Source organism: Emys orbicularis, chromosome 5 (genome assembly GCF_028017835.1).
Source record: "Emys orbicularis isolate rEmyOrb1 chromosome 5, rEmyOrb1.hap1, whole genome shotgun sequence".
NCBI lineage: Eukaryota > Metazoa > Chordata > Testudines > Emydidae > Emys > Emys orbicularis.
The window spans coordinates 111,276,026-111,420,204 of record NC_088687.1 but is presented as its reverse complement, the minus strand read 5'-3'; the positions used below and the strand labels follow the sequence as shown (position 1 = coordinate 111,420,204).

At 40.4% G+C, this 144,179-nt stretch overlaps 1 protein-coding gene across 1 annotated transcript; it reads right to left on the bottom strand.

The window, feature by feature from the left end:
- Positions 1-51,274: 51,274 nt before the first annotated feature.
- PPARGC1A (PPARG coactivator 1 alpha) lies at positions 51,275-120,041 on the bottom strand. The gene is made up of 13 exons (XM_065405366.1): positions 119,994-120,041; positions 114,796-114,975; positions 84,414-84,608; positions 82,911-83,033; positions 81,834-82,038; positions 77,603-77,648; positions 77,421-77,494; positions 66,892-67,804; positions 66,246-66,350; positions 65,989-66,109; positions 56,722-56,843; positions 56,213-56,364; positions 51,275-51,378 (listed from the first exon to the last, which is right to left on the bottom strand). Exons 1-13 carry the CDS (start codon positions 120,039-120,041, stop codon positions 51,275-51,277), a joined length of 2,388 nt encoding a protein of 795 aa, XP_065261438.1.
- Positions 120,042-144,179: the final 24,138 nt, after the last annotated feature.

Below are 144,179 nucleotides of genomic sequence, written 5' to 3'. Positions count from 1 at the left end.
GCCTTAGTAAATTAAAAGGCTTTCCTTTTCATCTAGAAGCATCTTATCACTCATTTCACTATCGCAAAAACTCACTGAAGATCATAATGGCAGATTCTTTTAAAGGAGAATGTGACCAATTTTATTTCTTCTGTGTGTATATGTTGTGTTTTTGGAGGGTGGGGGCGGGGGAAGAGGTTGGTTTTGTTTGTTCTGGATTTTTTCTTGTCTACTATTGAGGAAGAAAAGAAATAGGAAGCTGAATGTCAGTCATAACAGCAACATCTAGGTGAGCCATGTTGATGAGGATTGCGGTAGTGCTTACTAAACCCAACTAAAACCTATGGGGTGTGACAAAGTATAACTTTATAACCAAATCTTCTATGCAGCTTTTGGTTCTCCTGAAGCTTATCTGGAAATTGACAATCCACTCTTGCCTAGTCTTCCAAATTCTTACACTCAGGTACCACAGTCTATTCAGGATTCAGCAGCCTTACTACTTTATGTCACCCATTTGTTCAGTGAGCAATTTACTGAGTTCCTTTAAGTATCAGGCTACTATTTAAGGTTTAACTTTTAACGTTTAAGGCACTTAAGGTGTCAGGTCCAATTTACTTATGGCTGCTGATTTATGTCTACTTTCTCTTTGGAGTTAAACTCAGTTTTGGATAACCCCTTGCCTATTCCCAGGATATCCTTTGTGCAACTAAAATGTGAGCATTTCTCCAGCTGCTGTCAGTCTGGTAGAATTCACCACCACATCTTCAGCTTTTGCCTTTGTGTAATTTCAACAGAGCAATTGAAAATGTTCATGGAGGGTTTGACAGTATGAAATTATACACCAGAATTGCTGGGTTTTATTTTTAAATTATAGTTAATCTGCAAAAGTTAACTAGGTATTGGTTTTGCAAAACTACTTCCCACTTCAGGCGAAAACCCAAGACACTGCAGTCAGTTCTTTCTCTTTTCGGGGTGAAGCAGGCAAAATACCAACATTTACCAGATTTTCCTTCTCACGTGAAATTTTTTGCACATGTATGTTCTTTATTGTAAAAATTGTATAGATCTATAATGGTATTACACGTTTATATATCGTTTTAAAAATGTATGACAGATCTCAGAATACTTTACAAGTTATATATAATTACACACAAAAATACATTAAAAGTACATTATTAGGGCTGCAAAGTCAAGCAATCAAAAGTCAGGAAAAGACAGAACTAAGGTTGCCTGTGCACTAACACAGTGGTATAGATATCCTTTAAATAATACTAATACTGTTCCCTAGACCACCACTTTGATTCAGCCTCATGAAACAATAACTGTCTTAGGGCCAATTTCCTGATCTTCTTATGCACAAAAAGGAAGGAAGGATGTTCCAGTGGTTAGGGTGCTAGACTGGGCTTGGGAGATCTAGTTTCAATTCCCTGCTCTTCTACGGACAACCTATGTAACCAAGTCACTTAGGCCCAGATCCTTCAGGTACTTACCCACCTATCGGCCTCTTTAAGGACCTAAGTCCTCCACTGACATTTTCAAAGTTGTGGGTGCCTAAGTCTCCTAAGCACCTAAGATTCTACTGGTCAGCATTCACAAAGCCTAAATCCTGATGGCCCTGCCTCACAGCTACCACACTGCCTGGAGCCTAGTTCATATATCCTTGGGGATATAGCACTTCCCTACCTCACAGGGACATTAGGATAAATACATTATAGATTGTGAGATGTTCAGATGCTACAGTGATGGGAGCCATATACATATGTTAGATAGAGGCAATGAGTGGCATCTTACTCCACAAGTGGCTCCATTGATAGTGGAGTAAGATATTATTCAACTTGAGTTTGCGTAAACTTGGCAACTTTAGGGCCAACTTTTGATATCCTTACTCATGTTGGTTGGTACAAACATTTCCATTGGAGGCAATGACACTAGTTGCAGAACAGTAGTATGAATAGGGGGATCAGAACCTTCCATTAATAAATAGAAGCGGGAACATTCAGAAGAATCTCAGTTACATTTATTCTTTAATCTCAGGTCTATATTTTAATTATGCTTATTTAATCTGGACAATGGAGCAAATCCTTACTGTTATACAAGAGTTGTTCTGGGATCTTTAATGTGCATACAGTGCAGGACTTCCGTTTGTAAGGTCTTACATGAAAAATCCACATTTGGGTTCAATCTGGCTCCACTGAAGTTCAGGGCAAGGATGCTATTGATTTCAGTGGGGCCAGGCTTTCATCCATGATATGCAGCTTACTTTACCTTGAAAGGATAAAGATCTCAAATGACCCTGCCAGGATTTGATCCAGGTGTTCTAGTGAGAGTAGATATTTTAAGCCTGTAGCATCCACTAAGCACTCTCCTCTGGAGATCTGAGTGACAAAGCCTATTTCTAACAAACTGATTTTAAATGGTTGTATTAATTTTGTATTTGTCAGCATTATATTGCATTGTCCACGTGATTTGGTCACTTCTATTTATCACGTTGTTAGGGTATTTAATGTTTAAGACATTAAACTTAGGACAAACAAACAAAGAGATAACAGTAGTAACAATAGCTATAGTTCAGGAATTCATCCCATATTGTTTTCTATAGGGTTGGGATTTGTTCTACTATTGTATACAGATATTTGGTTTTTATGGAAGAACCCGATTTGGAATTCATTGACACTGGCAATCAGATTTTAAGTGCAGTTAAGTACACCATCTGGCTTTTCTTTCCTGTCTACATCTCTGCAACCGTGCACAGATATCTGCTATTCAAGGAGTGTCTGGAACCTATTATAGCTGCACCAGTTGCACTAGAATCAGCTGAGTAGGCATTTCCCTTATGGACCCTGATTTTCAGTGTTTAACAACTTATTCAAAATTTCATCAAGCTGAAACATGGCACACACATTTTCAGGCCAGATGTGTTTCTGTTTATCTCTTTTTGAAATACGCAAAATGTCAGGGTTTTAATAGCTATGATGTTGTGCTTTAATAGCTGTTGTGTTTAATCAGAACAAGTCTGGAGGCAGGTCTTTCTCAATCCCTTGGTCATCAGTTGTAGTATTCCCTTTTAGTCACCTTTATTGAGCATTTAATTCTGTTGGTCTGAGGCCATGTCTACACTTACGAGCTTACAGAGGCACAGCTGTACCGATACAGCTGTGCCACTGTAAGAGCGCTCATGTAGCCACATTATGCCAATGGGAGAGAGCTCTCCTGTCAACATAACATCATGAAATCAGCTCAACAAGCGGCAGTAGTTGTGGCAGCAGGATAGTGTCTCCCACAGACATAGCACTGTGCACACAAGTGCTTATGTCAGCTACATTTATGTCACTCAGGGGGGTGTTTTTTCATATCCCTGAGAGACAAAAGTTGTGCAGACCTAAGTGCTAGTGTAGACATAGCCAAGGAGTTACGACTCTGCATAGAGACAAAGAACTATTTTGCTGACTCATCCTGATAGCTAGACTAGGAGACCCCCTATTACCTCCAACCTAGGAAGTAGAAAAAGCCTTTGTGTATCTCTTTGAGGCAGAGGGACTTACAGTCTGATAGGGAAAAATCTTAAGGAAGTCCAAACTCCTGAACTGTAGGGTAAAAGGAGGTGTGGGAATTGTGAAAATTTTCATTTCTGTTTCTCTTTGAAATTTCATTTTCTTGGACTTATCCAACCAACTGTAAGCTATTGGGGGCCTGGGCATCCTACCTAGTGGGTGGAGGAGGACCTGGGTTGGTGGTTGCGGTGGCAGTTCAGAGTAGTGGAGAGCATCGATCCAGGAGCCAGGTACCAGGTTGAGGGTGAAGCCAGAGTCAGAATTGAGGAGCCATGTCAAAGGTGAGAACTGGGGTCAGGATTGGGATACCAAGCCGAAGGGTAAGCCAAAGTCAGGGTTGAGAAGCCAAGCCAAAGGCTGGAACCAGACTCAGGATGGGAAGTAAAGCAGGGAGGCAAAGACTAGACTGGGGGAGACAGGAGGAAAGGCTGGAACAGTGCTGGAGCGAGGACTGGAGGCTGACTTGGGAGTCAGGAGCAGGGCTGGCAGCAGGAGCAGGGCAAGTACAGGTGAAGGCATGGTGCACATTGAGAAGCCACTATGCTGCTGCCACTGACTGGCTCAAGTAGCAGGTTGCCAGCTGTCCTGCCCAATCAGGAAGCACAGCTGTTTGGAGAAGACACAGTGAGCCCAGCTGAGCTTGCTACTAGGCTAGGAGCCAGCTGTGCTCCTGCCACCAACTGTTATTTCAGTCAAATATACAGGCAAACCCCAGGAATCTGTTAAGTTTGGACAAGATTCAGGATGCATACAGTGCATTAGGAGCAGGATGGAATTATTATGATTTATTATTTGTATTACCATAGCACCTAGAAGCCCTTATTATGGTCCAGGATTCCATTGTGATAGGCACTGTGAAAACGCCAAACAAAAAGATGGCCACCCCCTGCCTCAAAGAGTTTACAATCTAAGTAATGCCACATGCTTATATTGTCTTGACTGTCTTTTGAGTTATTCTTTTGATCTTTGTCAGCTGTTCTTTTGTTTGATCCCTGGTCTTCAAGCTAGTCACGATTGATCCCTTCAAGGGGTGGTTGGCTGGTTGGTTTTGGTTATCTGACTATATATCGTGTTTGGATGGTTGTTTATTTTTTGTTTGTTTTTAGATACATTGTATTGTCCCTCCTCTGCTGAGAGGTATCAAATGTCGGGGCCTTGCAGGTCAGCTTTCTGTTGGAGAAGAAATCAGTGAAGCAGAGTGTGACTGGCTATATTCTTAGTGTAACATGTTTATTTTGCACTATATACAACAAACCTTGAGCGGGGTATCACAAGCACCACGCAGGCAATACCCTCTTTCAGGAAACCTAGTTCAAACACCAATCCCTGGTCTCAACATAATCAGCACTACACTACCTCCATTGAAAACCCCAATGCTTGGGCATGCAAGGGCAGGGCTGGTGGAGAAGGGGATGTCTCCATAGCACTCAGCATTGTGGAGCTTCTGGGCTGTGACACAGATCATAGATGACCGGGGAGGCTGTCGTAAATTACAGGAGCCACTAGGGCTGGTCTAATCTGCATAGGTGGCAGCACTGGCTCCAAGTCAGTGAAAGATCAGGGTGGCTAAAATGTGGCTTAAAGCCACTTTTGTCTATCCTCCCCCTGCAAGAGGCATGTTACACAATCAGAACCTAGATCTTTAATTAATTTGGTCATATAAACCTCATCTTGGGATGCAGTCTCACTTTTCTAGGGGATACTTTGGCAGACCTTACTGAGAGTAACACTTCAGCTCTCAAATGGTGAACTGCACTGAGTTTCTAGAGCTTCTTTACAAATTCCCCACTATTAAACTAGTCTGGGAAGTATTAGCCAATACTTATTGGGGTCATTCCAGGCAAGAAAAGAGTCATTTTAAAGTAGTCAAAAGCTTTGTCTGTGCCTTTTCCATGAAGTGCAACATTTGTCTCTTGCATTTGCAAGTTAGTGGTGATATGAGAGCACAACGACATTCTCTGTTCCAGCTCACACATAACTTACAAGGCCAGTATGTATGGCCCAGATCTCAAAGGTCTCCATTGAAACCAATTGGAGTTATATTCCTAAATACCTTTGAGACTCTAGGCCTATGTGTATATTTATCCTCTATTGGATGGAATGCTGGACCTACTCAGGTTTACTTAGGGGCAGGGACCTGTATTTTCTGTGCCTATAAAATGCCATGCATTGGATGGTGATGCAGAAAGAGAAGGTTACTTACTGTAACTGGAGGTTCTTGGAGATGTGTGGTGCCTATTTGGATTCCAAACGTGGGTGCGCATGCGTGCAATGTGCCAGAGCTGGAACAATTTTGTAGTAGTAGTGTCCGTTGGTTGTCAAAGGGAAGGTTCTTGAGAGTGGTCTTGACCTCCTTATGGAGATGGGACAATTGGAGTTAGGAGTCTCACCTTGGTGACCAGTTTTCCCTCATTCAGCAGCACCTGGAAGTCCTATCGTTTGGCAGTACAAAGACTCTGCGAGCTTGGAGTATGTAAGAAAATTTTACTTTGCCAAGAGGGCTGGGTAATTGGCAATACGGAATTGGATTCCCACAGGCAAATAAACTTTTCTCCCCAAAAGGTCCAGCTTCTTTGCTGCTCTGTCCAGAGGGGTGGAGTTAAGGTGTTGTTGGTGAGCATGTTCTGTCTTCGCATGAACCACCAGCAAGTTGGGGGGTGAAAAGGAAGTCCGTACCCTTAGCTGGGACAAAGTATCGCTGCTCTGTGCGCTTAAGAGGAGGGGCACAGGAGGCTGGTGTATGCCAGACTGACTGTGCTGGTTGCAAGACGGCCTCCTGGATAGGAAAGGCAATCTGGGAAGGCCCTAGTGATTGCTGAATATCCAGGAGCTGATTTTGTGTGTCCTGGACTTCCTCTACTGTAAGGTCAAGAACCACAACCATGTGCTGAAGCAGGTCGTGGTACTGTTTATGGTTATCCAGAGGGGAAAGAGAAGGCGGAATCAATGCCAGTCCCTGTACAGCTGGATGCCTGGCAACACTGATGCCTACTGTGGAGCTGATGCTGATGTTCCTCACTGGATATGCAGAATTGCCAGTCCAGCAGGACAAAGATAGTGAAGCTGAGAGAAGAAACAAAATGCAACTGGGAAGGGAAGCAGAGAACAATCCAGCATCGAGAGGACCAGAGTCAGTCAGTGTAGCAGGAACAAAGACTCATCCCTCCGAGAGCATCACAGAGAGAACTAGAAGGTACCTTCATCCAATACTGAGGGGCTGGGAGTAGGGCTGTTTGGGCACTTGATTGGGGCCATTGATCTGTACATTTAGGCATTGGGGACTGGGCACATTGCCCTATTGCTGGGGAAGGTATATGTGTAACTCCCTTTAGAAATCCACTCCTGGGGTCACCCCCAGCACTGCGTGAGGGTCCGTCTTGGCTCCGATAAAAGTACTGCCCCATGGGTAAGTGTAGTGTCCATTCCTAGGGTTTAACCCCTGCCTCTGTGGCAAGATCCACAAACAAAGGGGACTTGGATTCAGTGCTACAATGCCTGACATTTAGGCACCCTGCTGCCTAAAGAAATCCACAGCCCCAAGTTAGGCACCCAGGCTCCCTATCCAATGCATAGCAGTTAGGTGCCTAAGAACGGGATCCATAGATGCCTGAAAGCTGAGCAGGGAACTGACTAAGCAAGCCAACAGAAAATGCCAAGGAGAGGGGTGTGGCCTAAGTCCTGTTCCTCAAAGCCCTCAAAGGCACCTCTCTCTGCTCAAGTTTCACATCCATGAACCTAGAGTTGTGCACCTAAGCCAGGTTAGCCCTTTCTTGCAAAACCAAAAGACAAAAACCAAACAACACCACAAGGAGAAGATGGTGCCCCCTGCCTCCCAGCCCCCTCATAACCTTTAGCCCCATTGTTAGAGCACTCCCCAATGATGTGGGAGACCCAGGTTCAAATCCCTCTACTTGATATGATGCAGGGATTTGAACAGGAGTCTCCGACCTTTCAGGTGAGTGCCTCGCCCAGTGGCTATGGGGTATCCTGGGGTGGGTCTCTCTCAATCTTGTCTGTTGAAGCTGTTCCACTTTGTATGAAATACTTAGTAGTCATTGGACCAGATGGAGAGTGAGTGACTGTATAAGTCAGTGGCTAGGGCCATCATCTGGGATGTGGAAGATGAAATCCCTGTCCCAATGACTATTTATACAAAGTGAAACAGCTTCAACAGGCGAGACTGAGAGAGCCATAACCCAGGGGTTAGGGACACCTGGGTTCAAACCTGTGCGCCGCATCCAGCAAAGGGGTGCCCAAACCTGTCTTCCATGGTCTGGGCTCTAACCACTGGGCTAAAGGTCACAAGTGGGGAAGGAAATTGTCACCACCTCCTCTGACTGTTTTGTGCAATGCTTGATCCGGTCAGCAGAGCAACACAAAGTTTGAGGATCTTGCTAGGGCTTAGATGTGAGCTAGGCACCCAGGCATCGGAATTTAGGTGGCTGGCAGATTTTTAGGTACCATGGGGACTTCATCAGTGGAAACCTAGATGACTGGGGATTTTAGGTGCCTACAGGGTAGGTGGCAGCTGACTTGGGATTTTGAGGATCTAAATGTTAGATTTAGGTGCCTAAAGTGGCAGTTAGGCACCTAAATCCCTTTGTGAATCTAGCCCTTGGTGTTTTGTTAGAGGCATGTGACTTGGGAACCACTCCACCTACCCTGGAGGTCCCCTCACCCTACACAGGATAATTATAGAAATCGGTAGTCCACATCAGACAAGTATTTTAAAAAATGGTTTGTTAATACAGAAAATTTGTTAGAAATGGTAAAACAATTTTCTGCAATTTATAGATATTTAAACCACGATGCTTAGAATGAAGAGGGTGATTTCTGTCATTTTTCAATGGCCCTGCTAAAAAGATTATTTTAATTCTGAGCTATATTATTAAGGTGCTCATAGGCACATTAATAAATATTGGGGCTATTGCATCTACTTCTTAGACACAATTTGTAACATTTACTTCAGAAAAGCACTAGCTGAACTGAAGAGCAATGTGAAATCTAGATCTGAAAAAGAGATGGGTATCTCTTTTTCACAAATCAGTAAATGCCCCAAGATTAATGTTGATTGCATCTCTATCAAACATTGTTTTAGCTAATTTTCAGCACTCCTTGCAATGCATAAAACTGTATGATGAAGTTCACATTTCTGGACTACAGAAAAATCTTTTCCTGAAAATTACATTACTGATTCATGTCTTTTACAATAGATAAAAAAAGAAGAAAAGTATTTGGCTGCCGAAATATATTTAAGGGAATGGGGTTATTCACTTTATATGTGAAAACATTGTTTTCTTTTCCATTAGTCCATTAATATAGTAGCAAATTACTTCATGTAGTAAAAATATAAAATAAACTCATCTATGTTTATTTTCTTTTGACAACTTTTTTTCCAAGGATAGAACAGTTTAAAACTATTACAGGTTTATGACTTAGGCAAATCAAAGACTACCAAGAAGTATTCACCTAAGAATCTCTCTTTATCTGCTTCTGCAATGCACCATTTCAGAACCATTTCTTCACAGGATCAGATTGCAAAATGGGTATTGTTCCAATATATGCTCTTCATAAAAGCATGATTCTTACTCTGATAAAGGTTGCAACCCTCATGTATTCCCTATAACAGTTCATTAATAAGAGCTATTGGATACAGTTCACTTACTCCCTTCTAGTGTATTTTCCATTTCACAATTATTGGACCAGTGTAGGAGACTAGAAACTAACAGTATTAAAGCAAATAACATGGAAAAAGTACTTCAGTATCTAAAGAAACTGGATTGAAATTAACTATTAGAAACAATGCCCCACCCCATCCCCCATAAAATGGTATCTAAATAATGTCTTTGAAGTTTTGAGGGGTGAATGAGATATCAAGAATTGCTTGGATCCTTTCAATTTGTCAGCTAGAAACCCGGACTTCTGCCTAACTCATGGGGCTAGAATCAAAAAGGGAATTTAGACTTAGCTTTGCGATGCCTAATGTTTAGTTGTCCTGCTACCTAGTGGAACCACAGCACCCAGGCTCCCTATACAATGCCCGGAGAGAGAAAGAGGTGCCTAAGAATGGGATGCACAAAAACCAGCAAGCTGAGAAGGAAGCCACCTAAGGAATAGGCGAGGAAATGCTGAAGAAAGGGCATAAGCCTTGCCCTTCACAACACCTAGGTACCTAACTCCAGGCCACAGAGAGGTACCTTCCTTTGCCTGGGGTTCACAGCTGTAAACCTTCTCCTGAAATTGCTCACCTAGGCTTTTTCTCTCAAAAAAGGAGGTGGGGGAGAGAGGGTGCCTACTTCTAATCTTTAGTCAAATGGTTAGAGCATTCACCCAGGATGTTGGGGACCCAGGTTTAAACTCCCCTGTAGCATGGATTTGAATGCAGGTCTCCTGTCTTTCAGGGGAGTGCTCTAACCATCTATGGGGTAGGGCTCGCTTAACTCCTGCTTTTAAAGCTGTTGCACTTTCTATAAAATATGTAAATATGCTTTGGAATGGGGACTTGGAGCTAATACTTCCCAGCTGAGCACCCTACCCAGTTGGCTATAGAGACACTCTATAATTCTGTGCCCCAATGTATACTTAATTATTTAAGCAGCAAAGAGTCCTTTGGCACCTTATAGACTAACAGACGTATTGGAGCATGAGCTTTCGTGGGTGAATACCCACTTCTTCGGATGCATCAGGACTCTTTGCTGCTTTTATAGATCCAGACTAACACGGCTACCCCTTTGATACTTAATTATTTAAGTGTGTTAACAGCTTCAACAGCAGAGATGCCTACTCAGGACCTATGTTCAAGTCCCTTCTCCACTTCAGGCAGAGAGGGACTTGAACCCAGGGCTTCTACCTGTAGGTAGAGTGCTCTAACCACTGGGTTAAATGTTATAAGCAGGGCCCACCACCACTGCCTCATCAGCCTCTGCTTGCTGCAGTTTTTTTGTGGGAGGATGGTTCTAGTAACCAGCCTCTGAAAATGCCTACTGGATCGAGCCCTGCAGGCAAGATAGTGAGGCAACATGACTCCTAGTTTGCAGATTCTGCCAGGGCTTAGACAACAGGTAGGTTTCCATTAGCTTAATGTAAAAATGCACATAGTGAGTCAGACCAGTGGTCCATCTAGCCCAGTATACTGTGTTCTGACAGTGGCCGGTGACAGATGCTTCAGTGGAATGAACAGAACAGGGCAATTATTGAGTGATCCATCCCCATCCAGTACCCGCTTCTGGCAATCAAAGGCTTAGGGACACCCAGAGCATGGGGTTGCGCCCTTGACCATCTTGGCTAACAGCCATTGATGGACCTATCCTCTGTGAACTTATCTAATTCTTTTTTGAACACAGTTATACTTTTGGCCTTCACAACATCCCATGACAGTGAGTTCCCCAGGCTGACTATGCGTTGTGTGAAGAAGTACTTCCTTATGTTGTTTTTTAAAACCTGCTCCCTACTAATTTCATTGGGTGACCCCCCCCCCCTAGTTCTTGTGTTATATGACAGGGTAATTACTATGATCATGATTATTTACGATATGTGTTGCAGTAGTGACCAAAAGCTTCAATCAGGGATGAGGGCCCAATTTTATAAGCATATAATAAAAATACTGTCCCAGCCCCAAACAGATTATAACTTAAACTTGGATCAGGCCCCTAGTTCTGAATCAAGGACAAAATTCTGTTCCTCTTACACAGATGAGTACTCCCACTGAAGTTAATGGGACTACTCAACTGAGGTGGGGAGGAGGGGAAAGGGTTGTAACTGGCCCCAGGTCTAAAGCTGAGCAAATACTACAACCTATTTTCTGAAAACATTAGCACCAGTTTTAAATGCTTGCTTTAATTATGTCCACATCTTTTGCGTTCAATTGTCATGTATATTATAGCAAATGGGCTTATTATTGGGAACAGCAACAGCAAATTTTAAGTGACTATTGCAGGATACTCTCAGAAAACTTTCAGATTCATAAATATGGCCATTCACACAATAAACTTGATTCTAAGAGTTATGTTCCTCCAATCAGGGATCAGAAACATGTGTTATGCCTTGTGTGTCCAATTAAAGTAGTTCAGATGTCACATGAACTGTTTTCACGCAATGTCCTGATTCTGAAGAGATGACACTTTTGCAGAAATGCAAACCACTCATGTAAACTCATCTTTTCTAGCATCTCCAGGTAAAAGAGACCTGGGAAAGAACACCATGCTGCTGTGTGACGCGTGTGCAAATGAGCTAAATAGGAATGCTAAATAGGACAGATTTATACTAAAGACAGACTGAGGAAGATTACTTGCAAACAACAAAGCTAGAAAATATTCACTGCTGTAACTAAATCAATTAGTTACACCAGTGCATACCCCTGATATTGACGCACTGCACCAGCATGAATTGGGGCTTAAAGGTTAATTCAGTAAATCCCTGTCAGCAATTTTGTTGAAGCAAGAGATGTCATTGAAGAAGTTCATTTGGGGAAAAGGAACAATCTGCCTACCACACAGTTAGGTACCATGCTAGTGTACTTCTCTATCTGGCTTGAAGTATATGCAGCCCATAGACTAGACAGGGCAAGGTCTGCTCATGATCTCATCTCACAGCAGTAAATAAGTAAATAAGTAGTAATTTCATGGAAACTGTGTCAGACACATGTATGCGAGATCAGAATCAGACCCTCTCTGAAGTGTGTGTTGAAGGCATGAGTCTCAGGCAGAAATGTTTATGGTTGTGTTTCATTAAGACGATGCTCAGAACAAAATTATGAATGAAAATTTTAAATATATTCCAAAGTAATGAAAGATGCATTTTAGGCCTTGTTGAACCAGTCAATGTGCAGGGTAAAATGTTCTGTTCTTTTTGGCCTGCACTAATTTTCCCTTTGCATAATTTGTATAGTAACCATAGTTTTTTCCACCAACTTCTTCTGGAATAGCACCAGAACAGACATAGAGGTTAGAGTGTATTTGTGGTGTTTTCCCACTGTTAGGGTATCATGTACCTCTGTTGTTTATTTTATCCTGTGAGGCCTTGTACATCTTTGAAAAGTCTTTATTTTGTACTTAGATGTCTTAGACTCATTCTTTTTGCCTCAAGCATTTATCTTTCCCTCCTCCCCAAACCACACTCTTTTCTTAAGTGTGTGTTATTGTATTGTTTATTATTATCCTTATTATTTATACCAGAATGTGCTAGGTGCTTTTTCTTTGGGGTGGCACACTTAACCTGACTTCAGCTGCTGCTTCCTAGCACACCTTCGAACAAAGCTCTTTCTTCAGCACTCCTCCTTTGGTGAGTGCAGACTGTCCTTTCCTTCACAGCCTCCTACTCATTATGTGATCCTAAACTAATTTTCATTCTCACATATCTTGTAATATAAGGCAACTGTAGGTGCTGAAGCTTAATAGCCAGCACCTCTTGGAATAACACCAGCATTGAGTTTTGGGTTTTTTTGCTCTCGCTCTCTTCTTTTCTATACTGCAGTATGGCTGAATCTGTTTGTTTCCTTCCAGTTAGCAGAAGCACTGGTATCTGAGGGAATGAACATAATGCATTTCACACTATTGTTACAGGAGGTGGGTGATTCCACACCAACAGCTTGCTTATTCAGAGATGTGCTCTGGGGAGGTCATCTGTGGTGGTACATGAAGCAGCTACAACAAAAGCACCTTGCCACCTCCTCCTCATTAGCGCTGATGCTGGTCACTAGTTTGGGCTCAGTTGTAGACTAAGCGGGAAATGTCAGCATCAGTGCCATAGTGTAAGTTTTCTCTGTGTAAGTTCTTTTATGCTGTCTGCCCTGTTGTATGGGAAGTTAATTTAACTGCTTCTCTTCTAGTTTCTCTGAACACCCTACTGTTTCAAGACAAAATACAAATTAATATAATGTACAATACACAAAACTATTACTAATGTCACCTATAATCAGCCTTATATTAAACAGTTCATCTGGCAGCACAAGTTGATCGGACCCCATATGCTATATTGCCCTAAGAAGAATTGCAGTATCCGAAAATGAGGGGTTGGGGTGGACATGAGACTTTAAAACAGAGAAAGTTCTTATACAGAAGTTTGACTAGGGATCTCTTTAAAAGACAGATCCCTCTGCATATTTCAGCTTTAGAGAGGGTTAGCATAACTTCATACCAGTTAAAAATAACTACAAACACTAAGAGTGACTGCATGGTTGAGTGCTGCCATTCACCTCAGCTTTAAATTACTATAGAATTGTTTAAGCATTAGTTAACTGGCTGCCTTGAATCCCATGATGGATCACTTAAGTCAAAGTTAAGTAATGGTTCACCATCGGCTGGTTAATGGTTATACAAGCTGTTCATGTTTGATTAGGTTTTTCTTTTCCATTATTGTAATTGTAGTATAATTATCTTAACGCCACTGCATCTCATTTTGGGAAAAATGTGTTTTGGTGATTTTAGGATTAACAAATTTTGCTGGAAAAACTTAGTTTACACAGCATGCCATCACAACTATCAATTAGCTCTGATTGCAGAGTTTACACTCAATTTTTTCATTCTGAAAGAGCTGGGGTGAGCCCCACATTCTTAAAGTTTTCCATTGGCACCAAGTACAGACAACTTTTGATTGATTAGAATCACTAAATGGCAAGTAGCATAAACGTTTAATGCAACCCAGTAGTGGATATTAACTTAAAACAGAAAATGTAGCTCTTTGAAAGGAACAGTATTCATTCACAATATTTGATAGTTTGGTAAACTGAGTCACAGGCCACAGAATCCTTGTTTACACTGAGTAGTACCTTACTCTGCAGTTTCAGTGAGACTGCTTATGGAGGGCCAGAATGTGATACCCTCACCAAACCTATGGTAATATTCAGAGGCAGAGTAGAATTCCAGGAACAGCCCCATTTGAAATCACAATCTGGCCTAGAGCAAAGTACTACTCAACGTGAGTAAAGGTAGCAGAATCTGGCCACATACTCGTAACTACTCACAGATTAGAGTGAGGGGTTCACAACCTCTCCGTCAGAGTTCAGGTTCAGAGAAACATCAAAATATCGATACTGAACTAAGGCATATCCAAACCACTTGCACTTTTAAAACCAGGTGGGAAACTTGCAAGAGTTGGCGTTCTCATGAGGCTCCAGCAGTGCAAAGGGCTTGGTAAAATGACGTAATAGGAGCATGTCAGAAGGGGGATGGGGCGTGGCCAGTATGTATGGTGTTCTGGTAATCCCTGCAGGCTCAACAGCCCCTTAGGCATTTAGAATAGATATGAGGCTGCTCTACGTTACCTGCGGGGCTGCACCAACCGTAATGTTAGGGATCATGGGAGAGGAAAGCTGGTTTAAGGCCATCTTTGCCTCCCTCCCCCTCAGATTTGCCAAGTAGATCTGTGGCTCTAGTGAGGGTCTGCCCTCTGATTAAGCGCACCCAGAGTTGGCTCAGCGACTGGCTGCAGTGGCAACAGCAGTATCCAAAGTTAAGAATAGCAGCTGAGACTGTGGAATATTAGAATGTAAAGAACTACAGAGGGGAATTATGTTGACTGATGTTGCCCTCGGGATTGTGGGGATGTATTTAATTCAGTCTGAGGTATTTTTCTCCTGATCTGCTTGTCCATGCCCAGATTAGATTACCTATTGGAGGAAATCTCATGGCCCTCCCTCTTGGTCAAAGTAGTCTATTGAGAATAGAGGTACAGAGCCATCTCTCCTCTCTCATAGGTGAGGGGAGCCTTTGAGGAAAAGGTAAATATTTAGTGGAGGGGAGAGACTATTGGGCCTGCTTTTGAGTAGACAGTTGTGCTCGTTTCTTACCTATCGTCCAGCTCATCCCACTCCAGTAATTGGCTCCACTCCCAGTAGGGAAATGTTAGCTGACCTTGCTGCCATCATCAGACTCTGTTCACAGAGAGGGGTGTATGTAGAAGCTGTTTGGATGACAACTTTCCCTGCTACCAGCACTGACTTACTTTAGCTGCCCATGTCAGATGTCACCAATGACAGTATGGAATGATGTCTGCTTTCATGGACAATGGTGCATCTTTGGAAACGTGATTAAATTTCAAACAATTGGACATAAAGAAAAATCCCATGGATTGATTAATTGAAATTTTAAATAAATTATTAAATATATGCCTTCACCAACGATTATACCAAGCCAACAAGAAAAGAGTTAAAAAAAAATTTAAACAGTTTCTTTTATTCTGTGCACAGCAGTTTCACCTGCTGTTAGTAGGAGTCAAATTTACTACCAAGGGAAAGCATAAAGAGCAAGGCTGTGAACAGAGGCTGACATTCATATTCATTTGGGGATTTTTAGTGCAAAATTCAGATAAAAATATGAATAAATGCAAATTTTGCCTGGTGTGCCTTTATCCATGGGTGAAATTTAATGCGTAAGCCCCCTCCCCTTCTGCCCACTGAAAAAAATATGTGAAGCTTTAGTCTGGTAGCTCTGATGTGCTCCTTTCACTCACGGATCTGAACAGCCTTTCGGGAGCTGGGGGGGCTTATACCAAGATACCTATAGGTGAGCTTAGCACCATGGTAATGATCAGCATGAGAGTCCAGTTAGGGTGGCATTTGACAAATCCTTACCCTACCACTGTCACTTTGCATATCACCCAAGTTTCATCATGTGGTATTTGTGACAGGCGTGGTAATTTCCTGCAGTATCATGGACAAACCTATTGAATTAAGTTCATGTATCATTGTGGGCCAGGGATCAGATGTAATTCCATGGGGCATGGGGGTAACCACAGCCTCCTAGAAACTAAGAACAGTGAACATTATATGGTTCAAACTTGATTCTCCAGGGAGCAATAGACAAAGAACCCGAGTTTAAACTGACTCAGGGCATGCTCTCTGATCCAGCAAACTGACAGGACCTCCAAACTGACAGCAAACTCCAAGGAGGGGTCCAATCCTTACGTAAGGGTGGGAAGGACTTAGGCCCACCGAGATCCCATAATACTGAGTGTGCTTGTTCTCAACTGATGCTGTGATGAACTTGTATCGGGGGAGGAGGGAGTATTGAAAAACTAACCGCTAACCAGAGCCCTTTCAGAGTAAGGTGGTAACCTCTGGCAAGCTTATTAGCATATACAGAGGTTCTATTATTGTTTAATACATTTTCTCTGTAATGGTTTTACCTTCAAACTAAATGTGTTCACTTAGAAAGAGCCATGTGGTAGCTTAACTGTGGGCAATTACACTGTTTACCGTCTCTGCAGAGAGAAGTGAAGCAGCCCTGCTAAGCAGTCTGCCTTTTGCTGGGGATATCATAGTATAATCAGGGAGCTGTGCAGTCTGGAAATACTCCAGTCAGGAGGGGGAAAGATGCTGTTCCGCCCAAGAGTGGTGGTGGCCGAGGAGCCAGGAGCTAGAGTGGGTGCCCTTGCTGAACCATAGAAGGGGAATACAGGTGCATTTGTGTTGAACTATGACAGTATTCCTCTGGTTGGCCCAATGGTTCTCTAAGAGGTTTTTCAGGTCAGGCTTGACGAAGCCCTGGCTGGGTTGATTTAGTTGGGGATTGGTCCTGCTTTGAGCAGGGGGTTGGACTAGATGACTTCCTGAGGTCCCTTCCAACCCTGATATTCTATGATTCTAAGAGGGACCCGCTATATCATTCTGACAAGCCAGAAGGGCAGGCTTCAACCTTCAACAAATTTAACAAGCAGCTACAAACACTTGTTTAAATAAAGATTATTGATCTTGACTTCTGCCCTTGTGACTAGTGGGAATAGCAATGATTGCTCTCCAGGGCAACTGCCAGCCCGATCAAATGCAGACCCAGTGCAAGCCCCTTTCATGGGGGAGGGGAAAGACATTTATTTATGCATACTGCCACTCTGGGTGTAGTTGGTGATAGGCCCAAAGAGAAGGTATGTTTTGTAGTAGCAAGGACTTCTTGGGAAACCATTCTGCTGATGAGAAGAACAAGACCTAAGGGAGCTCCATTAGGAGAAAGAGGGTGTGGTTAAAGCACAGGACTACACATTCAAGAGAGTTGGTCTTATTGCCAACTTTGCCACAGTCTTGCTGGGTGATCTTAAGCAAGTCACTTAACCACATTTTAAGAGGTTAATACTTACCTACCTCAGAGGAGCGTTACTGAGACTTAATGCATTAATGTTTGTAAAGTGTTATGAGTTCCCTGACTAGAAGACAGAGGGACTGTAGTAATATACAATATGTCTAAATTAATCTTAATTAATCTTAATCTTGAGGATTAAACCTTAATCTTGAGGCTCCTGTCATGGTTACTAGGTGAGCCACATCTGAGACCCCTTTTTATCCTTCTGCAGTGCACCCCTCAGGTGACAGGCCTTGTGTGCGGCACCTCACACTGGGTGGAACAGAACCACCTGGTCCAACAACTCCTAGACTAGGTCTCTGGGCTACACCCCCCTGTTTACCAACACAACTGTGTTTACTTAACACAACAGGCCCAACTGTGTTCCTCTAGGGGCCTGTGACAGTAGCTGATTAAAGTGACTCAAAAACCACATCTTCTAAAGGAAGTAACAATTAATTCATACCCCCATAAAGTACAAAGCGTGTAGAGCAAAGAATATAAATACAAGGCCTGTATGCATAGATCTTACTTACACTTTAACCTTTCCTTGCCAGCTTTTGCAAGTTCTCCTTAGCCCAGCTAACTTCCATCTCTGGCTGGGAGAAACTGCCTCTCCTGCTCACAGCAGGCTCTCTCTGTCTCTGTATGTCCCCTTGCCAGCTTGTCAGCTTTCACTGTCACTCCCAGGGCAGTCTGTGGCCACTCGCACAACACCACTCCCCATAACCTTTTCAAGTCCCTGGGCTCATCTAAGGGTTAAGTGTTCCTTTTGAGCTCACTCTTCTCAGCCTTGGCAAAACAGTAACATCACCAGGTTGGGTCCAAGGATTTACCTTTTCTTAGCTGTAAACCTTGACATTGTATTTGTTGGGATGCTCTTTATCTAGGCCATTATGTTACCCTTCCTGTTTGTTTCTCCCGTAACAGCCTCCTTTGATTTAATACCTAGCAGCTTAATATCAAACAGAGAACTTGAGGGGCATGTGGTGTTAGATATAAAAAAAATACTACGCATAATTCCCTCATCCCATTCACCCAATTGACTTTTTAAACATTTAATGGGTTACTTTAAAGGGGGGTTGGGCCTGCAAGGTCTGCAAAGGTCACCAGCTTTGGGCTTCATGTAAAACTCAGGCAGAAAAGCACCTTTGAGGGGTGGTCATGGGGATGAATATTAAACTGCCATGTGGCTCATTTCCATGGACTTGCATAAGAAGCACAGCCATAATGAAGATGATAGATTTGTCTTCCTACTAAAAATAACATGTAAATGAGGCAGCACCTTCTAGGAGCTTATCTTCTCCCATCATACACATTGCCAGTGCTCAATACCAAGCACAGTCCCGCAGCAGTAGAAGGGAAATATCATTTACGTTCTCTTATGGAACAACTGCATGTGGACTGTGTGAAGTAGACCTTTACTTATAGAATTATAGCAATAATAATGTAATGGAATAATGCAAAAATGTCTCCACCACAGATAGTAACATATCATGTAATAGGCCAACACAAGTCGTAATATTTAAGTTCTTAGGCCAAAACCCTTTCCTTTCAGGCATTAGTAGGGACTTCCTTATCAACAAAGCTTTTATATTAAAACGTATAAGTTAAATGTTGATCCAATAAAAAAGATGTCCCACTTGCCTTCTTACCCAGTTGTTTTTAAAACTAGCAGACCAGCCAGTGACAAACTTTGTTTGAACCCTCAACACTTCTCTCGATTTTTGACCTTCTTGATTTTAAAAAATGGCCAAAAATGTAAAGTGTATTTCTGGAGAAAAATTGGTATCAGGATTCCAAATAATTGTATTTAGCTTCATCTTGATTAAACAAATTAAAATGGTCTGGTTATAAACATCTAACAATAAAACAGGGTTTAGCATGGAACTATTGACACACTGTTGTCTTTAGCAGTGCTAGCAGCACCACTATAATGAACAGCTGAGATACAATACAAAAATGAAGAAGAATGTTCAACGTACAGGAATTCTGTTGTGTTGATAGACTACTGAATAGCTGCTCAGGAGATTGACAGAATAAGATGACTCTTTTAAATTGGACAAAGATTTAATTCAATAGAGAAGCAATACAATACAAAAAAAATGACTTCTATTCATTTACACGCCAGTTATTAAGTGGTTGAAAAATTATTCTTCTTTTCCTTTAAATTGCAGTTTTCCATAGAAATTTTGATTTTGCTGTATTTATGCGAATTGCTGCCATAATCTAGCTTTTCTCAGAGATTCTCAATTTTGCTCACATAATATCCACTTTGTTTAGAGACCAAACAATCTCTGACTGAAATGGTGATCTACTTTGTGTGCTGGTGTTATCTATTCGGCTCTGCTATTCTTTCTGAACTCGAGCTGAGTTGAGAAATGGGTCATAACTGTGTCATATGGCTCAGCTATTTCTGAGGCCATCTCAGTTCCATTAAAAACAAAACTGTTCTCAAACTGACTTGACGCTCACAAATTAGAGACAATACTTATATACATAATATAGTCAAAGTCTTAAGCCAATCAATTTTTCATTGAAAAAAAATTGTAAACTCAATAAATTCTTGACATTCAAGAAATTCAGCTTGCTCAGTGGTTTTCTACTACTGTACTGTGGAACTTGCTTATAAAATTTTTATTAAGATGTTCTGGATGTTTGGAGTGTCTCTCTGTATAACCTGGCCACTCCCATTCTCTGAATGCTGAATTCAGACATTTATAGCAAGATCTGTCTCCTAATGAAATCTGTGGGAATTTGATTTCAATGGGAGCAGGATCAGCCCCTCAGTGCTGATCCAGTGTTAATCCAGGTGCGGATTCAGTGTCATGTAGAGTGGTAGCATGGCACGAGCATTATTATGCATACAGCTGGGCTAGCTTAGAAAGAGAGAATGAAAAGAATAGGAAGAAGAAAGGTACAAAACAAATCCATGTATTTCGCAGAGTGGTGAACCTGTGATTTTCATTTCAACTGAGAGGATGTGAGGCAGCAAAAGTGCTCTGTCACTGAAATAAATGCTATACATAGTCCTTGCAAGGTTTCAGGTCTGTGTGAGATCAGAGATCTGCATGATCAAATAGAGGACCTGAGCGATTTACCTGGTATATACTTATGCCCTTCACACTTACATACAAGCTTACATCATTATCAAAAGAGATAAAGCCGCTGCAAAAGAAACAGGATTAACCATGAAAGTCATTAGATTTTAAATTACTCGAGTAAATAGCAAACTTCCTGAGCAGCCACCCAGAATATCTGACTTTTCTTGAAAACCTGTTAACACAGAAAAATATATCAGCAATTGCTGATACATGCGCTACCAAGGCCAGATTAAATACTAGGCTGATTCCGAAGGCTCTGGTTCAGGGAATCATAATTACATCATGGCATTGCCATGTTGTAATTGCACACAGGCTGCAGGAGAAGACTGCTGGTATGAAGCATCCTGGAGGAGGAGCAGCAGCTTCGGCCATGGCGGGAACCCAGGCTGCTACCATAGCACCTCACAGTAACCCTGAGCTCAGTGGGAAGGACAAGAATAGAAGGGTTCAAGGCTGCTGCCATGCCAGCTTTGGTCAGGAAGCTACTACACAGCCTATGGCTCCCACTCTATAGGGGGGCTAGGGAGAACTCTTAGCTGAGACAAGTGGAATCTTGGTCAGAGGGAATAAGTTCAGAGCTCCCAAAGCCTCAGACACTACAGGTGGGGTGGGAAGTGGTCTCACCCAGGTGGGTGAAGATAGGTTCTTAGCCATCCTAGAGGCTGATGTAGCCAGTACACACACGTATGCACTTTGTGGCTTGCAAGAGGCTGTGCCTTTCTGAGGAATAATTACTTTTCTGACCTCTGCATGGGACTGAGTCTAAATGGCACCGTTTTTCCCTATATGATGTTGCATTCAGCAGAGCCTACTCAGTTCTGTCTCAAGACTGAGACACAAACCAGTCAGAATGTGGGATTAATAACTAAAGCAGAAAAAAGGTACAGAAGTGTTGCCAACTCACAAATAATATGATTTTGGCTCCCGCTGTAGACGGTTACACAAAGACAAAACAGGGAAAGCTCTAGTCCTCATATGATTTGGGAGAAACACAATCAGAAAGAGAGAGCCCCACACAATGCATTGTAGTCTAGGGGAAGGGGCTCTAAACTGCCAATCTAGACAGCACAAGCCCTTGTCTCCAGCTCTTCCACTGACACCTGAGAGTGTTTCTGTGCCCTTCACAGCCCTTATTAAAAATCAAGGCCTACTATTGCAACCTTAGTGTTTAACAGTCATTTACCCTCACAGATAAGATAACTGAGCACTAATATAAGGACACTTTGAGCAGAGCTAGGGGGGGAAAAAACATGTTTCTAATATAATAAAGCTACTTTGCCACCTTTCTCTTCAGAAGGACCATGCTTAGTTAGGTACTTTTTTAACCATGCTACCACACAGTCTGTCACCCACTACAGGCTAGTTTGATACTAGTACTCTTATGTCAAGAGGTTCTTTAGCTCAAGTGGCAGAAGCTCATGCTTTTTTTACACACAAAGTGCTGTGTTCAAGCCCCAGAGAAAACCCAAACATTTGGCTATGGTATATGTAACCAGTAGGCAAACACTCTGCTCCCTGAGCCACAAACAGAAAGCCAGTGCCCCTCTCCCCCAAATACCTGTCTTCGCCAGCATTGCCCCTGTGTTGTTAAGCAGGATCACTGGTGAGAAAGCACAGCATTTCATCATACAAACAGCCAGCTCAAACTGACTGATGTAGTTTCTGGAGACTTCAGACCTCAAGTGAGCTACTCCTGCTTTATGCTGGTTCTCACTGAGTATGCTCAAAAGCTTAACAGAGATGTTACTATAGTCACTCATATTAGTAAGATGATACCCATACTTACGCTTCAGCCTGTATCCCCTGCTTACTTTTAGCTCCCTTGACGTCTATGAAAGTATTATTAATAATTCTACTTAGATCAAGATTCACAAAAATACACAGGCACCAAAATGCAAGGTTTAGGTGCGTAAGTCCCAGTTTTAGGCAATGAGATCCACAAAGCCATCACTCAGCTGCCACCTCACCCTGTAGGTTCCTAAATTTCCACTGGAAAAGTTCCCCAGGTGCCAAAAATTCTATCCTGGGCATGCCCACTGCTGCCTCCCTCTGGGCGTACAGATGCCTATGTCCCCGCAGAATCCACAAACCACAGAATACCACAGAAAAGGTAGGCAGGGGAGCACCCATCACACCCAGGAGTCCCAGTTTGGTAGGTGTGCTCAGAGGCTGCCTATCTGATCAGGTCCTGTTCAAAATTTTGCAGCAGGCAGCAGAAGAGGTGATGATGCTGCCCATCCTAAAACTTTGGTTAGTTCACTTACCTAAGATGTGGAAGACCCAAGTTCCATCCCCTTCTCTTCCTGAGGGAAACAATTTGAACAGAGATCTCTCAGTTGTCATTGTTGAGCTATGGGATATTCTGATGTAGGGTTCACTCTTCGCTGAGGAAACTGTTCCACTGTGGATTAAATACTGAATGAGTCATTGGGCCAGTGTGAAATTGACTCTATAGCTTGATGATTAGGGCACCCATCCCTTTCTCTCCCTCAGGCAAAGGGTGGACTTGAACTTGGGCCTCCCATATCCCAGGAAGTGCTCTAACCACTAGCCTCAAAATTATAAAATGGGGGGGATTACAACCACCTTTGCTCCCCCCACCCCCCAGCCTGTTGTGTGGAGTGATGTAAGCTCGTCACTCATTCTCACAATAAATGATTGAGGTGCCTAAGCTGCCTGATGCCAGGAGTTGGGTCCTTAGCTATGGCTCGCTAGCAGAGATAGGTGTCTAAACCCAACCTGCAGGGAGATGCCTATCTCCATGAGAGGGGCGGGACTTAGGACACATAGCTCTTGTCAACATCTCCACTTGGATAGTTTAGGTGGCTCCCTCACTAACATGCTGGCTTTTATGGATCATATTCTTAGGCACCTCTCTCTCCCTTTTCTCACCTATAGGGAGCATAGGTACCCAGCTCAGGCTTTGTGAATCACCATATTGTTCCTGTGGTTTTCCAAGTGCCTAAAAGTTAGGCATGGCTATGCTCAGTGTTGGAACACATAAAGTTGCTTTATGGATCTGGGCCTTAACTCTTACAGATCACTTCCAGGTCTAACTGTTGAAAACTAATGATACCCCATGCAGCAACACCACTCGGGAACTTCAGAGAGTATTAATGAGGGAGCACCTTATTTGAGAACTCAGAATTTAGAAATAGTTTAGCAGCTGTATGGTTAAATAACTTCTAGAACCCAAACATCTTCGGGAGAATGCCGCTCTAGTATGATGAGGAGGATGGAGGCCACTAAGAAATCAATCCATTCGATATTTGTAGCAGTGTTCCAGTAGGGTTTCAGCCACTAGTTAGACAGCATTACCATAAAGAATTGATACATTCATATTAACATTTATACTCTGTTACCAAATAAGCCCAAAATATTATTATTCAAAAACCTTAATTAGTCCACAGTCCTCTGTGTCCAACTTTTTTGCCTCACTGAATGTTTGACTATTGATAACATGGATGATTATTAACAAGCCTGGTCAATAGTGGATTTATAGCGTAGTTCAAACTCTACAATAGAAAGTGCTACAATATTTAACAAAATAGCTAAAAAAATCCACTGACATATGGGTTATTAAAAATTGTATTTTCTCCAACAAGTCTGAAACTTTAACAAGATGTACATCCTGTGATTGTAATGGATAGTCAGATGGTTGTGACAATTAATCTGGGTTTCCTGTATAAAAATGAAAGCTTGGTGCGGCAGAAATCATTAGGATGTAAAATGAGTAGAAGGCTCTCTCTCCCAGAATTCAAAGGAAGAAGGTGTTTTTTCAAGCTGATAAAAAAGCATAGGTTGCTAATACCTCTAGAGACGATCATCAGCCTTCCCAGTGCCGTCTAAGCTGAAACACACACTAACCATCTAGTTTGAGACAAAGTTTCATGAGCTCCTTTTGCTGGGGAATTTGAGATAACTCTTCTGGAACTCAATTTAATTCTGACATCCTATTCATCTTCCTGCTTATTTCCCATCACTGACCCTGATCTTATTAAAAAAGCTCTGAGAATGTCAGCAACTGCAGGGTTTTTTTTTTGACAAGTTACTCTGGAATGTGTTTAATGTCTCAAAATTGTCATTGATTGAAACTAGCAATTCTAAATGAGCAATTTAAAACTAATTTCCCTCTTTTTTTTTTAATTTCTGTTTCTCCCCTGCCACATAGTTGGCATTATCTGGAGTAATTTCAAAAAGGAGAGCATGGATGACCATTAAGAACATGCCTTTCCTTAGCCCGGTGCCTCATTTTCCCCCTGCAGGACACAAAGTACATGGGAGTTACTTGTACCTTGTAATGGTAAAACTGGGGCTCCAGAAACATGGAGTGGCATCTCCAGTTCGTCAAATCTAAGTTGTTATTCATTGGGTATGCTCAGAATGGCAGTTTTATCCACTAAAGGTGATCACATATGTTTATGTGAAGCTAAATGAGGGAGGGACTAAGCAGCAGATCTGTTACCAGCTAGTCTGTGCTCTCCCTCACGCAAAATGTTAAGTGTTGCAAGAAGGAAAAAAAGGTGTAGTTGTATTTCCATGAAAGAGAGGCAAAACCTCAACAAATGCAGTAATCAGATTTGGTTCAGGTAAGTTTGATGTTTAGCTAGAGGTTTCTATGAGCTAGCCATATTTTTTGAATAGGCAAAGCTGGGTTGGAAATCTCTTGACTAGATTTTTTTCCCCATGGAATTTGTTGGACTTCCATTTTTAGTCTCACTTGGAAGTGCCATGAGAAGTACAAACAAATTTTCTCATATTACTTCAGTACTTCTGGTACTGTCTGAAAACCAGAGTGAAAAAAATCAGATAGCCAAATAATTCCTGACCTTCAGTAAAGGTTTGGTTTAAATTCACCTTCTACAACCAGCTAATGTGTGGGAAGTGATTTTATCGGGACAGGTTTGTCTATCCCTTATATCCATATTTGAATGGAATATGCCAGATCTGGAGGAATTCCTATACACAACACACAATTTATATAGACTCTTCTCATAACATTCAGTAAAAATATAAAAGTATGAGAGAGAGGATGTTATTAGAAGTTAATCTTTAATCATTTGTAAATAGTTAACTGTAGAGAACTGAGTATTATTTTGTCAAACACATACTATGCTTCAAAGCCAGTTACTTGCAAAAAAAAAAAATACAAATTGCATCTGGTTATGCACGTCTCATTATTTACAACTTAATATTTTAGAATTATAGGACCAACATAAATTCAGTAAGAGATAGGGAGATTAACCTGAGACTCACTTACCAGGTCTGCATCTGACCCTAGGTCTGTAACCTCATCTGTACCCAGCATATATTTTTCTTCATACTTGTTGAACTCCTCTTTAACATTAGTGAAAGCAGTTTCTCGAATTGTTGTATTTCCTGTGTATTAGTTACTAGTCTTTCTGGCATTCTGTTAGAAGATTGGAAAGGTAACCAGTACACAGAGCTGGAGGTGGGGTAAGGGGATGTGCTATGCTTGGATTTGAGTTGGTGGTAGAGGTGCATTGTCCTACTTTGTCACCACTTCTGTGGCACATGAATATTTATCCAACACCTAGATTGTAAGGTCTTTTAGAGAAGAGACCATTTCTTTTTCTATAAAGTACATAACACATTATGTGCGCTATTTTATTATTGGACTTCTGACAATTGCAACAGAATCTACAGTCTCCGGATCTAATTCATCTCTGATTTACACCATTGTAAATCTGTTGGCTACAGTAGAGTTACTGATTTATTTACACCAGTGTAAATGAGAACACAATTAGGCCTGCGTTCTCTAATAACAACCTCAATAACTAGAATGTGTCTTTTCTGGTACTTCCACAATAAAGCAAATTGGTATGTCCTTTTGCATACGTATCACGGGTGATCTGTTTATGAAGAAATGAAAGCACATTTCCTTCCGATTTCTGTTTTCCATGTGATTGATATTAATTAGGTGGGGTTTTTTTGCAAAGCATGGCTTATCTTGAACTGAACCCAAAGCAGATGAATATGTTGCTGTGCAGTAAGATTTTCTTTTCTTGAAATGAAGAATGGGATGAAGATACTTATCTGAGATCAAACAGGCTTCAGGTAGAGTTTACATCAGCAGCACTTTGAAATTCATTGTTAGAGTATGGTTGATATCAGTAAAGAATGAGAATGGTACCCTCTATTGTGACTGCATTTATTAACTCATTTCCAGGAGTTAAAAAAAGTAGAGCTGCAGTCTACATCCAAGTGCAGCCTTTTCTTCCTAAGATGAAAGGGACAAGTACAACTAGTAATGAAAATTAATGGATTCCCTGAGAAGGGCCAAAAATCTGCAAAAAAGTCTGTGAACTCCCTTCAGGGAGTCATGCTGGTAAATACAACAGAACAAAAGTTTGCAATATAAGGTATCATATGTTACTCACTTTCTTTAGCAAGTTGCTATGTTTCTTTTGTAACAACAACATATGTTTGAAGGTATGGATGGCTAAATATCACTAATTATTTTTTCCTAAATCATGGGCCATATCCTCAAGTGGGGTATAATGAAATAGCTCCAGTGACTTAAACTGACTCCAGCTTTATGCCACATTAGGATTCCCCCTAGCCTCACTAGCTCCTCTGATTGGCAGTTCAGCTTTATTGTTCTTCTCAGCCCACTCTGCCTCCTAATGCTTTTCAGTTCTCTTTGCTGCTCTCTCACTCAGCCCATCCAGCCATTCTCTTCTCCTTTCCTCGTTGTACAACCCCTACTTGTAGAGCTGGCTTACATCACTGTAGTGTCCTTGTATCACTGCTTCTTAGCCCAGAGCGGAAACATGCTGAAACCCCAGTGTAGACAAGTCCTTAGATACGGTGGTCATGGAAGACAAATAGCTAGGTAGATATCTTGCCCAGGTTTCCAAGCAATAGGATTTTCCAGCCTATCCAGTATAATTTTTTTTTGCATTTGTTCTCTGTACCAGTATGTTCACCAACACTCTGCCAGTTATAGTAGTTGCTAGCTTCTTAATAAAAAAGAACAGTTGCAAATTAGTGCTGCCATCTGGCTTTCATTATAAGAGAGTGAGCCTTTCCCATCCCTTATTTTTCTTGTTCCAGAGAAATGCTGAAATAGAGAAACAATATGTTTTATTATTTGTCACACAGTCCCAGAAAGGGCCATCCTACTTTATGGTTGAGAGACGTGATTTAGTCTCCATGCTAAATCAGGCTTCAACTTCTCCTATGCAGAGATGGCCAATTGTACCTAATTGTGTGTGGTAGTTCAACGATATGGACTACTAGTCATTGGGGAATGAGCTGCTCGTTACAGTTAGGACCACAAATTGAACTCAGACCACAGTCCCATAGGCTAAAGCATGGTATTTTATACATTAAGTCATTCCTCCTTTCAACAATCTCTTTCTTACTTGGCGCGTGAAATGAATCAGGGAAAGATTATTTTCTGGGTAAATTGGTAGTAAAACTCTGATGCAGACAGTTCCACAATTCGATTGCAGTCTGCCTTCCACTTATTGAATATCACATCAAGCAGTGGTTCAAAGGTTTTGTATGACAGCTTTAAAATCTGCAAAGTTTTTAAAGGTACTTACTACATTGTGATCAGGTCACAGATCTAAATGTCAGTTTTGCATGCCTGATTTGCACATTTCAAAACGATTTAGTAATTTTTTCATTTTATCTGCATGCATGAAGAGGTTTGAAATACAGAAACAATTTAGAATCATATTTAGTTTGTAACAGTTCAATTAACTTAAGTGCTGAAACATGCTTCTTTCTTACTAATTCGTTTAATCTGTTACTATTGCAATAACATATTTTAAAAGAATGCCTAAAAAGGCCAGGGGCTAACTAAAGCCCACTTTAACAATGCATGTCCCTGCACAAGCATGTGTGGAAAAAAAGGCAAACGAACAGTTAGCCTTCAGGTCATATTACTGGCATGCTCTCTGGTGAAAAGAGTACATGTATCCTAAACAAGAAATGGACTATCCAACAACTGCTTTCATATGACATTATTATTTTTACAACCTCCAGTTTCCTCAGAGCAATTTTATTACCACTTGAAGGGCAGAAGACTTTAATAATGGTATTATATAATACACAAACTTGAGTCTGTGATAAATATGAGGAAAAACTAAGTAATAAGAGCATTGTAAAATGACTTATTGTAGGATGCTAATACATCCATACGCAGCAGGAAGTGCTTGTGCAATTTTTTATTTCAAGAAAACATCTGCATTTCTTCTGAAAGCCTGACTTCTATTTTGCTATCACCAGGAGTGACTCTCCTTTTTTGGACATTCCCTTTAAAACTCTTTTGTACTAAACACGCCCCTGCCCTCCACCCCATGTCTATTAAAAGGTAGCAGTGTATAGTGTAGGATATTTCTGTGCATTGTTGCCACTAGTATGGACTAATACAGGGAAATGATCTGCATGAACTGAAGTGTCAAGCATGCTGGCTCTATTATCTGTGAGTTTCCTGGACCTCCATGTGACCATAAAGGAAGGTATGGATCTTCAGTGAGTTATTGTTCTTAGTCCTGTTTCTCAGATTTGCTTAAAAAACATTACAATGTCAAAGTCAAATGTGCAAGCACCAAAGTCAAGAATCCACAGGGAAACAGAAATTATTAATCATCAATAACATCAGCTCACTTAGTAACATACAAATTAGAAGGTCTGATCACATTGAGGTTGTTCTGCTGTGCAAACTTGCTGTTTAAGGTAATGGCCTATTCCCCAACAAACATTATTACATATAGAATATTAGGGGAGGGTCAAGAAGCAGCTTTGCAATGAAGGTTTAGAAAATCAAACTGTAAAATGCATAGTAAAGATCAGCAGTTGGGTGCCGATAGCTAAATCTAGATTGATATTAAGGGTGAATAAGAGAGAGTCCTGGGAAACCATGCCAAAGATAAAGTTATGACAGAAACAGGAGAGCTAAGGGGGAAATGAGAGAAAAAGCAGATAAGGGAACAAAGGACACATAACATGCTGTAATCTCTAAACCAAGTGCTCTATTGGATGGCCTTGTCCTCTGCCCACTACTGGGACCCAAATTTACGCTGTGTTCATAGGCCTAACATATTGGGCCTGATTCTTCTCTAATGCATACTGATGTAAATGAGGAATAACTCTGCTGAAGTCAATGGTGCAAAATTGATATAAGCGAAGGGAGAATCAGGCCCAGTGTCACATGCTATGATGGCTACTTGTATATATTTGAATGTAAATCATCTCCTAACCCACAATTACCTCTGTTCTTAGAGTGGGATGGATTTTATTCTTCCACTTACCAGTACACAGAACAAGATGTATAGTACATAGCAACATTATCGCAGTTGCCGACAGAAATAGATAGTTCTACTTCTCATTTAAAGTCACATACCAAGCCAGCTAATGCCAGTTCTGTACCAATTTAGCGATATGACTGACTACATTAATTTTTGGCAAAGGAGTCCAGTTTTTCCTACAGCATAGTGCCAGTAGCAATCCATTTCCACCACATCCTTCTCAAAGAGGCAACATGGGCTCTGCCTTTGCAAGATATTACATAGTGCATACTTGACCCCTTTTGGACACTATTCTCACTGATGTAATGAGTGGTTAAGTTACAACAAAGGCAAAAGGAACCAAAGAGCTTTGAGTTGCAGTTGAGAATGTTTTCAGTGAGCACATAAATACAGAGACACAGAAGATCTAATATACTTGGCCATAAGTAAAGCATGTGACATGATACTGTGACAGTCTGTACCATTATGTTCACCCATTTTACAAGACTATGATAAATTTTGTACAAAGTATGACTTGTGAGGTATCATTTGAAAGCTTATAATCTGCTGAACATTATTGTCCTGGTAAAATATGTGTGGCAACATTGTATGTAAAGTTACACAATTTTACAGGGGCAACATTTCAAATTTTTTTGGGTGGGCAACTTTAACCATGATTCCAAGGGCTACTTAGGTACCTGAAATCTCTAGGGTTTCTTTTTGCAGATAACTTAGAAATTAGCTAATCGGAGCACTGTATCTAATTCCTATATTAAAGAGAGGATTTCATAAATATTAGACCCACTCAGCTCTAATACTAACATGTTCTCATCTTGTGTCAAGTAACTTAAGGAACACTGGTTAAGTTTAAAATTTTAATTTATATTCTTTGTTACTAACTCTTGAATACAACAATTGAAACGATTGTAGAAAAATCTAGATTACTTTCTATCACATTTTTGCAGTTCATCAAGCTTGGAATAGATCATTTAACTTTGGAAACATCCTACTAGGGCAAGGCCCCATGAGTTTATACTGCACCTGCCTGGGGCTCTAGAGGTGTTGCCACACTACAAATAATAGACTAGAAACTAGCCTTAAACAGGAGTGAAACTGATGCTTTCAAGTCACTTGCACAGTATGTGAAAAAAATCATGAATCAGGCTCACCAAAAATCATGAGATTGGCTTTAAAATCATGATCTTAAGTAAAAATAACAGATTTGGGGTTCTTTTTATTTGCCTTCTGCTTTTTGAGCCTTTAGGGTGCACTGGGGTCACATTTTGAAGCTTTCTCCACAGCCATGAGGACTAGAAACTTCGTTTTTCCTTAAGAATGAAGGCTGAAATCATCACATATCTACTTGATTCCAGGAGCTGGGGCTTTAAGGAAAACAATTATCATGAGACATGACAAAATCATGAGAGTTGGCAACACTGCTTTTACTTCTGTTTAAAGGCAAGTTACTTTCCAGAAGTCTCTTAAACACAACACTGCAGAGATTGAGTTGCAGTTTTCACAGGAGAATATTTAAAACCAAACACTAAGAAAATTCTATATTTTAAAGCTGAGAAGAAACCTGAGACTTCTGAGGTATATCAGGGCCACTTCAGGCAGGAAAGGAAAATAAACAGGCACAGAAGCTCTGGGCAGCTCTTCTTTTAGCAAGAAAGTTGGAGAGTCAAATCTTCTAGTTCTTAATCAGCTAAAACTTCTATTGCCATCAGTGCTTCCACTCATAGATATAAACATCACAGTGAACATGTGATAACATGTGTGGTCAATAACTATACACTTCATACTTAAATATCTGAGCCATCTTATCCAGAGTCACACATCTTATATGCATTGGCTGAGGGACTGGATTTTCTGGCATATTCTGAACAGTGCTGAGTATGCAGATGGTGCTCAGTGAATAATGCAAATCATGACAATAATAATTGACTTTACAGACTCTGTGGATGCAGTTTCTGTTCTTTGTTCTGGAATTGGCCTGAATACAGCTGAAATTTGAGGCATAAACACATCTGATACTCATATGACACTTGCTTATTCCTTCCTCTTCTCAAACTCAGAACAAACAAAAAAATCACTGAAGAAAATGGTTTTCAGTTAAAATGTAAAATTGCACGGCAGCCATTGCTCTACAACCCAGCATTGGGCAGAACCTGCCACCCCTTGGGAGTTAAGTGATCTCCTCTCATCTGACTCTCATTCTCCATCCTTCCTAACCTCTGTGTTGCTTTTCAAACTGTCAACCATGACAACCATCCTGGGACCGTTTCCTGGAGACTCAGCGAACTGGCTGCCTTGGTTTTGCCCCCATCTATCAGTCCTCTTTTTTTGCAGCATGCAGAACAGAGAGAGGCTGGTCTGGTGGATAGGGAGCTAGCCCTGAAAGATCTGGGTTCTACTCCCAACAGGGACTTCCTGTCTGACCCCAGGCCAGAATGTTAAGGACAGAATGTCAAAGGTTTTTAGGTACCCAAAGATGCAGCTAGCTATCTAGTGGGGTTTACAAAGATTTTGAAAATCTGGCCTTTAATCTGCATGTGCCTCACTGAGGGGCTGGGAGGAAATAGGTTACATATTGTGAGGCACAGCCTCAGATACTATGGTGATGGGGCCACATAAGTGCCACAGGTAGAGTGGGAACTTCTCTATATTCTGCTAGCCCTTTCCTGGGTTTGACCCCTTCTTTTCACCTATGCCTACAAATCTCCCCCTTTTCTGAATGTAACCTAGGCTCAGTGCTTTGCTGTATATTTTCCTCAAATCCCCTTCCTGCCCCCCCCCGTGTTCTCTCTAAAACAACCCTTCCTCCCTCTCCACAGAGGGATTCCTGTTTTACAGGCTAAACTTCCATATCCTTAATTTAATCACCAGCCATTTCTTATCTTAATCATCCTGCCTCTCTTTGTAAACAAAATATTGACTCCCTGCCCCAGGGGCACCTTTCCTCTGCAGCAGAACTTACATTTCACACTAATGCTGTGCTGTACTTAAAAGCTCCACCTGGGAGCTTACACACCTGTATGAAACTCGTGGGAGGGGGGGCTCCCACTCTTCCCCCCCCCCCCCCATTGGCACCCTTCTGTATAGATATGTTCCAAATCTAGGGAAACAGCTTCAAACCAGTTCCCCAAAGACAAAAGGCTAGCCAGCACTTCAGCCAGGTGGCAGCATAGTCAAATGAACCTGACCTGATTAAGCAGCCATTCTTTGGCAGGAAGAAGGGGGTGAGCAAGAAATTTACATCTTGGCAATGGAATAGCTGGGGGTTCCTGTGTAACTAGACTGGCTGTCACCTGAACCCCAGCTGGAGAGGATTCTCAAAGAGGAGGAAAAGATATAAAAATGAGGAACCGAGGCCCCAAATAATCTCTCTCCCCTCATCTCTACTCATGGCATCAACAACATTGGAAGACAAAGAAGACATCATTGAACTGCAAAGAGGGGTCCTGGCTGAAAGGATACAACCAGACTGCTGTAAACATGTGCTGAGAGAAACCTTTTCACTTTGAATTCACTTAGCTTGTTAAGCTGGGTATTAGTTTGGATTTTACCTTTTATTTGTTTGTAACCAATTCTGACTTTTATGCCTCATTACTTGTAATCACTTAAAATCTATCTTTTTGTAGTTAATAAACTTGTTTTATTGTTTTATCTAAACCAGTGTGTATTTGGATTGAAGTGTTTGGAAAGCTACATTTGAGAAAACAAAGTTTGCACATTTTCTATTAATGAAATCACAGACTCTTCAGCTGGGCCACTAAGTAGTTCAGATCTCCTTCTGGGGGTTTATCACTATTCAATTATAGGTCACTTCCCCAGTAGCCTATGGGGGGAGAGACCCAGGCCTACCCACTACTCTGCGCCCAAGCCTAAGGACCCTGAAAATAGCAGAGGCACACCACTGTGCCCCTTTAATGAAACAGCTTTCAGTTCCCTGGACCACTTCCCCACAAACCCTGCCTTCACCAAAGCTTCAGCTTTACCTCAGGGCTCTTTTATGCTTAGGCTTATGCCCAGGCCCCGGCCCCAGCCCTAGCTGACTGTATACTGTGCTGCAGTTCCTTTTATACTAGCCTGCAGCCTTCTGATTGGCTGTCTACCTGTCCAGATTTTACCCTGGGTAATATCACGGATACTATATGGGACATTGTTAGAGAAGATAGAGATTAGTACAAGAATTGTTAGGTGAATAAGGAACTTGCTAAAGGGGAGAAGGCAACAGGTTGTGCTGAAAGGGAACTATAGAACTGGAAAAAGGTCACTAGTGGAATTCCTCAAGGATTGATCTTGGGGCCAATCTTATGCAATATGTTTATTAATGACTTTGGCACAAAAAGCTGGAGTGTGCTAGTTACATTTCTTGGTGTGACAAAATTGGGAGGCATCATCACTACAAAGGAAGATCAGAATATTATACAGGGATGAAGTTCAAAAGTACAAAGGGTAGGGTCATGTATTTAGGGTCTAATAATAAGAATTTATGCGCCAAGCTGGGGACTCATAATTTGGAAGCAACAGAGGAGCTGAGAGACTTGGGTAAATAGGTTGATGATAAAATGAGCCACCAATGTAATGCATCCGTGAAAAAGGCAAATGCAATCCTGTCAGGCTCGTCATTTCCAGTAGAGCTAGAAAAGCATTAGTGCCACTGTACAAAGCACTGGTAAGACCTCATCTTGAATATTGCCTACAGTTCTGGTCACCCATGTTGAAGAAAGATTAATTCAGACGTAACAGGTGCAGGGAACAGCTGCTAGGATGAGCAGGGAAATGGAGGGTCTGTCTTATGAGAGGAGCCTGAAAAAGGTTGGCTTGTTTAGCCTAGTAAAAAGAAGGCTGAGAGGGTATACTTGCTGTCTATAAATACATCAGAGGGGTAACCACAAGGGAAGGTGAAGAGCTATTTAAGCTAAAGGACAATGTTGGCACAAGAACAAATGGTTATAAACTGGCCATGAACAAATTCAGGCTGGCACTAGAAGATGGTTTCTTACCATCAGAGGGGTGAGGTTCTGCAACAGCCTCCCACTAGGAGTTGTAGGGGCAAACAACTTAAATAGTTTTAAGAGCGCTGGACAAATTTATGCATGCAATTGTGGGGGTGGGTCAGGACTCGGTATCCCTAAGGCTCATTTCCTAGTTTATGTTTCTAAAATCTCATGCTTCATGGCTTCAGCTGCCCACCTGAAGGGGTCAGGAAGATTCCCCTTCCCTGTGTATTCTGGGTTTGCAAGGGAGGTTGGTCTCCTGCCTCTGAAGCATCAGAGTTGGCCATGTCTGGAGAGGGGACACTGGATGGGGTAGGCCAGAGAGAGAGAATGATTCTGTGGAGTCCAGTGGCAACCCCCCTACCCCCCTGAAGAGATGGGATACCCTGGGTCCAGTCCCCCTATTCTAATAATTCTTTCATTATTTATCCAGAGTGTCAATGGAGAAACTGAAGGAACTCACATCAGACTACCCCATAGCTCAGTTGTTAGGGTACTCACCTGAGAAATGGGAGACCCCCTGTTCAAAACCTTTCTTCCCCCTCTGACAGAGAGCAGGGGCAAATGAAACTGGGTCTTCTACATCCTAGGCAAATGTTCTAAGCACCACCTTCTCCTCCTCCAACCATTTTGTGTAGATGGAGGCAGGCACCTAATTCATTCCCTCAAGATTCAACTTAGTTCTGACTCCAGGATGCGGGATCACTTGCAGAGTTAGGTGCCTCCCCGCAGCCCGGACTTAGGAACCTGTAGCCGAGAGAGGGGCATAGCTTAGAACACACCCCTGTCATCAGCATCTCCCATTGGGTAGCTTTCACTGTTCCCTGCTGGTGTTTGTGGATCCCATTCATAGGCACCTGTATCTCCCCATTCATTGTACAGAAAGCCTAGGCGCCTAACCGGGTTTTTGTGGATTGCAGTGTTGTTCCTGTGATTTTTCTAGGCATTTAAAATTTAGATGCTGTGATGCTTAGCATTGCAATGCCTACTTCTCTTTGTAAATCCCACCAATTCAACATCCAGATTTTATCTACACATTGACAGAAGTGAGCACCGCAGAATAAAGAGAAGTAAAACTAATGGTTGGTACTGGTTTCCCCTAGAACTCAGCCTGCTGGCAGAGTTTTCCCAGCACTGTCAGGTAAAGTTGCAGGCATATGAGAAGTCCTGGGAGTTTGGCACCTATACTGTACCGGCTAAATGTTGTGTATCATCTAAACCATTTGTGCGCAGATAAGATGGTAATGGAGGCCAAATAAATGTCTGTGATATATAAATACATTCATTACATAAATCAAAAAGCTAGAGTAAATCCTGACTGTGTCAACACTGTGAGGGGAATGTGCGAATGAGCCAAGATGTCTGTTTTATGACCAGGGATTGGGAATGGCATTCAAATGACTAGTCAAGTATGAGCTTTGTCAAGGAACCAAGCACCTCCAGCTTAAGAAACCATTAAAAATTATTCACTTGCCAGACAAGACCTTGTAGAAGAGAAGGGCTAAACCAGGGGTCGGCAACCTTTCAGAAGTGGTGTGCCGAGTCTTCATTTATTCACTCAAATTTAAGGTTTTGCGTGTCAGTAATACATTTTAACGTTTTTAGAAGATCTCTTTCTATAAGTCTATAATATATAACTAAACTATTGTTAAGTATCAGAGGGGTAGCCGTGTTAGTCTGAATCTGTAAAAAGCAACAGAGGGTCCTGTGGCACCTTTAAGACTAACAGAAGTATTGGGAGCATACGCTTTCGTGGGTAAGAACCTCACTTCTTCAGATGCAAGATTGTTGTATGTAAAGTAAATAAGGTTTTTAAAATGTTTAAGAAACTTCATTTAAAATTAAATTAAATTGCAGAGCCCCCCCGGACCGGTGTGAGTGCCACTGAAAATAAGCTCGCGTGCCGCCTTTGGCACGCATGGCATAGGTTGCCTACCCCTGGGCTAGACACTTGTGAGCTAGGTTGATAGAAGTATTTGATGGCTGTTGACTACTTGTCTCAGATTTTAGGAAATTGCATATTTTTCCGGATCTTCCCAGGGTAACTTTGATAAGTTCTTGAATAATGTTTGCAAAGGGAGAAAGACTAGGGGTGAGATGCTCACACTCACATTGCCCCTTGTATGCTGGATAAAAAGGTCAGGATGTCATAAAGGCGGTTCAAAAATCCCTGGATTTCCCCAGTGCAGGAATTCCAGGCTCTTCTGCAGCCACTCATTATAAATTGAATAAAATGTAGCTCAACACAGGTGAAGAATAGCCTACCACTGAGACCATTCATTCCTATTTATACCCAGGTGATTTAAGAATTCAGTGCTCCTCTGTTGAGCAACCCTACTTTCAGCTGCTAGAGCCTTGCATAAAGATACAATTCATGCTGGTAGGTGGATCTTGCTAGCACCAATCAAAAATATAAGTAGCGTTGGGGTATCTCTCTGGGCTGAAGGAACTAGCTCTTGAGACTTAAGAGGTCTTGCAAGAAAATCCTACAAACAACCAATCTTGGGAAGAAAAGTTAGATTGAAGTTGATATTTTGTTATTGTCATCTGAGTTACTAGTAAAGCCAACCCCGAGGAAAGGAGTAGATGTGTAGTAGATGTAAAATGTGCATATACTCTGACTGGAGTAAAGGGGAAATTCCACCTGCTTACACTGCTGTAGAAGACTAAATGCACCCTAAGAGATCAAATCTAAAGTAAGGTCAGACAGCCTGAGAAAAGTGCAAAAGATCCATATAAATTTCCCTTTGACAAAAGGAATGCCTCCAGGGCATTGCCTAGCTGGTGCTTGGTTGAGTGTAAAATTGGATGGTGTGAGACAGAGAGACTGAGCAACACTTGCTTTTGTACAAAACAAATGAACATTTCAAAGGGCCCTACACAGCCAATACCAAGACATACAATCAAGAGGAACAGGAGAAATTTGCCACTCATCCCAGGAGAGTCATTGTAATGAGACTCAGCAATCCACCATCCCAGATTCCGAGATGCCTGGTACATGATGGACCATTACCATTTCTACTGCATAGGAAACTAGGGGCAGAGCTGGCCATGCAGACCATTTTTCCAGACTGTCACTATCACCAAAAGGCAACAATGACTGATTCTTACTCTGTTGCGTTAAAAATAATCAAAATAATTGTCTATATTGTAAAAAAGAAAAAAAAAACCCACAACCTCCCCGCTATTCCTTCCTCTGGGACTTGCAGAAATCTCCAAGCTAGTTCCTCCTCTGGGTAAGACTTACTTTCTTTCTATCTGTCCTTAAGATTTTGGGGCAGGAACTATATTTTGTACAGCACCAAGCACATTATTATTTGTATTTATTAGTTAGGTGCCAACAAATAGTAGTCCTGAGATCAATGTTTCTGGAGGGACAGTGAAAAGGAACTTCAAGTGTTTCAGAGCCCACTAGCCAGATAGATGTAGCAAACACAGATGGGCCAGAATAATCTCCAGTCTGTTCTTGTGATGCATTTAGTACCTCACATGAGATAGTTTACTGTGTTACTATCTTTGTCTAATGTTGCATTATGTTATTTGTACAGTGACTAAGAGTAGTTTTCAGAAAACACATTGTCTTCCTAATAATCAAGACCCTTCATTTTTGGTTTTTATTTTGTTTAAAATTTCTCATGAATTTACCAGTGTTTATTTCTTACCAAAAAAATCCCTGGTAAGAATTTTTTGGTAAGAAATCAATAAACCCCACAAAACAAATGGCCTTACTAATAGTCAGAGAATCGGAAATGTGGGGCGGGGAAAATGTAGGAGGAGCCTAGAGTTCTTATAAGCTCTTCAATGAGGTGCATTTGCTGTGAACATGCAGGCATACATGACAGCGCCTGAAGCTGTTGTTCTCTTGTAAGCAATTTGTTACCGACTACTTTGTAACTCCATTCAGCTATCCTGGTTGTATTCTATCCCTGCCAGACATCAGGGATGAAGGCAGATTTCCTTCCACTGTGCCTTTCTAAACGTAGCAGCAAAATACAGAACAACCTACTTGCTCAGTGCTTCTTGTCCAATCCCTGTCCCTATTCATCACAGATTGCACATAGATCTCAATTCAGCTGCCCACGCTCTCAGTCTGCAAGGATCCAGGCCTAAATACATATAGATATCACATTAGTCAGTTAAACCACAAATGTTAGGCCACATACAATAAACCACATACAATATTCAGCCACCAAAATGCAGGCATCTGCCGTTTCTGCTAAAAGAGAATATCTTTTAGCTGTCTGTAGGATTAGGCTAGCTATTCACCCAGCCAGTATACCACAATATCATAGCAGCCAGCATGTCTCTGTAATGTTCCCCTTCTGGGGTCTAGTGCACACAGATGGATTTCCTCCAGTGTTCTGCTAAGCTTCTGGTATCACATGAAGGAATCTCATGGCTGCCTTCCGCTCAGTGAAAAGGCACATAGCAATCTGTCATGGTTTGCATGACTGCCATGCACAGGAGGGCGAGGTGCAGGCTGAGGTTATGACATTGCTAGAGGGCAAGAGTGAGGCTTTGAGAAATGTCAGGATAAATACCTACTACATGGGAATGGAAGCACTTTAACAGTCCAATTAGCTAATCTTACCTCAGTAGCCTTTCATTGATCCCATATGATAAAGAAAATAAATAATCGGCGATTGATGGTCTCTAGGATGAACAGGGAGTAATTAATTCATTGTGCCTTGCATAGAAATATAGCAGCACTGATCCAGTTATCAATGCAAGATGCAGGGCCTCCCAGAGGGTGGGTGGGGGGGAGTGGGGCAATTTGCCCCAGGCCCGCAGGGGCTCCCACGAGAGTTTTCGGCCGGCGCGACTTTGGTGGCAGGTCCTTCAGTGCCGCCGAACACACCCGGAGCGAGTGAAGGACCCGCTGTCAAAGACCTGGAGCTCCTTCAGCTCCAGGTCTTCGGCGGCAATTCGGCGGCGAGGGCTCCTTCCGCTCCGGGTCTTCAGCGGCAATTTGGCAGCGGGTCCTTCACTCGCTCTGGGACCCACCGCCGAAGTGCCCCGAAGACCCGGAGTGGAAGGACCCCCGCCGCCGAAGACCCCAGGCCCCCTGAATCCTCTGGGCGGCCCTGGCAAGATGTGATTCATCGTAAGCATTGTGTGCAAGGAAGAGCCCGGACTGTAAATGTGTCCAGTAGAATGATAAACAACTCTGAACTAACTGTACTTAGTAATTCATTCAGAATTTATAAAATCCAGTTCACTTAGAGGAAAACAGTTTTATATGACGCCTGAAGGGCTAATGTAGGCATTACAATGCATGATTACTGTTGGTATGATGTCCTCATTGTGCTAATACACTACTGGGATGGGCAAACTGGTTTGGATAAACTAGAATGTGACCTTAACTTTCACGAAGTGCAAGAACCAAAACCAAATCAAACCTTTTTCAAGGTTCAGAAAGAGCTGTGATACTTGTTTTTCATGCCTGTATTGCTAAATAGCCTCATTTTGGCCAGAAGTGGAAGCACACAATGTCACACAAAAAAACCTGTTTGTATCGTAGTCCCAGACAAGACAACACCTGGGTAGACTGAAAATCCTGTGTGCAAGTCTGCTCTCAGAAGATGTCCAGTAGATTTCCAGATCAAAGAGGGTTTGGAGACATGTCACATAAGTATCCAGTCCACACAGCCTTCACCCCTTTAGGGGTTTGCCCCCACTGCTGCTTGCTAGCCCACTCTGTCTAAAGAAAATACACTGAAAATGATGATCTAGGAGCCTAAACAAGCTGTTATATTGTCTTATGGAAAATGTCAGCATTGCAGCAGTAGCACCCGCACCACTGCAGCACTGCGCTAAACTTTTGTACCCACTGGCAAATGAGAGAAGTAAATAAATGGATTTCCAGCTATACTCCCATTGCGCAAAGACATGCAACAAAGCATCGTTGCGATGTGCATCATTATGTCTCATTAAGTGATTGCAAGAAACCTCATGTGAAGCTGACACAGTCCACGTAACATGCTGTGTGACCAGTTTATGAAACAAGGCTCCTTCAGAAGGGTGAGCAATTAATCATTATTCAGTGATAGCACTTGCTATCCACTACTTGCTGGCAGGAGTTTGTAACTGAGAGCATGACTAGCTAATATGATACATTATTCATACAGTAGAACACTATGGTTACAATGCCATGGGCCTAGTAAATGGTTAAAAGAGAGCAAGCACTGCATCATTTTTCATGTGTGGTAGGTAGTTTTTTTTTTAAAAAGGTTACTGCCATCACACTGTATGCATAAGACTGTGTTAGGAAAACATTACTGTGCGGTACAAGTACATGTTTTTCATGATGCCAAAGTCAATATTATGAAGACACAGGGGAGAGTGCTTAAATGCCTTGCCTTGGGGGCATAGGGCTGTAACTTTGTGGCTGTAACAATTTTATTACTTTATCAGGTATTAATTTAATTGAGATTGGAGTGTACAGTGTCAAGAATAAATTGCAGCGAACATTTTATTCAATTAACAGGCCTCATAATCTTTTAGGTATTTCACCGTTTAGAACATGGTTTTCTTTTCACTTAATTTTGGCTTTCAGTTGGCCCGAATGTGATTGACACTCCATCATGGAGCAGATAAGGCACATGGCTCTTTTATGATTGATAAACGTCCATTATTTTCCAAACTGGTGTAAACACAAAGGGTGAAGTCCTGCACACCACTGAAGTAAATTGGCATTTTTTGGTCACTGACTTCAAAGGGATCAATATTTCACCTAAGGTTTTTGTCCAGTTACCTCTACCATGGGTAGTTGAATTTCTATTAGCAAATACCATAAGAAACTGTTCAGTGAGGCAGCTGAAATGCTGGTTTCATACTGCATTTACAAAGGTATGTGTTCACAAAAGGTATACTGCATTTCAGAGTTCATCACTACATTTTTTTCTGTGTTTACAGTTACTCTAAACTACTACATAATGCAATTATTGAAAAATATTTCAATAGGTTTCTTTACCAATGATTCATTTCTTTTTATTACTTCTATTTAAATTTGGATGGAGAGGTTGCCTCACCTAGGCCAGTTGCGGTGGCTAGATTATAGATTTTTATTTTTAACTAATATGAACGGAGACACGTGTCTTTAAAAACTATGGGTTCACAAAAGAGTTGGAGGGGAACATACATGTCTATAGGTTTGGAAAAATCGGCATGTCTATAGGTTTGGAACAATATTTGTAGTGTTTCAAAGTCTTGACATTTGAACCTACACATGAAGAGCAACTCTTCCCTCTGATTTTAGTTCATATGCTGCTAAGGTTTAGAGAGGAAATCATCTGAATTCAATCACATCCATTTAGGCTTTAATGCACATGACACATGGAATGTTTATGAGAGTATAGATTGTTTTTAAAAATGTCCTCAGAACAAATAAGCAAAGGACATGTACTACACATATTCAGAAAAATGGTTTGTCCTCTAGGAAAGTGATTTGTTTGGTGCTTTCCCAGCAGAAAGGAAGAAAAGCAGATCAACATGAAGTGGTGGGATTGTCCAGGATGTTTTCACGTCCTCCCCTTGAAGATTTAATTCTCTTCTCTCTTGTGGAGATTATTTTCCTTTGTCCCAGCATATTAACAACTATACTACATGCCAATGAAGTTGGGCTGCTCTGTGTCTATCAATAGAATCTATATAGAATCTTTTCCCTTAGGGATTAATTCAACTTTTGATTCAATCTTTTTAAGCTTTAAATCATGATGTTACAAACCTCCAAGGAACTACTGTACTGTTTGTGACCTTATTTATTACTTTCTTATAAAGTAGAGAAAATTGATTTATAGTTTATTTTTCTTGTGAACCTGGAATATCAATGTTGAGTGGATGAACTGCAAAATATAAGGGAAAAGATACATTGCTTCAACTTTTATTTAGTCGTTTATTAATTAATCCTGAATGACAATAGAATAACAGCACATGACGTTCAATGAGTTATATCTAGTAGTGTAATGTGAAATGATATTAATAAAGCAAACTATCTTGCTAAAGCCATATATAAAACTTTTAAAACATTCTATTTAGGAACAACTGTGACTATGTGTAAGATTTTCTGTCATTTCTCTATCACTGTTTTATTACTGAAAAATTTGCATTAACAACACGACCTTTTCGAGAGACACTGTCACGTTAAAGGTTAAAGCTAAGGCCTAGCTTTTCAAGAATAGGTGTTTAAAATTAGGTGTCTGAGTCCAAATTTAGGCATGTAGACTCCAATTTAGCACTCCATCCCTAGCCAGCAAAACATTTAAGCACTTGCTTTCAATGGAACTTAAATACGTGCTTAGGTAATTTGCTGATTCAGGACTTAAGCACATGTTTAAATGGCTTATTGAATTGCAGGTTTAAAGATATGGTCTGATCTTAACGTACTGAGCACCAGTCGCTGGACTGGTCTACACTAACCCCCCCACTTCGGACTAAGGTACGCAAATTCAGCTACGTTAATAACGTAGCTGAATTCGAAGTACCTTAGTCCGAAGTTACCGCGGTCCAGACGCGGCAGGAAGGCTCCCCCGTCGATGCTGCGTACTCCGCTCGCCGAGCTGGAGTACCAGCGTCGAAGGCGAGCACTTCCGGGATCGATCCGGGGCACTTCCGGGATCGATCCGGGATCGATTTATCGCGTCTTAACCAGACGCGATAAATCGAACTCAGAAAATCGATTGCTTACATCCGGACCCGGATGTAAGTGAAGACGTACCCGCTGTAAGTGAAGTCAGTGGGAACTGCTGGGTGCTCAGCATTTTTGAAAATGTGGCCACTTATTTAAGTGCCTAAATATGACCACAGGAGCTTAACGCTCAGTACTTAGTCTAGGACTCTGGGTGGAGCCTAGGCAATAGACGAGATGCTTTCTTATTAAATGAGATCCTGATTTTATAACCTTAATAATATCAAATGATGGAATGGGAAAAAAGAAATACTTTAGTTTATTGCAAATTTAATAGAGTGCTTTTTGCAAGCATTAAAGTGCTTTGCAAAAGTCATGACATGAATAAACAAATTAAATTAAATAGCACAGTAACTAGAGAAATATTGGGCTAAATTCATTCTTGGTACAACTCCACTGACATTGATTAATTACATCAAGGATGGATTTGGCCTGCTAAGTTTTAGGCATTAACATGAACTGGAACAATGCATCACTGTCAATCCCACACAGTGAAAAATTTCATTCCAAGAGCAATGTGAGCAAAAAGCTCAATATTTAGGATCTGTAAGTGGTTAAAATGTTGCTACTAAATAGAAACCCCAGCATTATGGTTTATTATTATCTTTATTTCAGCAATGACCAACTGCTTGGGTCTGTACAAATGTAGAGTAGAAGAAAGTCCCTGGGCCAAAGAACTGTACGTTCAAATAGACAAGACAGGCAAAAGGTAGAGGGAAAGAACTAGCACATATAAGCAGAGTACAGGTTTTCCAACCTTCATGTCTGTGCCATGGCTTTCTGTTTGGTTAGTGTTTGCTTTTAAACCCTTTGGATGGGGTTTTGTTAGGAGGGACTTGTGTAGCCAGCCAGCCAGTGGAAGGGACGACAGAGCGGTTTGGGATGAGCAGCCAGTCAGCACTGGGACGAGAGTGACAAAAGCAAAAAGCAGTCTAATGACATCTGTTTGAACTGCTTCTGCAACTGTTGTGCTGGCGTCAGTGTGATGCCGGCAGGCTAGATGCCAGCTCCTGACAGGCTGCAGGCATTAGCTAAGAACTGATAACCTCATAGCTGGAGACCAGACCAGGTCACTTATTATAAGACTAATACCTATTTTGAGCAAAACTATGTATTTAGTGCTTAGGCTCTATGAAATGCCTGTATATTGCTGCATGTATTAATCTCACTTATAATATCTATATCCCATGTTATAAGGTATTATTTAAGTCAGTGTTTCCCAAACTTGGGATGCCGCTTGTATAGGGAAAGCCCCTGGCGGGCCGGGCTGGTTTGTTTACTTGCCCCGTCTGCAGGTCCGGCCGATCGCGGGCCGAGGGATGTACTGGCCGCCGCTTCCCGCAGCTCCCATTGGCCTGGAGCAGCGAACCGCGGCCAGTGGGAGCCGCGATCGGCCGAACCTGCGGACATGGCAGGTAAACAAACCGGCCCAGCCCACCAGGGGCTTTCCCTAAACAAGCGGCGTCCCAAATTTGGGAAACACTGATTTAAGTGTTTGCTCTGAAACCGTAAACCCCCATAGTCAGGAGAGAAATATTACCAAGTGTGAAATACTAGTTTGCCACAGGAGATGTTATCTCCTGCCCAACAACAGAAGGCCCATAGACACCAGACAAACCATTGCAGAACATCAGAGTAAAAAAGACTTGGTTGATTGCATCCCCCCACCCCCACTCCACCCATGAAGAAGAGAGATGCAGATGAATTCATCCCATCATCTTGAACTCTGGGGGAGGTGATAAAGATCCCTGCCAAACAGAAACTGCATCTTTTTGGCTGTTTGAACTCTGGAGGGCCAGAGACTCTAAGCTGAAGCCAGTGATCTCCAGGGGCTGCCCTGAAAGACACTTTAAATTGACAGATCACTACAATTATGTCACTCTTAGGAATTAGATGGTAACAATTTGTGTGTACGTTTGCTGGCTTTAGCCTGTAAATAACTCTTTTATACCTTTTTCCTAGTTAATAAACCTTTAGAAAGTTTATTACAGGATTGACTACAGGCATTGTCTTTGGTGTAGGATCTAGAGTACCAGTTGATTTGGGGTAAGTGACTGGTCTCTTGGGACTGGAAGCAACCTAAATGTGATGTGATTATTGGTACAAATGACCATTTATCACTAAGGGTACGTCTTCACTTACATCCGGGTCCGGATGTAAGCAATCGGTTTTCTGAGTTTGATTTATCACGTCTGGTTAAGACGCGATAAATCGATCCCGGATCAATCCCGGAAGTGCCCCGGATCGATCCCGGAAGTGCTCGCCTTCGACGCTGGTACTCCAGCTCGGCGAGCGGAGTACGCAGCATCGACGGGGGAGCCTTCCTGCCGCGTCTGGACCGCGGTAACTTCGGACTAAGGTACTTCGAATTCAGCTACGTTATTAACGTAGCTGAATTTGCGTACCTTAGTCCGAAGTGGGGGGGTTAGTGTAGATCAGCCCTAAGCCCAGGTGGCAAGATAAACTGGTGCATGTAAGGTGCCTGCCTGTAATGCCATGGTAAGATTGTTACAGTTCACATTTGCTACTGGCTTGGTGAAATCTAATTAGAGAACACAGCACCAGTTTGGGGTGTCTGCCCTCTTTTTAAAGTCTGCCTGAGGCAGGTACTTGGAGTCGTGAACCATGACACACAGCATGACAGAGGGCATGGTGTCTATCCTTGTGCCCACAAAAACAGTTTCCTTCCCTGTACAGTTCTGGGTCCAGGGGACACTGAGGAGTAGGCATAGCCCCAGCAGAGATCCATACTTCCTCCCTCTCAGTGCAGTAGTTCTTACTTAGAATCTCCTTTCATTTCAACAGACAAAGCAGCTGCAGAAGCAGTTTAAGTTGGTTCACTACTAAAACTGTGTTATTTAGTTAAGATGGCAGTCTGGAGCGAAGGGCCTTAAATACCTGAGTCAGCATCTTAAACTGGATGCTTTGGAAGCAGGAAGCATTTAAGTCAGTCAGAGTCACATGCAGACAGAAGATCAAATGAATGGCAGGATTTGGAACGAGTTGTAATTTGGACAGGGTAGGAGCTGACAGACCTGAAATATGCTCTATGAGCAGAATTGTTTTTAAAGTGAATTTAGTGCTCCTGAAACCTCTCAGACAGACAGTCCTCTTTTTATCTACAGACTACCTCCAGCATTGTATTGGCAACCATCCCCATGCACCTCAGTTCTCTTCTGAAGGAGAGGGTGACTAAAATCTCAAGCTAGCATCATGCAGTGGGGGCTCACTAGAAGAGCCACTGAGAAGGCCATTCTGCCTGGTGCTTTATTACTAATCATCCTTGTAGGTTCCCGGCAGAGCAGCACAGCATGGGGTTTTCCTGGTCACCGACTACTCACTAATATACCATGCATGAGGGCTCAGTGTAACTGCAGCCAATAAACTCATTTCTCTCCCCTTCCACCTGCACCCCTTTTCTGTGCATTCATGCTGAAAGTATAGTTTGCCAGGTCACCATGCTGGGTATGCACTTTGCTTTTCAGTAGGCTTTGTACTGAACTTTGCGGTTGTTACCTGTGTGTTACCTGAGCCAATGTGAATGGCTCAGCAGGTGTACATCTTCCATTTGCAAAGGGGGCTTGAGCCCCAAATCTCCTTCTTGTTGACACTTTGGCCAATCTACTGAGATAACGATGCTAATGAGTGCCAGTTGTGGTGTGTTCCATGATTCAGAGGCTTGTTATTCATTAGACAGTAGATGGAGGCCATCAGCCAATATTAATATCAACCCCTTTTACCAGATTGAGCTAGATTCAAATGTGTGACCTAGAAGTGAAAGGCTGTACCCCATTACAACTGCTCAACAGTCAGTACCTCTTCCTTAAGTGATTTCTAAACTGAAAGTTTAGATCTGCTGATCTTTCAAAGTGACTCTTAGTTACATCAGGTGAAAAAATCTGAGAGCAATTTTTCACCTAGTAGATTTCTTTTGTAAACCCACTGTTTTGGCCCCCTGCTCAAAACAAAGAACAATAGCCCAGATGCAAGTTGTACTACTGTTTGAAATCCGCTATGAACATTCATAGAGAGTAAAAGGAAACCCAGTGCTTGTCCAGCTAGAAAATAGGCCACTAATTCATTTGTGATAAATAAGAGAAACAGAAATGGATTTGAAACATTCGTTTCCCTTTATTTGCTCAGTGAGGCTGATGTGTACAGCACATTAAAAAAAAATCACAGGAATTTTCATACAATGAATTAAACCACAACAGTACATGTAGAATTGGCAGGTGGAAAATAGCCCAACTAGGGCTAAACTAATAGTTCATTTTCCCTATTCAGCATAGTCCAACCAATAGCTTTACACTTTCACCTACTGTACACATTTTACAGTAGCTCCATCAGATCAGTGGTTCACATTATTGAAAATGTCTGTCATATAGGTACAAATTTAGAATCATCACATTATATTACATGGCTATTCTAGGTCATTTATAGATCAGATCTTATACTACAGTGATTGAAGTTCTCATTACAGCCATCAAAAAGGACACATAATCATTACCTACTGTAAGCTTACATCTAAAGAGATGAAAAGAAGGCTTTCTTTTTTCAGCTGACCCAACTATTATACCCTAGTAGCACAAACTTTTCTCTCCATGCTGTTATCAGCAATGGCAACCCAACTGTTGTTCAGAGTTGTTTAACACAGATTGAGAATTCCCTCCCCCCCCCAATTTTAGGCTCCTTCTGTTTGGATTCACATCAATTTGTGTTATGTAGGAATTACTTTGTTACATCTCTAGAAAAGACCATAGTTCCTAAGTACCAGTTCTGTTACCAGTATTGCAGATGTGGTACTTACCACAGCATGGAAGCAACGGTACAATCTTCATCTAAAAGACATACAGATCTATACTGCAGTTTGCCTCTAGTGATGATGTGATACATGTGCTAATTTGAAATGTTCTCTTAAAAAAAATCCCTAACTTTACATTTTGATGGGCTAACCACAGTGTCTACAAAAGATACAAATAGCTTTATTCAGATTATTCAGAGATCCTACTTCTACATAAATTTCATATGCAATCTGTAAGTCCACAGTGGAAAGCCATCTTCAAGAGAAGAATATTTGTCAGGCCAGTGAAAAAAAAAAAGGGAACTGTGGCATAATGTCTGTTGGGGGGGGGGGGGGGGGAGCACACAATTTGTTCATCTCAGCAATCCAGGGCAAAAGAGAACATATTTAAAATTTAATCACAGAAATTTAAAGGCAAAATAGGTAATGCATCTGGTCCTTGAACACATAATATGATATACTAAATATTGATTTCTAAAAAATAATTTATTGCTTTTAATAGTCTTTTCTTTACAACAGAAGATACTCAAAATCCAGAAAGGAAAACTGTAAACTTTAGTTTGGCATTCACACAATCAAAGTTAAAATACCTGCATTTTAACCTACAGAGCAACGAGAAGAATTATGCAGATTAAAGGATGTTACAATTGTAACACTGAACCTGTGAAAAAGTTCTCTTTTTTTATTGCTATCTATCTACTTAGAAATAAGAAGCCAAAAAATCAAGCAAGCATCCAACAAGACAGACAGTGGAATCTCTCAGAACACAATATGCTGGTGATAAAATGAATGCAGCTATCAAAATCAGCTGCATTGGCTTGGGGGTGAAATCGGTTTTCTAAGAGTCGGGGTGAGAAGGGAGATTAAATAGGTAGGTGTGCCATATCTTTAAAAGAAGTCATGAATGCCAAACAGTAATAGAATACCAATCTATAAACTTACAAGCGGACTCCAAACTTTACTGATTCAGTCTAGAAGCTCCAAGTTCAGATGAAATCCTGATATTCAGAATGGTAGTTTTTTTCCCTGAAGTTTCTATTTAATTTAGCAGAAGCAATTTCATCAACAATGTCATGGGCACATCTGAGGCCATGCTAGTGCATAGTAAAAAAACACTGCTCCTGCAAAAGCTGAATTTTCCAAATGAAGCACTTACTCCAACCTGACAAGTGTCATGCATCCTAGGTACAAAATTTCCACTGGCCTTTTTATTATTTTAGTCGTCTCATAATTTATAATAAATATGTTAATTGCAACTGATAAATATGTCTCTTTAGTAAACAAAGGAATGAAGGATCAGTATTTATACAGGATGCATAACTGTAAAAAATATAGATAAATACCATCAAGCTCTGCCAATGAAAAGATTACTGGCTTCAAGAACAGTGCTTAGACACACATAATTATTGTAAAAATCATACCGTGCTTAGTACCTCAGCATTTTTTTATCAAATTAAAATCACAAAAATTAAAACAAAACAGCATTTTAAAAAGATTTTTGACTTCTAGTTCCAAAACTACTGTTGATACATAAAATAAAAACATTTCTTAATGATTACCCATTTAAGAGATTTTACATAAAATTATGACATCTCCTAGAAAATTTTAGATGAGAAAATTTCATTCCCCTAACAAATTCAGTGTATAAAACTGCAAAAGAAAAACAAACAATGAGAAAAATGTGGAAAATATTGCAGAAGTGGTTAATACCTTTTGGGCTTGGATAGTTCTTGACAAAATTCTTAGATAAGGTCACCAAAGAAGGGATGAATGTGTGTAAAGCATTGATATTTTTGCACTCAACACACACACACACACACACGCACACTTTTCTCTTTTTTTGTTACAATCAAATATATATAAGCATAAGTTCAGCTTTCTAAATATGTTAGTGTACAATAATTGTTTCACCTCATATAATTACATTTGAATATTCTTGATTAAGAAAAATTTAGCAGTTTTTGAAAAGAAGGCTGCATTTACAGTGCATAGCTGTAACCAAAAAAGAACATAGTCATACAGTATGTACACAAAATAAAAATACTCCCATTTCACATCTGTAAATACTCAACTACATTAGAGAATGTAGCAAATAAGCTATCTGTACACATCGCTCCCCCAGACCGTTATACCCAACTCTCGTTAGTAATACAACACCATGTCCGATCATCAGAATAAAATTGCTGAACAAGCTGCACATTTAACCATTAACAAGGCTTTGAAAATTTCATTGTGGAAGATCAACGGTTTGGACTTTTACATGGGTGTCAGAATTAAAAGATGAAACTTCAAAATGTTAGGCAAGATTTAGCCTTTCATTTTCTCCTCCATCAGAAAAACAAAATAAAAGGACAGTCAGCTTCTAGGACCTGTGGTTTCTTCTGGATTGTCATATTATCAGTGTGTTGTGGGAAGAAGCGCCTTTTTAAAGAAATGCAGTGTCTGATTCCCAGACATCAGCAGCTGTAGTTCTCAATTTGATTTTTGTTTTGTTAAAATGTGATATGTACACATTTTGAAGTTCTACATTTTAAGTGTAACTCTGTGGAACTGCTGCCATTTCAAGGGGTTTGCACTTGCACTCTCTATGAACATCAGAACCCCCCACCGCCAATCACCCCAGGAAAGTAAAGCTGACACCCATGGATATACATTTGCTTCTTGGATATCCATTTTGCCTCTTCACTCTTCGAGCAGCTGTGTTCATGTAAACCATGTTTTTGTACAGAGAGTGTAAAGTAGGAGAAATTCCTAAGTATGACTTCTAAATTGTCCATTATTGAAGGACATGATGTCCGTGAGGTATTCGCCATCCCTCCATTATCCTCAGCTGTGATGCATGTTACCTACGCAGGCTTCGCTGTGCCTCTTTAAGTAAACTATCAAAATCCATGGAGTCATATTTGCTCTTAGTGGAAGCAGGATCAAAATCATCTGAGTTTGAGTCTGAAACCAAGAGATGCAGAGGTGAGCTAAGAGGTCTCGCAAATGTCATTGACACTTCTCTCCCCCCTCCCCACACAATAATGCCTCCTAAGGCTTGCAGTTTGTTCTTCATACCAGTTTGAATCACTAGCATTATGGAAACAACAAGGCATCAGTGAGCGAATTCACATGTCCCTGTAATATGACAGGGCGCTAGAATCAAGACTTTGGGTAGTGGAGAAGCTTTGTGTAAGAAAGGGGCTTTCTAATAAAATCATAGCCTGAAGAAAGGCAGGTTAAAATCATGGATAAAGGGCTCTGCAGAGAGGCAGTGGATAGAACAATGAACTGGGAACCAGGAGCTCCGGGTTCTATTTCTGACTTGGCAACTGTCCTGCTGGGTGACAAGTCACTTCACCTTCCTGTATTTTTTTCTCTCCCACGCTTTGTTTATTTTGTCTATTTAGACTGTCAGCTCTTTAGGGCAGGGACTATGGCTTTGTACAGAACATAAGAACGGCCCTACTGGGTCAGACCAAAGGTCCATCTAGCCCAGTATCCTGTCTCCCAACAGTGGCCAATGCCAGGTGCTACAAAGGGAATGAACATAACAGGGAAATTATTGAGTGATCCATCTGTCATCCATTCCCAGCATCTGGCACTAGAGACCTGCAGTTAGGATCTCTAGATGCTACTGTAATACAAATGATAAATAATAATGTGGTTCTCAAACTGATTTGATTGGGCCCCCCTTCTTTGGGTCTGTAGTCATTTATGGTCTTCCCCCCAAGTACATATACTAACACCCAGCTCTGAAGGCAGAGTGGAGAGCAGCGGCTGCTGGCCGGGCACCCAGCTCTGAAGGCAGCGTTGTGCCAGCAGCAGTGCAGAAGTAACAGTGGCAATGTGAAAAGTGATATTTGTCAATCACTTTTCACAGCAAACTTAGAGTGGAAGGAAAGCCTGAGGCCTGTCACCCCCAGGTGAGGGATTGAGTGGGGAGGAAAGGAGAGCCTGAGCCCAGGTAACAGGACTCTTGCTGTCAGCCCCAGGTTGGCGGGGGCCCCGCTGTCCCTTTTATCATTGCCTCCTGGGTGTGCCCGGACCTTCTGCATGAGCCACCCAGGGCTGACAGCCAGAGCTCTTCAAAAAAAAAAAAAAAGTACACAGCTCGCACATATCTTGATACATTCCCACGCCTCCCTTCGGAGGCCTGCCCCATAGGTTGAGAACTGCTGGTCTATACTATTATGTTCATCATTTTTCCAAGACTATGATACATTTTAGACAACAAATGCCTTGTGAGGGATCATTTGAAATGTCATAATCTGCTGAACATTATTGTCTTGGTAAAATATGTGTATCAACATTATATGAGAAGTTATAAGATTCTACTATGTATCCTTGCTGTAACATGCTCCAAGTTTTTAAAAAAGCAGGCCCAAACCAGTTTTTCAGAGACAAAGACACACTGACACCACACTCAGGTGTTAAAAAACTATCATCTGCTTAAGCAGCCATTCTCCAGCAACGGGAAGGTGTAAAAAAGAAATTTACATTTCATCCTAGGGACAGTTCATACCTCTCTCCTCCTTCATCTCTGCTCATGACATCAACAGGTCTCAAAGAACTGAACTAAGGGGGAACGGTCCCAGGCTGAAAGGAGACCCACCCAGCGTATGGTGAGGCAAAACCATTTGCTTTTAAGTTCTCTTAGTTTAAGTTAAGTACTAGCTTGCGATTTACACTTTTATTTTCTTTTGTAACCAATCCTGAGTTTTATGTATCATCCCTTATAATCACTTAAAATCTGTTTTGATGTAGTTAATAAATGTATTTTATTGTTTTATCTTAACAAGTGTGTTTGGATGAAAGTGTATGGGAAACTCCATTTGGGATAACAAGGATGGTGCATTATAATTTTCCTTTGATGAAATGACAGACTTCCTAGGAGCTTGTTCTATTCAGAAGGGAACTGAACAATAGAAGCAGCACATTTCTGGGGGAACAAGGCTGGGACTACGAATTTGCGGGTGTCGCCCTGTATGTAATTCATGAGTGACTGCTCAGAGTGTTCATGTATTTAGCTGGGAGTGTATTTGCATGCTGAAGGCTGTGTGAGCAGGCCAGGAGTGGATGTTCTGACAGCAAAACAGTGTAAAAGGCACCCCAGGCTAGAGAGTTAAGGAGACACAGCTGTTCAACAGTCCAGATTACAATGATTAAACAAATATTAAGTTTGTGTTTTGGAAGTAACCTACCCACTGTGCCCAAGATTGTACAATCACTCAAACATGTAACTCTAATCATGTGAATTCAGTGAGGCCACTCTCTTGTAGGAAAAGTTATGTATTTAATGATATGCATGTAATGCAGAAGTGGGACCATAGTACATTGATGAGGTTGCGGGCATTTCATTTCAGACACATCACTATTTAATACTGACTATTCCTGGTTCTTGTGTTTGTGCTACACTACATATATGATAGTCATTCTTAACACCTGAGGTTGAATCATGAGATATGTTTGCATTGAATACACAATGCACATTACAAGTTCTTTTGACTTTGAGATTAGGCTTCATCATGGAAATGCCACTTCAAAGGCAGCTCCCAGTATTTTTTTGATGTTGTTGTTCTTTAGATCAGATGTTCAACCCATTGCTGATTAATTGCCTCTGCCCTTGTATGGACTCATGAAGTTAAAAGTTCACTCCATCATTTCCCTATGTCTGATACACAGTCTGTGAAATTCAGAGAGGGCAATCTGAAGTGGAGAGAGGCATAGGCTGTCAGTAGTACAAAGCAAAGGTGTTCAGCTCAGAAATACTTTGAGGATCCCACTCAATATAGAAAGATCTTGAAGGGCCCACAGCCAATGATGAATAATGTTCAAGAGGGTCCCCGTCAGGAAGCTTATTTTAAGCCCCAGATGTATTGAGATACTAGATACACCCCTGGCTTCATCACTGCAGAAGATATGTCAAACCAAGTCAAGACTTCAATCTGTCTTTGCTGTTTTTATCAGCCAACATTTGAACAAATGACTTGCCACCTTTTATATTTTCATCATCAGTCCCATATCTCTTCAGCAGTCAGCTGCCTTTTCCCAGCTTTACACTATCTATTTAGCAAGTGAAGTGAATTATAGCATATTCATTGTGAACAATGCATATCACTTTTATCATTTACTCTGAGAAGACATCAATTGGTTAGAAAAAAATATATTTGTATTCACTTCTTGCTTCACACAAAGCCAAGGGCAGCGCATACAAGATTTCATTAGCCCTGTGTTACAGGGTTACGCAGCAATTTTAATGATTGTGGTCATTAATTCATAAAAACACAATAACCAATTAATGAAGGTACTGTAATAACATTTCCCTTGGTATTTCAGTCAGAAAGGAATATCTGCTATACCTTAATTCTATTTAGACAGGTACTAGCTAAGGTTTAATATTTAGTGAATAATCCGCATTTTAAAAGGTCATTAAAATAGGATGTATGTATCATGTATCATGAATGTATGCATCCGAAGAAGTGGGTTGTAGCCCACGAAAGCTTATGCTCTAATAAATTTGTTAGTCTCTAAGGTGCCACAAGTACTCCTGTTATTTTCATGAATGTATGCATGATAACATATTTAAGAGCCAATTTTCAGGTGGATCGATATGGCCTCTGCATGTGCACACACAAACACCTGCATGCATGCTGTAAAAATTTAACACCTGCACACACACTTCATACAGAAGCAGCACTGGATGAGCACGTCCTGCTCTCCTGGCCAAGGCCTGAGTCACAGTCTGAACAGGGGAGTAAGCTGAGGTCTTACACCCAGCATGTTCCAATATCAGGAAGGGCTATGACAATTTAGCCTTAAGTGCTTGCAATTAGAGACAATCACAGGAACAGTGAACACCAAGGGAGTGGGTAAATTCTCCATCAATTGGAGTCCTTAAATCAAGATTGGATGTCTTTGTAAAAGAGATGCTCTAGTTCCGTTACAAACTTGGGCTCAGTGCAGGAATCATAGGGTGAAATCTATGGCCTGTGTTATGGAAGGGGTCAGAGTGGATGATCAAAATGGTCCTTTCTGGCTTTAAAATCTCTGGGCATGTCTATACTGCAATACAACACCCATAGCTGGCCTGGTTCAGCTGATTTGGGCTTGTGGGGCTTAGGCTGTGGAGCTATAATACTGCAGTGTAGATGTTTGGGCTTGGGCTGTAGTCTGGGATCCCCAGCTCCAGCACAAGCCCAAATGTCTACACTGCAATTTTATAGCTCCACAAGCCCAAGTTAGCTGACATGGGCCAGCCGTGGGTGTTTTATTGCAGGGTAGACATACCCTATGAGTCTGTAGTCCTTGTCTCCAGCTCGTTCTACATAACTAGCACCTAAACATATGAAAGGGCAAAAATCATGATGAAGTTTATTTTGTCCGGGACTCTACCATTACCTCTATTTATGGATCATATAAATACATCCAGTATCAGCACCAAGAAGTTATTACATTACAGAGAATAATAATGCATGAAGAAAGTTTCCCGAGTACTGTCATTTCGCCAAGGCAATATTTTCACCAATAGGGTCCATTGATTTCCATACCGATATAGATAAATTGCAAATGAATGGTACATAAACTCTATGAAAGCCTGCCACTCAGCCATTAGACAAAGTTGTAGTTTTTAAACTTGTTTTCGCCAAATAAGCAGAAACCATTTGCCTTTAAAAAACCAGCAACACTTAAATACAATAGCTATGAACAAAACAAAACCCTGGATAGCCCTGGATTATGTGTTTTATTTTGATCTCTATATCAAGTACTCACATTTCATGTACAGCAAAATACTTACCTAGGTCTGCATAGTTAGACTTGCAAAATTGCTTGCGTCCACAAAAGTACAACTCAAAGTCAGGTTCATTTGACCTGCGTAAAGTGTATCCATTTTCGAGAGCAGCAAATGCATCACAAGTATAGCGGTAGGTGATGAAACCATAGCTGTCTCTGTAATTGAAAAATACAATTGAGAAGAAAAGTTAAAAAGAGTTAATGCACATCAACATAACCCTTTCCTGAAAGCAGGAACATACTGGTGCTACTGTAGTGCAAATGCCAAAGCTACTGCATCCATTTATCAGCATGATTGTCCTGTCATGCAGCTAAATACTTATTTCTGAGACAGGAAATCTCAACTAGCAACATTAATAAATAAGGATGAAAGAAAATAAATAAGGTTTTGAACTCAGCATGTCATCTGTCACAGCACTTACATTGGTAACGCCCCTACCAGTGATCTTACTGTCATACTTTTTTTATATATAGGGCAGTTTTTAAACAGGAAATAGCCTTGAAAGTTCTTACCCATCATCCCGCAGATGTACTGTACACTCCTCAATTTCACCAAAAACTTCAAACCGGTCCCTCAGTTCTGTTCGGGTGGTATCAGCTCTGATTTTACCCACATACATCACACGACGTTCTTCCTGTGGAGACAGGGAAAGGAAGAAGAGGGACTTTTTATGATAGGTGCAGTACAGATGATATATATTTACATATATAGGGGTGAGTTTGGGGCTGCATAATGATGGTAGTATAGTTAGAGGTGGAAAAGGCCTACTAGATCCATCCCCCTGCTAACAGCAATATTGTTCTCCGAGGAAGGACATAGTAGATATTTAAATGGTATTATTACATGTGACAGGTAGTGTGGTCCAGGGGATAGTGCCCCAAATTAGGAGTCAGGAGACCTGGGTGCTTCTATTACTGTCTAGGCCACTGTCCATTATGTGACATGGAACATCTCTCTATGCCTCTGCTCCACTCCAGTCCTCTGTCTGTCTGTCCATTTAGACTGTAAGCTCTTTAGGGCAGGGACTGTCTCTTAGTATGTGTCTGAACAACACCAAGCACAATGGGGACTCAATCTCAGTAATAAAAATAATAAATAACAATCATGGCAATAACAAAAATACATTCTAGACACGTACACAGCAGACCTAACTAAGGGATAGTCAGCATTGCCACCATAATCTAGTTTTTAGTGATTTATAACCTAAAAATGAAGAAAGACCTGTTCTCAGCCTGAGACTAGAGACAATTTCTAATTACATGAGTGGTTTCTTTGAGGAAGCAAAATAACATATTTCTTATAGTTACAGTTACATTTTTGGTTTATTAGCAAAAATGTTGAAACATTCTTATTCAATTGTAACAGAGGGTCCTGTGGCACCTTTAAGACTAACAGAAGTATTGGAGCAAAAGCTTTCGTGGGTGAATGCCCACGAAAGCTTATGCTCCAATACTTCTGTTAGTCTTAAAGGTGCCACAGGACCCTCTGTTGCTTTTTACAGATTCAGACTAACACGGCTACCCCTCTGATACTTATTCAATTGTGTAATTTTGCAGGCACTAATGCTGACTGGTATGTTGTTCTTTGGTACTTGGAACAAAGGTACCTTTCAAACAGTTCAAACTCCAGCCATAGGTCCATATTATACCCCCCTAAGCTAAAATCCATGACAGAGTGACCAAACCTAGGAAACTCTGGGAGTTTCACTTGATGGATTTTCTGACTAACGCTTCACTCAGGCCAGAGGGAATTAGCGAGTTGCAGACGATGACAGGTGGAAAGAGATTGCCAAGTTCCCAGATCCCAAGGTCCATAGATCCCAAGGTCCACAGGGCAAAGAAGCACTAGTCCTGCAGCTTCTCCCAAGCAGCACAGTTCTTTGAAGAACTCCTGTAGTGTCTAGGAGCTCTACTCATGGACCAGGACCCCACTATGCCAGGTGCTGTTCAAACACAGAAAAGATGGTCCCTGCTCTACAGAGCTTACAATCTAAGTCTAAGACAAGATATAAAAGATGGTTATAGATAGACAGATGGGAAGCAGTATTAGTCCAGCAAGATAGGTCATGGTCTCTCCACATCAGTAGCCTAACCATTGTCAAGTTTTTGGCTTTTCCTACCCACATGTATGTCCAATATCCTGTCTCAGAGCCAATTCTCTGCTACAGATTGGCCCAATTCTACTGTTAATGGGACACCACCAATTTACACTAGTAGAGAATTTGACAGCAACACAGCACAAAGAAATTAATGCAACTAAGAGAAGCATTAACTTGCCCATAGATAACCATGGGATTACGAGGGGGACATTCTATGAACAGCAGCTGCTTCTTGGTCCTATACTCAACCTCTAACTCCAGGATGTCCAATCCAGATCCATGGTCATGCAGAAGGTGGAGAAGTGAACAGAGGGTTTTCTGTTAACTACGAGGGATTTGAGAAGCGTGCAGCAGAGGTCAACACCCCAACCTTCTTCCTCTCCTCTCTGCTTGCTTTCAGTATGATTGGCCATGAGGAAGCACAGACACCCCAACCCCAAACTTTAAAAACAGTAAAGACTGCATATGCACAATAATTACTTTCCAGACTGTCTTACCAAATAGAGGATGTAACTGCACTGAAACATTTGATAAGAAACAATTCCACTGACACTAGATATTGAACCTAAATGACTGGCCAGATGGAGTATAACATAACATATCAAATTGACTAATGCACGTCATCTGAGATACTACATTTCGACTGAAAAAACATAATGTATCACACACTGATGCTGAGATTGTTATATAACAATGTGATGGAAATAACTGTTGCACACACTTCTGTGAGACTGAGTAAGGATGTGTGTGCAGGGTTTTTTTGGTTTTTTTTTTTTTTTTGCCCTTTTATCTTTAAGATAATTGTAAAAAACCAAAACTGAACAATTAAAAAAAATCTTGCTAATGTATCATTAAGGGAATAAGTTAAAACTACAAAATTAAGGAAATTCAAATGTAAAGCTGAAATGTACCATATGCCCTTCAATATGTAGGCACAACAAGATGTTCTCATTAACTGTTTGTTTAAAGGGGGTGCCTGGGTGTCTAAGTATCAGAGAGAATAGGGCTCATTTCAGCATTGACATTGGCTTGGCTGGTTTTTGTTGATTTAAATGTGATTATAAGGAGATTATTTGTAATCTCCTCTCATAAAGACATACACCTTTAATAACAGGAGCTACACGAGCATAACAAGATTACAACATACTCCTTTTCTTTTATAAAAAGTAACACGCACAAGTCCGTATGTACACATTAAATATGCCCTTTATTGCACTTGTTATAGGAGATGATGTATGAACTGGGACACTGGAAAATTACAGAGGAAAGTTTTTTGTTTCGAATTTAATGTGGGCAGAGAGAAATGTGCAGAAAACTCTGGAAAACACTGTCAAGCTTTTCACCCCAGTCTGCAGATCATTTACCTTGCATCACAAGCTCTGAGTATGGTTCAATGATTTGCCAGGTATATGAAGATATGCCCTGCCAACCATCTCTGGCCCAACATGCCTGGTCCTCCTTCGGATTTAATTTAAGATCGCCTTCCTGCTTTTTATCCTGTCCTCAGAAAAACTAGCTTACTGACCGTGTGGGTAGGAAAACTTGTAGATCTATAAATAAAATGTATGGTTTCAAATTTATAAAGCTAGTGAGGCCAGCATTCCTAGTGTGACCAAGCTTTCCTTACTGCAGTCAGAGTGAGACCCAGGTTTGCCATCTGCATGTCCAGTTTGGCCAGGACTGCCATCCTATGCTGAGCTTTCTCTTGCCTCCCAAACACTCTCCCCCACAAACTTTCTTCCTTCCGCTTGAACTCTCTCCCTCATTCCCAATTGTCAGCTTTGCAAGGAACAAAGTTTTTCCATGCCAGGCTTTTCTGCCCACTGCCTCCTGGGCTGCTGCTGAGTGACTTCTGGGTGCGGTGTTTACCAAAGGCAGTAGTGCTAGAGGAAGCCATGCTCAGCCATGTCTCTCCCTGCTGCTTCTCTTTCCCCTTCGTGCATTGCTGGTGTGCTTGCAGCAGTGCACTGGGAAAGGCTCATACAATGCTGCTCACCATGTCCTTCCAAGATGGTCCATGTTTGCCCTGGATTAACAAAACACTGGTCCACCCTTTTTAGGGTGTGGCCTGCATGCAGTTCTCTGAAACCCACATAATGCTACACCATCCAGTATATGTAAAGCTGTTTACACAAACTCAGGCAGTACAATGGGAGACCATAGGGTAAATCTGAACTCTTTTCACCATTTCCTGAGCCTGTTTGAAGGATCTGCTGTTTCCCCAAGAGTGGGTGGAAAGTAGGTTACAACCCTATCACTACCCTGCCTCCCATGGTAAGTGATCTGCAAGTCAGTTTTAGCACAAGATAATAAAGGAGCTCATCCTTATAGCTGCAGGCAAAGCCCCCATTTGAAAGTGCAATGGGAATGGTTAGATTGAGAAATTAAAAAGAAAAAAAAAGTTGGGAAAATCTCAACCTTCTTCCAACCCAAGCAGGGTCACGAGGGAGACCTGCTTTGGAAAGTGAATCAGCGAATAAATGCTGCTGTAGGGAAACAAGTGTGGCAAAAAGGAGAGCGTGAAGACTTGAAAAGAAAAAGTGTCCTGTGTGGTTTTTGATTTCCATGTTTGCAATGGTCCAACAATGCACTTAGGTGAACTGTAGGACAGTGGGCAAAAAAGAGTGTTTGTTGATAGCACTTGTTCTGTGTTTGTACAATGAGGTAGAGCCACTAGGTGCTACTGCAATACAATAATAAATCGTAATTATCAGGAGGAGGGGCAATGGAAAATCACTGAGACAAAAGAAACCGTGAACCTCTCACCACTGGGGATTTAGGCAGTGTTTGGTGTGTTTTAAAGAAGTCAAATATTCATTTATAAAAAGGTCTCTCTCTTGCCTTCATGTTGCAAAGCAATGTATTTGATCTAAAATGATGCTTTCCTTTGTACTCTCCCTGTGTCTATAAGTTCTCTGGGGCAAGGGCTCTCCTGAGATTTGTGTCATGTCCATTGTCAGCACTTAAGAAATGAGAAGTAAAGATGTTAGAGTAATTTTCTTGTTTCGTCTTTCAAAGGGGCATTGTGTTATCCCGATTCCTTGCCCGCAGATTGCGCAGGTTGCAAATGAGGGGAGGCTGAGAATTCTACAGAAAATCAGCATAGCAGCAGCAGCACAGATTTATAAACGCTAGGTTGCTAATCACATGGTTTAACCTTTTGGTTCTAAGACATCACTTTAGTGGTGCGTCAAGAGCTGCTGAAACATCAAAGGGTTTCAATGCTTCTAGAGTGGTAATGCTCTGAAGGCTGGCTCTGTGTTCCATCACACCTGTAGCTCTACAGCCTTTTCAAGCTTCCTCTGCAGTACAGCTAGGCCTCCGGGCCACCACTGCTCTCAAGCCTTTGCCTTTTTGCTATTTCTTCCCCCTCCCTGATGACATAAAACTTCTTCCCACTGCATGCTGGGTAGCACACTACAGAGTTGCCACTCTGTTCTTTGGCCAATACAATGTCTCTTCTGTGATGTTCAGCCATCTGCTAATTCCTCTCACTACTTAAGCTTTGCTACCCCTGCCGCAGATTCCAGGAATGTAAAGCGTTAATTATCAGTCTGAAACCACAGCTTGAGACTTATTAGGCATGTAGGAATATAGGCTGTGGTGGCAAAAGCCTCTGCATCAGCTCAGAAATTACCTGCAACTGCTCAGAGGAATCAGGTGCATCTGAAACTTCATGGCACGTCACTTGTTTTGGTTTGGATTCTTAGTTCCCTGTATCAACTGTTGCAGGGCACCTCTACATTGCAGCAGGAGCTGATTTTCAGTTTGAGTAACATACTGCTGCTAGTTGTAGCAGTGAGGACATGGCAGTGCAGCCTTCAGCACAGGCTGCACACGTGTGCCTGACCCCCCCCCCCGTCCCCCCGCCCAACCCTCCTAAATTAGATACTTCCATTGGTAGCCTGCACTGAAGCCCATACTGCAGCATCCTCACTGCTATTTGTAATGATATAGCCAGTGCTTAACTGGTAATGAAAGAAGTGCTGGACTCAAGCAATTTTTTTACTTTCATAACTGATGCAGCAAGCCCAGAGGTGCTGGGGCTATGAACTGCCAAGCCTGGCAAGTCCTGGCACAAATTAAGCACTGGATCTAGCTAGAAGACAACTAGCACAGGTATGTCTATGTGAGCTGCAAATTGCACCCCTGGCTGCAATGTACCCTTAGAGTTGTGTACATGTACCCTTAGAGTTGTGCCTCAAATGTCATGATGGAGGGGTCTTTATTGTGATAATTTAGAAAGCTGCCACTTAGCATTATTAAGTGATTTGGATACATCTTGTTAGCTAAAGAGGGCTTCAACTATTGTTCTATGAATACACACACATAGTAAAATTCTGACCCCACTGAGTTTTACTATTGATTTCAATGAGGCAAGGATCTCACCCCAGGTATATAAAACTTGTTCAAAAGCATATTCATCCCTAGAATACCTCCTTTTACAATAGCATTAATAAAACTATTAAACTCCATTTTAAAAAAATACATATTATCTCAGGCCACCATTTTCACACTTGGTTGCCTAAAATTAAGACCTAAATCCATATTGAGGCACCCAAATAAGTGGCCTGATTTTCAGGAGGCTGAACTTCCCATTAACTTCAATGGGAGCTGAGGAGGCCCCTCACTTTGACAGTTAAGCCACTTTTATTTAGATGGTCAGATATGAATTTAGGTGCCTAATTTTAGGCATCCATGTTTGAAAATGTTGGCTCACAGTTTTAGTCAGCCTCAACCTGGCCTCAGTTTCTGCATGACCAGATTGAATGGACAACCATTTACACATACAGTCATCACACAGGAGTACGAACAGGCATCAAGATTTTGGAAACAAGTATCTTCAGTATTTTGTGGCTAAAATATATATTTGCATCTGCCAAGATGCTAACTGCATGTACAGACTGTTGGCCATGTGCAATCAGAAGGCATTTTTGCACATTTGGTTTTGACAGATTAAATTACGCGATTCATGTGTCTTTTTTTTTCCTTCTAGGTGCATTTATGCTGCTGTACTATTTAGGCTGACTCTGTGTATTGATCCATTAATACCTGCCCGGATTTAGCTCAATCATACCTGCTGCTACCCAGTCCTATGCAACCTCCTGCTGCCTCGTTAGCACTTCTCCTGCAGTCAGCTCCTGAGATCCTGGCTCTGCGTCTCTTGTGGAGAAGAGACATCTGTCCAGTCCAACCTCAGTAGCATGAGACAGTGAGCTGGAGCCTAATATTTCAGGAATTTGTATTTATATGGAAAACATGGATCTGTCCTTGCAGAGTTAGAAGAGACTCAACAGGAAGTTGGGGAAACTCACCAAGGTGGAGGACAAAGCAACCTTAATTTGGGGGTAGGTGGGAAGAGAGTCCCAAGGAAAGAATATGAAGGAAAGATTGTTGTTGTTGAAGAGGGAATGAGGAGAGTCTCTCAAGAGAGAAGATGAGTAGAAAAGAGCTTTCTAAGGAGAGGAACATTAGAGAGGGGGGACAGAGAGACCAGGGTAATACCCTGGCCCCATTGTGCCATTGACTTCAGTGGGCAAGGATTTCACCCCCAGTGCTCATTCATACAGGGGAGGAAATAACCTGCTTTCATTTTTTACCATTTTTTAATATAAAGCTTGTGATGGTGACAAAAAATTGATAGGATTCCATCCTCTGCTGATGCAACATACACAAGGGCTCTATGTTTTTATTATGCTGCATTTATGGGTATTTTAACAGGATATAATTTGCCACACTGCTAGATTATTTTAGTACTGATTTATGGATAAGTACACACTAGGTGCTTGCTTTCTTAATGGAGTTTTGATTTTGAACTGTCTAAAATTCTTCTAACATACAGGAAATGCAGCTGTGGATACCTAGACTTCATTTTCATTTTCGTCCCTCCCCCCTCAATGTAACCTTTCACAGCCTCCTCACTTTTACTTGACTGGCTGCTGGCCTATGAGAGAACAAAGGTGTTTGCTGTTTTAAGTTACATACATTTTTCTATGTACTCGGCTGCATGATTCAGTACTTCTGACGGCGGTATATTTGAGTTTCAGATAAGCCCTGTACCTAACAAAGAAGTTCAGGTGAGAGTTACAGCTACTGAAAGTTAGTGCTCTTCTCTGAGTAGCTACAAGCCTGATATTTTACAAATGAATAACAACAGCTAACTCTTATGGAGACTGATCCAGGGTGAAGTCAATGGGCTTTGGATCAGACCTTCGGAGCACGTTTCATCTATAGATCTCAAAGTGCTTTACAAAAGACGTATCATCGACATTTTACAGCTAGGGAACCTGAAGCACAGAAAAGTAAAGTGATTTCCCCGTGGTCACCCAGCAGGGCAGTAGTAGAGCTGGGAAAGGAATCCAGGGCCCTGGAGTCCTTGTCCAGTACTCTAGCCACTAGCCCACACTGCCTCCCTTCATTGCAGTTTCTGTGGCCTGAGCTCAATGTTTAAGGCCCCCAGCAGTGTAAGGAGAAATGCGTCAGTGCTGCAGTCAGTTGAATGCGTAAGTGTCTGATACAAAGCCACTGAAAACAATGGAAAAACTTCCATTGACTTCAATGGGCTTTGGATTAGGCCCTAGAAGAGTGCTGTGAAAACCTAAAGGAGCCCAAATTGTGCAGGTAGAATAGGGCAGAGTAATTGGAGGGGCAGGATATGGAGGAGCAGTAGGAAGAAGGCAGAATGGAAAGAACAGGAGAACGAGTACAAAAGTAGGGGACACTAGGACAGGCCACCAAAAGGAGAGGACAGGGGAGCCAGGCTGAAAGCAGCCCCCACAAGCAGACCATGATACAATGACAGCACAGAACCAGAGAAGACAGATACTGTCCATCCTACTACCCTACTGCTACAAAACTGCTACCAATCCCAGCAACAATGCCCTTTGCCCTTGTCCCATGTGTCCAGGGCACCTAGGATAGAAAAAAAGTCCCACTGCATCAGGTATTTTGAAGACGTTGAAAAAATATTTAATTAAATAGCACTTGTTCATTAGAAAAGGGCCAGTTTCAACGGTTGCTATAAAATCTCTTAAAATTAATAACGTCATAGACAGAAGAAAGACCGAGCTGGTGTGTTTGTCATTAAGGGCCCAATTTGCCCTCCCCCGACAGAACTATACTTCAGGCCTTCTGGGTACAGTTTTTGAGTACCATGAAGACACAAGTTTTAAGACGTGCACTTATCGATACCTATTATTACTTCTTGTGAAAGAAATCGAAATGCTGGAGTACATACTTGTGTCACATTGTTGGCAATTATTGGTAGATGATGTACTGTATCAGATGCTGCTTCTCTAATAGATTAATAGATTAATATGCATTTTTCTGATGAAGAGATGGGACCAATGCTTAATATGCTACTTATTATCTGTGACAAAGCTTTGTCTAGTAAAGTCTCACTGTTTGTTGACTGTGAATAGATTTGAAAGTCACAATTTGTAGTGTCTTTAAAAACATTAATTTGTACAGTCAAAATGAAAATTGAAATGAAAACACATATTAGCCTAAGAGATCAGAATTATTAAGGAATGTGTGCCAAGAGATTTTTGTGTGGATTTTGTTTGTTTTATTATAAGGAAAAGAGAGAAGGATGCTGTAGTTTTAGCATTAGTAATCTATCACCAAAAAAACCCCACCCCAAAACCTCTTTCAAAATGAAAATTATCTTCACAGTGCTTACAATTGCTTTTTGTCTCTGCCTCTCCCTTTGTTTGGCCCTTTCAGATTCCCGTTTTTCATACTCTTTGCGGTATTCTTCCCTCTTCAGTCTTTCATGCTGATATTCCTCATAGCTGTCATATCTAGGAAACATAACTTAATCATTAAATCAAGTACCTGAATTTGTCAAAGTAAAATGAATAATACAATTTCTGGAGCATCTCATTATCTCAGAAGAACAGAATAAAAAGTGAGCCAAATACAAACAAAACATGCTACCTGGGTCTACAACTATACGGTGATCTGGATCGTGATCTTGCATATAAAGGAGAACTTCTGTATGCTCGATGTCTACAGTGGCTGGACTCATAATAGTAACAAGATCTGTAAGAAAGAACATAAAAGGACATTTGCTTCTGTCATTTAGTATAAGTCTATTGACACCATGTTCTTGCGAGCTACATATTACTTGAATCTACAATTTCTTTGAAGCAACCAGTGAGATTTTCTAGTGACAGTTTGTGATCTCATAGTTAACTTAGGAGCCTTGGAGTGCTGTGTTTTGTTTTGTGTTTTGTAGTATCCCTTATTCATGCTAACACAGAGCACCAAGTCAGCCAGTGTGACTTTATCTTATATGGATTGCAACTAGATTGGCACACAGCAGATTTGCAGAAAATGGAAACAGTTAGCTAAGTAAATTTCTCACTGACTGCTCTGTTTATGGTCTGACTGTCTCCACTAGGAGTATTCAACATTGGCAAGTTTAAAGGACAATGGCAACAAGTGTTTTGTGGCACAATCCCATTATCTTCAAGATTAATGATCTGAAAGGCAATAAGAGGAGCTTCTCTAGATTCAGCTGCTTCTGGATTTATTTTCCTTCATGTCCATTATAAATACATTTGCATTTCTCAGACAGTACCTGGAAGAGGATCTGTTACATGGCGACCTTGATCTCGATCGGGAATATGGAGAACGGGAACAAGACCTGTGCTGAGGAAAGGACATTGATCTAGAGCGTATCCTTTGGGATCTTTGAGAAAATAAGGATTTGGGTGGAGACACTGAATCTCTGCATGGAGAGTTAAAAGAAGAGCAAGAAGGCGATACATCAAATAATGAATAGGCTTCTGTCCCATCCCAAGGGTAGCATAGTTTATCACTTTCATCTTCACTGTCATCAAAGAGGCCATCCATAGCTAGTCCTGAAGTTATAAACATAGGTAGTTTGGAGAATTGTTCATTACTATAATCACTGTCCCTCAGTTCACTGGCCTTATCTGCCTCTTCATCAAAAACAGCTTGGCTGGGGTGACCAAAGTGCTTATTCAGTTCGGCCCGGATATCCTGGTCTTGGAGCTGTTTTCGGCTGCTAGAGTGGGAACCCTGCTTACTTGCCTGTAAAGTCTCTCTCTTGTAATACTGGTCTTGTTCTAAAGAAGAACAAATCTGACACTGCCACCCAGGTGCAGAATCTTTAAATTCTTGTTGTCTGGAGTCCTGAAGTTCCTGGGATATTTTAATGTGTATTTCGGTTTTTGAATTCACAGATTGACAGTAGTCATGGTCACCAAACAGCCGCAAACTAGGCCGTTTTGTCTTTCTCTCCTCATGTCCACTGGACAGTACTGTTGTCTTGCTAAGCTGTGCATACAGCTCAGACTGTTCTGGACTCTTCTTGATTGTGTTATGTCCTTGAGAACTGGAAGACTCACTGTAGCGGGGCTTTTTTGAGGGTGGTACAATAGTCTTGCATGATGACTTCAGCTTGGGTGAAGTCCTGAAAGGATTATCTTGGTTGGCTTTGTGAGGAGGGGTTGTAGGTGGAGTTAGGCCTAAAAAAAAGAGAGAGTTTTAAACAGAGAAAAATGCTTTTCCAGAAAGCACAGATTCTTCTTCTTTGAAAAAGAAATTAAACCAAGATTCCCTTCCCATGGCCTGAAAAAAACAACTTGATTTCTTTAAATACCTCTGTAACCATAAATTGACTTTACTAGGATGTTATGCACCAGCAATAGTATTTAGAGTTTTGGACAGAAATGCTAACATCATCAGCAAATATTAACACGTTGCCCCAAGGTCTTCAATATTATTTTTGTCACTTTTTTTACAAGTACATCTACTACTCACTTTAATGTTGTGTGTGTGTGTGTGCGCGCGTGTGTATGCTGTGTGTGTATCTGTATACAGAGAGAGATAGAGTCCTGCAGTAGCTTCAACTGTATTTATTACACAAGATGTATACTGAGGAAGTTACTTTTAGCTTTCACACAGTTTGTTTTTCCCCCCAAACCAAAGAAGTCTGTCCTGAGGCCAAAGAAATTAACAGATGAAAACCTGGATGAAAGCCAATCTGGAAAAATGAAATGAATGCTACCAAAGTAACTTCTGTAATGCACAGTGCACTAATGCAAGGAACTACAGCAACTATACGACTTAACTGCAATGATTCTTTGTCTCCACAGTTCATTAACTTAGTAAACCATTGCTAATGTATGTATAATACATTCTTGTAAGCATAACTAATACATTTTGCCTAAAATGTGGTTCTGCAGCAAAAACCTAAGTGAACTGTACCAATAAATATTGCAGCCGCAATGAGCCATTCTATTTAGAACTAAATATTCGTGGAGTGTCATGAGGTGGAGAGACTGAAACTTACCTGAGTTTATCAACTAAACACATACGTAAATAAAGACTAGATAAAGGTCATGTCAGTAACTACCAGGTTTTTCCACAGCACAATGATAATTTATTAAGTTACATTTTTAGACAGAGATGAAAATTTAAACATAACTGTAATCCTTAAAAAGCAGGGAGCCAAAGCTACATCCTATAGCTAATTTTACAATATTTCTGTGCAGAGAAAGTGTATTGCTCTCAAAGTTTCCTTCAGACTTCATACAAGGAGACATTCACATTGCATAAAAGGACAACTGTGTTCACAAATCTAGAACAATAGTAAATCGGGGCTCTTGTTCAAGAAAACGTTACTATTCAGGAAAGCACTTCAGCACATGCTTAACTTAGCATGCATTTACATCTCATTGATTTCCCTGTGACTTAAACATATGCTTACAGATAAGCATGTGCTGAAGTGCTTTCCTGAATTAGAGCCAGAGATAGGAAAATATCGCAAAGAGAGACAGAAAAAATATACTAGATTACTAGTCCATCCCTTACACCAACTCTGAAGCCAATGCAGTGTACTTTCTAATGCTGTCCAGCCCAGTTTTAAAATACCCAAGCAATGGGCCTTCCATCAATTCCCTAGGGAGAATGGACAGGGAATGTGAATACAGTTTGAGAAAATGCCTATTTCAAATATGTGCAGAGTTTCCTCTTGTTTTATATTTTTAACCATACAATGGAGCTCAGCAGATCAATACAAATGGAACATGTTTTATAGCAGTTTGCAGCAAATAAGGAAAAGCCTCCATCAACGCATAGTGCTCTCTAAGGGACATAAATGGAGACTGGGAGTCCCACTGCATTAGCGGCAATGAATCTGCTCCAGAAAACAAAAAAACCCAGATAGGAACGGCAAGACATGAATACCTGATGCAAAAGAAAAGCCTGATTTTGTCTGAACATTTGAAAATAATGTTTATGAACTTTTCTTGTATACTAAGGCCTGCCTCTAATGCCATCAAGGGCAATGAGTCCTAATACACAAACACTGGTCCTCAAGTTAAAGCTGTCTCAGCAAACTGCTTAAGTTTTAAATTCATGATCGGTACAACTATCCCCTTCAGTTCACATCTTCCATTTTCTCCTCCTCTTTGCCTACCCACTAACAAACTAGCCAAATGGCCAATTACATGTGCACGCTGAATATTCCAGATGGGCTAATGTCAATTGGGTAAACTGGAGAGAACAATTCCCTTTGACATTCTACACCACCATTTCTGGATTAAAAATAATGACTCAGAATCAACAAATAATTAATGAGTAAATACCATTACTTTTGTCAAAATTCACAAGGAGCATTTTGATTTGTAAAATTAGACACCCCATGAGCGACCCAAGGGTTAATTACTGAATTTTTATATTTATTAAAAACAACAACAACCCCAAATGGCCCTTTCAGGAAGAATAACCTGGGAGAATATTTATCCCCATCACTAGTTGCTGCTTTTCTCTAAGCATTTCACCGTCAGCATTTGAAATATTTACTTACTTTTTATTTTTTACCAAAACAAAAACTATTTATACTGTAACATACCAAATAAAATCATGTCTGCATTCTTCCTTTGTTAAACTGGCCCTGTGTGAGCACTGGCTTTACGCACAGCGTAACTGCTTTCAGGAGTAGTGATGCTGAGCCAACCACAAAGGAGACCAAAGCTCGGTGTAGAGAAGAACCTAAAAGTCCAGGTGCTGAGCCTAGCTACTGGAGTTTCTTTCACCTGCAAAACCACGCTGGAACTGTCCTGAGGAACGGTTTCCTCACGGCATTTTGGCACCCGTCCTTCTGCTCTTGGACAGAAGCAGAAGTGCACAAGGGAGCATAAATGAAAAATAAATTGTTCAAAAAGTTCAATGGACATTTGAAACCCGAATGAAAGGTTTGTGTTTTAGTTTGCAGCAAAGCTTGGAGTTGGCTTTTGTTTTGTCTGTGTCACTGCTGAATTCTCCACCTCTAAGCCCCTCCCATGCTCAGCATCCAAACAGCTAAACTTTGAGAAAATTAATTCTGTACTTATTCATCATCAGTGTCACCTTTGCTCATCTTTACACAGTAATCTTAATTTCACACCATGATCCTAAATCAGTAGTGCTAAAATATTCTCTGACCTTTGGATTATTTCATGCACGCTGATTTCTTTGCGAATGTGTACATTTGAGTGTTGACAGTACAAGGTATATTCCGGGCTCTCTCTTGAACTTAGCAGGTTTTGACAGATTTATGTAAGGACAGATGGCCATTACAGGCTGAAGGCTGACAAGAGGCAGTTCAGAGCATTGTTAACACACTTGCACAAACTCTCAGCAGTGCAGCACTGTGCAGAATGTAATTCAGACTATAGCTTTTTTATTGCTGCCTATTTTCTTTTGTCAAAAGAGCCTGCTGTGCACAGCAACAAATGGCTGCCATTACCCAGAATGTAATGGGTGTCAGACAAATCACGTAACACAAACAATCAAGAGTATGTAGGTCATATTTCAACAGAGCACAACCTTAGCAATATTTATGATTACTGCATTGAAATGTGCTCTATAATAAACAAGTACCTCTACATCACTCACACTTATGTACTTCTGCACAGCAAATCTGTTAGAAGTGGTACATACGCTACAATCATCCCCTTTAAACAGTCTTTTTTTTTTTTTTAAGTAAAAGGCAAGAATTTTTTTCTTGACATGCTATAAAACCATTTTCTTTGTAGGGACTTTTCCTTAATTGAATGGCTTTGGAAAATGGTAACTTTGTACTTTGCCTCGCTCCATCTATATACTATGAACTCACTCAATGATCTCTGCTTTAAAATAGTGTATATGCCAAATGAGCACCACTTCTTATATCTGTGCGACAACAGACTTTCATATGTATGCCAGCTCCGCCAGCTCAGCTCAGTGACCTGTTTTATAGAAAAGTCTGTGAGGACAGGCAGAAGTTTTCATATCACCTAGATGCATTCCATGAGCTGCAGTAGAGAAAACTTAGTAACTCATTTGGCTCAGCTAGGTTTATCAGAATAAATTAGGGGAATACATTTACAGTAAATGTCACATCTTGACTTTTTAAGACTCATTTACAATGCTGTTTCATATAGGCAGCAAAATCTAATGTTACTGTTAGCATTTAAATGTTTGATGATGCTTCTGCTTGTTGGTATATTTTTGGAGCCTTCACATCCTTCAGGAAATGCATCTCGATGAACCTTTGTACAAGCGCACTGAGGTTCTGAGGGTTATTAAAAATGGATTCCTTTATATCTTATGAGTTTGAAAATGGGATTATCAAGAGAAACATTATTTAAGGCCACTTAAAGCACTGAATGCAAGATAATAGCCTGATTCAGTAAAATAATCGGTAGAGCTTTTGTACAACACAAGACTGCAGAAGCCAGGAAAATATAATAAAATTAAATAGCCATCATATAATAAAAAACTACATGCTTGTTGAGCAGTCAGTTTAATCTTGTTGTCACTACCGCAAAGGATAAATATAGACCCTGAAAATATCTAATAATTTACTAGATTTTATTCCCTCTGGACTAATATCTCTCTTTTTCTGTCTCAAGTACCAGAAATCATTTTGAGGCCAAACAAGTTTTTGCCTGGTAGAATTTAAGTATTTGTTCTGACAACCAAGCGGCTGCTCAGGTCTAGCGATGGGTGAATACTGGGGTTTGCAAAAATGCATGTGAATTCCAAATCACTATTCAATCTCTGTTCACACACTTTTTTGTCAGATTTTCTGAGTGACCAAATTTTGACTGCATGAAAATTTTGGGGAGAGTTTTTACTCACATAAATACAGGGATTTGTGTGTAAAGGAGTGTCATCATTCTGCAAGTGTTCACTGAGCCACCCCTTGATATATCTTATACAGTGGCTTTGTGCTTTGGGGACAGAGCGTGTTAGGAGGCAGGGAGAGTTGAGAAAGCCATTGATTTTCAAAAAACCATAAGCAGCAGTGGCCAGATACTGAGGCATGGGGATCAGCACCTGGGAACGACTGCCCTCTGCAATCACTTCTACACACAGCATAGGTCCCCAAGCATACCCCAACAGTCACTTGATCCTCACATCTGTGGTTAACAAAGGGCTGTTGACAGGGAGGAATTCCTCAACCATGGTAATGTCAGAGGAAATTGGGGATAGGGGAGGAAGCACCAGAGCTTGTCAGGAAGGACCAGGCCACAGGCCCTTTGACCAGTGAGCAGCATAAAGCAGAGATGTGGCTTACCACTGGGTGTTGCTTTTGCTTGGCAGGAATGAGTCATGGATAGGAGAGAGCAAGAGCTTACAGTAGTTGAGTGGCTCCTGAAGACAGACAGGGGTAATGCAGAACCAGCAACAGCCAATGAGGAGGGAACAGAACCTGCTTACACGGGTCAGGCTTATTTCTGGCCTATCTGAATGATACTGCAGAAGCAGGGACTGCTTGGCATGATGCCCTATGCCCCACTCCTGTTTGAGACCTAGCGAAAGGGGCTCTGCTGCTCCTTGCTGGTCCTGCCGCTGGTTCTGCTGCCAGTCAGGAGGACTGTACTGATTATGGTGCTGTTGAGCTGGATACTGTTGCTCCTTCTGATGACAATCAGCAACAAGAGTCTCCATGTGCTGCTATAGCTTGAGCTACTGCTACTCCTGCTTCTAGCCAAGCAGGATTCGCCTTCTGCTCCTAGGATTGCTAGAGGGTATGCTGCTAGTACACCCGCATGATCCTACTCCAGTTAAATGACTCCTGGTACATTTATACCCTGTTGCTAGCTGACTGTACAGCTTTCTCCAGACTCCATAAGCAGCTCTGAATCAACAACTCAGTTTAGCCTTAGGGTACGTCTTCACTTACATCCGGGTCCGGATGTAAGCAATCGATTTTCTGAGTTCGATTTATCGCGTCTGGTTAAGACGCGATAAATCGATCCCGGATCGATCCCGGAAGTGCCCCGGATCGATCCCGGAAGTGCTCGCCTTCGACGCTGGTACTCCAGCTCGGCGAGCGGAGTACGCAGCATCGACGGGGGAGCCTTCCTGCCGCGTCTGGACCGCGGTAACTTCGGACTAAGGTACTTCGAATTCAGCTACGTTATTAACGTAGCTGAATTTGCGTACCTTAGTCCGAAGTGGGGGGGTTAGTGTAGACCAGCCCTTAGCATGAGCCGGTTTAACTCCACTGGAGTTGTTGCTGATGACACCACGTGGGGCATTTGACCCCCTGTATTTACTCTATACACTCCAGCAGTCCACAGTACTTTGTGACATACACACATGTTCCTTTAAGAAACTATTTCATGCCTTACAATGTAGAATGTGTGTAATATGATTAAGGGCAGAGAGGTTTTATTGTTTTAACCAGCAATAAGCCTAGGGAGCAGTGATTTTAAGTAGCAACGGACTTGATGTTTAATTGTAGTGTATTTGGTGTATGTCCCAGGTTAAGAACCTCTTACACATGTGCTGTCTCCTCTAAAACCTTTTTTTTTTAAACTTCCTGGAGTTATATGAAGGTTGTAGGCAATATTGGAATTATAAAATGGAAATTATTTTTTCAGTTTTAGAACGGGAAAAAAAAGTACATGTCTGTATAATATGCAGCCCCTTCTAAAGAACAATTTCATTTAGGTAAGAGAACAGTTTTTAATTCAATTTTACGTATGTGTGATAAACACTGATGGCTGGAGTGGGGAATGCATTAACTTATTTATTTATTTATTTTTCTAATGTACAGTTAATTCATTGGTGAGGGAACCGAAGCTGCTTTCAACAGAGAGATCAAGGCAGCTGCTATTTATACTAACATACTTTGTGCTTCCATAGTGCAAGCAACACCACTAATGGTCTTTTCAGTTCAGCAGTGAGATCAAGGCAACTACCATTCAAATTATAATAGACGGTGCTAGTGCTGTATAAGCTGACTGAGCAATGCAGTCATCTGGGTAGAATTTGGAGTTGCGAGGGTCTTTCTTTACACTACTGTTAAGTATTATTAATCATTACTGCTACTGTTATTTTTATTATTGATTAGGCCCTGACCCTGCAAAGACTGCCCACTTAGATTGTTATCTCTTCTTTGTGTTTTATGTGCTTGTACAGTACCTAGCACAACAGGGCTGGGGTCTCCAGGCGCTACCACAATACATACAATAAATAAATAATAATACACTGGAAAATGGGTCACTTCCACTCACCTGTCTGCACATTGCGTAGGTACAAAAAGGCACAAATTAATACAATGAAACACAAAAAAAGGTGACTATTTGGAAGTAAGAGAGAAACAGCTATGGTGTGGCACCTGGCAGGAGTGCTGCTAGGTAGTCTTCTATGCTGTCTGTAAACCAAGTGTCAACTCCCAAGGCCAGTATTCCTCCTCTCTTTTTTGACCCCCTCCCCAGCCCACTTATTAAGTGACTGAAGTGACATGGTCTCCCGAAAAAAGGCAGGGTATATCCATGTTATAATGCTCTTGTTCACGTAGCTCAAGCAATGGTGGCACTTACCCATCAGCACATACAGTATTTTTACCTGCTAGTGCTACACGTGGTTGGATTGCATGAATATAGACTTTACTTTTTTCTGCTACACACAGAGGAGAATCAATGGAATGAACCTGGGAATACCAGAGCATTTCCAACTGTCATGACTTGTGGCACCATTACAAAACCTCAAGTCATATTGACTTCTTATTTCTGGCCAGTCTGCCGATGTGAAGTGCAGGCTGCTGATTTCCTGGGCTGGAATGGATGACAGCTTGCTCTTCGTAGAGCCATTTCAACAACTATCATGTAGAACTTCATCATGTCACCACCTCCTCCTTCAGATGGTGGCAGGAGAATCCAAGCCTGAACATAGCGTTGCTGCTGTGCCTCACAAAAGGTTGGTCTTGTCCTGACGTGCTTTGCAGTGACGATGAAGGTGATTCCGCTGGGCCTGAGCCATTCTGATACTCACCTGGTTTCCATGAGTACACACTGTAGATTATTCTGGTTTTGCAAAGATATCTGATCTGATTTCATAAAGATGAGGTCCATTGGGAGGAGGGAATGTGTCTTTTACATCATATAGCATCTTTGTTCAATGACTGGGTTCAAAGGCAAAAGACTCCCACACACATGATTGTGCTGTTATGTGGATTACCAAGTGCTATATCCTGTGCTGTCTGGGTGCTATACTGCAGAAGTCAGATACCAGCAGCACACTATGGGGAGCTGTTCCTCCCTACCCACTAGTACCACCTGCCCTGGGATGCTCCACTGAAAGAACCTTATGTTCCTTCTCTTCCCAAGAGATCAAATGTCATCATTCTTTAGAGATAAGATGGTTGAGGTAATATCTTTTATCAGACCAAGCTTGTCTTGAAAACTCGTCTCTCTCACCAACAGAGGTTGGTCCAATAAAAGATATTACCTCACCCGCCTTATGTCTCTAATATCCTGAGACCAACACGGCTACAGCAACCCTGCATACCATTTTAGTTTGACATTATAATTAATTATTATTATTATTTATTTGTATTGCATTAGCACCGAGGAGCCCCGGTTATGGCCCATGACCCCACTATACTCGATGCTATATAAACGCAGAACCGAAACATGGTCTCCTGCCCAAAATACCTTTTTTTCCTCACTTGAATAAGGAGACACTAAGCCTGCAGATTATCAGGATGCCGCGTTTATGTTTAAATGCTGAATTAATGAAGCAGCTTCTAAAGAAGTGAAAGGATGATTTTGTGCGCATGAAATCAATAGTCCAAAGTGCTGTTACAAACTTAGAGCCAGACCCTCAACTTGTATAAATCAGTCTTTGACTTCAGTGGAGCTATGCTGATTTACACCAGCTGTAGATCTGACCTTCATAGAACACTGCTACAGTTTAAGTAGCAGTCCGCCCTTGTACATGTTCATGAATGAAACACATCTCTACTACACTGTCCTTTAGTATTGTGCTGTGCAGGGAGGCAATAGTCTCTCTCTAAACAATGCTGGTGCAACTACACCCATGATCTTGTGCTCAGTTCTGGGCACCTCATTCCCACGATAATACAGGCAAACTGGAGGGCATTCAGAGGAAAGCAACAGAAATAATCATAGATCTGGAGGAACTGACTTTTGTGGGCAAAAGCAAATGAGTTAAACATGTATAGCCTGGTGAAATGTCAACTAAAGGGGAACAAGATAAAAGTCTACAAATACCCGAAGGATGAAAACACCAGAGAGCAAGGAGAGGAATGATTGAGATCGCTCAATAGAAGGTATCAAGAAGGTTAATGGGATGAAATTAAGAAAAGGAAAGATTAAGATGAATATCAGAAAAAACATTCCGCTTAGGCTGTGGTATGGTCTCCCAAGGAAAAAGGAAGAAACTCTGTTGTTTGTGGCATTTAAATCTAGAACTGACCAAAATGTGCAATGAGGAACAGCCTTACATTAGCATCATACTGACTCAATGACACAACTTTTCCATCTGCAACCTCTGTATTCTGTGCTGTCGTATCTGTATTTGAAAAATAATGCTCAGCACCACAAAAATCTCTGAAGGAATGGGGAAACAGTCCAGATAAATGCTTTCATTCACATTTTTCCAGAAACTGTGCTCTGCTTGTAGGTTTGAAGTCAGTTTTAAACATACTCCATGTGAGGCAACTAGGTAAAAAGTCAATGCTAAACCATTAAAATTAATCCCTTGAAGACCTCCTTAACATCCCACTATACATTTCTTAGCAAATAAAAAAAAAAGTCAGGCTTACAGAAAAAAATGTTCATATTCCACATCTCTCACCTGCAGTTCCAGAGAGTTCCACACTTAAGGTTTGTTCAATAGTCTTGTTCTCAAATGGGGAACCCTTGGGATCACTGGAAGACAGGGCACATTTATAAAAACAAGCTGAAATGGAGTTGCTGTAGCCAAAATGTATTAAAGCCCCCTCCCTTTTGTAAACTTTTACATTTCATAATACTTACTTTGGTGACTCAGGTGTCAAAGGAAGTGATAAACTTGTTGGTTTGGCTGAAGAAGGAAAAAAAGAAACTGATTATGAAATATTGTGAAGACTCAGAAATTTATATTAGTATATTGTTTATATCAGTGCAGGAATTCTACCTGAGTCCCGTAGGGCTAAACTCAGTTTATCTGATGGCTAAATAAAAACGAGATCCATTCTGACCCCTTATTACTGGCACCTAAATTTCAACACTGATTTACATCAATTACTGAGTCTTTGAAGTATGGTATAAAACCCAAATGCAAAGAACCTTTCAGAAAATAGAGTGGTCCATGTTAACAATCAATGGAGAAATTTACAGAATATGCTGTGAAAATGTTATCTCTCTTAGATTTAATTTAAGCGACAGTTCACCTTTTATTTGGAAATGAGAGAAGCAGAATAACTACAAAGCACCAGGACGTTATGAATATTCAGTTGATTTTACTTCTACAGCATACAGTTCTATATACAAGGTTGAGAATAGGTTGTTTCGGTGAGGCCAAGACCGAACCAGCTATAATCCTAATTTTTGCAAGTTTATTCTGCAAACTATGGCATGCCACAGATATAGTCACAGATAGGTTAAACTAAATAAGTGTACAACAAAGTTTTAGTTACAAAATACAACTCTTTTGTAGTTACCATTTGTTCAGATCAGTCTTTTTACAAAGCAAACCAAGGACTAAGATATTTTCAACCAATTAAGCATTCTTTAATTGCTAATAAAGTGATTAAAAATTAAAAACAGTACTACTTGCAAATTTTAGTTTGCAGGAGTTGGATTTTTAAAGGCAGTAAATGTTGTATCAAGAACAGCTACTGGGGGGTCTCTTCTGCAAATTAATTATTTAAGACAACATTTTCCTCTCTAGCACTCCTGCACTGCAGATCTCTTGTCCAGAGTATGACTCTTGCATAATCTGCATTCATTCCAGGTGTGGAATTCCCACTGACATCAAAGGATTTTATATGCAAATTAATTATTTTTGTAAACTCTAGAGTATTCCCAATGAGATCATTCATTTTTTAAAAAGTCTACACCAATCCTCATGAGCCAGGCATTTTTTTCCTTGTATGAAAATTCAAGAAGGAAGATTAGGCACTTCTGTTCACCTTCCTCAGAAGCATTAGGAACTGGCCAGAGCCTGAGATAGGAAATTGACCAAAACAGCCCCCTTGTCTGATCCAGTATGGCTGCTGCTATATACTAACTAGCGAGTTACCATGAGATGAATAGGTGTTTTCTAGACATGTTAGCTAGGCACATACATATTTACGAGACAAATGTTTGTGTTCAATAAGACTTGCCAAAGTCCCCAATGGCTATCTACAGGTTTAAGTGGCTAAAAAGCATTGATATTTTCAACCATAGTAGCAATGAGTAGAAACAAAGTTTGTGGAAGCATATCCACCCTATTAATGGAGTAAAATCTACGCGGCGCTTTATAGATGACTGATACTTTCAATGGAGAGTAAGTGCTTAATCACCCTTTGTGATTTTGAAAAATCTCCCTCAGAGTTTCACAACCGCGAAGAGAAGTATAAAATAACACATTTTTTACAGACTGGAAAACTGAGCCACAGTGACATGGAAATCTGGGACACAGCTGGGAACTGAACTCAGATGCTAGCTCTCAGACCTGTGATTTGACCCCTAGATTTAAGCAGATAGTGGCTAATTCTCAAACAGCCCTAAACTTGCCTAGCAAGCTATGAACCACTACACCAGTTATTAGTTTTGTGTGCTACTGAACTTGAATCTGAGTACAACAGCTATGAAGAAACACCGTCACACACAATTGTGAGGAAATATTTACTCAACGCAATGCCAATTTTCTTACTGGCTGTTTATTAGAGCTTCCAATTTCTATTCTATTTTAATGCCAATAAAAGTTCACATGGGCTTGCTTCCTCCTGTAGATTAAAAATGTTCAGTTTCAGAAGAACCCAGTTTCCTCATGGGCAAATCTCATTGCAAAACCACAGACAAGCTCTGCCTCGATGGATCTGTGGACATTCATGTGGGTTCACAAAGAATTTGGGATAGTGACCCTAAAGGAAAATGCCATTTGTCTCACCCTGAGTGAGTTTTCCCAGTCAACATAAATGGAACTTGAAATAAAATAGCAAACTCATATTTATGGAAGGAGCAAAAAGGCATTATCCACCTTTGATTAAATGTTTAAGCAAACTACTGCTGATTTGGGAATGTGGGTTGAATTTGCAAGGCTGATTTCAAGTGCATTTGTTGTTCAAGTTGAAAGTTTCACACACCTCTTGTATTTGTACTATATATATGTTCTTGGTTTTGAAAGATAAGAGATGAGACTTCCAAAAATGAGTGCCTAAAATTACATTTCCAAGTTCACATTTAGGCACCTGAATAAAGATTTAGGAGCGTAACTTTGCCCAGTTTTGACCATTTTTGTTTCAGGGCTTAATTTTGCTCTCAGCTGCACCTATGCAGGACCACTGATATTAATTGCCATGCTCTGGTGTGCTAGAGCAGTATTTGATGAAAAATTACATGTTTGGGGGACTGGAGACTAAACTGCAGGAACTCAAGAAAATAATATTGACAATACTGTAATATTACTAAAGCCATAGCCAACAATCAAACTGTTTAAACTCCCATAAGTACAGTTCTTTGTGAGGACTTTTCTATTATTTATTTATTATTTGTATTACTGTAGTGCCTAGGAGCCCAACACATGGACCAGGACCCCACTGTGCTAGGTGCTGAACAAATGCAGACCCTGCTCCAAAGAGCTTGTAATGTAAGTAAAAGACAAGAGACAGATACAGACACACTGGGGAGTATTAATCCTCCTGTTCACCTTTAGCCCAAACCCATCTGAATTTATCAAATTGTTTCGGCACAGTTTCAGCAGAGAGACCCATATCATCCCTGAACAATCCAGTCTGGTTTTGCTCTGAAGCAGTCTGCTAAAACCAGCAGAAAGGAGTGTCACTTGGCATTAAGCAGCCTCTTGTTTACATGAATTTGAACCGAAATTGGCAATACCACACTACCAAGGTCAGAATCTACAGCTGGGAGAAGATTAAAAGGGGTGGGGGAGAGAAGATTTAAACATAGCTGTATTAATCAGGGGTCAAAATGAGGTTTGAGAGGAGGGATGGGGTAACAGGCAGGAAAATGGGGGCAAACAAAACAAAAATAAGATGCGTATGTTTAGAACTGACACTTTAAAATATTTCTATTCCTGCTCTAACAAATCAGAGTAGCAACCTTCGGGTCAAATTCTGATCTCAGCTACACCAGGGTAAATGCCACTCACTTCAATGAAGTTATTCTGGATTTGCATGGATATAACTGAGATCAGAACCTTGCTCTCTTGGAAGCACCGCCAGTACATAAGTATGTGTATTTTAAAATAACGGTAACTTTAAATAAGCTCCCTTTGGGCCCATAAGCTTATAGAGTTTTTCTTTATCCTAGCTGAGGGGAGGAGGGAGAGAGAAGAGAATAGAAAATGTCTGCCAGGGGAGCGTCTTTAAGTTCTTGCATCTCTGCCACAGAAGCTACTTACAGCACCAGCCAAGCTCTTTGTACATGGGAGGATGCTAAAAGTCAACACAGATTTTTCGTTTTGGCCATAAAGAAATTTAAGAAAAAGAGAGAGAGAGAATGGTCAGGCTGGTTTCTAAACCTTCAACTATTTACAAAATAAAAATACAAACTGGCATTCTCACTGTAATAGGAATGACACATTTACTGCCTATTCAGTAGCTGCAAGAGCACTATTTATTGTCTCTTAAGGCACATGTGGCAAGTTAACGATGCCTTCATTTTTACACTGGCAAAAAGAAAGAAGCGCATTAATGAACTGGCTTGCCCAGCTTCTTCAGATGTATAAGTACTTCTTAGTGATACAGAACTCTATGATTAAACCTCTGTGGATGGTTCAGTGTCTGTTAATTGTTTGTAAATTGGTTAAAATTTTCAGGTTCCTTTTCTAAGGGGATTGTGATTTAAATTGTCTATATTAAAAAGGCTACGTTTAACTAACTTCATTGTACTGACTGTTAATTCCCTCTATGCTGAACAGCTTCTGAATTTACTGCACACAGATACCAATGCAAAGAACAGCGGAAGTACTGGGTTTTAGTGTTTTCACTGTCATTGCATTTCAGCTTCCTGCCATTAACGCTGTTGCCAAAATTACGTTCTTGGGTCCCAAGCCTACCTTGCAAATGATATGCCTGAGACTGCAGATGGGGCTTCTTTTTGGAGATGCATTTGTCTTTGCTGCTGTTCCTGGTCTCTGTTGGTTTGGTCTGAGGAGGGTCATCATTTGTAGTCAGATACTTGAGAAGCTCAGAGCAGGGACGTCTTTGTGGCTTTTGCTGTTGACAAATGCTCTTCGGTTTATTGCTCCATGAATTCTCGGTCTTAAAAACAAGGCATAATAATAAAAAAAAAAGCTAAAATTAGTGAACTGAACCTTATCAGAATAGATATAGGTTTTCTGAAGAGATGAGATTTTCAATGAACTGTTCAGTCTAAGTGTACTAGATCTATGAGCTGTGAATAATTGTTTGCAGAACAAGGAAAGAAAATTACATTTAAAATTCCTAAATGACATTTATGCAGCTTTTTATTTCATTTCTCCTACGTTTCAATGTTCCTACTCAGCAACATGTAACTAACAAGACCCTACAGCACCTTTACTGTGAACAAAAAAATAAACTGGTTTAAACCTTAATTTGCTCCTGATTTGCTTGAGCCCAGTATTCACAACTCTCTTAAGTACCCCTAAATGCTCCGTTTTCAGTTACAGTGAATGGCAAGACAAACATTGTTTAATACAGCCTGCTAACGGAATTATGTCATTGCCGGCATTCTACCCAATTAATGGCTGAGACAGACCTTTTGCCGAGATTCCAGTGCAATCTTTCTTAGGTTAGACAGCTGGTAAAATGGCAGTACTGCATCTTGGAGTCATTCATAAACAACATCAGCCCATCAGCAAATTTTATTGCACCCCCTACTATTCTGTATATCAATAAAGTGGGCAAAGAGTGACAGACGGTGGGACTACCTCTTAATGCCAAGAGAGAAGGCATAAATGAACTATTCACAGCATAAAGGAGCTTGAGTGATTTTTTGGAACCCAAACTATAATCTGTTCACATTTTCTGAAGCAGTTGCAGGATGCTGGGCAGATTAATACTGTACATATAGATCTACTGCTTACTCAGTTGCTGAAAGCATAAAAGTCTTTGTTACTTTTTTTGCCTTATTACAAAGATTAAGTTTGTACCTTAACAACCACAGGGCTTGTTCTGATCCTGTGATTAGTGTTTGCATGGTTTTGTGTGCTGAGACCACTGCATTCATTGTAATTTAGCTGAATGTTGGCTGGAGCCAGCAAGAGCTTCTTAAGCTACAAACACATCAGGGAAGAAGAAGGAGGGTGGGTTGGGGAGAGAAAAGTTATGCATCTGTAAGGATTAAAATAACTTATCTTATTTTGCACAGTTACTTAAAATTAGTTACATCAATCTCCTCAAGCAAAGTACACTAACACAGAACAAAGTCCTCTATAATCCCCAGGGCAAAAAAGGGTTGATTTTTCTTTGATGCTTCCTGGCGTATTTCCTCTTCCTGTACTACAGTATACTGCAGTGCAGGAAGAAATTACGACTGCCTTGGTTTTCTGCAAGGCAAGGCAAAAGAGAATCTTCTCAGTGATCCATGCCAACAGTAGAACATTTATGTTCTATCCAGAAGAAAAGTCACCTTAACAGACATGTGAAATATTAAAATTAAGGTCCCGATCCTGCTCCTATAGCAGCCAATAATAAAATGACGTCAATGAAAGCAAGATCAGGAGTCAGGACTCAAAACTGCTTTTGTAAAGCAAAAGTAATGGGTTTGCACTACAAGTCCATTGACTTTGGGTTCATACGGATATGTCCACACTGAAGCAGACCCATGACTGCTTTAATCTAGTTAGTATGGCTAAAAATAGTAATGAAGTCCTGGCAGCATGGACTTCATCTCAGGCTGTACAAGGGCACCGGGGGTCCTAGAAACATACTCGCATTGCTTGCTCACACTGAAGCCCAAGCTGATGCAACTTCACTGCTATTATTAGCCGTGCTAGCTAAATAGCTAGCATGGCTATGCCAACCTGTGCTGCAGTCACACCTCCAAATGCAGCGCAGACGTACCCTTAGAGTGAGATATATTAAAAATTGACTATCTGTGAGGTTATGCAATTTGCACAACAGCAGGATGCTTGGGACGTGGATGTGATGCTACTGTTTGCAGAAGGGAAGAAAGCTAAAGACAGAGAATCTCCCTTTGACACCCCACCCCTATTAGCATTATGCTGGTGCTTACTGGTCAAGTCATTGTTAAACGCATGTCAGCTAGTGTCAAATCCAGCCAGCATTAACGGGGATCTCTTTACACATTATCAGAAGTGAAGTCTATACATACAAACAGAGCCCCAAGAAAGGAAATGTGAATTAAAAACATTACTGTTACTGATGTGAATGCAATGATAACCAAAAGTGTCAGTCTCTAGAACAAGAATCTCAAATTAAAACCTCTCTCTTCAACACATTTTTTCAATAGAAATTCTTAATATTTAAGATTTGCCCCCCTCTCCCCTCTGCAAGTTTTAGTATTTGACTTGATTTTCCTTTGGTTTCAGTCTAAATGAAAAGTCCAAACCTTACTGTGACTACATCATACCCATGCAGCGGGTAGCCAGAGGCACATCCAATTCCTGTTAAACAGTAGGAAGGGTTCTTACTAGAGACGGCTCTTCTGCCTCCTGAGTCGGAGGGGTGCCGTCAGGCATTGGTGAAGGGCTAGCATCATTTTCATTGGTCACATCTCCATCTGTCAGTGCATCAAATGAAGGCAATCCATCCTCATCCACAGGGATACTGTCCAGTGTCTCAGTGAGAACTGCTAGCAAGTTTGCTTCATTCTCTTCATCTATCTTCTGTATGACAAAAAAAAAAAAAAGAGAGAGAGAGAGAGAGAGAGAGAGATGTAAGAGAGACAGGAGAAATAAAATGGTGAATCTCTATATGAAAAGTAAAAACTTTGTCTAAAACTTGTCTTTGCAATAGCAACCTGCAATTGAATCTCATAAAATGTAATTTTTGGCAATGAAATTATCCATTTCCGCATTTGGCGGGAGAAATCTGTTTGCAATTGCAGTGTATTATTCCAATTTACTTTCTTCCTTAGATGATTTTTTTAAAAATCCAATGTTAACAACTATGGTTAAATTATCATTCACAGATTGTATTACAGAATGCACCTAAGCTACTGACATCTAATGAAGCTAGCATTGCCCAGGCTGTCTCTTTCTTTCTCTCTGTCTAGCACTGAACTCCAGTTAATTGACCTGACAAAATTACAAGAGTCACAGAATAAGACAGCTAATCAGAACACCAAAATGTATTAGTTGAGAAATTAGGCAAGTCTTGATCGTGTATGCAACCTTGTGTCACCCCTCACCTCCTTCTAAAAATTCTTGGTCCAAAAACAAATATTCAAGTTTCTGTTCTCAATCAGCGCTCACATTATTGATAGACTCTTTGGGTTCTTTTAAAATAAATGTATTATGCAGGTTGCCTTTGAAGTTGTCCTTCCCAGTTATGTAGTTTGAGTGCTCAATGAGACTATTGTATACGTTTATGTAATTCAGTCTGCAATTATAAAAAGTAGATTAATTCATCATCAGATGTGGCGGTAATGTGAATTTCTATTAAGATATCTTATTTCCGTAACAGGACTTGTTTGTGTCAAATCAAATAAATTTAAATTCCTTATATTTTAATGCAATACATTCTCAGTTATCTATCTATCTATCTATAGAATAGTATATTTGGAAAACAAGGTTTCCCAGCAAATAAAAACTTTATATATTAATTTTAGGGAGATTTGTCATATCAATTATTTATTATTTGGACTCTGATCTCACTTCCATTAAAGTCAATGAAAAGACTCCCATTGACTTCAGGGGCCTAATCCAAATCTCATTGAATGGTAGTCTATCCATTGACATTAATGGAAGTTGGGCCAGCCCCCAACATACACCTTGTCAGAGAAATTTGATGAAACATTTTTTAAAGTTCTCACAGTTTAGAAGATCAAGGAATGGACAAAGATTGCAAGATAAAATACCAACGAGACCTTAAAAATATGTTTCTTTATACAGAGTGTAAATTGAATAATCTAACGACAAAATATTGTCATCCCTCAGCCAACTACTAGCAAACACTGGTTTGTGCCAGTTAAGTGTTGGAAGAGAAATCAGTGATGTGGAGTCTAGATATTTTCTTAGTGTAACTTTTTATTCACACTAAATGCACCAGTCCTTGAACAGAGGTGGTCAAACAGCACTGAGGCAATTCTCTCTTTCAGGAAGCTCAGCCAAAATACCAATGCCCAGTTTTGAGAGAGCAGATCTGACCTAAGACTCTACTCTAGTTAGGAAGATTAAAGCAGCGAGAAAACTCTCTTATTGCTTGCAACTGCTCCTCAGAAAGAAATGATATCACGAAACTAACAAGACAAGTGTTTATTCAAAGACTGAATAATGCTCCCACTCTGAGAAAAAACTTGCAAATCTATGTTTAACAGTGCCATTTAGTGATTCCCAGCATAATAATATAAATGACCACATCTTGAGCAAAACAGCAGAATCATGGGAAGAACTATAAGCATAATTCACCAATTTATCACAGTTGTGTTTTGAGGTGAAGGGGGTGGGGAGAAAAGATGGAAGCCAATTTTTTTAAGAGAATCTTCCTCTAACTTGGGTTGTCTCAGTTGCATTGTTGAAATAAACAAGCAAAATTAAAGTCCAAATTCTGGTATATAAGGCAGCCTTTTTCCATAACAACTTTATGCAACCTAATAGAATAATACCCTTTTAATTGAATATTTAAATCTACCAATAGAAATTTATAGCAGACATATATTACATTCTGTAGGAGGCAGACTACATGTTTAAAGTCCGAAAAGAAGGTGTAAAAGCCACTCCTAAGCACATTGCCCCAAGCGACCCCAGAGGCATTCTGCCCAGTTGACCACTAGCTCTGCAAGGAAAATGCCTGGAAATTTTGCTCGTATGGTGCACCTCCACCCACTTCCCACCTCCCCTCTGTGCACAACAGCCTACCAAACCCATAGCAGAGCCCTAAGTGTTACTATTTCTGACCTGGAATGCCTCCTTCAATAATATAATGCTAGGAGAAACCCTGATATTTGCTGTTAGCTGCTTTGCGTTTGTGCTTTAAACAGACATTCAAGTGCTCTGACATTCAAGAACAGAAAGTTGAGTGGACACTGCTCCTCATCATAGCAATTTCAATTAGTTTTGTACAAGTTTCAACAATCAAACACCCTAGAGAAAGCAAAGGATGTGACAAAGAGGACTCTGTTAAACAATTAATGTCACTTTCCATTATTGCTTCAGTCCCAATTTACAGAGCAAATAAATCAAAGTCACCACAGATGAAGCACACTAGCTGGCTAACACATGTCTGTTCACAAACGACATGGCAGCAGGAACACATTAGTCAGTAAAATGACATTGCAAGATAACCTTTAAAAGCTTTAACTATGCTATTGCTCCTAATTGTCCTAAATTACTGTTTATATAGAAATATATTTATTAGATACAGCAGAAACTGGGCTGGGGGGGAGTTGGGCAGAGTGAGATGGTATAGCAGATGAACGGCTGAGTAATAATCACTAAAGTGGCAAATCTGGTTCACTATCACAGTCTGAGTCTTACTGTTGACAGCACTAGGGAGAAGCTATGCAACAGCTAAATGCAGTAAATTCCACCATTTTAGCCTTGCCACTTATGAGGGTCATTTTCCGTACGGTCATACAGCCTTCTAATCTCACAGAGCCTGAACCTGTGAGTTGCTCAGTATTGTCTGCAAGGCACTGAGCGCCCCTAGCTCCCATTGAGGTCAGTGGGAACTGAGGATGTTCAGCACATCACAGGAGGCACTCAGCAGCTCAGTGAATTGTGCCCATAAATTCCAAACATGGCGACACTAAATTTGTACTGGCTTCCACCTAAATAAGAAGCTCATAACTGCCAAGAATTACCTGAACGAAATCTGCATGGAAGATGGAGTGGGAGGATACCTTGTATGTGATTACAAATATATGCAAATAGGGACTTTGTGAAAACACATTGGAATGACTGGATCCGGCTGATTACTGTGACTTTTTAAATGCATTTGCTACCAGGACAGTTATGTGCTGCTTTCCCACTTTGTCACACATGGTTGATGTTTTGCTAAAAGATCATTTGATAAAAACAGATTAGGACTAGAACATGTTTGGCCCCTACAGGTGTGCATCACAATGGGGGAGCCAAGAAGCATGGAGTCTTCTCCAACTTACCCCACCTGTGTAACAGCCACTCACAGGGGCAGTCCTTCCACACCTCTGAGGTTAAGGACTGTCCTTAGTTAATGCTTCCCATGGAAAGAGGCACATTGGGAGCAGAGTTTTTTAGCCACAAAGATATGTACATGCTGCACCCCATAGCTACATTACGACAATTTACACCAGTTGACTCTGGGACTGTCTGCTGGGGCACTGCAACTCCCCACTGCTCCCAACTCATGGCTGTGGATTAATGTCACAATTAAGCCCTTAATCTTTCAATATGACTCTAGGTAGGCAAAAATCAAGCCCCTTCTCATCATCCAAATGATCAGTCTGAAGAAAACTTGGGGGCACCCTCATCATTCATTAGCTGATTTTAGTTTCTGAGGTCGGAGCACTTTGATGTGTATGAAAGAGAAGTGCTACGGAAGAGGTAGGTATGATTATTATTGACTACAATAAGATCAAGCCTCACATACTATGATAGAAAAAGAACCAAAGGACAATGTGGTGGAGTTACTATTAGCACTGGAAAAAAAATCTTTAAAATGATGGGCTAGATCCTCATGTGGTATAAATCTGCATAGTGTTACCAACTACAACAGAGCGATATCGATATACACTAGCTGGGACTCTGGCCCCCTGTGTATTTAGGGACTTGTGATGTGGGGTTGGTGGCGATGGCAGCTGTTTTTAAATTTAGTCTGATGATATCACTGCTGATGACATCCGTGGAGACTAGGATCCTCTTTTCAGGAAGAAGAAAGTGCAACCGCACCACACCACCTATGTATCTCTCCTGGAGGAGCCATCTCCAGGAATAAAGGGGGAGCTCAGACTCCTGTCTCACTTAGGCCTGGTCTACACTAACCCCCCAATTCGAACTAAGGTACGCAACTTCAGCTACGTGAATAACGTAGCTGAAGTCGACGTACCTTAGTTCGAACTTACCGCGGTCCAGACGTGGCAGGCAGGCTCCCCCGTCAACTCCGCGTACTCCTTGCGCCGAGCAGGATTACCAGAGTCGACGGCGAGCACTTCTGGGTTCGATTTATCGCGTCCAGACAAGACGCAATAAATCGAACCCAGAAGTTCGATTGCCTGCCGCCGAACCAGCGCGGTAAGTATAGACAAGCCCTTAGTCTGTGGTCTCTATAATGAGACTGCCAACAAGTAACTAATGTGTCATAGTAAGGATACTTTGCATCAGGTAGCAGCAAACCTAGAGCCGCTGGGAACTGTCATTTCAACACATCAACTAATTTCTTACAGCTGTTTGGTGGCCTGAGAGATTATGAGTACAGTAGCACTATTACTAAATAATAATATAATAATTAAATGTTTTTTTCTATAGCATCTGCCCGCTGAGAATCTCACAGTGCTCTACACATATCAAACACACACCTGACCTCAGAGCACATTAATGACTTTCAATGGAATTTAGGCACCTAAGAGGCGTTTTTGAAAAATTTACCCTTAATCTTCACAACTGTACAAGCCAAGCAGCAAATCTGGGGGGATGGGAACAACACATGTGACCCTGCATGCCCTCCCCATGCATCACCTCTGCTCAGAGGTGTGTAGGGGGTATCTAGTACTCGTTTAGAGTACTTCTGCTATTCAGTGCATCATGTTCTCCGCCTTTGTCTTTTAAATTGTACACTCCTCAGGACAAGGACCATTTTCATTTCTTCTCTAACAGTGCCGAACAGAGTGGCAGTATTTAGCAAATCAACAGTAATAGTACTAAATAAATAAATAAATAAAAATAAAAATAAATAAATAAATATTCATACAGCCAGCATGTCATCTGCAACCTCCCAAATAATCCCTGCATTCATTTTTAGTATCTTCTCCCAACCTCTCTTCTTTCTGATAGGAAGATATAGCGCATTATAGGACATTATAGCACTTTAATGCTATGCACAATTGAAGAAAAAGTAACATATTTTCAAAGGGATCTTCACTCAGGCTCTTAAATTGTGCCTGTAATTTTTCAGAGCAAAGTTGTATGCAAAAAAACTGTGATTTGTGCACATGCCAATCAGGTAGTCAAGTATTAGCTATACATACATATATTCATTCCGTACTGGCTGGAGTTCACCAGAGAAATGCTTAAATTGGTAATGAACCTGACTTTGTAAAAGCATTACCAAATCTCTCCTATTTAGGCAACAGATGTCAGCTGAAAACCACAGGTACAGGCTATATTCAGATAGGATCTTTCCTCACTTCCCCTTAATCTGAAACTTCTTTCCAGGTGTAAAGTTCAGCTTTTATACTATACACAAATATGGCATTTTAAACAAGTCCTCTAAATATTCTTCTACAAAAAGACACGTTTTATTGCTTCTAATGAGTTGTTGCAGTTCAGAAGTTTCCATTACAGACTGACAATTAAGTTTCTAACAAACTGAGGAGCTACTAATTGACTTATCCATCTCACAAACTCAGGATCCCAGCTAGCAACCTGTGACACATTTTACATCTTTTGACCAAAAATCATTCACATTTTGCAAGCCACTTAATGATTAGATTTCATTTGTATAAACTGAATATCTTTCCTCTCCCTGACAGTAAGCTTCGATTCTGAGCAACAAAAAACCAAACAACAAAACAGAAGACACAACAAACCTACAACAAAAACACAGAGAACAAGCTATAATTCTGCTGACTGTGTTAACTGGACCAATGATAAGATATTGTTATGCTGGAGCCAATGCAGTGGCTGTGGACCCAGTATCAAAAATGTATGGTAATTGAAACCACAGAATCTTTGGAAATGCAGTCAATTTGACTCAGTATCAAAAGGTCACTCTATTCAATTTATACTCGATGCTGAGCACAATATTGAGAAAACACCTGAAAGCAAATGATCTTATCAGCAGTTCAGGCTTCAACATTTACTGACTACATAAGGTAATTTGCTGATTACTAAATAAATGCATTACCTATGTTTTGTACTGGTCTGGGCTCACCAGAGGGATGTTTAAACTTGTAAAGAACTTGACACTATAAAAGCATTACCAGATATCTTATCATTAACATATTAACTGCATTTTCACAGTGCTGAGACCCTAGTGGAACTATCTCCTGCTCTGCGGAGACAAGAAATACAACATGCAAGAGCTACATTATGACCTCTCATGGCAAAAGCTCTGTGAAGTCCATGGCCAGAAATGTGGAACTGCAATACAAGCGGAAACTAGGAATGTTCACAGCATCTCCCCTTGTGGTGCACGAGAGCCCTGCCATTCAAATACAAGGCTCTGCCCACCTCTCTTTGGCAGAGAGAGAATGGAAGACAATGGCAGGGGCTGATGGAGGGAGATAAATTTAATCAGGAGTGGTAAAGGAAAGGGGAGAGGGAGAGGATGGGAGTTTTCCTTATTTAGGAGGAGGGACTGGCAGCCTGTATTAATGTGAGTGAGTGTAGCATGCAGCATAGTGAATCTGTGAATGAAGGAAGTGGGGTCTGGGTCAGCATGGGGTGTTGATGAGGGAGGGAGCTGAGCAAGGGGGTACCACAGCTGAGAGAATTTGGGAACGCCGATGAAGGTGGTGAAACTCGGAGAATAGCCAGGCCTATGAGAAGTATCTAAAACTGCAAGAGGCAAAAGGGTAGTTCACGCTAATGGAGAGTATCTGACGTTACCCAGGCCAACGTCCATGCTTACAACTTAGCAACTTCCTCTGTGGAGGCATGTGGTGCCTACCATGCATGCTTCCTTCCCCACAGCATCATGGCTCCCCCCATCCCTGACCCAAGGATCTTAAACTGAAAAAAAGGGGGAAGCGAAGAGGAAGGATAAAGACAGTAATAAGATCTAAGAGGTGTGTGGGACTCTTCCCCCTTACTCATTTAAGGCTGAAAATGCCAACAACATTTCAGCCCAAATACTCCAACACTGTCTGTTTGCTCACATTTCTTTATTTACTTGAAGTGTGGTGCATGCCTCTGTGTGCAGTTCCAAGGAATTTTTAAATGCTCACCCACAACACATGCTTTGCTCCATATATCTGCCTGTTAGGCAGTATGTTAAGGGGAAAAGAACACCACTTCACTCTATTTTACATTGATTATTTCACACATTTAATCTATGCCAATCCTTCTTCTTGTTGGTAATGCCAGACGTCTCCATAAAAATGTGCTATTGTGGCATTATATACCCTTCTTCTGCAACATAATCATCTCATTATTGTCATGTCACATTTGCTATATTCACAATAATTAAGGCTATGTCAGGACTTCCATCATAACCCCCATCTCTTCCTAGAGATTTACGACTCTATATAAAAATAAATTCCTCTCGGGGTGAAATTACACACAGTACATGGGTTCCCAGACAAGGAGGAAGTTTTATTTTTTTTTAAACTTTGGTTCAAATATGTGGAGCCTTTTTTTGTTGTCAGAGGCATTTAAAAATGGTTTCTAATGCCTTTTAGCTTCTTTGTAAAGATCAAAATGTGAGAGACACTTTGATTTGATGCCTTCTGTTTAAAAAAACAATTTAATTTGCCCAAGAAATTAGCATTTGTAAAGTGTTTTATTCATTAACTAATTTTTAGAATGCTTTAACTGGTCAATGAGTTCAGCTTCATCAAATTTATGCAAACGGACCTATTGAACAGGTATTTCAAATAGACAGATTTTAGTCCTGCTCACACAGGAATAGCCAGCATATCTAGGTTTCTCTTAAACCTGTAGCATGAATGGATCAGCATATTGTTAACACAACTGGGCTTCCCATAAACTTTTTATTGTGATCCAGTTGGATGGCTGACAACACACCACACATTTTCTATATTCGTGGGCTGGCTTTAAGTGACTTGATGCAGACACAACACAAAATGCTTTCATAAGACTAAACCCAAAAATGACCAAGGGAAACACATCATAGGCAGTGGGACAAATTCTGTCCTTAGATATGTGTGCACAATCCTTGTGAAGTTAAACAGACTTGTAACTAATGGGAGCTGCATTCAGGTATGAAGAGGGAATTTGGACCAGCAAGTCTTTTGACACCTATTCACAATGGTGCATTTCCTTTACAAATCTCTTTAGGGGCTTTGGTTGGGCCTACAGTTTCCTCTATTTGTACCTGCCTTATGGATGGCATCATCACTTGAATGAAACCAAAAAAGGTCATACAACGAAGCTCTAATTCAGAATGTAAAGACACTAATAGTAAAAGTAATACTGTCAGGTACAGGTACTAATGTAGCATGAAGCACAAATGCATTTTACCATTTTCAGCTCATTTCATATAGTTGTATTAAATCAAAATATAAACATTACACAATATTTAAATGACCCCTTCACTGCAAAAAGTGGCAACAGAATGGTGCAGTCAGCCAACATCTCATCTCTAAAGAGAGGTGTCAGAATGTTCAACCAGTCAAGCAATCTGATTGGCTTAGCTGTCTCAGCCACCTCATAATACCCTTAACTATATATTTCCTTGATTTGTCACCATGTGCCATGACTTTAATGTTCTTTTAATGCAGTTGTGTGTAAGTGTGAATAGAATCATAAACTGGAGGTAGAGATTTTAAATAGCAAACTACACAGAACAATCACAGCAAGGGGTCTCTGTTACAGGGGTTTCTCTGGAGTAAGTCTGCTGGTTTCTGATTTCAAGTTACACTGAAGCTCATTAGTCATTATAGACACTGTTGATTAAATGTGGTTCAGTATAACAGGTAAAATGCTTTGCTAGTTTGCTCCCACCAGTCTAGCAGAGACAGAGCTATTTAGTGTTAATGCTGCCGTGCATGTTATGAATCACACAGGGGCTGCATTCCTTGCATTCAAAGTTTACATTTCTTAATCAAAATTAAATATACTGCTCATTCTCTGATAGCCTTTTAAAGCTATGCTCCTGGGCACCACCACTCACTGTGAAAGACATAACGGAGATTGTATTTGCCTATTTCGGAGATCTGAGAGATACTGCTGTTTTATCAAGCCACTATATCAGGAGAGATGGTGAAAGAGAAGTGGGAAATTCTTCTATTTGCTTCTTTAAAAACAAAGATTGTGACCTCTAAGGGCTTGCATGAAAATATTGTACTGTATAACTTTAGATTTTAAGTTCCTTGAGGAAGGAGCTGTCTTTTTGTTACATATTTGTGTGGTGCCTAGCACAATGGGATATTGATCTATGATTGGGGTCCACAGATGCAACCATAATACAAATATATATATAAATAAATAAATAATAGTACCATAGGCTTTTATTTAATTTTTTCTAGAATTAGGGATCAGATAGAATTAGGGATCAGATTCTCAGTTGGTGTAAATCAGTTACTTTCCATTGGCTTTAATGGAGCTTCACCAATTTACACCAGCTGGGGATCTGACCCTATATCCTTAGTGAGTTCATATTCACTCTAGGCAATAATCTAATATGCTACTCATGCTGAGTAGCATTTTTCGCTAGGAGTAATCTCACTGAAGTCAACATGAGTAAGTAACAGAGTGGAGAGCCTGAGGGATGAGCCTAATTTGCAAGAAATGGAGCAAATTGCATTCACCTTCATATTTAGTACTGAGATGTGATCCTTACAAACCACTGGTCACGAGACACACTCCATCTTGTTGATAACAGGTGGCCTCAATTTGTATCAAGATGGAGTATTATACACTGAGACTTGTGCCTTCCGCTAACTGTATCTCTGTTTCAAAGTGGGGGTAACATCTGGCTACAGGAGCTTACAAGCCACACTTTGGACACCCATGCAGCCCCTCATAATCCAGCACAACATCTTCAGTTAGGGCTCCTACTCACATGCACAGCTCCACTGAAGTGAAACCTGGGAGAAAGAAGGCTGAAGCTCCTACATTAACCAAAGCAGCATGACCTCTAATACTATAAATTTCAAACAAAGGGCAGGATAGTCATAACAACTCTTGCACATTCAGCTGCTGAGGGAGTGGCTGGGACTCACTCATGTTTAGGCAGCAATAAAATAATGTTTTGTAAACTCAGTGAGGAAGACAAAGGAAGACAAATCAATGCAAAAATAAAAAGCATACCATTTCAGGTGAAGAAAGAAATATTTGTAACTGAATATATTGCAACGATGTTTTGCACCACAACCCCCCACTCCACCCTACCGCAAGTTAGTGTAGAATGATCAGCTGAGTGTTTTAAAGGTGCATTGTCCTTGCTTTCTGCTCTGACAGGAAGGAGTGCCTAGGTCCTGAAGTCAATGTCCTACAGTTAATTACCATGATCTTAGGCTGGAGTCTCCTCCCACTTACAACAGTATAAACCAAAAGTAACTCCACTGAAGTCAGTAGATTTAAACCAGTTCAGATCTGGTGTAAGTGAGAAGAGACTCAGACCCCTTATGTTTGCCTTTCTTTCCCTAAAGAAAAACTGAACACATTCCCTTTTCTTTCAGATATATCGATAACGATATCTCAAACTGCAAAGATTCAGTGTCACCAGTGGTAACGTAGCAATGTTTATTTCCATTAGGGTGGATCTATAAAATCCTCCTTTTGCATCTGTGCTTCTACAATTTCCAAACAGCAAAGCTTGACATTTTGGTCTCTGACAAGCAACACTTAATATTGGGATGTTTGAAAAATCTATCTGAAAAAAGCTCTTAATACAAGATAGGCTGAACATTTTCACCACAAATGGTTTGTTTTAGCTATCTCTCTTCCTCATGTAAGACGGAAATCAGACAGCTTATTGGCTTAGCTTGTTAGGCCAGGTTAAAGGGATGCAACGCTGAAAGGCTCTTACAGAAGCTTACCCTTGGACTAAAAATAGCCGGCACTAGAGAATTATCTTAAATACTACCAAACTTGTTCTGCACTGTGAATGCAGATAACTGGAATAGGTTTCCATTTTTGGTAGTTTTAGAGCTTTTTAAAGTTATGCTTGCTTTAGCTGTCTGTTTAATTAGTTTCTGATTCTATTTGCCACATTTTCTCTCAGAGATATAGCCTGGGGGGTACTTTGCCTATGAATCCTTCCTATTGAGCAATGGTGCTATTGTGAACATCTAATGAGCTGTTGGACCTCCCAAACACTCAGGGTAGGTAGAAATACCTCTTTGGAATATAAATGTTCAACACACAGCAGCAAAGAGCAAACCAAAAGATACCGTTCCCCTACCACTCCCTCACCCTCCCTTGCATCCCTCAGGAAAACAAAAATCTGGTTTATTACATTTTTAAAAAAAATTAAAATGTACTTTAATTTACTATTTTAAGCTCACTGGCCAAGGTTTTCAAAAGGGATTACTGATTTTGGGTGCCTCAATTTTGGGGGGCTCAAACTGAGATACCTTAAAGGGGGTGAGTTTCGTAAAGCGCCTGCCCTCTGAAAATCAGGCTCCCTGAAGGTGGCTCGAGCTGGGCACCCAAAAGCACTAATCACTTTTGAAAATCTTGGCCACTTTTCTGCACTGACCACTAAGCACCTCCATCATGCATAGTCCAAATACCATAGCAAGGACCACCTCCAAAGCACAGCACAGATATTCTCAGCCCTTATGTTCATTTTACCCCTACTAGCAAAAGCCTGAAAAGTATGATTACAAATGCAGCCATGCAACATTAAGAAGAGAATAGCAGGAATACCATGACAAGTATTCCCTGTTGTTGTTTCACCTATCAGCACCTCTGGACACAGTCTGCTCTATTGTTGTTAGTAGTCACTGCGTGAGGAACCTGCCCAAGATTCAGAACAGTACAAATGCCTCTAAACTATTTCCTATCCACTCCTTTTCACCTGGAACTTAATGCTGGAAAACAATGGCAGCACTAGAGAGATTGCCAAAAACTGCATTGTCAAATGGAACCTTATTCAGACATGTATTTTAGCATGTTTTCCAGTAAGGCTGGTTTTGCTACAATTTTCAAAGTACGGCACATGTACATAACTGAAAGATGTAAAACACTTGAGTGAGGTCAGCATACGGAACAAGACTAAACCAGGACCCAGAGCTATGAAGCTGAGGAACAGATTCTTCTCATACTGGTAACAATATCTGGCTCTTTGGCCAGATGACTTGTTCGACTGCTGTGGAGCTGGTTGAGGTCATCCTTGGATGTAATTTTTCTTTAAGGGTGAGAAAGGTGTTTGCTCTTAAGCAGTGGTGGAAATCACAAATTCCTCACAAGATATACATGCAGTGCCTTTATATGCTAAAGCAGAGCGGCATAACATAGCCACATGTCTTGCAACTGTCATTAAAACCATCCATACATCTTCATTTGGGAAGCAAGTTTTTCTTTGTGAGTCAGGAGTTAAGTTCACTGCCTCTGTCAAATAAACAACATGTTCATTGTCACTAGGTTGCTGAGCAAGCCCTGCGTTTGCATTCAATTTTATTAATCTATTTCTCAAGCCTTTTCTTCACAATCACATAGGGAAACGTTAACCCATCTACATTATTATATAGTATTATTAACATTTTTATCTAAAACAAATTTTAAAAAGACATAAAGGGTAACAAGAAAACATTCTACAAATACATTAAAAGCAAGAGGAAGACCAAGGATAGGGCCTACTCTTTACTCAATGAGTGGGGGAAAACAATAACAGAAAATGTGGAAACGGCAGAAGTGCTAAATGACTTTTTTGTTTCAGTTTCACCAAAAAGGTTAGTAGCGACTGGATGTCTAACTTAGTGAATGCCACTGAAAATGAGGTAGGATCAGAGGCTAAAATAGGAAAAGAACAAGTTAAAAATTACTTAAACAAGTTAGATGTCTTCAAGTTGGCAGGGCCTGATGAAATGCATCCTAGAATATTCAAGGAGCTGATTGAGGAGCTATCTGAGCCATTAGCGATTATCTTTGAAAAGTCATGGAAGATTGGAGAGATTCCAGAGGACTGGAAGAGGGCAAATATAATGCCCATCTATAAAAAGGAAAATAAGAACAACCTGGGGAATTACAGACCAGTAAGCTTAACTTTAGTACCTGGAAAAATAATGGAGCAAATAATTAAAAAATCAATTTGCAAACACCTAGAAGATAATAAGGTGATAAATAACAGTCTGCATGGATTTGTCAAGAACAAATCATGTCAAGCCAACCTAAAAGCTTTTTTTTACAGGGTAACAAAACTTGTGGAAAAGGGGGAAGTGGTAGATGTGGTATATCTTGACTTTAGTATGGCTTTAGATACTTCTCACATGACCTTCTCATAAACAAACTAGGGAAATACAACCAAGATGGAGCTACTATAAGGTGGGCGCATAACTGGTTGGAAAACCATTCCCAGAGAGTAGTTATCAATGGTTCACACTCAATAAGGAAGGGCATATCGAGAGGGATCCAGCAGGGATCAGTTCTGCATCTGTTAAATATTGTCATCTATTATTTAGATAATGACATTGAGAGTACACTTACAAAGTCTGCAGATGATATCAAGCTGGAAGGGGTTGCAAGTGCTTTGGAGGCTAGGATTAAAATTCAAAATGATCTGGACAAACCGGAGAAATGGTCTGAAGAAAATAGGATGACATTCAATAAGGACAAATGCAAAGTATTCCACTTGGGAATAAACAATCAGTTGCACACATACAATATGGGAAATGATTGCCTAGGAAGGGATCTGGGGGTCATAGTGGATCACAAGCTAAATATGAGTCAACAGTGTAACACTTTCAAAAAAAGCAAACATCATTCTGGGATGTGTTAGCAGGAGTGTTGTAAGCAAGGCACCAGAAGTAATTCTTCTGCTCTACTCCACGCTAATTAGGCCTCAACTAGAGTATTGTGTCCAATTCTGGGCGCCACATTTCAGGAAAGATGAAGACAAATTGGAGAAAGTCCAGAGAAGAGCAACACAAATGATTAAAGGCCTAGAAAACATGCCCTACGAGGGAAGATTGAAAAAATTAGGTTTGTTTAATCTGGAAAAGAGAACACTGAGACGTCAGGGTGGTTAAGTACTGAAATAAATTGCTCAGGGAAATTGTGGAATATATATATAGTATTGATTCCATTGTTGGCTTTGCAGAAGTGAGTTTGCCAGAGGGACTTAAATGAGGAGAGGATAGTGGGTTGACCCTCAACTCCACAGTTGAGAGAGCAATTCATGCATCAGGGGGTAGCATGAACAGAGACACTGAAATATTTGTATGAGAGATGAACATTGGGGATGGCAATACTGGCAGAGAAGAATAAAGGGTAGGCATGTAGGTAGGGGCTGAGTAATGTATGGTCTTAAAAGTGAGCAAAGACATTACTATACGACTACAGAAATTAACATATTAAAACCCCACAGAGGAATAGGCTATAGTAAAAAGGCAAATAGGTGAGTATCCTCACACAATGACATTTTCTGGAGGCATAGGGAAGAACAAGGTGTTTAAATGGGGCCTCCCATGAGCCTTTTATGTAATTTACTTTGGGAAGACAAGTAAGCATTCACACACAAAAGCAAAGGTTTGAGGTAGAGAAAGGTAGGTGGCGGGTAAACTTATGGAGGGTGGAAAATCCATGCAGCAGAACTTCACCTAGAGGTTCCCATATTACTGTAAACTGAGTAGGGAAAGCTTTTATTTTGGGATTAGGATAATCTTTAAAACACAGAATGCTAAAAATAAATACAACAATGGTAGCCTCTGTGCATCCTCATCTTCTGCCATGACTTCAGGTTTGGGCTCTGTCTCTTGAGAGTCTCATGTGGAGCAACTGCAAGACCAGCCACTTCCAGATACAGAAAATAATGCTTGCATTACTGCCAACTCCTCCTTTCATTCCTCTTGATACCTTCATATTTAATTTTTCTTTTTGCTAATCAGCAGCAAAGCAACTAGCTTTTTATTGATTCTGGAATAGTTTTAACACTTCTAGATGAAATATTAGCTAGTTAGTAGCCCCAGCAGCTTGGTTAACAAATTGACTCTTGATAGTCCAGCATCTGAAGAACAACTGAGGGATGAATGGTGGCCTACCATGCATAACTCCTTATAAGGTGTTACACTCAGCAAAAGTCACCCTGGAAGTTATGAGACGACAGACAAATTAGCAATGAAGAACTTCCTTGGGACATGGTCAGGAGTGGAAGACTTCCACAAAGGTATTTGTGAGATATCAGATAAAGTGAATAGGAATCAGTGTGAAGAATCATGCCACTAATGCTGGCAGCCGATTGAGTCCTGTTGTTTTTCTTTGTTTGCAAGGTGTATCTAAAGATAGACTAGATACTGTGTGTTTATGGATGCAAGAAGGTTAAAGATAAGATATAATCTAACCAAATCACAGAATGCAATTTGGGAAGATGCTCAGAGTTATGGAGTCTGGTTGAAGGACTAACAGGCTTGTCAGATATCAGTCAGGCTACCTGCATGCTGATGGTAAGACTACAGTTACTGGGCTCCAGAAGGAAGAAAAATCTCGTGAAGTGGCTGCAGTTCTTCATTATTTGCTGACATTCTGGTTATAAGATCAGAAAGGCTATTTACACATATCAGAGGTTGCACCAAGTGTTCAGAAAGTAGCAGGTGAATTTATTTCCAGAATTCTTGATATGTAGAAGCTTGGCACTAGAAGACGTGTTTTTTGTTTGTTTGTTTGCTTGCTTGTTTTTGCATCCAAACAATCTGAGGGTTCAAGCATTTAATTAGCAGTCAGCAAGGTTTTGTATCGTTTCTTTCCATTCCCATTCACACTATGAATCCTCTGCTAATGTCGACAAGCGTACTATTATGAAGGAATGTTGCCCCACCACAGGGGTATTTTGCCAAGATCTCATTTATGAGGAAGGTCTGGCTTATCATTTAGCAGTTACAAAGTTAAAAGCGGTATCATTTTAGGGCTGTGTGACGTGCTTGCAGTGAAAACTGAAACCATGCAAAACTTCCCTGATTTCTGGTCTGATTATAAACGCAAAACTCATTCCTTGAAAAGTTTGCAAACCTTTCAAGCAAATCCGGGCTGATTTGTGCATGGCTTTTCTGTGAAATGTAGTAGCTTCTGATGAATTTTGCTTTTGCTTTTTGAGGTCAGTCACACTCAAAATTCAGGTTGACACTGGAGGGTGGCAGCCCATCAGGATTGAAACTGAATGTTTGGACAAATACCTGCAGTGTGAAACTGATCAGTTTCAACAAAGATCTAGTTGCATTACCCTTTCTGAAGGTGGAATGTATCAGGACCCAGTGGGGCTATTCTGGTTCTAAAGAAATAATAGATGATCCTTGATCAGAGATTTCCTGTCACACATTGAGAACTTGGGGGTGCTCTGGACAAGAGATGGAAGCGGTTGGGTTTTTTTTTCTTGTTTGTTTACATTAGCTTTTAAATTTCTTCTTTTTGGTGTGGAGGAGGGGAGATGGGGAAAACTCAGGGCAAACCAATTGGTTGTCCCCATTACAAAAGTAATAGATGGGCCTTTTGCAGGATATCATCTCTTTTGCAGACTCAGTGAAGATACGCATTTGTCATTCAAAGACAAATTAAAAAGGGCATGGATGACGCTATATAGATGTACAGACTCAGTTATCAGCCAGGTACAGGCAGCATCCAGTTACCTCCAAGCGCATTTAAAAATCTCTTTTGGTGTATGTGGACTGAACATCTTTGTCAAAATTTCAGTCTGAGCAAATATTGCAAAGTGATTTACTGCAGGGAGGATTTCTCCCTGCAGAAATTGACACAAATTCCTTTTGGGACAGGGACAGCCACCCCAACTGTATAACTGAGGGATTGCCAGGAGATAGAATTAGGAAAAGTGGAAGATAGCACTGTGGCCTAATGTAAACTCTTAAACCTGCTGTACACATAGCAGCAGCACTGATACACAATGAATTGCTATCTATCACCGCACTCCCAAAAGCAAGAACTGGAAGGGACAAGAAGCTTGGATGGATTTGTGTACATCCTTATGCATTCTGGTCAGAAAACTGGCTAATACACAGGAGTTCTGGTACACAGTTAAGTATCCTATTGATGGATGACAAATTACAATAATTAGAGGAAATAATATTTTTTACAATAATTAGGTAAGTGGAAATATGGTAAAATCAGGTGAAAGCCACATCAGTATACACAAGTGGGTCTCCCAGTTCCTGATATGTTAGTGTTACCACTAGGAGCTAATGATCTTGAGATGGCAACGTTTCTGAATGCTACCATTTGGACTGATAGAAGAACCCATTACTCACAAGAACATGTCAAGGATGGGGCAGGGACCATCTATTTTATGTTTTTATATACTTCCCAACACAATGGGCCCCTGATCCCTGATGGTGGCCCTTAGACACTACTGCTACAAAATAAATAATAAAGTCTTCAAGAAAAAAAAAGAGTATGCTCTGACATCTTAATCGAGCAAGTGCAGTGGCAGACAAGCTACAAGAGCACCTTAACAAAGAACCGAAAATAATGTTAAGTAACTATATGAATTTTTTAGGGAGCGGAGTCACTGCTGATGATTTTAATGGGTAAATACACAAGAGAGTAAGTGCTGCCAATATTCTAACAGAGAGATCCCACCCCAAATTGAGTATTACATAAGATTTAGCAATATCAGAGATAGTATGAACTCCATCCAAGGCAGAGAAATCATCCCTATCTTCCCATCATCCATCTGTTGGCAGAATTTTAACAAGAGGCTCTTGGGGGCTCCTCCATGGCTCAACACACAAATTAAGTAATCAAAGGCAAGGCAGGGATGATTAACTAACAAGAGCCCCTCCAGGCCATCACTGGCACAGGTTTATTTCACCCAGATGTTGTTCACCTATCTGAGACTGATAATGACAGTCTCAGATTGGATTTACAGAAAAACATAGATAATAAGGTGCTGGTCTGTGAAGCTCTAGACTGCGCCAGAGGAAGCAGAGCTGTTTTGTAATGTTACCCTCTATTTTGAAATGTTATCCTCTCCAACTGAGAGACTTCTTCCTGCAAATGGGAGGTCTGGTCTCCAGCAACATTTGAACTGACCTTTTATATGCAAGAGCGGGATCAACAGCAAAGAAATTACAAGGGATGGCAATACTACAATCATGTACAAGCAAAACCGGATTGACACCCGTTAGTTAGAAAGGGATGTGATTTGCAAATGGAAAGCTCTGTGGTGTTAGATCTGTGAACATTTCCACACCCATCAGAAAACCAATGAATTCTGGTTTTTCTCCAGATATAATGGGGGTGACAAACTGGCAGCATTTTCCCCAAATCGTCCTGGTAATGAACACAGTGTTTTTTGTTCATCTACACTTCCCCCACCTCCACCTACTCCTGTGGGGGAGAGAGGTAATTAAGCAAAATCTAAAGAAGAAAAAGAGGAAACTTCTGAAGGATTGTAGATCCTCTTCCATGCAGTGTTCCAGTCCTTACCAGTCACATGCCACTTTGCTCCTTTTGTAAGTCCCCAATTCCCTGTGGACTAGTGGAATGCCCTGCAAGGCAGTTCCAGTCAGAGGTCTACTATGCTCTACAGCCATGCACTTAGCTTTCTGTTACTAAAGCTGGTGGAAGTTGCACTATTTGCACAATTCTCTATACAGTAAATGACCAAGTCAAAGATTGTGTGAGATATCCCACTAGTTCACCTTTCAAAGAATAGGCAGCCTACCAGAATGGGCAAAATAGGACCTATGGAAATTGAGGCTATCCCAGTGAAATGTGTGTTTGCTTAATTTAAAAGTAAGTGCATATGAAGGATAAACAATGGAGAAAACTGGCAGCATAGCAGAACTGTAACCTAGAGACTTCCTAGAAGCCATATATGTAAAATATTTATTAACCCGTCACCCCATTATATCAGAAATACCTGTGTTTCACTCTGGGTCAAGAGAACTTTCAATCATCGCTTGATTGTTCAGCCTTGAATCAGCTCCCAGTGTTTTCTCCAACATCACCATTATGGTGGTAAGTACCACTTCACCAAAGTAAGTTATCTTGTCTCAGTGGCTGGCTTGTGAAAGGTCTGTCAGTTTTTGAGGCTCAGAGGGCAGCTTGGGAGGAGAGTGAATTATTTCCTTCTCAGCGATCAGCCCATTTGTGGGTAGTTTTTAGCACACCCCAGAATCCTGTCAGGGATGTCCTCTTAATAGCTCACTGGGGAAGTTGGATGCCATCAAACAGCTCTTTCAGATGCTGGTAAACACTATTTTTCATAGAAATCATTCCATGAGTCAGGAAACATTCTCTCCACTTTCAGATTAAGTAGACCCCACACAAGGGAGATCTACAGGCCACATTCACCCTTATTTGAGCAGTCCATCACTCCCTATATTGGTGTAAGGACATGATGAATGTCTGCAGAGAACCCTCAAGAAGCAGCTGTTACTGCAGACAAAAGTCAACAGGTGTGGGAAGTTCTCTGTGTTCCCTTTCAGCACACAGATCTAGGTCTGTCAGGGATTCAGCCCTCCACATCAAATTCCATGAGATAAGGGTGGTAAATTTGGCCTTTTCTAGTCTTCATGTGATGGTGATAATCCATTCAGACAGCTCAATGGCGGTTTCATAAATCAATAAGCAGCGCAATACCAGGAATGTGAGGCTAGCATGTGGGTTCCTCACAGCAAAAGCTCTATTCAGATAGGCCAATCCAAAACAAAATCCAAAATCTGGGGAACTTTTTGGTTTTGTGCTTTAAAAACCAAAACATAATGACTGAGGTGTGGCAAAAACCCAAACCAACAACCACACAGGCTCATCCCTATCACAAACTGCAAATTAATATCCCCATTATGAAATAAGGCTGCTCTTGTCTGAGTTTCAGCAGACAAAATGTATTCAAAGCCATTTCCTATACACTCGATAGGGCTTGATTTCCAGAGGGGCCTACACCTGTCCTCCACTGATGCATACACAAGTGTTCCCAGTGGGGTTCTGTACATGCAAATTCTAACTCCTGCATATTCCATCGTTATATGTCACTTACAAACCATAGGCATTAGTACATAGAAAATACATACGTGCATTTGTGCACCCACAAAACTGCACATGCACAACTGGAAGCCAGAGGCCAAAAATCAGGCCCTGAGCACTCACAGCTCTCACTGACATCAACTGGAGTTGTAGGTGTTCAGAACGTTTAAAAATAAGCCCCTTCATATTCTGTACAACTAAGGTTTTAGTCAAGGATTTTTAATGTGTAATTATTAGAGTCATTAGGGAAAGCTGTTGCTTGCATGAATTATTTATTTAAGGGATTCACTGTATGAAGTCAACACCAAATATCTCTTCCTATACAACTTTGCTCTCAGCAAACCCTTCCACCTGACACAGTTATAATAGGTTAGTGGTATTGTGGAAAACAAAATATCCTACATTAAACCTAGCTATGATTTTCATCCTCCTTTAATAACATGGGCCCGAGTTAATGTTACATGAGATGGGGCAGGAGGAAAAGAGCATATCAGGGTTAAGTTGTAGCATTTAGTAGCAATTAGCATTGATGTGCTGTACGAAAATAGCAACAATAATAATAAAAGGATACACTAGAAATATAAACCATTTGGGGGGGAAAGATTAACAGTTTAGCCAATTAGCATTTGTCTACGTAAATCAAACTTTTTTTTTTTAATGGGGAGAAAGAGAGAAAAGCCACACAGCAATATTTATTTCTGAACATCAATGACTGTGTATCCTACAAAAGGAAATGCTACCTTCCCACTTTTTGTGACCCTCTCTGCAATTCTAGGGAAAAATGTTTAGTTCAACATTATCGTAAGCCAGAATATGGCTCTATTTATGTGACAAGTTGACAACATACAATTTCATGCTTGTTGAACTGATCTGTGTTATATATTCAGTGTGAATATTATGAAGTCTCACCATTATAAATATGAAACAGTATACTCTTATTCAAAATAACTCCAGCAGTGGTAATTTATGGCTTGGTTGTTTGTGTGCTGATGAAGTCCAAAAGCCACCTTAAGAAGCTGCATCTCACTAAAACAGATGTGCAGTGTGACTGTGACCAAAACGGATTTACGATGACCTATGTGAAAGGAGGCTAATACATTTTTGTCTGTATGGCAACTGACATCAGTTTGTATTTAGATATGTGACTGGTGGGAACACTGTGTCCTTAAGAACCTCTTAACACAGGCCAAGCCATTTGTCTGCCAGTATTTTACCACTGTTCTGGGTGAACATTATTTTTCCCTATTGCAAAAGGGGCATGCTTAGGCTGAGTAAAGATACGGTGAGTTCATGAAACCTTGGCCACTCCAAGTGAAATGTTGGGCAGTGCAATGGAATGTACGCATAACAGGATTGTGCGGCTGATTGTGTGCCCTTTCTTGATCACATGCCTGGGAATGGTACAAGGCCACTAAGCCATCAAACAATAAGCTCTCAAAGGAATTGTTTTTTTTGTTTTTTGTTTTTTTTCATTTTGCGGGTTCTTTTTGCCTGAAGGTTTCAACTAATTTACAAGGGCTTACTTCAACAGAGACAAATTTGGACTAGTACAGAACAGCACAGTTTGTTCGGTTGGGAAAGAGAACGAAGACATAATGCACCTTGCTAAAGCAAGATATAGAAAATTTGCATAAACACTTCCCAATAACATAGTAGCTGTTTGGAACAAAATAAATTGCACTTACTGCTTGAGAGTTTTTAAACCCAAGCAAACTTTGTGGTGGATTATAGCTTACACACACCTGCCATACAGATGTAATGTTGTTTCTGAGACGCACTTATTTAGTAGACTCAGAGCGCCAAGGGTATGCAGTATTACCCATTAATCTAATTCTTAACTCTCTTATTAATGTGTTATACAACTCAAGCCAAAGATATTTGTAAAGGTAAACATATTTGCATAACATATTTGACATTGCTACATTACCTGCTATTTTGCCCTATATCCTCTCTTCTGTTCTATTGGAACTGAGGGTCTTTCTCCTAGTTTAAATTTTTTTTATTATAGCATTGTTATCTTTTATTATTATTATAAAGTTCCTATCCCAAATCTGCATCGTCTCCCTTTTATGTTTATTGTTGTACTAAACCTACAATGTTGTCTTTTTCTCTACTAAATCTATCCTGTAACCACATACTGTACATTCATTTCTCTAGGACCTTGGTGGCTCTTATCTGCTTGCTTTTATGAGCTCTTATGAACTGCTAGGAATAGCAATTTGCAGCGCTGTTTGTAAAGCCATCTCAGTCTGAACTCAACCTTCCCCTCCTTTGTCATACAGTGATACTCTCTGCAGAGAAATCCCATTTGCCATAGCAAAAATTCATTACAAGATGCATTTTAGAGGGACACAAGTTGCCAAGTATGCTAGACATGTTTATAATATATAAAATATTTAATGTACAGTAATTAGAATTTTAATAAACTACATATTAGTGCACTAATGTATGTATTTGTATAAAGATGGTCTTTGTGTTACCCTTAGATTTATTGATATGTTGCCCACTATACATTATTGCCCAGAGCTACTTAGTTTATGTTTGCTAAGGTCTAAGACATACTGCTATGCTGTTCACACAATCTCAATTCTTTTAAGCACTTTGATAAGCTTTATTCTGCCATTATACCATCTAGAACATTAAACACAATGTTTAAGTTCTATGTTAAATCACAATCAGTTCCTATTAACTGTTCCAAGCTCCCCATTTTTATCAACAGTTACTTTATTAAATCCTTAATAATATAGATGGAATAGTTAGTTAATTTGTGTGTTGAGCCATGGATGTTAATTTGTAAACATAATAACATACTGCAATCATTTGCATAATAGCATTTTAATCTTTTTAGTAAAAGCTGTAATTCCCTACAAAGTACACTGCAGTAGAAACTAAGTGACTATTGGTAATAATAAAAAAGGCCTTAAAATTCTGATCCTATTATAGTGTTGGAACATACCCAAACTGCTTCTATAATCTCTGAAATGTTACTGTTCTCTGATTTAGGTGTCTGTGTCAAGAATAAAAATGAAGTATAACTGGTAGCAGTAGACTATTTCCTAAATGTAATTTAGTATTCACTAAGCACCAGCACTTTGCAAATAGCTCTGAGGCTTTCCTTCAAAGTTCAGAGCTCTAGTTATGCATATTGTGTGAGGTACACCATGCAGCTCACCTCTAGACTCTGTTGTGCTGAATAGATGGCTATGATAAATCATGCTGAATTGGCACTGAAGGGCATCAGCCATCAAGGATTTGACTACTATGTCTTTTTCCCCAAGATTATATCTCCTTGAACTGCCTGCCTTGGGCTACTAGTTTTGGAGAAAATTAAAAAGTGGAAAAAATTCTGGAAGAGGCCAGTTCAGAAAATCTATAGAGGTTCAGTCCCTGGAAACCCATTAACACCAGTCACAAGACTGGCAAAGAAAACACTGGTGGTTGTTTAAAAGTCAGGCCAAGTTATTTTACGTAAGATCTGGTAATTCATTAATCAATCTGGCTGCAAACCTTGAATGAATAACTTGCAGTAGTAACAAAGACTGGCAGCACCACCGAAGATTAGAGTATATAACCTGAACCGATGCAAATTATCCTCATGGTGTTAAAAGCCCCCCATCATCTTCTTCATGCAAACCATTCCAAATGGATAAGCAGTCATTTATCTTCATAAATTTCTCCTTTGCCAAGAACAACAGAGTATGCAATTCATTGTGAATCTCTTTCACACTCCCTCATTCTCACTGCTTGTAATACAGTATTTTTGGCAGCCCACAGTGAAACAGTGTAGCCTATTCAGCTTTCCAAATATATAACACAGAGCACAGTCCTGAAAGTAACTTGGACTACGCTGAACAATTAAAAAGAAACAAACTCCTCTTTAAAAATAGAGAATTGCATTAAAAACAAAACAAAACAAAAACCAGCAATTAAATTCAGGGCAGGCCAAGAAACTCAGGTCTTATTAAATCTGTTTAAAAGTGAAAAATATTTTGTCAGAACACCATACTTGAAAATTCTTTTTGATACTATGCTGCTAAATTAGACTTTAATTGTCTGTTGTCTAGCTGTATTTTCTCTTTTCAGATGACTTCCATTGATCTATTTGTGAATGGTGCAGACAGCGTATACTTATCTTTGCGTATGTCTATCCTCTGTATAATGCTGTCCACTCTTCATAAATAATTTTAAATATGGCTAACCTTATATAGCAGGGTACGGTATATTTGAAATACACCTCAGGAGGTAACAATTTTTATCTCCTGAGGAAGAATACAAAAAAGCATTCTAATTCACATTACTCAAAGTTCTACAGGTCTCCACATTTCACACAGCAATGACTTTAAGAATTGAAACCAGTTTATTTTTTCTAAAAGGGCAGCAGAATCAGTTTTGTACAAATATAATTTTTGAAGGTCTGATCCTTTCCAAAAGCAAATCACAAAAGTGAATGATAAAGAAAGCCATCTACCTAACAAGTCACACACGAGCAGTTAACTATTTACTTGCATGAGCTTATGTCAATAGACAGTGCCCTTAGGGGTAAAAGCTCCCTTAACATACATCTCCAATGGTTAGAATCACAGGCAATGAAAATCAGGGGAGAAAATAGAGGTAGCCAGGCTATGAATAGAAAAAGAAATTAACAAATGTACAACATTGATAAAGAACATGCAACATCAGTGTAAGGCCTTAATTCATCACTGTGTTCTTCCAATTTCATGCCAGTGTAAAACCAGTTGCACTGGGATACAAGTGGAGTACTGTAGTGATGAATCAGAAATATCTAATCTATAGCAATGCTGTCAATTTTAGCATTTAGATTGTAATCTCTCATTAGATTTAGACTGTAAATTCATCATATTTAAACTGTAAGCTCTTCAGGGTAATCTATGTTTGCACACTGTCTAGTTCATGTGGGTCATGTTTTCAGTTGGTCCCTAACCACTACCATAATACAGTCATAAAATAATAATAATAAAATAATAATAATAATAATAATAATAATAATAATAATAATAATAATAATTCCTACAATACTCAATTTCCAAAGAGTCAATTCACTAAATTTTTGAAGGAAAATGCCTTTAGTATGCTTCAGTTTTCAGCTTGAGACAGAAGTGTAGAGTATTCACCTCTGAAACACAAGCCCCATTAAAGGTGCCTTAGGCTGGGCACCCAAAATTTCATAAGTCCTTTTTGCAAATATAGGCCCTCACCTAGACAGTGCCATAAGCAATGCATTGGTAACTCAAAGAAGAGAGTGGTTCACTTAAGGTTAGGTTTTCAATTATTGTTGTGCTGCTTGTACTTTCGATCTTTTGTTTGCAATTCCGTTTTGAACAAATTTGGAATATATTTCATGTTTTCATAGCAGTCAGCTCTCAGATAGAGGCTTTAAGGCTTCTAAAACATATTGCTCCAGGATGATTAAGATACAATTATATTTTCTTTAAAAAGAAAGAGCTGAAATGCCAAAGCTAATCAATATAGAAAAATCCAGAAATTAACAAACAAGAGACTAGGTAGAGCTTCCATTCTCTGCACTAACACAAATAGTTTGTCTCAGAGCATCACCAAGATAATCCCCAGAGAAAGGACACATCTTTTATTGTTCTTGAGCACCCCCAGTTGTCTCATTAAGAAGCAGCAGAGACAAGAAATAGTGCTACATATACAGCTGCATAATGGAGAACGGGGATAGGGGTTAAAGTTTGGAAAAAGCTGGCCCAGAAAGAAGGGCAAGTTTTCTATTATTCAGTTTGGATTGCCTGATCACTACTGCCTACCCTGTAAGAAAACAACTCCTTTATTTCCCTCCTTCCTAGAACTAAATAATGACAAAGAACGGTAGTGGTGGAAATTATTAACGTGATACCAAGACATGGAATATTAGTAACCTTCAATCAGGTTGCCAGAAGCTCTATAGAGACCCTCCCCTTCCCCATAGCCTGTGTTGCATGTAGTTTAACACAGGCTTATACACACAATGGGAGATATTGTGACCAGTCATGAATGGTTGTGTGATAAAAGTAAAACTGCAGATGAACTCTTAGGCCCAGAATTTTAAAGGTATTTAGCTGTTCTTGTGCTCAGCCTTGCTACGTCTAATTGATTTAGGAGCCCAAGTCTCATTTCCAAAAGTGATTTAGGAACGTAGGAGCCTAAATACGATAGACTGTCAATGGGATTTTGGTTCCTAAGTGCCTACATCCCTTTTGAAAATGAGACGTATGTTCCTAAATCCATAATGCATAGCAATGCTGAATGCAGCAATACCTAAATATCTTTGAAAATCTGGGTCTTAGCCTACTCTGCACACTTGCAAGAATGCAGGAAGAATTCTGGCACTTGCCATGCCAGGCCTAAAGGCTAGGTGTCAGAGGTGTGTTAGTGCTGCCAACAATACCTCACGGCCCAAGGGGGGCCTAGCAGCGTGTGTCAGGACCCTGCCTACATTTGAGAACTGGAAGCAGCTAGGGCCCAGCATAGGAAGAGTGTCCACTGCACTTTTCAAGTCTCTTGTAATTGCTGCCCTTTAGATGTAATCCTCCTACCTCTGTCTACACTCAGGTATGACATATGCAGACTAATGTGACTGTGACTTTAAACCCCAATGCCACATGACAGACCAATGACTGTACATATTGTTGTGCACCAACTAAGGCAGTTTAAATATAATAAATGACAGACTGAATATAGTGTTGCCCTTATGCCACAATATGGCAAAGTGCTATTGGACAACAATCTGCCCCTCAGAGTCAATAGTCTCTGAGCCAAAGTGTGCCCTCATTGACTTCAGTGCAATCTGTAATTCAAAGTCAGTGAAGTCATTGAAGTCTGAGAGGTGGCATTTGAGTAAATGATGGCAGAATTTGTCTGCTAGGGAAGATGGAAAAACACTTCTCCAAATCTTGGTTTCTGACATGTTAGTTGCTGCCTCACAATGCACTCCCCTAGATGTATTCCATCTACCTCTTTCTACTGCACCCTGGTTGTCTGCACCTCCAAATGCACCTTAATATGACTGACTTTAAATGTCACATGATGGACCAATGTCTTGATATTGCTGTGCACCAACCAAGGCAGTTTAAACATCATGTATTTATCCCTGTGTTTGTATATCATTTTGATCTTCAGAAATGGAATCAGCATGCACAATAAATGACAATTTTGTCCTTTATAAGTTTGGGCATCAATTCAGCAAGATACTTAAGAACATGCCTGACTTTAAGGCATGAGCAGTCTCATTGGGAGTTAATTCCCATTGGAATTAAATGTATTAAAGTTACACACACACTTAAGTACATTGCAGAATCAGGACCTTAATTTTTAGAAGACTAAATCATAAGAACATAAGAATGGCCATACTGGGTCAGACCAAAGGTCCATCTAGCCCAGTAGCCTGTCCTCCGACAGTGGCCAATGCCAGGTGCCCCAGAGGGAATGAGCAGAACAGGTAATCATCAAGTGAGCCATCCCGTCGCCCATTCCCAGCTTCCGGCAAACAGAGGATAGGGACACCAACCCTGTCCATCCTGGCTAATAGCCATTGATGAACCTATCTTCCATGAATTTATCTAGTTCTTTTTTGAACCCTGTTATAGTCCTGGCCTTCACAACAGCCTCTGGCAAGGAGTTCCACAGATTGACTGTGCGTTGTGTGAAAAAATACTTCCTTTTGTTTTAAACTTGCTGCCTATTAATTTCAGTTGGTGACCCCGAATTCTTGTGTTATGAGGAGTAAATAACACTTCCTTATTTACTTACTCCACACCAGTCATGATTTTATAGACCTCTATCATATCCTCCCTTAGTCATCTCTTTTCCAAGCTGAAAAGTCCCAGTCTTATTAATCTCTCTTCATATGGCAGCTGTTCCATACCCCTAATCATTTTTGTTGCCCTTTTCTGAACCTTTTCCAATTCCAATATATCTTTTTTGAGCTGTGACGACCACATCTGCACACAGTATTCAAGATGTGGGCATATCATGGATTTATATACAGGCAATATGATATTTTCTGTCTTATTATCTAGCCCTTTCTTAGTGATTCCTAACATTCTGTTCACCTTTTTGACTGCTGCTGCACATTGAGTGGATGTTTTCAGAGAACTATCCACAATGACTCCAAGATCTCTTTCTTGAGTGGTAACAGCTAATTTAGACCCCATCTCTTTATATGTATAGGTGGGATTATGTTTTCCAATGTGCATTACTTTGCATTTATCAACACTGAATTTAAACCTTTACTGATTTTACTTCGGCCAATGAAAGAGATCTATACATTTGGGTTTTAGTGATTTATTTGGAAGCAGAAGTTCTAACTCATTAATTGTCTCTGATAGAACACTATTTTAACCTTGCTTATAAACATTATTAACTCCTTCCCATACTGAACCTATAAGAATACTATAACAGAGCAGCCCAATTACTTGGTTATAACATGTGTCACTTACTTACTATGACTGAAATTTAAGCACAAGACACAACAATTTGAAGTTTCACAAAACTTCAGAATACAGAATGTTTCAAAATTTCTCCCTTGGAGACAGAGAACTGGCTTCTGCTCCACTTACACTGGTTTTATACTAGTATAATACTATAGACTTGAAGAAAATTACTCCTGAATTACACCAGTGTGAGTGATAGAAAGACCAGGCTCAGAGGGCCAGTTTCTGCTCTAAGTGACATCAGTGTTCATCCAGAGTAACTTAATTTGCTGCAGTTGAGTTATGCCAGCATAAGTAATAGCTGATTTTGGTTCAGAGTATTTCATAAAGGCTGTATTTTACCTCCAAATGCATTTTACCTTATTGAAGCATTTAGTATTTGCTAGGTATTAAATTTAACAGTCTTTATTCTGGGGATTCCCCCAAGTAAGTGGACCAGGAATGCTTCCTGGAGAGGACATGTTTGTGATCTGCTAGGCAGAGGTGAAGCAGGGGTGATAGCTTATTGTTGCCTAAGGTCTTCCTGCCAGCTCATCAAGTGTACTATTGCCCAATTTCCCAGCCAGAGGATGATCTACTGCATTTACTACCATCTAGGAGGAAAGAATATTAGGGTTCAGGAGGGGCATGGTTGTCTGAGAATTAAGTAGTGGAGAATCTTGAGGTCTTACACAGGAAAGGGGAATTAGTGGTTGAGGCAAAGAGGGCATAGCCCATCTCTTATACACCTTGACCCCACAGCAGTATTTTAAAGAGGGCATTTAAATCTCTCCTGAAATCCTTCAGTTCTCTCCTTAAGACTGCCCTCTGCCATTATGTCTACAAAACACACATCAGTGGCTAGTCAGTTGGCATGCTATGACGACTGCTTATTATGCTAATCAGAATAATCTGACTCTGATGCTGTGCTCCCCCCAGTCTGTTTGTTGCATCCACCTATGGCCTCATCTTGTACTTAGAGTGGAAGGACTTCTGATATGCACATGTACAACACATAGCACAGTTGGGGCCTGTTTGGGGCCTGTAGGTGTAATAATAATTAGTAACGTATAAAATGTTAAAGAGCCATCAATAGATGCTGTATTCCACTGTGTTTGTTTCTGCGAAATGTACATGCAAGACGACAAACAGGTTTCAACTTTTGTTTTTCTTTGCAACAGACTATTTCACAATATCTCAGTGTTATGCCATAGTGTAACCTGGTTTCTCTTCAGCGTTTTCATTCCAGAAATCAGAATTCCACTTAATTCTTTCCAAGCATTTCTTCTCTCCAGATAATAGGTCTGGTTTTGATCATGAGGATTAAGGGTGTCAGAGGGAGGCTATAACAGACGTCACAGCTGTACTTCAGCATCTATTGGCTCTTTTTTTATTAGAAGACTGTCATCCCACCTGGTAAAAACATGAAGCAATCTGAAATATACTTTTGCATCAGCTTCCCTTACCTCGAATATATTTGATGATTCATTGCTGTACTGATTGGTAATGATTTCTGATTGGTCGCTGTACCACTTGAGTCCACCCAGAAAACCGTCTGCATCCAAGTCATTCACATCTAGTTCAGAGAGGTCAAGTTCTGGGAGATCTGGGCAAAGAGGCTGGTCTTCACCAACCAGAGCAGCACACTGCAGGGAGAAGTACAGAAACACACACTTTCATTAATCACCGGAATGTGTTAACCATAACTGCATGGGATGAGAATTAAGTCTTGATTCACTTTGGGTGAGCAAAGTGGCCACTACTATCCTTTTTCTTATGCTCCTTGGAGAGTCCAGCACCTGCAGCATTAGAAATCCCAACAAGGACTGCCAAGACATGGCCCTATCTCTTTTCCATCCCAGCCGGCAGAAAGGAATCAGCGCAGGTGGGAGTGCATGGGTAACCAACTGGCAAGTGTGTTTTATGCATCCTCCTCTATGCCCAAACCACAGAAGATGTGAGTCTGTTACAGCTGCCAGCTATACAGGCTAGATCTGCACCTCAAGCTGCAGAGGCTCATGCTTTCAGCTCTAGATGGCCTTGGTTTAATCAGTCAAGATGTTGACTGCCACATGTACTGCACCCTGTTGAAGGATACAGCAGTAGATGCTGCTTTGTTCACTTCCCAAAGCTCCTGGAGACACTGTGCCTGCCTGCCACAGGCCATGCACTTCTATACCCATCTACCAAAGGCTCTGGCTTATCAGCACCCTCGGGAACTGCACAGATTTTAACAACGTGGTTCTAAAATATTGTCCTCATAGTAAGCAAATCATGAAGTGTACCTCATGCGCCTGCCAAGTGCTAGAGCAGTCATGGCTAGTTTATGGAGTCTCCCAACCTGTGGCTGTGCTGGTTGTATGTGTGTACACTGCTGTAGCTAAGAGACTTACGGTCTGTAAGCAGCAGCTATATCAGAAGCACCAAGAGGGAGCTTTCCTCTGGCCTACCCATTCAGCGCAATGCTACACTTGTCTCAGCCTCCCGTCATTGCTGGGGAAATTCACCATAGAGCAGATGCAACATTTAAGCCCAGTATTATGGGACTAAGGGGAGGGAACTAAAGTGTGTGGACCTTCTTCACTAGTGTGAATGTCATCCTCTGCATACCTTAGAAATAGAGTACAGACCAGTATAATATCAATTTCATTAATATAAACCCAGAATATTTTCTTTAGTACGTCAGGATCAGTCATTTTAGGTATCAACTGAGCTACAAAAAATACACACTTTCATACTATGCTTCTACCGTAGCACAGAAACTTTAATTCAAAAATACCACCTGAACCATTTTTCATTATTAACAGAAACCAAGAAATATACAATTGAAGTCCATGCCTTCAGCGATAACCAATGGAAAGAAAGGTGGAGGGTTCTTCTGTACAGAGGCTGCTGGCAGATCCAGCAATTAAGTGGTTAAAAGCCATAACAAAGTCAGCTGAGAATGGGTTTTCACCATTGCCTTTAATTTATTGTCTCTAGCTTTATCAGTTTGTGTTAATGTTAAGGATGGACCAAACAGAAAATCCAGACCTCAGAAACTCTTGAACTCCAGTTAGCTGATTGGGCAATTTGAATGATCTCCTAGGTTCAACTTCAAATGAAGTCAATCCCAGAAGTACCACCATCTAAAAAGGTAGGTTTGTAGGGCAATAACCTTACCATGCCAACCGATGTGGATAACTCAGTATTTGTTATGCTGCTCTTGAAAATGCTGCCTTTTGCAGTGATATAAGCGAGCTGAACATACATTTAAATAAAATAAATTTCATTGAGATTTTTGTAGCTGGGAATCTTTGCAAGTCTTCATTGCATGGGCTATATGCAGCAGCATAATGGTGAGCAACACTCTGGGAACCAGGAACAGAGTCAATAGACTCAGTCCAGCTGGTAAAGGCTATAATTTACCATGCAACTTCCACTAGTCTACCAGGACATTACAAGACAATTATACAATAGGCCAAGGGGCAAAGGAACCTAGGGATTGCAAGGGGAGCCTTTGAAATATCAATTGCTTTTCTTCCTGTTATTTAAGAGGGCTTGGAACTTCAACAGGCCAAGGCCTTGCTTAGGTGAAATTTTGTACAATGAAATTTACTTCTTTTTATTTTGGCCACAGAAAAACTGCAAAGAAAAAGAAATTAAAAAGCTTCCCCATTTTCTAGCGCTGACATAACCTTCCAGCAGCAATCTTATAATGCCGAGATGACCTTTTTTTGATGCACAGATGAAATCTGTGATCTCATTAAAGGATAATCTAGTTTTTGACTGAAAAGGTAGATTCTCAGCATCATTCCCAGGTTTGTGTTGTGGAGGTCACTGGCTTAAAACTGATGCCGTAGACTTCTAAAGTATCCTGCTGATCTGTTACTACTTTCGTTTGTAAAAATAGCTTCACTCTGTGCATCACCTAGTTAAACATCGTAGGGACGTAGTAATATGCATGTTGAAAGTCCTGCAATGGGTGTTTTAAGCAATATAAACAGCTGTATAAAAAATGTCCATCGCAGCTTTCATTTGTCTATAACGATGGCAATGTCACTTAAAAAATGTAACAGCTGAAATGAAGTACACATGCTCTTGCCAATGTTGACATGATAATAAAATCAATGTTTCTGAATATGGTATTATGCTTCTAATCTGAGACACATTAGCAGCAAGTGTTCCTGTTATTAATTTATATTTGGCTTTTGGATGATGCCAGGTTTAACACTCCAAGTCCTATAACTGTCCTCATCTGACATGTTGATATTTACTCTTTGCCTTTACATCTGTAACAGGTGTGCCTGCATTGCCATAACACATTTCACTGTCTTTTCACAGGTATGACAGTTATTTCACAACTATATTCTTAATTTTATAATAAGATTTAAGAGGACAGAGTAGTCGCTAAACACAAAAGGTTAATTATTGTGTATTATTTCACCCCCAACAGACTTTTTTTCTTTGTTAAGGAGCAAACAATAAATTAGCTTAACTGCACTGATGATAATGAATCATTATAATTAAGTATAATTCTTCATTAACCTTTTAGACATCTTTGTGCCTTTGAAGGTAAATTAAAAAAAAAAAATAAAAGACTGGACTTGTGCCACATTAATTATATTAATGTAAAAATAATCTTCTTTTTATTTTTAACAAGTTTGTTGAAACAACAAGGGGATGAACCTAGTAAAGAATGACAGACTTGATGGAATGTGTGCCATGCAGATTCTCTCTATCAATCTTTGCAACCTGACTGTACATCACCTTCATTAAACAGTGAAACACTGGGGACTCTGATCAGCTATAGTGATGCAGGCCTTTATTAAGCAACACGCTAGCCTGTCATTATGTGCAAGAGGGTATAATGCATTTTAAGTTGACAACAAACATTAACGATTCAAAATATGAAAGCTGCCTACAGTACCTGCTGCTTGTAATACTGTAGATCATAAAGGTGATCCCCAGAGCCAAAGCAGCATGCAGCCACCACTATGTTGCTATACAAAGTAAAATGCAAGAGCCAGTTGGTAAAAATCTACCAACAGCTAATCCTATCCGCCACACAATTAATATTAAGAACAACCCTTTTTTCTCTGTGGAAAAAAAAAAAGATTGCTATAAATGATTCTGTTACTAGCTTGAAATTACTGCAGGAACTCTGATGATTAAAATAAATCTTCAATATTTCCATATAAGCTGGTTCCTCAATCAAATCCTAGCAGCATTAGGAATAATACATGGATGGAAAAATGAAGCTACAGCAGCTGAGACCCACTCTATAAGCCAGACAACAACCCACAGGATACTCCAGCTACTCAGAAACAATTAGAACTTTGGAGCCAGAAAGTCATCCACTTACACCCTTGACTCATAATAGCTACAGGACATATGAATTATCCATATCTATTCCCTTTTACCAAGAAATCAAAACAAGATAAGAGCAATTACAATATGCAAACAGAAATCGGTGGATACAATGGTGTGCTGCAAATATTGAAAACACGACAAAAAGAGTTAAGAATCCGATGCATGCCTTAGTAGATAGGAAAAATGTAATTGTACAAACAGAGTACAGAGCACATTTTCACTTTAGATGTGTATCTCTGCACCATATATGCATCTTATTTAAAAGATTTCTAAGGGGAGCATTTTAAGTACTTATTCCAAACTTGCCGTCAGGGGGTCAGTTCCTTTGAGCAGGTCTGTCTTTTGGATTCCTCTCAACTGGGTCCAAAGAAAGTTTCCTTTGCTTCACAAGTTGCCAGAACTTTCAGATAATGCTCCATTTTGCTGAATGCAAATATGCAGAAATCCTCAAACCTCACTTTATACTCCAGAGATTACCAGGGAATTGCTTGCTTTTTTCCTTTATGAACTGTAGCCAGCAGAAGCTGTGGATTTGATGTATTGCCATCTATTTTTATAGAAGCAGCGGCGGCAGCAGCAGCAGCTCACGCAGTCCCGCATAAACTCTATTCTCATGGTTCATCCTGTTGTCTCTGCTGTACAGTAGGATTTAACTATTTGCTGGACTACTTGAATTAACTGAGAACCTTGTCCTATGGAACATTTTAACTGCAATACTATAATCCAGTTCAATAATCAGAAGTAAAGTAACATCTATTTCCAGTAATCTGTTTTAAAGGAATTTAAAACAATAAAGCAACAACATCATATTCATCTTTCTCTGACTGTGTGTGTCAGTTCTGCAAGTGATAAATGAGAAAAATCCTGAACAGAGCATAGCAAAAAACAAAACCAAAAAAAATCAAAATATGAAACCACTGATTAATTTTAACTTTTTAAAAAAAGTCTTAATCTAATTATAAATAGACATGGCATTTTTCCAACCAGGCCACTAAATGCCACTGGAAAGACTTCAGACACTGATTCATATCAATATCTTAGAGCATAAATATTGCATATGACTGGAAAGCGAGCCAAAGGCACATGAAAATAGTTTCCAACTGCAGGAGATACTGATGACAGCAGCTAAGCTTTGATTTGCTCAAGGCATCATAGAGTAACCTTAAATTAGTAAAGTTACTGGGGTTCACATAAGACTTCTTTCCAACATATGATATCTAGTATACTTTTATAATTATTCCATTTAAAAAAATTACCTCCAGAAGGGTTGCACACAAGACAATTCTCACACTGTTCATAATGCAAAGCTCACCTCTATATCACTCCATACAGAGTCCTGGTTGCACATGTCCCACGCCATCCAGCTCCTGAATGACAGCAGTATAGCTTTTAAACTACAATCCACAGTCTCACACAGAGCATACACTCATGCAGGCAACTAGACCCTTACTGAGAGTGAACTGAAGGCACCTGTCTTACTACTGTTCCCAGTCACATGACAAAGCTATTTAAAAAGTAGGCTGGGCTGTCACTCACCCAGCCTTCTTGTGCTGCTGCTAAAACTAGTGACGTCACTAGTCAGAGGCAGACCTAGGCTTAAGTGAAGTAAATCTTTTTAAAAACCACTCAGACCTTTGAGTCTTCAGCACCACACTGTGATTAAAATCAGATTTTAATGCCACCCCCCCCTAAATTGTGCTGTTGCCATATAACTAAAATCCCCTACAATCTTTTTTTAATTTCTTTTTTTTCCAAAACAAACAGACAAAGCTGTATTTATTACAAAGACAAAAGTGAAGTAACTCTAATATGAGTTAAAACATGTATTTTTTGAATACCTTGATTCTAAGTGGGCTACTTAGGGTTGGCTAACTAGTGCTGTTTAATTTGGAAATGCTATTAGAGAGGTGTGTAAAAAGTTACTGCATGATTAATTTTTACTAGTCATTTTATACCTAGTGGAGTATTTTTTTTAAAATGTGGTATATTAGAAACTTCTGATCAATAACCACTGGAGCTAATTTTTTTTTTTTACAAGCAAAGGTATCTACACAGATTGTACCTCACAGTGATGCTGCAAACATCAATGCAAACACATTACTTTACTTATTTAGCATCTGCTACAAACAAGGGAAGGGGCCTGATCCTGCTCTCACTGAAATACAGATTTCTTTTTTCAGCTCTTCTCTAATCGTTTCCATTTCTCATGCAGGCATCCTGGAAAACAGTGTTATTAAATACAACTGTTGTAGTCCTGCCCATAACTGCTCAGATTCCTGTCTGCATTTTCATATAAGTAGTATTTCCTCAGTGCTGCCTCAGGGTGCATTTTTGTATAAACACTATATTCCAACCTCACTGACCTGGGCTGTGCATTTTCTGTTTAAAAACAAGAATGCTCTCGTTGTCATGTGAAAACACGACATGCTATTAACAGAAGTGTTTCTTCTTTAAGCCTTTTACAGCTCTCTCTCTCTGAGACAATGGGAGCTGCTGCAGGTGCAACTGGTTTATGATGACACTACACACTGAATACATAACAAACTGAAGGTACCAAACATAACTGCAGAACATTTCCCACAACAGAAAAAAAAAAAGGTCTTGTTTAACCATTTCCACCTGCCTTTTCATTTTTAAAAAAGTTGTGTCTTTGTCTTTTTAATTAGCTGGATTCAAAAGTCTAGTTTGCAAAATATAAGTGCTAGATATGAGTCATGCTGTCCTGCTAGTTATAGTCACAAAACCATAATTGGTCATTCTCCTTGCTATGAAATATTCATATTCATTGTTAAGTTATTTGCAAACTTGATTATTCTAAATGCTAAATGAATGTAGTTATTATCAAGCTACAGAGATTTTGCTGAGAGAAAAGACAAAAAGAGGCTGCAAGAGGTTATTTTTCAGATACTAAATGCATTCCAAAAATTGTAACAAGTCACAGGAAAACACTTGGCTTATTTGACAATTTATTGTTGCCGGATTTGAAAAAAAGTACAGATTTCCCTGCTTGTGTTTAAGTTGCAAATCACATCACACTGTCATATTTTCATCAAACATGTATGACAAAAAATGACATTGTTTTTACTTTACTTAATTAAAAAAACCCACAACAAAATACCCTGTGACTACAGAAAGCCTTTTCCTACAAATGATTAAATTAACGGTATTACTTGGCTCTCACCATGAAAAAAACCTAATTTCCTTCCCAATTATATGCTGATTTAATGATAAAACTGCAGTAAATTATTAAGATCTGGGGCAAAGGTCATTACCTCTACCCTCAGAACAGTCAACTGTGAAATAACGTTGGGCACCCGACTGACTGAAGTGGAGTAGATTCTTATTAATTATTATCAGTGGATCCATGCTTGGTGGAATATTCTCCTTCAATACCTACTTATAATTGTGTTCATTGACTGTACAGAATCCATCATTTTTTTTTAAGTTCCACTCACACCTTTTATAGAAATGTATTTACACTGGAACATTTTATATTGCTGTTTTGGATATTTTGACCTGCTCGTGTTGTTTCTATTTTCTACAATTCCACTTCATTGCTTTTGCTTCAAATTAGCAAATAAACTGATAAACACAAACTGTAACCTTTGTGGTGATTTCATACAAGCTTTAGAGATGGGAGAACTTTCCTAGCACGTAGTGGATAGTACCAGCAACAACTAACAACAGTATAAGGGCCTCTAGAGCTTTACTTATGGCCCATCCACACTTTGGCTTGACCTATTCTTGCAGCAACAATTTTCCAGAATGGATGTCAAGGAATGTTCTGACCAAACTGTACTTGAAAACCATTTTTCCAACACGATTCCAGATCACATGGTTTAAACAAGGGTTCTCAGTCTGTTATGGTTTACCTTTTAAAGAACTGTCTAGCTCAAATTTTACCATGAACTTGCCCATTAGATATCTTTTATCAATGTCCTTAAACATGGTTTGTAACCAACCATATATGTAATGCAAAACAAAGTTACAATAGTATATCATGATGGAAAATAGTTTTGAAGTGATCATAAGCAATTGTGTAGACAGAGGGTTTTAAATTATGGGATTAGATTCTCCTATTGTTCATGCAGAGTAAAGAGCGATGGCAGGGCCACATCTATCAAGGAAGAAGGCAATGGCCACAAACTGCCTTCCAACAGGTTGGTAGCTTATGGAGGCTACTCCAAAGTAAAAGATGGGTTCATATGATTGTGCAGCCTTTACACATGAAGACGCAGCCTCTAATGGATACTGACAGTAGAAATTAAAGCTACTCTCCCCGAAGAAACCTGGATTCTTACACCTCCCTGTGCCAGTTTCAGTGACTTTCACCCCTAATGCTTTGTAAATGCTAAAAGCTGAACAAATGTGTTTCCTAGGCAGTTACTGAGGACACACTCATTACAAGTAGACTTTTCAAACTAATTAGACTGCCCTACAGCATCATGTGAAACAAAAAATCTCCTCAGTCAGAGAGATTTTATGGTAAAGACTTCAGGCCTCCTTGGCACTGTTTCCCACCCCCCACCCCCCCTTGTGAGGCCAGCACTCTGTTGACTGCCATTTCTCTTCCTCTGCTTCCCAAGCATGCCGTCTCTGCTTCGCTGTGCTTCCAAAATTCTGCTTTTTCTTCTCCTAGGATCCTATCTCTAGTCCCGCAATCTTTTTCTGCACACATCCTTCACTCGGTCTCTTTCTTCTAATACCCTTTTCTCTCACCCGTGCCACTGATCAACAAGGGATGTACTCATGCCCCCCCCCCCCACCAAGTACTGTATGTTCCTGATACTCAACAGATTTAGCTACTTTATTAGAGGAGATGCTGCAGTCTAATGATGAGCAAACCATTAGGTTTCACAAATCATAAACAACATGTTAGAGTCTCAGCAAGTTACAGTTTACAAACCAGTTTTCATGGAATTTAAACTCATTTCCACTACCTCCCCCAGGAGTCATACAATTTTTTTTTTATGTAAGATAAGCCTGTGCTATGTATAAAGGACAGAAGAACACTGCTCAGAAGCTAAGTTAGCACAAATGGGTGTCCTATATAAAGTATATAAACTGTATTAATTTTTTATTAGAAATGTTCTCTCTACCCCTCTTCACTTTGCATTTGTTTACCACTCTGCCAGCCGTGTGCTGCATTTTTGCCCTATTAGATTTTTTCTTCTCTGCTCCTTTTTTCTACCAGTCTGCTCTAAGCAGCACTGGAACCCAATAACATCTTGAACCTGTGATGTTCCAGAGAGTCAAAAATGGGTAAAAGATCTTTGTCTATCTCCAATACTGGTACAATGGCCTCAGTCCTCCACCACTGAAGACAATGGGAGTTTGGCCAACATCAGGTCTAGAAACAGATACTTTCACATACTTTGAGCACAACTACACAGCCCTTACTCACATTGATAAATATTTACAGACGTGAGTAACCCCACCGCCCTGAAGATGAACAATTACCAGATTAAGTGCTCATCAGTGGGAGTAAGGGTTTCACAGTCATGGCCCTTTATGACTGAAAGTTTAGGGCAAGATTTTCAAAAGTGCCTAAATGATTTAGGAGCCTAAGTCCTATTGAAAGTTAGACTCCTAACTATCTTTGGCATTTCTGAAATCTCCCCTTAATAAACATTATGAAATTATTTATTAGTGAATATTATTAAAACAAGACAAGAGTAAGGGATTTGTCACCACCAAAAATTGACTGTATAATAATATGCTTGTTATAATAGGTTTTACCTAACTTTTGGAACACATGTTTTTCCAGAAGCTATATTCGCTATAAACAGCAAAAAAACAGTTTGTCAGCCTCCTCAAAAGTAGTACGACCAATGTCTTTCATTCTGGTATCACTGTTTTAAAGAAAGACTAATTTCTAAAGAAATGTACCCATTTTCTTATATCACACCTGCGAGCTTAGAATTTTTCAGTCTTGGGAAGCTGAACCACATAAAGGAGTCAGTTTCCTATAGAAACCTTTATAAGGGGTTGAGAGCAGATTTAGAAAAAAACAAACAAAAAAAACAGATACTTCCTGCTAGTAAGGAAGACAGACTCCAGTTTCGCAACTTGTTGCACATGGGCAGACTCTTACACCTGAGTAGAGCTCCATTATAGTCAGTGGTCCTCTATACCAGCACAGGAAACTGCCTGCAAAGAGTCTGTTCCAGGACTGGGACCACAGATCGCTGTTGATACCTCTTTGTTACAGCAATGGGATGGGAATCACTGAGTTATTTTTCTCTCTCTTTCTTTAACCCCCCCACCCTTTAAAAAAATCCATTTTTCTTAAGTCCCTAGGAAGCATGCAGAGACTGACTGTGGGCACTAGGGGCAAGTGTCTTGCAAGCTCTTCAATTGCATTCCCACTCAGTCTGGCCCCAAGTGTTCAAAAGCACCATTTCCATACAGCAGGCTGAACACTTTACTGTTATTGAACTTTTCCATGTGTGCAATTGCTCTTCCAACACAAGAAACAGCCAGGCAACAGTTGCATTTCCAACAGGTGGGATTTCCAAACACACCTAAGGGATAATACTTGTGCTCCTAACTCTCATAAGTGCTTTGGAAAATCCCATCCAGATTCTCCTGGTTATACTTATTAGCATCAGTCGTAACTTAATTTCCCTTAAGCTTTCATAGTAACTTCTAGAAACTTCTTCCATTGTTTTTCATTAACAATAATCAATATTTTTCTGACTTGTTCTGAGAAGAGCCTAAGTAGGATAACCTCAGTATCTGGTATCATATGGAGCATACTAGGTGCCTTGGTGTAACCCTGGGGCAATTTTTTAGGAGCTAAGACTGTTCTAACATTCTCACCTAAAGTACTCTTAAGGTGTAAGGTGTATTAAGAGTAAACTCTTTTGGGCAAGGACTCCGATTCCCTCAGTATCTGTACAATGCTGTGTACACTACTGGTGCTCAGTACTGTAAATACTAACATATATGACTATTAACAATATTAAATCTATTTTTAGATGGGCTGCTCTCTAAGGCAAATTAACTCTGTACATTTCTAAAGGGGAGCATAACACCATTTTCATAGATGTCATCTAAAGAGCCCCATATCCACCCACTAAGCCAAAAAATGGGCATCATTTTAAGATTTGCATTATTGCACATTAAAGAGTCCCTGGTGTGCTCAGGGTGCATTTGAACTAGTTTATGAGGACTTGGCTAAACCTCTCTAATAAACCATTATAGGGGTATGCATTTTCTTCTCTCCTGAGATGACACATATTTGAACTGGTCATGGTGCCATTTTCACTAATTCTATGTGACATATGTTCATATACAGCTGACATAACATTTGAGAAATGCTGCCTTCCACAGGTAGTACTTATAGGGAAAGAGTATTGAATAGGAAGCATACAGTTATGCAAATTTTTGTTTCCTTCAAAATAATGTTTGTATGCAAAGTAGTGCTTGCAAAAGAGGAGTTTAAAAACCATGGAAACTGAGTCCTTGGTATATCTACAGGATGGGTGATAGCAGAGGAAGTTCTTCATAACATTCCAAAGATGTACCTCAACTCTGGACTGCAAAGGACAGCTCAGGCTCAGTGGCCATTCAATCCTTGACCATTCTACTGGTGCCAATTCGACTCAGTTTTGGAGATGGTTTTGTAATGTGGTCACTTGCTCATGGGGCTGGGATCTCCAAGCACAAACCAAAATGTTGGGGAGTTCCCATTGCTACGGGCAAGCACGACACCCTTCCCTACCAGCTCCACTTCAAAGCATTACTGTATCTAATGGGGGGGAAACATCAGATAGCTTTCTAACTTTGTCTGTTCTGTAAAATGGCTGGGGAATTGGTTTCACTGGAGTGTACACAGCACAGTACTGAAAAGAACACTAATCTTTAAATGCTCTAAAATCAAATCTTGTTTTACACAAAACAGCTATAGTAAAGTCAATGTGAATGAAGCACCTTTGAGGGAAGGAACAGAGGGAAAGGCCATGGACAGCTTTAGTGCCTCCTAGCAATTTTTTTTTAATAAACTAGAGATGACAGACAGCCTTACCGACACATCTCTCATGTTCAAATAAAAACTTCCTCAGACAGAGCTCCGTGGAACTGAGTCAGCCTTTTTTCTTGGGCCTTGCTCGTGGCATTTTTTATATTAAAACAAAGTATAAGGTGGAAATAATTCTAAACGGTAGTCATTTGACCTAATTATTGTAATACGGGGCATAGATATGGTTTTTATGAACACAAAGGAAAATAAAATATACAAAAACAATGGGAATTAAAAAATCTGATTTTGCACCATATAAAGAGCCAGGTTGTGCCTGACTTCCGAGTAAGCAAGTATGGGGAAGGAAAGAGTGTGGAAAGGGTACAGGAAGTTTATCCCATTCAGCAGCTGGCACCAGCTTAGTCTCTGAATGACCATAAGTGCAGAGAATGGTCTTTCCTCATGCTCCTGCAGGCATAAGATACATCAAAAAGGGCAGAGATCAGCCAGGAGGAGGCAGGGTCAAGGCACTGTCCACTCTCTGCACGGGCCAACAGATCCTCACTTAGGAACAATGTCTCCTGGAGGAGCAGCTTCACATGAACCCTTACCCTGAGTTGTTCCTGCCAGCCATAACTGAGCCCAAGTGTTAGTTTCAGCCATAGCTCTCCTTGCATTACAGTTTGCAATATGTAAACATGTGCTGGATGAATCTTCAAAAGTTTCCTGGTGTCCAACTGATAGCATTTGAAAGTCTAGGTATTCTTTCAAACCTTATTCTTTGATCAGCACAATTAATCCAAAAGGCCAAATGTGCAAGACCCAAATCATTCAGATCATTTAATTAACCTTCAGGTGAGCATGCCAACTTTTGGGTCTTTACTCAAACAAATGAAAACTCCAAACCTTCTGTGGTTCACCCACCTCTAGTGAGGTTTGGTTCACTATTTTGGCATGTCTACCTTAAAACCAGGGCCAAAGGACAGTGTAGAGTAATGAAATACAATGGGAGGAAAGTTGGCCACACATTTTCAACACTCTAAAAGACGAGGGGGGAGGGATAGCTCAGTGGTTTGAGCATTGGCGTGCGAAACCCAGGGTTGTGAGTTCAATCCTTGAGAGGGCAATTTAGGGATCTAGGGCAAAAATCTGTCTGGGGATTGGTCCTGCTTTGAGCAGAGGGTTGGACTAGATGACCTCCTGAGGTCCCTTCCAACCTTGATATTCTATGATCTGATCTATGATTCAAGTTCAGGTCAATTTTTTTTTTTTTTTTGGTTTCTACTTTATCCAAACCACGTGTCCACACATTTTTTGGGGAAAGTGATGTGCAGTAAGTTGAAAAGAGGCAGTTAGAATCATAGAATATCAGGGTTGGAAGGGACCTCAGGAGGTCATCTAGTCCAACCCCCTGCTCAAAGCAGGACCAATTCCCAACTAAATCACCCCAGCCAGGGCTTTGTCAAGCCTGACCTTAAAAACCTCTAAGGAAGGAGATTCCACCACCTCCCTAGGTAACCCATTCCAGTGCTTCACCACCCTCCTAGTGAAAAAGTTTTTCCTAATATCGAACCTAAACCTCCCCCACTGCAACTTGAGACCATTACTCCTCGTTCTGTCATCTGGTACCACTGAGAGCAGTCTAGATCCATCTTCTTTGGAACCCCCTTTCAGGTAGTTGAAAGCAGCTATCAAATCTCCCCTCATTCTTCTCTTCTGCAGACTAAACAATCCCACTTCCCTCAGCCTCTCCTCATAAGTCATGTGCTCCAGACCCCTAATCAATTTTGTTGCCCTCCGCTGGACTCTTTCCAATTTTTCCACATCCTTCTTGTAGTGTGGGGCCCAAAACTGGACACAGTACTCCAGATGAGGCCTCACCAATGTCAAAAAGAGGGGAATGATCACGTCCTTCGATCTGCTGGCAATGCCCCTACTTATACAGCCCAAAATGCCGTTAGCCTTCTTGGCAACAAGGGCACACTGTTGACTCATATCCAGCTTCTCGTCCACTGTAATCCCTAGGTCCTTTTCTGCAAAACTGCTTCCTAGCCATTCGGTCCCTAGTCTGTAACAGTGAATGGGATTCTTCCGTCCTAAGTGCAGGACTCTGAACTTGTCCTTGTTGAACCTCATCAGGTTTCTTTTGGCCCAATCCTCTAATTTGTCTAGGTCCCTCTGTATCCTATCCCTAACCTCCAGCGTATCTACCACTCCTCCCAGTTTAGTGTCATCTGCAAACTTGCTGAGAGTGCAGTCCACGCCATCCTCCAGATCATTAATGAAGATATTGAACAAAACCGGCCCCAGGACCGACCCTTGGGGCACTCCGCTTGAAACCGGCTGCCAACTAGACATGGAGCCATTGATCACTACGTGTTGAGCCCGACGATCTAGCCAGCTTTCTATCCACCTTATAGTCCATTCATCCAGCCCATACTTCTTTAACTTGCTGGCAAGAATACTGTGGGAGACTGTAACAAAAGCTTTGCTAAAGTCAAGGAATAACACATCCACTGCTTTCCCCTCATCCACAGACCCAGTTATCTCCTCATAGAAGGCAATTAGGTTAGTCAGGCATGACTTGCCCTTGGTGAATCCATGCTGACTGTTCCTGATCACTGTCCTCTCCTCTAAGCTTCAGAATTGATTCCTTGAGTACCTGCTCCATGATTTTTCCAGGGACTGAGGTGAAGCTGACTGGCCTGTAGTTCCCTGGATCCTCCTTCCCTTTTTTAAAGATGGGCACTACATTAGCCTTTCTAAGTTAGAAAGGCCGTGTTGAAAATTGTTACCATAGGCTTGATCCAAAACCCACTGAAGTGAAGGGGAGTCTTTCCATTGACTTCAGTGGGCTTTCAATAGGCCCTATCACTGGAGATGGAGACAAGAGAATTCAGAGCAGAAACGCTTCCAGAAAACTCTTCCTTATTTCATTTTGATGTGGATCAACCTCCTATATCCCAGAGCTTTCTCCTTGAATGAAATGGGAAGGTAGCAATGTTCCATAACTGGTATTGCATTAGCCTTTACTACCTCATCTGGGAACTTCTTTGTTCCTACTAAGTTTAGTATTGTTATAATGTCCTCTTCCCGCAGGCACATGACACTGACTATGTCCATAATAGGTTAATGTCTGCTATTTGTTTACTAAATATGTACCAGCCCTATCCTGAAAGCTCTTCTGTATGCCTGCTCTTTCATCATTTCAATGCCAAAATTATGAGCCATAAGGGAGACCCATTTAAAGTTCAAATCTATGTCAGGCAACAAGTAAAATGAATTTGCTGGCCTCATGCTTGTCCCTAGTGAATATCTTCCCCACTGCAAAGCTCCTGGGCAAGTTGACACAATTGAGCAATATTTGCATTCTCTGCTTAATAAAACTCCACACCTGGAACAGCAGATCAGGACTGAGATGCATGAGCAGAAGCAGTGCCTGCACCAAACCCTTGGCATGGCTGTAGCATCAGTCTTTCACTTATGTTCACAGATTTACCCTTCCTCTCCCACCAAAAAAGAACCAACCACCCAACCAAAAATAGGAAGCTGCTTAATTTGAAGTTTATTTTAATTTATGAATTTCAAATAGATCCTGCATGTAAAAAAAAAAAAAAAAAAGCAAGCAAATCAAAACCAGAGAGCACTTAATCATAATATTATTACCAATTTATTAAACCAAAACTGCATACAATGGAGAAATGACTAAGAAGCATCCCAAGGGGTTTTGTGAAGGTATATCTCCAGCTGTTTCATTCTCACATGCAGCCCTGTTTACAAAGAAATGGAAAAGCGTTTGTGCTTCAGCTCAAGATAATATTACATTGTTTGCAGATTTTCTTTTAAAGCTGAATGGGAGTGTGCAAATCCAACCACAAACATATACTTTAGGGATAGAGTGCTGACAGTTTTAGGATAGGGTGGGGGAAACACATGGTAAAGGTTAATCCGAGCCCTGGACAGCGCTATAAATCATAGCATAGCTGGCAATTCCTGCCCAATATACATGTTCAATTTTATTTCCCATGAAAGGGATGCAGGCACTAAATAACAACATGTTTGATTTTCATTTAGCCATTTTAATGATAGGGAATATTAACCAGTACAGATAATTTATCTTCAGATTTATTTTATACCAGAGAAAATGTCTTACCAATTTTTTTTAAAAAGTCATTTACACAAGGGAATAAATCTTCCCAGACAATAAGTGGATAAGTCATATTTCTTTAATTTTGCTAAAGTCTAAAAATGCTCATCTGACAGTGAAATAGACAGTAAAGGTATTTTAATCAAGGATATAAAAGGTTCTCTTCTAAATAAAAGGCACTGCTTTACTTCAAAAAATCTCATCTGATTTAGAGAGCAGTATCTTTTATACATTTTGTTCAAAATCTCTGACAAACCAGGAGAGAGACATGTAATTTTTACATCACCCTCATTTTTAGATCAGTCCCAATGCTAAAAATAGACAGAACCTAACCTTTCAAATATCTGTACTGCTGCATACCAGAAATGTAAGTTTTCTGTGCTTCTTATGGCTTTCAGTGCCTTGTGCTGTGCTTGTCTTCTCTATTACATTATCCCACGTTGCATATTGCGCCAAAGCACGACAGGAGTTGCTAGCTGCGATGTGCAGTGCATTGCAATATGTGGACTCAGGACGAGCAGCAAGATCATTTAAAGCAGTATTTCCTCTTTGTTGTGCTGTTTGAGTTCACAGCATAAAGGACACTGTGGCAAAACTGAACATGAGAACTTAAGATATGAAAATGAAGCTGTGCTGGCTGATCCCAGAGTTCTGCTTAGGAAAGCCCAGCTCTGTATTTTGCAAACACCAACTTCTTTAAAGTATAAAAAGGAGAGAGGAAAGAAGAAAGGATGTATTCAAATCATTACTGTTTTATTGTTTACTTTGCTTCAGATCCATTTCTAAATATTTAATAATGTGACTTCTCAAACAGCACATTCAACCCTGATTGACTTACTATTTGGTGAGGAATTATTACATGGCACAGCACACAATGACTATTTCCTTACATTTTGTTTTGTATATAATAACTGTGCTTGGCTTTAGCAGAAATTATCCCTGGTGTAATTCCAATGACTGGAGTGCCAATAGAATTGAAAAATCGATGGAATTTAAGTTGATGGAGTTACACCAGAGATAAATCTGGCCTAGCTTTTGTAGACTCTTACTTTCATTTTACATTCCTCACTGTCTCTTACACTACAAGAAGTATAGTTTCATCTTCATTACTGCTCTCTGTTTATCACGTTTTCATGCCAGACCATTACTTATTATGGGGTAAGTCAGTGAAGTAATATCTCAGGTTGTACCTGTTGCCTTTTAGTTTTTCCGTGAATTTTGCTTACATGAAATCAAAATAAACTTTGTGCTGGTAGTTACCTGCATATTCCTTTGGAGGAACTAGCAAAAACAAGATCAGAAGGCCTTGCTTTTCTTTGTTTATTATCATACTCTTCTGCACTGATTCTCTGAGTCAAAAGTTTATCAAGATTTTTAACAGATCAAAAATGAACAAAATAACTTAAATGGGTCATAAACATGCAAACAAAGAAGCAACGGACTCAAATTAGCTCTTTCAAAGAGTTTGGATGGAGAATATCTTAACTGTTGACAAAGAGGCAAGAACAGAAAACAAAGCCATAGAAATAAAAACTATTCAATAAAAAATCGATTTCATTATCACCACCTATACAACTTAATTTTCTTGGCATCCATATCCCTAATGCAGGTTTGTGATAGATTGTACAATCACTTTTTAATTAAGCCCTACTGCGCTTTGTATTAAGAACAACGCAGTAGACATTATGGCATAATATATCTACCAAAATATTTAGTGCTTATCCTTTGCATTTTGGAATTTAAAAGTTGTTCTCTTAGGAGGTGGTATCAGTATTTAACAACATTCTTGACAGCAAGTGTATGAAACAAAAGCTTCATACTTAATCTAAGCATGTCAAAACTGAAACCCTTTAAAATAATTGCTTTCTGAATATATGGTACTTTCATTGCATTATTTTATTATTACCCAGCTCTCAACATCTTAAGATGCAAAACTTGTTCCATCTCTTACATACTGATGAGATACGAAGAAACATGATGTTAGAAAGTGACATTTGACCAATACACTTGAATGGCATATAAAATGGAGGTCATCATGTTACAAAAGAAACTTAACAAGAAGCTGTAGAAGACTGGAAACTTCCTGGGATGATGACATTTTTTTCTCAGTTCTCATTTGGTCTATCACACTCTGCTACATGTGGTGGGGCAGATCCTGAAGGAGAATAACAGCTTTTCCTCCAGTAGAGCATTGGCACTTTTCAGAGGGCAACATTCACTTTAATTACTAAAATGTACCCGCCTTCTTCTTCCAAGGAAAAAAGACTGTTGTTGCATATATAATGTGGCTTTAGTTTTTAATGCCAGAAATGAATCAGTAAACATAGTTACATTATGGTATACTATTTCTTATGCTGTACCCATAGTAACCAAATTAATCTCAAGGCACTGCTGGCATTAATTCTATCTGAAGCTTGTACTTTGGATTTCACATAGGTGCCTTCATCCTAGTCTTCTTCTCAACTAATAAAATGTTAATATATGGCAATATATTTATTTCTGGTTCAGTTCAAGTTGAGGAGTGCAGTACTTTGCAAAAACCTAATTAATATCAATCATATATTACAGCACTGAGGGGTTTAGTATACAAGAGATTTCTGCGCTAACATATGGGAATGGAATAGATCAGGGGTCTCAAACTCCCGGCCCACGGGCCATCTGCGGCCCGCAAGCCTCCCCAATGTGACCCACAGGGCTCCAGCAGTTTGGGGGCTGGGTCTCTCCCTTGGCCCCACCTGCCGCCCCCGGGCGTGCCCCATCAGGGGCCCCAGCAGTGCAGCAGAGCTGAGCGGCATCTGCTGCTCGCTCCAGTGGCTGCCGGCCCCTCCCTGCAGCCCAGGGGCAGGGCTGTGCCTCCGCGTACTGCCCCACCCCGAGCGCCCCTGCGGCCAATGGGACACTGCGGGGGCGGTGCCTGGGGGCAGAAGCGCACGGAGGCCCCCTGACCCACCCCGCCTTGGAGCCCCAGGTAAGCGCTGCATGCCCAACCCCCTCCTGGAGCCTGCACCCCCTCTCCACACTCCCCCAGCCCCCAAACTCCCTCCCAGAGCCTGCACCTAGACCCCCTCCCCTACCCAAACTCCCTCCCAGAGTCTGCACCCCAATCCCCTACCCAAGACCTCCTCCCCCACCCAAACTCCATCCCAGAGCCTTAGGCAGGTGAGGGGTGGAGTTTTTTGGGGGGTGGGTTCTGGGCGGCATGAGTGACATTGGCCCGCTGGGAGGATTTGAGGACTGGCACTGGCCCTAAGGTAAATTGAGTTTGAGACCCCTGGAATAGATGATCCAGGAGCTCCTTTCCAGCCCTATCTTCTGTGCTCTAAAAAATAACAAAGAGAAGCACAGGCTAGTCATCCTTCTGTCAGGGCTGAATTAGGGCAATTTGGGGCTATACGTTCATATTTTCAAGCATTTCTTGGCAGCCATGATGGCTAGATACATACTTTTAAAAATGAAAGTGGAGATTTTTGTCTCATCATGTGATCCCAAGAGCCAAGCCCTAGGCATTGGCCCATAGCAAGGGATTTTCAAAAGCGCTTAAGTCACTTAGGAGAATAAGTCCCATTGATTTTCAAGAGCATTTTTGCTCCTAAGTGATTTAGGTGCTTTTGAAAATCCCACCTATAGGCCTCATTCCAGTCCTTTCTTCTATTAATGCACATGGCCCTTCTGCCAAAGCAATAGGACCAGATTGTGTCACATTTACTCACATTGAGTAGTATCCGATTCAGCAAACAGTCCCAACAAAATCACTGAGGCAACCCCATCATGAGTAAGGGTGGTAGAATGTAGCCCATAAGGATGAAATTCCTGACTCCTATACAAATGGGGATTTGGGGCAAAAATCTGTCTGGGGATTGGTCCTGCTTTGAGCAGTAGGTTGGACTAGATGACCTCCTGAGGTCCCTTCCAACCCTGATATTCTATGATTCTATGAAATTCTGACAATCAGGCCATACGTAGCTGTTCAGAGTGAAAAGGTCACTCCCCAATTGTGGGATGGGCCACTTGGCTGCGGTACACTACAGCTGAATATTGTCCGGCGTTCTTCTGTGCTCGCTGTGTGAGGGTTCATTTATCCACAGGTCCACTGGCCTTTCACCCAGACCACCTCAAGTTTTCCCTGAGTCAGCACTTCTCTAGTGCGCAATAGGTTCAAAAGTTCTCCACGAGAAACCGCTTCACTCAACTTGTTGTGTAGAGGTGCACCAGTGATTCTGTGGCACAGAGAGCCTTGGCTGACCCTCTGCCGGTGTCTCCCCAAGGGCCGGATTTTGCAGTCCCTGTGCACACAAAACTCCCATTGATTACAAGTTATGTCTTTACAAGAGAACATTACAACTCTTAGGGCCAAATTTTGCAGTCAGATGTTCCCATTTGGCTCCCACTGCCTTGAGTGAGAGATGAATGGTGAATCCAAGGGCATAATGTAGTCCTTCATTTTTACCAATTGCTACTGAATAAGGATTCCCAGAACTGCTCAAAGGCTTGCTAGTTCAAGCTTGAGTCCCTGTTACTATTTCAGACTCTTCTCTTCTTCCACAAATTAGATACTTTGCTGGCTTAAAAAAGCGAGACGGAACATACATCCCCAAATATGCACACTTCTGATCATTCCAAAGGGAAAACAACACCAAGTAGCTTAAAACGCTTGTTAGTGAAAGTCTTTTCCATATCATGCAAATAGCAGACAAAAATATCTTCTAGGCAATTGATATACATACAAATATTGGTTATTTTAAACAGTAATTTGTTATTGAGGACATTTCACTGCATAAGATAATATTCAATTTCCTCAAGATTTGCATGGAAAAGGAGTTGGAGAGCACATGATCAGTCATTTAACTATTACGTAAATGCATCTATCATAAGATCACACGGCTTTCAAGTGAGTTCAAACACATATTTAATGCATAAAGGTATGATGAAGAAACTAGTCAACTCACAGGTCTCAAAGCCCAATCTCAATCAGATATGGGCTTGGTGTAAATATGTACAGTATCATGTGCTTTCCAACAGCCTTATGTCTCCACGGAGCAGTCTGACATAAGCAAGAGAGACAGGTGGTTCCCTTTCCAACTGAAGGGAGAAAAAGGAGTTAAAGGCACTGTATAAATATAGAAGTAATTTTTCTTCACATTCTGCCTATGGTTTTTGTCCTTTAATGACACTTTATTGCATGACCAATTCTCATAACATCCTTGCTACAAATCACTGAGTGTATGTAAACTGGCTTCATGTCCCCAGATATTTATAACCGTAATGTAGTGGAAATTGACAGTGTTTGGCAGCATTGGTTTTGGAGTGCTGACAATTTTTCCCTTTTGGTTTGCTAAGAAAGGATTCCCAAGTAGCCATGAAAACTCAGTTTCCTTGCCTTAAATATATCCCTTTCATATGGTAGCTCGCTGTTACTAATAACTCCCAAAGGAATGACAAACAACAGTCAAGTCATGGTGCAAGCACATGCATAGAGCAGGTCACAACTGATTTTATCCAGTTTGACTTTGAAAGCTATAATGGTATGAGATGTGCTAAACCCTGCACGCTTACAGTTGTTTGCTTTTGAACTTTGCATTATCGGAATAAGAGCATACTGCAACCTGTGTATAAAATTACCTATTTCAGCTTTTTTTCCCCCTATCTGAACATAGATACTTTTACACTGTGACAGCTACTGGCTCTTAAACCATTTTCTTTTGTTGCATTTCCTTAGAAACACAAATCTTTTTCCTTGGCAGCAGTTGCTGTAAGTGCTGTACCACATGCCCAAACTAGTTCTCACTCACAGCTTTAATTCACAGTAAGTGGCACGAAAGGAGGTCAACACTTCTCAAAAACCACTTTCTGTTCTTTGCTGCTTCAGTATCTATTCTAGAAAGCCTTCCTCCCTAATAGAAAGTTGTTTCTCATACTGAGTCCCTTGCTTTCATTACTGGCATCTTTATGAAAGGACTGCAGAATATACAACACAGTAACTGGTGATTATGCATGAAATCACATGCCTCGCCTTCTCTTTCGCAGAATCCTGAAAATATTAACGAGACAATATGCTTCCCCAATAAAAAACAAAATGTTCTTAAGGTGCCGTTCTTCTTTGAAAAGTGACTATGTACAGATGGCATCTTGGGGTTCCATGTTTATTGTTATGTCTCACTCCCAATCCAATTTTCTCACTTAACAAAATGATTATTTTCAAACTGCCAACCTTTGAATACATCCTGAGATATGAATATCAATCAGAATTCTTTCTGGCTCATGTAGCATCATGAAACAGAAAGGTCCTGCAGATCATATTCTGGTCTCATTTACATCTGTGCAACTCTGCTGCCTTCAGTGAGGGCAGATTTTGGTCCTGCAAATTCGGCCTTGAGATACACAGGTTCAACATTAATTGGTTTTAGTGGAAGTTCTGTTCATACATCATAGAGCAGACTTTGGCCCTTAATTAACAATTCGATAGATGATGAATGAGTCAGAATTGAATTCAGCTCCTTTTCCTTTAACTTCGTTGGCTCTGCAGTACTACCACAAGTAAAAAAGTAGTAAAAGTATATTTATATCCCTAATATCAACAGAGCTAACGGAATAGATAGGGAGCAGATCTGCTGAGTAAGACGTTGCCATTTTTAGTTATATTTCAGAGCACACTGATAGTTATTGTATGTTATTTACACAGCTTCTACTGTAGTCTGTTTTCTTTCTGCGCTTATAACCTCTTTTGTTTAACTAATGGGATCATAATACCGGAAAAATACTTCCTAGTCTTGAATATTTTTAATTGGATTAATAAAGTAAACAGAAAAAAGATAATCCTCTCCACAACCATCACCTTTAAAAACACAAACACATAACATTGTATGCGGGGGCATTCACAGGGTGTATGGTTTCAGACAATAACTGGATGATCAGGTTCTCCATTAATCCTGAAGACATTTTGAAAACACTGTCTCCACTTGTGTGTGTACAACTCTCCATGGGCAAACACAATTTTTAACACAGTAACCTGCAGAGATGATAAAATATACACATGCAAAACCCATTTAGACAACAGGGAATTGTGCATACGTAATCTACTAGTTAGTGTGTTACAGGTCCCCACCTGTGCTCATTTTACAGAGGTCTATTATATGAGTCTGTTTCAATCCCAACTAGAGAGGCTTGGCTCATGCTTTTTAACTTTGGAAGTCTTTGGGTCAATCCCCAATATGTCAGCCAAGATGGTGGCCATCACATGTGTAAATCCTCTCGCCCATGTGCATAAGTCTACTCAAGAAACACACACAAGCAGAGATGCCTAAGTAGAGGTTAGGTTGAGGCCCCTTTGAAAATCTTGCCCCATACGTCTAATAAACTGCATACAAGTAGACTAATCTGCAAGAGACCTGGCATATGGTAAAATAAATACCTTCCTAGTATAACAAAAACACTAATCAACATGTTACATATTAGACATACAAAGCACAAATTATCTGGTAAAGAGCAGCAATACTCATATAGATAGCAAAACTCATATTGACTCATATTGAGAATAGGCTACTTCCACCTTAGCACTGAGCCCCCACTTGGTAAGGCAACTCCCATATTTTAATGTGCTGTAATATTAATACTCATATAGTTCAGTTTACTACAGATATTTAACTATTTAAGTCAATTGAAGTTAAAGGAATTAACAGAATCAGGCCCTACAGAGCTCATTTTTTTTTTTTGTTCATCATAATAGATTATATGTATACATAAAATTACAAACACACACGATACAAAGCTCTAGATACAAGGAAAAAACACTCAGCAACACAAAAATAAGTAAGTAAGGACCTGAGGATCCAGCCCTGGTCATTTTGAAATTCCACTCATAGAGATGAACATGATGGGGAGAGTGAGGAGGGTGATTATTCTTTCACAGGATTCCATCGTATTATATAGATAATAGATAATATACGTACAAAGAGAAACAGAATATATACACACATAGGATCTTTTCCAGCTGAAGTCAATGGGAGTCTCACTGATTCCCCCTTACTGTGGGCCAAACTCTGAGACTGTCTCACACTGAATAGTGCCTTATTCCACACTTGAAGACAAAATGTATAAGTAGGAGGAGATTTTCGAAGGCATGAAGGGGAGTTAGGCACGAAACTTCAATTGATTTTTAACTTCAAAAAGTTTCCCTTACATCTGTGGTTTTCTCCAAATCTTTAATGACCCTGTGAACCTACTGAGGTCCATCAATCCCGACCATGACATACCTGAGTCTAACTTTTTTTTATTTATTAATGGAGATAATGCACCTAGTACAAAATATCTGGGTGCCAGCCAGGCAGATAGCCAGTTGATCAATTTCAACAAAAAAACTGCTGTGTAAAATGAACTAAAAGTCAGCCCTATTTCTAGAGATACCACTTCTTATTCTAAAACCGTCCAAAAACACAGTTTAAGGGCTGAGGCCTGCTCACACTGAAATTAATGGGAGCAGGATCAGGATCAGGCCCTCTCCACTGCCCCAGCATCATTTATGGAAGAATAACATGCCAGGGTATGATCATTCAAGAAGTGCTGATTCAGTATAGAATGAGAAAAGGTTGCTTGGTACATAAGGTAGGAGGCAAGTACAGTAGATACAGTGGGTGCACCGAGAGATGCATATTATCAATCTAAATAAATATGACAGAATATGCCAAAATCTTTACAAGTATTTAATTCTTGATATCACTGTTTAAAACATGTACATTAATTCATCTATTGAAACAAAACCTGTTAATATATCTCTAGCCATAGGGGGAAAAATATTTGCAAATGCACAGAAGTCTAGTAAATCAGAACTGCTGCTCTATTTTACAATAAATTTTTTTCAATTAATTAATTTCATGACTCAGAGCAAATGTGCATGGTTGGAAACAGAGGACCCTGCTGATACCAATCTTACAGAACAGAATAGTTTGTTCATTGAGATATATAGCAGATGTACTCCTTGGCGCAATTCCAGGTGTGGACTAGGTGGTTTAGTGGATAAAACACAGGCCTATAACCTCTTTAAGTCTGCTATTAACTCCTCAGTGAAATGTTTTGGGAATCTCAATATATGGTATAATGAAAGAGCAGTTTAAAATCCAAATTCACAGAACTGGCATGTTTCTAATTAGAACAATTCGGTATGACTGGTATTAGCATGAGGTGGGAAGATATCATGTAGGGCCAAGCAGACAGAGTGAAATATTTCTCTCCCTTAAAGAGGGAAATTTTCCAAGTAGGAGCTGAATTTGTGAAAGAGGCAGATTATACTGCAGTTACCTATAACACACAAATCCTATAAATATATGGAGCATCTCTGTTTTTACTACATCTTGTAATAAAAACAGATATTCTCACATATAAAAAATGAGGTTTGACTGATAGACTAGTAATCTGTCAGGATCCACTTGATTAAGAGTTCCTATTGACAACAAGTTCTACCATTTCATGTGCTGATAAAGCTGTTTTTCAGACTGTTTGCACCCTAAGAAAGAAAAAAGGTTATGTTGTAGCTACTGACTCAGCACAGTAAAAACAGCAGCAGACAAAATGAGAGACCCTGCTATAGCGAAACTAGCAGTAGCCTACATGTTAAGTTAAACAATGGAGTAAAGTATGGAAGACAACAGAAACCCATAATTATTTTTGAATCCTCACTTATCATGCTAGATATTGTTTGACTGTCAGTGCCCACACCTGACTAAATACAAATGAAATTAATTTTACAGCTGCAATCGTTACACATTTTAAACACGATTTGCTTAAAGAAATCCCATCACAATTTGTCAAAAATGAGCATAAAAATAATGCCTACAATTTTCAAAGAAATATCATAAATATAATGATACAAAACTAAAAACATTACAAAGAAAGGAGGACTGGATAGCAAAACAGAGAAAGCAGAATTAGAATGCACAAGTCTAAGTTGCATGCCCTTCAAAGCAGCACTCGTTTGATCCTATATATGTACAGAACCTTACACAGTGTTGAGAGGAAGGCAGGTCACTTTTGACAAATAATACTAGTAATACACATTTTGCTCTGTTATCCAGCTATTGAAATCAGTGTGCAAACTGGGTGTGGATAGAAATGCAGTGTTAATGGGTTAAACTAGTGCCTTTCAACACTAAATAGTTTGGAACTACAAACCTTCCCCCCTTCCATCCCACTCCCACTAAGTTTTCCCCCAAACCCAGATCAATAATTTTTTAAAATTTTCATTGGGTGTCCTCTATCCAATCCTCATCCTATATTATTTATTTTATATTCTTTAGAGTCACTGTGAGAACCTGGAGAGGGAGAGAGATCCTGCGCCTATATAATGGGAATTTCTTTGTGAGATCATTTCTGTTATGACCAGACTTCTGTTTGTTATGTCCACCAAAAGTTGGACAGACACAAGAATGGATTTAACTAGTTATCAGAGTTCCTCACCCAGTGGCTGGCCATGTACCGAGTTTCATTATTGTGGTGTACATACCGTAGTTATGTGACTGAAAGATGCTGCTATTCTTTATTCTGTGTACTACACCTTTAAGTATAGAGGACTCCTGCTTGCTGCAGGAGGAACTGGGTCAGACAACTATCATGTTCAGCTCACCTGACTCGAGCTGCTGATGTAGATGAGAGCTCCCCTTCAGACCAGTTGGAGCGGTGCTAAACTAGACTCAGTCAAAGGTCAGTTTTTTGCATAGCACACTTACTGAATCCACATTGGGGGCATTTCATAAAACAGGTCAGTGAAGACTGGATGTGGATAGAGAAAACTCACTTTCCTCAGAGCTAGTCACTAAAACTGCATATTGCTTTGTGATGTTTCCCATCTCCCCAAATTACCACAATTACAGCTAGGGTGATGAGACAGCAAGTGTGAAAAATCGGGATGGGGGTGGGTGGGTAATAGGAGCCTATATAAGAAAAAGCCCCCAAAATTGGGACTGTCCCTATAAAATCGGGACATCTGGTCACCCTAATTACAGCAGCATTGACAGCAGCATTGCATTGGTGTAACTTCACAGCTCTTCTCCCAGCATTTGCCCCATCTGTGTGAATGCGGATCCTACTTTTGATCCTTTGGTCTGTACATTAACAATTAAACTTTGAAAGACTTTGACCCTTTGAAAAACTGCAAACAGCAGACCTGTTGTCTGTAGATAACCGCGTGGTACAGTGTATGGAGTTTGGAAAAAAAAGAGCAAAATCATTCAGCATGACAAGCTGTATTTACATATAAGTTGTGGGGCAGCGGGGGGGGGGGGAGGAGGAGGAAGCTTTTTTGTTTTGGTCTTCAGTATTAAAGTTTGGGGTTAGTACAGAATATTAATCCCTTCCCAAATGCTGTATAAAACACAACATAGTCCTGCTTCTGGGGCATTTCTAAAGCCTTAATGACACACTGTACACTGTATTGTTTGACATTTTACTGACAACAATGGCCTTTGGCATGGGAGTGTGGGAAGAGAGGGGTTAACAAGATAAACTCCATTTGTGTGGGTTTTTCATGGAATTTACTTGTAAATAAGAGTGCAGAATGCACTGGAAACAGAAGCACAATATTTTCTGTTTCTTAAAGCCTACTTGTTTGGGGGCATAAATGGTTACGCTGGTGCTGGACTATGAGGGATGCTCAATCCTAAAAGGAGAAAAGAATTCTCTAAAAGAAGGAACATGTCCCTACTTTGACAGGCAGTATAACCATTGAGAACTAGAAATAAAACGTATTAACACTACTACAATACAAGGCCTGCCACCACATACACTTGCCACAGGTGTGGAATTCTAGCTAATGCTTTGCATGAACAAAAAGATTACTTTCCATCTTATCACACAGCTAAGATAATAGCACTAAGAAGACAACACACTTCCTTACAGAAACAGACTTCTCTTCACATATACCAACCCCTCTGTGTACTAAGCGATGCTTGGCAGTTTCAGTTCCAACAACACAAAACAAAACCCACCAAGTTTTACCAGATTTGCCTCCCCCCAACCAAATGAAGCCACCAAATTTCACACAGTTTCCAGCCCAAACGGTCAAACCATAAACTAGACTACTATACCCAATGCAGTTTTGTTAGAAACTCAGCCTAGGTTTGCAAAAGTGTTCTGAATACAGGAAGATGAATAGCACAGCAAGCAGGAATCAGCCATGTTTAATGTAGCTGCTCATTTGCAATGATTTTTCCTCCCTCAGAAGTACAAGAAAATGCTTTAATGAAAAGAGTGCTCAAGATAGTTTCCATCTATGAGTGAGAATGGTACCAAACAGTTAGGCTGGACTGAACAGCCAAGTCCATAATACACACAGGACCTGCTTATTTAAATTAACTCTAACTACATACTAATAATAGCCACTTGTAATTGACCAGATACAAATGCATTTATTCCCAAGAGCTGGGTTATTTGCTGCTACCTTAGATGACCTCTGCAACAACAGGGCAAGAGCCAAAGAAGCTGCTAAAAACTGACGTAGAAGCTTTGCAAGTTAACTTCTGTGTTTTACAGTTCTCGGCTCTGCCTAAGGGCTTTTGCTTCCATATTATCTGGTTTGCGTTGGCCCGTCCCCTATTCTGAAGTACTACATATTAGCGCCCTTTAATACAGCCTTTTAAAATCACATGACAATTTACCAGCCAGCATACAAAAAAACAAACCAAACAACAAAAGATCTACTCATCTTTACCAGGATGATGATAAAAACGAATGATAATGTACTCATCGATCAAACAATTACTCAACCCCAACAAATGAATTTTGTAAGGGGTGCCTTACTGCCACTTTAAAGAAGAAACAATCAAAATTAGCAAACTGTAGTGGCCACCTAGCCCTAGTTGGCAACTGAACTGTTGACAATAAACAGACATGTTCTATTCCTCGCCACTTAGTAACAGGAGGCCTGAATCTGTAATGTGCTGAGCACTTCCTACTCTGTGTTGAGTGTCCTTAATTACTATTGAAGGTGAGGGATGCACCTTGCTGGAAGTCTTTGGTACCTTGCAGAATCAGGTCCAAATTTTGCAAGAACACACAAAACACTTTTAGAACTGAAATACAAATATGTTTATAAGCCTGTGCAAAACCTTCCTCTATGAAGGCAAGTGCTCTACACAGCAAAAGAAGGCTGTGGTTACTTTCTTACAATGGTTGTCTGTGACCTCAACCCTTAGTTATATAAGAGTAGGAAGCATGTACAATTCATTCTTAATGCTAGCTCAGTCCTGGCCTCTCCTGGGCACTAGCTGAAAATAATACTAAATCATGCTGAATCATTTACAGCAGTTTTATAATCTGGATTATCATTCACAGGGGATTGACCTGACACCATCAAACTCATTTCATGCAGTAACACAGATTGGACTCCAACCAGATTCTGAAGA

Excerpts from the sequence above, each read along its gene's own strand:
- PPARGC1A (XM_065405366.1), bottom strand. The coding sequence starts at position 120,041 with ATGGCGTGGGACATGTGCAACCAGGACTCTGTATGGAGTGATATAGAG. Across the intron at positions 84,609-114,795 it reads AATCATCAAATATATTCGAG|AAGATAGATGAAGAGAATGA; the intron begins GTAAGGGAAGCT and ends TTTGTCATACAG. Across the intron at positions 56,365-56,721 it reads GTACATCTGCGGGATGATGG|AGACAGCTATGGTTTCATCA; the intron begins GTAAGAACTTTC and ends TTTCAATTACAG.